The 139,714-nt window shown below is 42.0% G+C and overlaps 1 protein-coding gene across 1 annotated transcript; it reads left to right on the forward strand.

The window, feature by feature from the left end:
• The first annotated feature begins 26,110 nt into the window (after nucleotides 1–26,110).
• Nucleotides 26,111–117,777, forward strand: Ccdc150 (coiled-coil domain containing 150). The gene is made up of 26 exons (XM_052749453.1): nucleotides 26,111–26,268; nucleotides 31,903–32,123; nucleotides 32,235–32,413; nucleotides 35,099–35,167; nucleotides 42,963–43,079; nucleotides 44,025–44,154; nucleotides 46,792–46,835; nucleotides 49,958–50,050; nucleotides 53,318–53,425; nucleotides 55,008–55,132; nucleotides 55,311–55,488; nucleotides 56,000–56,068; nucleotides 63,970–64,083; nucleotides 69,427–69,510; nucleotides 72,290–72,397; nucleotides 95,522–95,650; nucleotides 97,516–97,685; nucleotides 98,908–99,001; nucleotides 99,865–100,034; nucleotides 106,790–106,916; nucleotides 112,757–112,951; nucleotides 113,334–113,402; nucleotides 113,489–113,650; nucleotides 114,727–114,813; nucleotides 116,461–116,580; nucleotides 116,867–117,777. The coding sequence occupies exons 1-26, from the start codon at nucleotides 26,111–26,113 to the stop codon at nucleotides 116,987–116,989; spliced, it is 3,243 nt and encodes a 1,080-aa protein (XP_052605413.1). The 3' UTR covers nucleotides 116,990–117,777.
• The last annotated feature ends 21,937 nt before the right edge of the window (nucleotides 117,778–139,714 follow it).

A 139,714-nucleotide genomic window follows, 5' to 3' on the forward strand; every position in this document is an offset into this window, starting at 1 on the left:
GTGGGTTTGGGGGACAGAGTGGGACTTGTAGATTACAGGGTCCAATGGGGAGTGGTGGTAGTCAGGCCTGCCTACAGGAGTCTTCCTTGATGGTCTGTAACTGGGACTGCAAAAGGTAGGGATACGGGAGCACAGGTTGTGCCCCTGGGTCTAAGGCCTAGAGGCTAGGGTGAGCAGCTAGGAGAAGAGTCATCCCTTGTTTGTTATATTTTTAATGATTTGTCTTTTCTTTATTTCTTTGAGATTTTAATATAATGACATTATTTCTCTCTTCCCTTTCATCCCTCTAAACCCTCCCATCTACCACTCCTTGCTCCTTTCCAATTCATGGCCTCCTTTTTCAATTAATTGTCATTACATGCATTTATGTATTTGCAGACACATATATATTCCTAATACATAAATACCACCTGCTCAGTCTGTATGTTCCTTGTACGTATGTCTTCGGGGCTGACCATTTGGTATTGGATGACCTCACTTCTCATCAAGGAAACTTCTCTTTACATTGTTTGCTTTTTAACTATAGAAGTGGTGTGTCTATATGAAACACATCTTTTGTCTCTGCCACAGGTGTTTCCTGTCTTCAAATAACCATGTCAGGGTAAGTTGTTAGCTTGCTAATAGCTTAAAGTAGACTCTACAGTTCTTCTCATATATAAAAGACACAGAGTCTGGATATAGATGATGCTTATAAAATATTATTCTCTATGATCATCGACATGATTTCCTTCAAGTTTGGCCTGTTGATTATTATACTTTCCCAATAACATTTGTGTATGAGGTGGCAGGCATTCCACAAATCCAGACCTGGGAGACACTGTCAATAGTCTATGTATTTATCTTTGCCCTGCGTATCTAAAATACATGTACTCAAATGTTTTTTTAGATGAAGTAGATGATCATGTATGTCTTATCACTTGTTCTTTCATTCAATGGTGTGTTGTGAACATTGTTTTTAGAACATCAGGCACTTCTTAACGTGAATTATCATTAGCTAAATAGCTTCTTACTGATGTTTATGGTAGACTGAATTACTTATTCTAATTTATCACTCTCCTGTAATATATCTTATATTCTTGCCACAGCTTATGTGTGTTCTAATTCATTATTCTGTGCTCTATGGCAATGAAAATCTCATTAGATGTGATACAAACAGATTTGAATTGTGCTTTGTGAGTTTGCTTGTCTTACTGCGTTTCTATTGCTGCTAAGAGAACCTTTGTTAGGATTCTGCCCTGCATGTGCAGTTCAGAATCTAGACAAGGGGTCTTGCATCTTATGTCATCAGTGTGCACTGGTGATTATGTGTGCGCTGCGTGGTCGTGCAATTAGCACATGTGTGGTGTAGCTCCGTAAGCCTGCCTGCGCATGTTCACGGGCACCCTTAAAGAGCCATGACTCAGACCCCACCCTTTCTCTCTGTCCTGCTCTCTCTCCCCCTCCACCATCTTTCTCTCTGCTGTCTGCACATGCATCCCCCCCCAGGCCTGGTTCTTCTGTCCCCACCCCTCTTCCTCCTAATAAAGCTTTGATACTGATACTGGGTTCTGTCATGACCAGCCCCGCTTATCATTCTTACAACCATGCCTCTTGAAAGTCACTCCCTGCTTTTGCCTGGGCACAGAAAGGATACATGTGTTATATGACAAAACTTTTCCAGTGGAGAAACAACACCCGTGTTACTCACCCCAGATAGGGATCTCACAACAGACCAAAGTACAGATACCACCAAAGTCCAGCCTGGTAAACCAATGAGCTTTATTGGGATTGCTTCCATGAATATGGGTGAGGGGTTACTTACAAGAGGAGAAATGACCCGAAGACAGCCTCATCACCAAAGCCCACCAAGCGCCAGTGACAGCTCCCAAAGCTGGGAACCTGGAGCACACTGTACAGCCTGCAGGCAGCTCAACAGGCTGGAGAGTGTTCTGCCCAGGTGCCTTTCTTGGTAGAAACCTCTCCCAGGCAGCTCTGCTGGTTTCTGCTTCTCCCAGGCAGCTGGTCTGGTGTCAGAGTATTTTTTGTGCTTATCCTCTCGGAGAAAGATGCTCAGCTTTGTGGTGATATTCTGTGTATCCTAATAAACTTGCCTGAGGATCAGAGGACAGAGCCAGCCACTAGATTAGACATAGACATCAGGCAGGGGTGGCATACACCTTTAATTCAAGCACTTGAGATCTCATGCCTTTGCTTAGGAAACACACACACCTTTAATCCCAGGAAGTGATGTGGCAGAGCAGAGAAAGGTATATAAGGCATGAGGAAACAGGAACTCACTCTTTAGGCTGAAGATTTCGTAGAAGTAAGAACTAGTGGCTGGCTCTTCTGCTTCTTTGATCTTTCAGCTTTCACACTGATATCTGGCTCTGGGTTTTTTTTTTTTTTATTAAAAGACCATCTAAGATTCGAACAACACAGCTTTTATTACTTACCCTGTCAGGGAAGGGCCTTGTGGATCAGGTCAGTTTCAGGGACTTCCTGAAGCTATTTTGAGTTGTTTACCTTCCTGCTTAAGAAGCTTTCTTTCTCAAAGAAACTTACACAACAACACAGAACAGGGATAGCCTATCCCAACTCACCAGAAGACATCATATAAGAATAAATACTGTGTATGACACTGTTAGAGTAATTTTGCCAGTATTATTGTGAAAATTAATGCCATAGTCATTTAGATTGATTCCAGTTTTTTACTATTATAATCAATTGTTCAATTAGTAGTCATCTTTTTCCACAAACTTTGCAATTTTCAATGAGATGCATTCCTAGAAGTGTAATTAATTTTTGAAGCTAAATAGATCATGTGGAGGGTGATAGAAGATATTACTATCTAGCAAGCATTATCTATAGCCAGAGTTCGTGTCTTTTATATATGATAAGAACTATAAAAGTTTTAAGATTTTACCCTATCTGCAAGCTAACAACTTATCCTGGTGTGTTATATGGAGACGTGAAACACCCGTGTCAGGAACAGAAGGCTTTGTCTCCCGCAGCAAAGCAACCAGTATGATCATTGACAAACAAGACTGACAGACCCTTGGCCTAAATAACCAAAAGTAAGAAAGGGATGACCCAATCAGAATCAGAAACAAAGTGGGAAACATTATAACAGGCACGAGAGAAACTGAGAATACTGTAAGGAAATACTTTTAAACAATCTGTTCTCCATTAAGCTGGGAAACCGAAAAGGCATGGTTGAATTGCTCGATTCAGTCAGACCACCAAATTTATACCAAGACGTCAACAAGCCAGACTGGCCACTTCACAAGAGTTGGTCTCAAAATAGACATATTCATGGGAGAACGTGGATCGGTTATATAAAAATATAATAGAAGCTTTTCACACAGTGTAACGGGACTTGAACGTTTTTTGTGTTTTGATATCTGTGAGGGTCTGAAAACTGATTGATCCCTCATGAATAAATACATACTTTTTGTCATTATTTCCTAGGTAAAATAGCATAACAATGATTTATAGACCTAAACAGACCCATAACAAATGAGGAGATTGAAACAGAAATAAAAAGCATTCCTGCAAAAGAGTCCAGGGCCAGAAGGGCCTTTAACTGTTGCCTTTCTGCGTCCCAACCAAGATCCTAGCTGGCTCACTAAGGCAAGAAACATAATCATTGCAATTGGGGGACGGTGACAAGAGCAAAAATACAAATAAAAAATTATATTTGCAGATTATAGAATTCTTTATGCAAGGAATCCCCCAAAATAAAACAATTCCTGATGCTGGTAAAGGAGTTTGGCAAAGCCCCAGGGTAAAAGTCAAAAATATAAGTCATTTTTCCATGTGTTGGCAACAAATTGAGTTAGGAATGAAAAGAAATGTTTTTAAAAAAATTTAGATACAAATCTAAGAAAAGAGAGTGTATCTTCATGCTGAAACAAACAACAAAAACAAAAAACCCCACTTATTTCATAATTCAGATGACCTCAAGGGAGAAAGGTACAGCATGTCCTCCAGGGCAAAACTCAATGTTAAGATTAAATTCTCCATGTGACTCAGGCGGCCAGCCCCACCTGCCTGAAGCATCCGCTGGCCGGCTGGCGCATGTTGGGTGGGTGCCGTTATGAAGAGCAAGTATGTGGTGGAGCAAAGGAAGAGAATGAGAGGTGGGATGGTTCGTTAAGAGGCAGTTCCGAAGAAGCAAGGTGTGAGGAACGGGCCGACTTGGGTGGTCGGCTTGTCACCCGGGACCAGAGTGACATCCGAGTCAGGGCTTCTGCCTAGGGCCATGTCTGGGCCTGTGGTCCTGCCGCAGCCGGAGTCTGTGTTGACGTCCCTGACGCATCTTGCCACCAAGGCCACGGGGATGCCGGGAGCTGGGCCACCACCTGTGGCCATTTTGGTGTTCGAGGATGCTGCGGCCGCAGGGTCCATGTTGATCTGAGTGGCCTGTGCTGCCACCAGGGGACGGGATGACATTCGGGCCCAGGCTGCTGCCAGGGGGAGCTATATCTGGGTCCGTGGGCCTACCGCAGTCAGGGTCTGGGTTGATACCCATGGCTCCTGTGACCACGGAGGGCCATGCAAACACCTGGGGTCTGGGTGGTCACCTGAGGCCAGGTGGGGATCTGAGAGTCATGTTGCAGTCAGGGCCATACATATCTGAGTGGCCTGTACTGTCACAAGGTGCTATAGTGATGATGTCTAGGCCGGGCTGCAGCTGAGGGCCGTGTCTGGGTCTGTGGCCCTACCACAGCCAGGGTCTATTTTGATGTCTGTGGCTCCTAATACCATTGAAGATCATGCCAATGCCAGGGGTCTAGGCCACCACCTGTGATCATGTTGGTGTCTGAGGGCCATGCCACCTCTCGAGCCATGCAGATCTGAGGGACCTGAGCTGCCACATGGGGCCAATATGACATCCAAGCCCGGGCTGCTGCTGAGGATCATGTCTGGGTCCGTGGTCCTATCACAGCTGGGGTCTGTGTTGATATCCATGGCCCATGGTGGACACAGATGACCTGGGTCTAGGCTGAAACCTGCGGCCAGGTTGGCACCCACGGACCATGTACTGCCAGGGCCATGCCAATCTGAGTGGCTGCGCTGCCACCTGGGACCATGGTGTCATCTGGGCCAGGGCTGCAACTGAGGGGTATGTCTGGGTCTGTGGCCATACCACAGCCAGAGTCTGTGTTGATGACTGTGTCTCCTGATACCATCAAAGGCAATGCCAATGCCAGCGTTCTGGGCTGCCACATGGGGCCATGCCAATCTGAGTGGCCTGTGTTGCCAACCTGGGGCCATGGTGACATCCAAGCATGAGCTGCTACAGAGGACCATGTCTGAGTCCATGGTCCTACCACAACCCGGTTGTGTTGATTCCTGTGGCCCACAGTACCACCAAAGGCCACAGAGATACATTTGGACTAGACCACAACCTGTGGCCATGGTGGTACTGTGGTGTCTGAGGGCCGTGCTGCCATTGAAGCCATGCTGATCGGTATGGCATACACTGCCACACAGGGCCATGGTGTTGTCCGGGCCAGGGCTGCTGCCATGGGCCATGTCTGGGTCTGTGGCCTGGCAGCACTCAGGGTCTAAGTTGATGTCCATGGCTCCTGTTGCCACTGGGGTCTCAGCAGATGCCAGGGGTCTGGACATCCACCTGAGACAATATTAGTGTCTGAGGGCCTTGCTGCTGCTGGGGCCATACTGCTCTGGGTGGCCTGTGCTGCCACCAGGGCCAGTGTTGAAGTCCAGGCCTGAAATGCTGCTGAGGCATGTCTGGGTCTGTGTTCCTGCTGCAGCTTGGGGGTCTGTAATGATGCCCATGGCCCGTGTTACTGCAGGGGGTAATGGAAACTATGTGTATTGAAATCCGAGGGTCATGCTGAGCCAACCCCCCCCTTCACTGAGCCTGTGACAGCTGGCTCTGCCCCTCACTGGACACTGCAGCAGGAGAGTTGTTCTCTAATTGGGGAGCTGACTCCTCACTCCCACCCCATGCACTTGGGAGAGATAGCCCCCATCCCTTACTACAGGTGTGGGAGAGCTGGCTCCACACCTCACCTGAGGAGGCGGTCCCAGACCCACATCCTGGGCCTTGGGTTGGCCCACCTTAACAACTACACCATCTATGACCTGCTGGAGCATGTGAAGGGACTGGTCCTGTGCAATAATAACCACAGGATATCTGAGAGGAGTTTAGGGGAGGGCCAGTGATGATGGTGCACCAGAGGCCTTGAACCAGACCAAGGACTCATTGCAATGAACATTTTTCAGTGGGGCTGACTGGACAAAAGGGTGGACTGCGTGGTACCCGGCAGCTCTGGATGCCACTAGGATGAATGAAGAGGTGCTGGAAAGATGGAGGAGTGAGGTGGTTTTGCTTGTTTGTTTGTTTTGTTTTTAATTAATTTGGGGGGCATGCTGCAGGGATGAGGGGCAGATATGGAGGGACTTGGAGGTGAGTGGGATTAGGGTGCATGATGTGAAATTCCCAAAGAATCAATAAAGAATTATGTTTTAAAAAATGTAGGAGACCAGCTCCCACATGTATGTCCAGGAATTGTTGAGTAGGGAGAAGTGAGGAATATTTAGATAGGAAGAAATACCTAGACGATGAGAAGAAAGACAGAAACACAGGATAGACTCGGGAGGACCTGGGTCAATACCCAATGTCCCAGAACTTTATTCAAAGGGGCTTTTTATAACAATGCCAAGGGGCAAGGCAAAAGACATCCCCCTGCTAGATACAGCCAAGTGTAGACCCTTCCAAACACCTGGTCCCCAGGCCCGTGGTCCAGTCATCCTCTTACGCAGCCCTGCTGGTAAAGCCAGCTCAGATCTCACTAGGAAACTTCTGTGGGCTCCAACAACAACAACAAAAAGATTAAGCTGTCCTCAATTTGATGTATAGACTTAACATAATCCCTGCCAAAGTTCTAGAGATTTTTTTGTAGGCATCCACAAATTGATTCTCAAATTCCTTAGGGGTGGTAAAGAAGCTAGCACAGCCACATAAATTGGAAGAAAACAAAGTTAGAAGGACAATATAATTGGCCTTCTCCATCAATGGGTTCCACACCTACAAGTTTACTCAATTGTGGGTGGGTAATACTAAAAAAAATAAATATACCTGGAATGAATATATACAGACCTTTTGTCATTATTTCCTGAATAATATAGCATTGTAATGATTTACATAATGTTTAATTTCGTGTGGTATTATAAGCAGTCTATGGGAGAATTTGGACATGTTATCTGTAACAGGCACTTTGTATACTTTATAACTGGCACTTGAACATGGTGTTTTGTTATTTGTCAGGGTCTGAGGCCCAATTCCTTAGGAGTACTAGCAAAGTTCTTCACATGTATCCTGATTTCAAAATCAACTTTGTACCCACTAACCAGAAACAGTATAGTTCTGGCTACAAGATGAACACATAGATCAGTAAATCAGAAGAAGCAGGAAATAAAGCATTCAGCCTTGTTCAACTGACTTTTTAAGGTGCAAGGAAATTCAATAGGGAAGGAATAATCTTTCCAATAATGGTAAAAATAACTGAATATCATACTGTGGTGATGTATTTTGTGCCCAATAAAGCTTGCCAGAGGATCAGAGGACAGAGTCAGCCACTAGATTAAACATAGAGGTCTGGCAGTGGTGGCACACACCCTTACTCCTATCACTCAGGAGGTAGAGGGCCATCTGGATCTCTGTGAGTTCAAAGCCACACTGGGAACAGAGCCAGGCAGTGGTGGCATACACCTTTAATCCCAGTACTGGGAAGCACACACACCTTTAATCCCAGGAAGAGATGGCATGAGGAAACAGGAACTAAAGCAGTTCAGCTGAGACCTATTCGGGTGAGGACTCAGAGGACTTCAGTCTGAGGAAACAGGATCAGCTGAGAAATTGGTGAGGCGAGGTTGGCTGTGGCTTGCTTTGCTTCGTTGAACTTTCAGCTTTCACCCCAATATCTGGCTCTGGGTTTTTTTTTTAATTAAAAGACTATCTAAGATTTGAACAGCATCATATGAAAACAAAACAAGAAAAAGATTTCACAATGCCACTGTTTTTATTCATTCAGAAATATTGGGCAGCTGGTGTATGTGCAGCAATTTAAACAACATTCCTGTACCTCTCTTTTTATTACATTTATTAGTTGACTTTTCGGTGCATATGGGGGCGGGGGTCACACATGAAACACAGTGTGCGTATGGATGTGATAGGACAACTTGCTGGAGTCAGTTCTGTCCTTCCAGCATGTGGGGCCTGGGTTTCGAACTCAGGTCATCAGACTTGGCCCAAGACATCTTTGCTTGCTGAGCCATTTCATAGGCCCGTTTCTTCCTTTTAATGACTCTGTCAATATACTGAAACTAAAGGAGTGTAGTAGAATATTATTTTAAGGTGTGTTACTTTTGTTTACGTTGCATTTGTTTAACTCTGTGAAGCTGTGTTACTGTGCCTGTCTAAAACACCTGATGGTTTAATAAAGAGCTGAACGGCCAATAGCAAGGCAGGAGAAAGGATAGGCGGGGCTGGCGGGCAGAGAGGATAAATAGAAGGAGAAATCTGGGAGGAGAGAGCTAAGATGTAGGAGCCAGAGAAGGAAGAGGACTCCAGGGGCCAGCCACCAGCTACACAATCAGCTGACCACAGAATAAGAAACAAAGAAAGGTATTTAGGAATAAAAAAGAGAAAAGTCCAGAGGCAAAAAGTAGTCAGGATAAGTTAAGCTGGCTAGAAACTAAGCCAAGCTAAGGCTGGGCATTCATAATTAAGAGTAAGCCTCCGTGAGTGATTTATTTGGGAGCTGGGTGGAGGGCCCCCCAAAAAGTAAAATAACAACAGCAATAAGGGAGTACTTCAGTCTTGAAAAATATAAAACAGCTGTATCAGTGTTGCCATAATGATGACTTGACTTGTAAGAACAAAATGAAAACCTACCTGACCACAAAACCTAATTGGTGGAGCTGAGGGACAAAGCCCTCATAAGGACCACTTAACTGTTGGCCAATTCAACTCACAGGTCTCTATTTGAAGCCTGGGGCTGATTTACTGGTTCACTAACTGTTGTGTGATATTTTGTTTGTGTTCTGACAAAATAAAGCTTGCCTGGAGATCAGAGAGCACAGCAGCCACTAGTTAACCATAGAGGCCAGGCGGTGGTGGCACACACGTTTAATCCCAGCACTTGGGAGGAGGAAGCAGGAAGATCAGAAGCTCAAGTCTACCCTGGGCTACATGAGATTGAACCAGTCTAAAAGAGAAACAGAGCCAGTTGGTGGTGGTTCACACCTTTAATCCCAGCACTAGGGAAGTAGAGTCAGGAATATAAAGCAGGTGGGGACAAGATCTCATCCATTGAGTCTGAGGATTTGTAGAGACAGGATCTGCCCACTTTTGGTCTGAGGATTTAGAGAGGTAAGAACTGGCTGTGACTGCTCCTTTCCTTCTCTGATCTTTCAGCTTTCACCCTGATATCTGATATACTCTGGGTTTTTATTGTTAAGACTAATTAGGATCCTGCTTCCATTAACAGTCAAAGATTCCTTCAAGTCCTAATGTCTATACCCAATGTTGATATTTGCCGAAAGATCTATATAAAGTGAGGAACTGGCAAATTCATTTGCCATTCTTAATTTTCCATGTCACAAGAGATGAACGCTTTGATTTCTGGGCTTGCCTTTCTTTGTCCAGAGAATACAATTCAACCTGAGGGTGAGTGTGGCAGGGAGCTTTGCTGCCGTTTTTTGTGGCGACAGCCAGGCCAAACCAGTGCCATCTCTGGAAGAAGCAGATTTTAGAATATTATTTTAAGATGTGTTGCATTTGTTTATGCTGGGGAACCTTTGTTTAGTGATGCAAAGATGTGGTGCGTTCTTTTACGCTGCATTTGTTTAACACTGTGAAGCTGTGTGACTGTGCCTGTCTAAAACACCTGATGGTCTAATCAAGAGCTGAACGGCCAATAGGGAGGCAGGAGAAAGGGTAGGCGGGGTTAGCAGGCCGAGAGACTAGAAGGAGAACTCTGGAAGGAGAGGAAGGAAGAGCAAGAGAACAAGGAGAGGAGGACATCAGGGGCTAGTCACTCAGTCACACAGCCACCACGCCAGTCACAGAGTAAGAGTGAAAGCAAGATATACTTAAAGTATGAAAAGGAAAAAAGCCCAGAGGCAAAAGGTAGACGGGATATATTTAAGTTAAAAGCTGGCAAGAAACAGGCCAAGCTAAGGCCAGATATTTATAATTAAGAATAAATACGATTTATTTGGGAGCTGGGTGGTGCCCCCCCCTCCAAAGAGCCAGAACAGCAGAGTATAAAGAGTGAAAAACAACTACAGCAGGTGGCTTTTCCCAACCTAAAGTCAAAGGATAGGCGGTCAAAAGAAGGAAACAGTAGTTCCTCCCAACAGAAGCATTTAAAACCACGAGGTCATCCACCCACTTTAAAGATCTTTCCGTGCTTACATACGGCAGGCATTGCACTTAGGGCCGGCTAGATGCCTCAGCGCCTTGGCTGCAAAGACCAACAACCAGAATACAGTGGAGTTCAATTTCTGGGGCCCAAGTGGTTGTTATAGAAAACTGGGTTGTCCTCTGACTTCCCTAGGAGAAAATACACAGAGAGGGGCAACTGGGAGAAAGAGAGAGGAGACAAAAAATAACTTAAATGTTTTTGGTTTTCTTTTTTTGTTTTTGTTTTTTTGTTTTGTTTTGTTTTTTGAGACAGGGTTTCTCTGTGTAGTTTTGGTCCCTGTCTCTGTAGAGCAGGCTGGCCTCGAACTCACAGAGCTCTGCCTGGCTCTGCCTCCCGAGTGCTGGGATTAAAGGCGTGCGGCACTGCTGCCTGGCCTGAATGTTTTTCAAAAGATGAAATTCCCCAACTCAAATAGCTTAAGTCTACTTAAGGGGAAACAAAATGCACTGCAATTAGAAATGGGTAGAGAATATCATTTTTGGGAAAGATAAGGGAAGAGAGTATGCTCTTAGAGATAAATTCACTAGATTACAAAAGGAAGGGTTTCACTGCTTACAGTCACCAAGGCAGCCTGTGCTCAAAAGCCTGAGTCCTGGGAATAGGGACAGAGGGGCTAGTGGGTGAGGTTGAACCCACAAGCCGTTTGAGCTTTATCCTGTTGGGTGGGAAAGTTCAATGAGTGGAACTCTTAAATGGTGCTAAGTAGAGACTGGGATGATGAGGTTTACTTAAAAAAGATCACTCAAGTAACTACATGAAGGGTACATTGAAAAACCAGGTAGGAGGCAATTTCAGTGTTGTGGCAAGAGAGTATATGTTCCACATGGAATGCCTATAGTTTCCATGAATAAAATGACCTTGTTTTATGAATGGGATCAACATTTTAAAAATTAGTTGAGAATCAGGAGGGAAATTAGAAAAATAGTGTGTCCAGCTGCTTCAGAGATAGAACCAGAAGCCAAGGATGGCAGCACCTTTGAAATACTATCATCTGGGAAACTGAGACAGGAGAATTTTCTTGAGTTCAAGGTAAACCTGGACTATATTATCATGACTCTGGACAAGAAACCCCAAACAATCAATCAAAAATACCCACCAAATCCACAAAATTAGACGTTGAATGCAATGAATTTTCAGCTAAAGGGAAACTGAATCTTTGGCTGATAAATTTACTCAATATTGAAGATTTTAAATTCATTTATCTGACTTTGTAATTGTTTCACTTATATTCTTCTTTGACAAAGGATAGATAGGAGAAAGGAAGTGAAAAGCGCTAAATTTGTTCAGTTTAGCTCCCTCACTACTGCTCAACAGGGAGACTGGAGGTGAATGTTCTCATTGCACCAAAGCCTGAGGGTTTTCTGTGGAGTGTTTACACATGTCCTTCATCTGTTAGTTCCACAGAAACATCGTAGGCGATTGGAAGGAAAATCATATACACATTGAAAATTGTCGCTTTTTTTTTAAATATACTAATGCTTGAAAACACCTTTTCACTTTTCATGTTTGAAGCTTTACTTCTTTTCATGAGCAAGCCCCAGTCTTATGAATGTGTCTTAACAGCTGTGACTTGATGGGCAGACAGTGTTCCCTGCTCAGGAGGTCCCAGCCATCACAAGAATCCGAATAGCAGAATCAATTCTGTCAAGACACCTGCTAAGTAAACGAGACCGTACCTCGGATTTGACTAGGTTTATTAGAGAGCTGGTTTATCAGCCAGGAGGAAGAAGGGCTTTAATTGCCCTGTGGGTGGTACCAAGTGTTTGGTCCTGTGCACCGACACTCAAGTGAAGTTGAATACCACGTTCTTTCACTATAGAAGGTTGTTCGTGGAGTGTAAACACTTTTACAGCAAAACTAAGAAACATCTTTTATTCTCTCTCCCTCTGCTCCCTCTCCCTCCCTTCCTCCCTCCCGCCTTCTCTTTTTCATTTACCTGTCAACAGGGTGTCGTAATTTATGCTGAAGAGACAGAATATTAGAGAATAGCTTCCTGTGGCTTACTGTCCACCTGATCATTATGAAAGAGGGTCGGGTTGGATTCCTTTTACAAGAACAGGCTGATTTTTTTTTTCCATTTTTATTCTCCTTAGCAAAAACTTGTTAATTCCCCATCGTTCGGAAGTTATTTGATCCTTTGGTCCTCCTACAACTGGAAACACCTCATCCTGGACTCTTGCTTCCTGCAAGGTGAGCCGGGTTGTCTAGGCAAAGCGGACACAGGGGGAGAGGGCAGCAACTACGTTTCCCAGCATGCCCTGCTGGGAGCACAATGGAGCATGGCGTCATCCGGATCACGTGGCGGCGCGTTTCCCGACGCTCTGAGGGATTCCGGCTAGGGTCCCTCCCCACGCGGAGGGCCCTGCTGGGCCGGGAAAACTACAATTCCCGGCATGCCTTACCTCGGGTGCGCCTGCGTACAGGAGCAGCCCGGCGGGCGAGCGGGTTGGTTTAAAGCGCTTTAGTCCCATGGAAACAGACCTGGTGGCCGCGGGACGGAACTACAGGCTGGTAGATGAATTAGGGGTGAGGCTGGGGCCGGGTCGGTAAATCCAGGTGGGCGGCGCAGGGGAGAGGCCACCAGTCCCTTTCCCTCCTAGGCCGAGTCCATCCCGCCCCCCAGTCCTCGAGGGCCTTGGTTTACCATGCCTCCGCACTCTGCCTGGCAGTGAAAACCGCCTCAAGCTCCATTGGCTTTGGCTGGATCATAGCTGCAGGAGGGTGGCGGGTCGCGGAGACCTCTCCATGAGCCGCCTTTCCCTTCCTGGGAAGGCCTTTTCAACACTAACGTTTGGTTCTCTTTTTCTTTTCTTTTCTTTTTTTTCTTTTCGTTTTTTTTGAGACAGGGTTTCTCTGTCTGGCTTTGGAGCCAGTCCTGGATCTCCCTCTGTAGACCAGGCTGGCCTCGAACTCACAGAGATCCGCCTGCCTCTGCTTCCCGAGTGCTGGGATTTAAGGCGTGCGCCACCGCCGCCCGGCTTCATGTTTGGTTTTCTACCACTGGTTTTCTTCCCTGGCTTGCTTCCTAGACAAGAGGAGTTTTCATTTGTGCATTGTTTCGTGCCTGTGCTGGAATAGACCTTGTTAAATATTTATTTTCATGTTTGTTTGGCACCCACAGCAGCCAAGGCACTATGCTGGGCGCTATAAAACAAACTAACTATACCCCCACCCCCGCAAAAAAAAAAAACCCTAAGGACTGTAATCCTACTTGAAGACGTGTTAATCAACATGGGACAACCGACTCTTGGTTTTTCATGGACTCCCCCAGTGATAGGGAGGGGAAAAGCGGATGAAGGGCATTTCTAACCAGCTGCTTTCCAAGCATTCTTCAGTAGTAGTGTTTAGGCTTTTGGAGACAGAGTTTCTCTGTGTGGCCCTGGCTGTCCTGGAACTCGCTCTATAGACCAGGCTGGCCTCGAACTCAAATATCCACCTGCCTCTCCCTCCTGAGTGCTGGGATTAAAGACGTACACCACCACTGCCCGGCTCCAGGCACTATTTGGGACATAACACATATCTGCTAGTTTCCTCTGATAAAAGTTGCATGCCTGTAGTCAGTCAGATCCTTTCTGATGCAGACAGCGAATGTCTCCCGTATCTGAAAACGCTTTGGAGATATGCATACAAATGTGGTGTCAGTGCTACAGCCACCATGCTGACTCCTTTGCAATGACTCAGTCCGTGATGTGATGAAGACAGCAGGCACTTCACCTGCACAGGCCAGGTTAAGGCCACCTCCAGTGCTTAGGAAGAAATTTTACTTTGCAACCTGAAGAGAGGAACCTAGAGCCAGAAGGCAGAAAGAAACATACAAGACCTAAGGTGGGAGGCACCTGGGTATATCACAGTAGGGTGCTTGCCAAGCCCATGTGGTGGTGTGTGCCTGTAATTCTAGCATTGGGAGGTGGAGACCTGAGGATGAGCAGCTCAAAGTCATCCTCAATGCACAGTGAGTTTGAGGGCAGCTTGGGCTACACAAGACCCTACTTCCAAGCATAACTAAGTAAATAAAAAGTAACTGTGCCTTAATGAAATATATTCATCTCTCCCTACCTTAGCAGACCCTAACTGGTAAGCGTCCGTGTTTTCTGAGGTGTCAGAAAGGTCGCTTTTGTCTTTTGCAGCCTCCTTTCTCTCTCTTTCTGAAATTGACACCAGCCAAAAAAATCTGCCCCTGACACTATGGGCATTCTCACAGTCTCTGACGAGGCCCTGTCATGAAACTTCCCTTCCAAGCCCATGGCTGAACTTGTCTTCTAAATTTACTTTTGACTCAAAAGCTTAAAACGATAACGCAAGTATAAAGCATCTCAATATACCGAGTATTGGACTCGATACTGAATAGACGGTTCAGCTGTTAAGAGCACTGGCTGTTCTTCTGGAGGGCTTGAGTCCAATTCCTACGTGGGTCATAGGTACAGATCTAATTCCATCTTTCTGCATGTGGCTATCCAGTTATCCCAGCACCATTTGTTGAAGATGCTTTCTTTTCTCCAGTATATATTTTTGGCATCTTTGTAAAATATTAAGTGGCTGAAATTATGTGTACTCATGTTTGGTTCTTCTATGTTGGTTTTTGTACCAATACCATATTGTTTTTATTACTATAGCTGTGTAATATATCTTAAGTTCTAGAACCATAATCTCTCTAGCATTGTTCTTTTTGCTTAAGATTGTTTTGGCTCTCTGGGATCATTTGTGGTTCCATATGAGTTTTAGGATAGTTTTTGTTTTTTTCTTTCTATTTCTGTGAAGAATGAGATGGGGATTTTAATTGGGATTTTATGGAATCTGTAAATAGCTTTTGGTAAAATGGTCATTTTCACAATGTTAATTCTGATCCACTAGCATGGGAAGTCTTTCTTTTGTAGACTATTATTTTAAGGTGTGTTTTTTGTTTATGTTGCATTTGTTTAGCTCTGTGAAGCTGTGTTGCTATCCCTGTCTAAATCACCTGATGGTCTAATAAAGAACTGAATGGCCAGTAGCGAGGCAGGAGGGGCAGGGCTGGCAGGCAGAGAGGATAAATAGAAGGAGAAATCTGGGAGAGGAGAGATCTAGGAGCAAGAGGAAGAGGAGGACATCAGGGGCCAGCCACCCAGCTACACAACCAGCAATGGAGTAAGAAAGAAAGGTATACAGAGGCAAAAGACAGTTGGGTGAATTAAAAATTAAGAAAAGCTGACAAGAAACAAGCCAAGCTAAGGCTGAGCATATATAATTAAGAATAAGCCTCTGTGTGTGATTTACTTGGGAGCTGGGTGGCAGGCCCCAAAAAGAGCAAATACAAACAATAACACCTTCCATTTTTTAGTGTCTTTATCTCTTTCTTCAGAGGTTTAAAGTTTTCATTGTAGAGGTCCTTCACTTCCTTGGTTAGGTTTATTCCTAGGTGTTTTTCTTTGAGTATATTGTAAATGGGAATGTGTCCATGGTCTTCTCTGTATGTTCTTAGTATATAGAAAAGCTGTTCATTTGTGGAAGTTGATTCTGTGTCCTGCCATGTTTCTGAATTTATTTATTGTTTCTAGAAGTTCTCTGGTAGAAATTTTTGGGATCTCTGTAGTATATCATCTGCAAATAGAGATAGTTTGAGTACTTCTTTCCCTATTTGTTTCCCTTTAATTGCTTTCTCTTGCCTGTTGCTCAGGCTGATACTTTGAGCACAATGTGGGGATAGGGGACATCCCTGTCTCATTCCTGACTTCAGTGTGATTCCTTTAAGATTTTCTCCATTTAGGATGATGTTGGCTGTGGGTTTCTTGCATATAGATTTTATTGTGGTGTGTGTGTGTGTGTGTGTGTGTGTGTGTGTGTGTGTGTGTATGTATGTGTGTATGTGTATTTTCTCTCTAGCCCTACATTCTCTGGAACGTTTATCATGATAACATTTTGGATTTTGTCAAAGGCTTTTTCTGCATCTATTGAGATCATGTGATTTTTGTCTTTTAAGTCCATTTATGTGGTTTATTACATTTATTGACTTGTATATATTGAACCATCTCTGCATTTCAGGCATAAAGTCAACTTGGTCATGATGTATAATCTTTTTGATGCATGTCGATATTCTGTTTAAAGTATTTTTTTGGTTTTTTCGAGACAGGGTTTCTCTGTGTAGCTTTGCGCCTTTCCTGGAACTCACTTGGTAGCCCAGGCTGGCCTCGAACTCACAGAGATCCGCCTGGCTCTGCCTCCCGAGTGCTGGGATTAAAGGCGTGCGCCACCACCGCCCGGCTTGTTTAAAGTATTTTATTGTATATTTTTGAGTCTGTGTTCATCAGGGATATTGGTCTTTAGTATATCTTCCTTCCTTCCTTCCTCCCTCCCTCCCTTCTTCCCTCCTTCCTCCCTCCCTCCTTCCTTCCCTCCTTCCCTCTCTCCTTCCTTCCTTCCTCCCTCCCTCCCTTCTTCCCTCCGTCCTCTTCTTGCCTTTCTTCCTCCTTCACTGTTGCATCTTTACCCAGTTTGATTAATAGAATGTTATTGGCTTTGTACAAAGAGTGCTCCTTATGTTTCTATTTTTTTAATAGTTTAAGGATTATGTCTCTTGTTTGAGGACTGTTCTTTGAATGTCTGCTAGAGTTCTGCAGGAAATCTGAACTTTTTGGGGGCTGGAAAACTTAATACTATTTGAATACCCTCACTTGTTATGGGTCTGTTTTGGTTGCTGACATCTTAGCTTAATTGTGGTGGTTTGCCTGAATCTAGAAATTCATCTGTTTCTTTTGGCTTTCCCAGTTTAATGTAGTACAGGTTTTTAAAATATTCCTTATAATATTATGAATTTCTTGGTGTCATTTGTAATGCTTCCCTATTCATTTTTTATTTTGTCATTTTGGGTCCTGGCTCTCTTTTTGGTTAGGTGAGCCAAGGGTCTGTCAATATTGTTTACCTTTTCAAAAGAACCAGTCTTAGATTAGTTGATTCTTTATATTTTTGTTTTTTGTTTGTTTTTTCTATTTCATTGATTTCTGTTCTGATTTTTATTATTTCTTGCCATTGGCTGTGTCTGGATTTGGTTTGTTTTTCTTGTTTTTCCAACTTTTTGAGTTGTATCTTTAGTTATTTAGTTGTGCTCTTTCTGATTTTTTTTTTAATGTAGGCACTTAGAGCTATAAATTTTCCTCATAGGACTGCTTTCATTATGTCCTAGAGGTTTTAGTGTCTTGTGTTTTTATTTTTATTTAGTTACAGTAAATATCTTTCTTGATTTCTTTTACCATTTCATCATTCTTTAATGAGTTGTTTAATCCCTATGAGTTTGTATATTTACTAGAGATTTTTTCTTTTTGCTGTCAATTTCAAATTTTATTGCATTATGGTCAGATAGAATATAAGGAGTGATTTCATGTTTTTGCATTTGTAAAGATCTGTTATTGTATCTCAGGATGTCATCTATTTTTAGTTCTGCTTCTATGTGCCACTGAGTAGAATGTGTAATCTTTGGTGTTTATGTAGAATATACTGTAGATAATAAGTCTGTTTGTTATATATCAGTTAATTCTGATGTTTGTTTATTTTTTGTCCAGATGACCCATCTATTAGAGAAAGTAGGACACTGAAATCACCTACTATTAAAAGCTCGAAGTTAATCTGTGTTTTAAATCCAGAACTAGATTTTTTTTTAAATGAAACTGGGCACCCTTGAGTTTGGTGCATATGTTTAGGATTGTAATGTCTTCTTGGTTAAGTCTTCCCTTGATTAGAATGAAATGTTCCTTTTTATCTCATTTGTTAGTTTTAGTTTGAAGTCTATTTTATCAGATATTAGGATGGCAATGCTTGCTTCCTAGTCTCCTTTGGTTGGAGTACTTTTGTACATCCTTTTACTCCAAGATAGTATGTAGCTAGAGTTTTCCTGCCTGTTCCACAGTCAGGACAAATCTCTCTCACCTGCCAGTCCCACAGCCGCTCAGACCCGACCAAGTAAACACAGAGACTTATATTGGTTACAAACTGTATGGCCGTGGCAGGTTTCTTGCTAACTGTTCTTACAGTTTAAATTAATCCATTTCTATAAATCTATACCTTGCCACATGACTCGTGGCTTACCGGCATCTTCACATGCTGTTTCTCATCGTGGAGGCTGGCAGTGTCTCTCTGACTCAGCCTTCCACTTCCCAGCTTTATTCTCCTCCTTGTCCCGCCTACACTTCCTGCCTAGCCACTGGCCAATCAGTGATTTATTTACTGACCAATCAGCAACACACTTGACATACAGACCATCCCACAGCAATAGTACCTATCTTTAAACTAAGATGTTTCTTGTAGGCAACAGATGGATTAATTTCTTGATCGATTCAGTCAGTTTGTATCTTTTGATTAGAGAATTGAGGCCATTAATATTTAAAGTTGTTACTGGAAAGTATGTATGTGTGTTTGCTTTTTGTTTTTTTTTTTGAGACAGGGTTTCTCTGTGTAGCCCTGGCTTCCCTAGAACTCACTCTATAGACCAGGCTGCCCTTGAACTCAGAGTGTTGCCTGCTTCTACTTCCCAAATGCTGAGATTAAAAGCATATGTCACCACCATCCAGCATTTGAAATGTGTGTGTTAATTGTGGTCACAGTATTGTTGATTTGGGGTGGTGTATTTTGTGGTTTTGGTGGTATTTTGTGTTTTAATAATTATAGCTTTGTATTTCTTTCCACAGTCTCTTTGATGTGCTTCTTCCACTCTTCAGCCTGAAATAATGCTTCCTGTGTGTTCAGGCATTTGTTCTCTTTAAGTTCTTTCACCGTAATTTCACTGATCTGTTTCTTTGTATCTTCTTTAAATTCCTCGAATTCTTTGATGAAATTGAAATTAGGATTTTCTTTTAAGTTCTGTGTCCTGGAGTTCATCTAGGTAGTTCTCATTGGCAGACATTTCTACAGGAGTGGTAGGTTTTGTAGAGAAGATACTGGCATGATCTTTCCCATTGTCTGTATTCTTGTAAGGAGACCTGGGCATATGGATTGTTTTCTATAACACATCTTTTTCTGTCCCACCAGCCAGCTCCCAAATAATGACATGGAGACTTGTTATTAATTATGAAAGCTTGGCCTATAGCTTAGGCTTGTTCCTAACTAGCTCTTATAACTTAAATTAACCCATTTATATTAATCTGCATTCTATCACATGGCATTACCTCTCTTCTATCTTGCACCTCTTGTTTCCTCTCCATTGTCTCCTGGCATCTCTTGTGTGCCTAGATTCTCTTCCTCTTCCTTTCTCTCCCTGGAAATCCTGCCTACACCTCCTGCCTACCTATTGACTGTTCAGCTTTTTATTACACCAGTCACAGCAAATACACCTTCACACAGTGTACAAATATCCCACAACATTTCCCCCTTTTTGTCTAATAAAAAAAAAAAGGTTTTAACTCTAACATAGCAAAACCTTATACAATAAGAACAGGTAGGAATTATATCCACAATGTCCAGTCCATTTGTATTTGGCAAATTTAGAGAAAGACTTTATTTTCTAACCTATCTTAGTGAGTCCAAAGTTTTGTACCTAATTCACTTTCTCTCCTAACTTGTATTACCAACACAAAACTATCTTTTTAGACTTCAAAGCATTTCCTTAGATAAACAATTTAAGCTTTTCTGTTTCTCTACCTTATACACTTTCTATCTCTCATATAACTTTTTGTTTCTGAATTTGGTAACAAGGAAAATTGTAACTATAACTATCTTGTCTTCAACTCTATCAGCAACCCAAGAAGGATGTAAACAGGAAGTGCAGAGCAAACAACTTCTAAAACTGTATAAATGACAGAGACAGCTGGCTGCCTGGACAGCCACCCAAGATTCCTCTGCAACATTGGGGCATCCATCTTTGGCCTACAGACATAGAATATCTGACAGACTTTTCTATGAAGCAGGAATTTTGAAGAACTGTCCTACTTTGTCTTGGCAAAATTCGGCTGTCACCTTCTTTTGTGTCCTGCTTGTCCAATTTGGGCAGTATAATGTCAGTAGTTGAGGCAAGGGCAGTTTCTTTGCCCAGTGACTAACTTTGTCATAAAGAAAGCAAACTCCATATGGAGGTTCTTCAATGCCCATCATCATTTTTTGAAATAGATTGTTACGTACTACCAGAAGCAGATGAGTCTCACTATGATGAAAAGCCTTGGCATCTCCCTGTCATGAAAAGTCTTATGTTATTAAAACATCTTAAATTCCATATTCTGTAGGTCTCCGAATTGTTTGAAGACCATCTATCTATCTATCTATCTATCTATCTATCTATCTATCTATCTAAAATATAGCTCTGTATGACCTTAAAAGCATACCTAGCATGACTACAAGTTTGATTGTTGTAGATGACTAACTACTAACCTGTGTTTCTTAATTATTTTAAATGGTTTATAATATTAGCTTTCAAGGACTAGAACTTTATATTTTTAAATGAGTTGTATAGGTACAATGGCTTAAACAAGATTAAACACACATATAAATTTTGTATAGTATATATGTATGTATATATAGTATAACAAAAATAACCCTAAATTTGATCAATATACAGAAATCCATACCGTTGTAAAATATTTGAGACTAGTGGTTGTTTAAAAGTAGTTTCCCATAATTTATATATTATATCCCCTTTATTTCCCTTCAGAGAGAGGTCCCTGAATCTAATCTCCTTTTAGATTATCTTTCTGACCATTATCAATAACAACTTGTAACCAACCCCTCTAAATGATGACAGACATCCATAACCCACCAAAGGACCCAAAACCACCCACCCCACCTCTTTGGAATGAGGGTGTCATATTCTCTAGACTGCTTCCTGTTGTCTTGTGGCAATGGCATCCTTAGGAGACCCTGAGAAAATTGGAATACTGGTCAAGTCCTGGAGAGCTAGCTGTATTGTTTTGTGTTTAGTCTCTGTGTGATAGCGAAGTGTAGAGCTTATCTGAAGTCTTGGCTGTATAGTTTGTGAGTCTGGACCATCTCAGCCAGCAGCTTTGAAGTTGTTCTGTTTGTAGAATTTTGAGGCATTCTGAGAGGCTGGATCACCAGACTACTTGTCTTTATTGATGTCTGGTTTTTTTTCCTTCTGAAAACACAAACTTTTAAAGGTAACATATATATCTGCATTAACACAAGTATGGAATGTGCAGTTGCACAAGTCAGTTAAAGATGATTTTTTGTTTTATGTTTGACCAGGTAAAAGGCATCTATTAACTTTATAAGTTTGTTTGGACTGTATAACCAAACCTCTATCCATGCTATATGAAAGGATGGTATGTAATAATAAGTCATGAGGACTCTGTAGCCAACAAGATTTGTCATGTCTCAGAGCTGTTCCCATAGTAGAGGAATCAGCATAGATGTCACCTGTTCTGTAGTCTTTCTTGATTTTTGTTTTCATGTCTATAACCAAGATTTTCAGGAAGTCTCCCCAATCAAATCTGATCTTCATTAATTTTGAGGAGAACCATAACCTTTTGTTTCCTGTGGAAACAAAGGCATAGCCCCTCCCCCAATGTAACATATTTTCTGACTTCCATTTTGAAGTTAAGGCATTTTTAAAGTATATAGGTTGGTTTGTATTTTTTAAATGTTAAAGTATAAAAGCAATAGCTGCTCACAGATATTGGGTTATGGAAACTGCTAAATTAAACCAACCTAAGTCAAAAAAGCACCATACAGGATCCTGATGCCCTGTGTATTTCCATCTTTTTGTGGCTTATTCTTTTTACATTACTTTAGCTTTTTTTTTTTTTTTTTTTTTTTTTGGTTTTTCGAGACAGGGTTTCTCTGTGTAGCTTTGCGCCTTTCCTGGGACTCACTTGGTAGCCCAGGCTGGCCTCGAACTCACAGAGATCCGCCTGCCTCTGCCTCCCAAGTGCTGGGATTAAAGGCGTGCGCCACCACCGCCCGGCCATTACTTTAGCTTTTATTTAAAGACTTTATTATTTTATTTTTAAATATATTTAATTTATTTTTTTCTATAACTGTCTGTACCCATTTTCTTTATCCTTTAGCTGGGATGTTAGCAACCAAAGATGAATAGAACCTTAAAAGCAAAGAATTGATTAGCCTGAGCTACAGAGCTGTGACTCAGAGGATCTGCCACAGGACTGTGGATTGTGGGAGTGTATATAGCATTGTGCTGCCGTGTTTGGGCTTATCAGATCCAGAGGATGGGATGAATGAGTAACTGCAATAAAAGTGAGAGACTCTGACTTTCAAGCTTCCCTTCAGCAGATACATTGGACACAATGTATTGGACGCAAGTCCTTATCTCACACTCCTTTAGCATCCCCCAGTTACTGAGGGGTCTCCTTGGTGACTGCCAGGGCTGCCCTCTCATTGCTCACCATCCCTATGCCACAGTTACTTCCAAGGGCTCCGAAGCTTGACATTGATTTTTGTTTCCACATGGTGGGGTGAGGCGTGTGTCATGGGGGTGGTTGTTGGGCAAGAGAGTTTTCAGATACCCTATGACCTGTTACTAATAAATTCCTAAAGATAAGTTTGTTTCAGAGTGCACCCTTACAGTGGCTCCTTGGTCAATGTCCACTCTCACACGTTCTGTTTTACTTCATAACAAACTCTACCTACCTTCCACACTGCATTCTCCCTGTCTCCTCTGAACTCTTTTGATGGAACTCGAAAGGACTGGGGAGCTGAGGGGAGGCCTAAGAGGGATTCTGGTCCTGCCACCTGTCGTTTGTTTACCTCTTCCTTGTACAACCAGAACACCAGCATTGGTGATGCTTGTCCCCGGAATGCCCGTGAGCAGGGACAGGAATTGAATCTTTGAGCTGTGCTGTATTCAGAGTCAGCAATCAGAGGATAGAGGATTAAAATCCCCCAAATCTGCTTTCCCTTTTCAGCTGCAGCTAGAACCCTTGGTAGGAAATGGAAAAAGAGCCAATAATTCCAACGTTGAGTCTTCGTGTGGCAAGTGCTAATCCTTGCCTCTGAGATAAATGCTTGCACAGACCTTCATCGCACATTTCCCTCTGCAATGAGATTTTCATACTTGAAGGTCACTGAGTCTCACTTGCTGAGCCCTCCAGCCCGGTTAAGGTATCCAAGCAGATTCCTTTCCACAAGTGTCCCTTACGGAGAAACAATGTCACTGTTGCTTCCCTGTCCTTATCCCAGTTTTTCCCATTTTGGAATAGGAATATTTATTCTATGTTTGAAGTGTACAACTTGTTTTTGATGTTATAGGAACTCACAGTTAAGAGGCTTTGGATTGGGACTTTTTAAAGTTATGCTGAGTAAATTTTATACTATAAAATGGTCACGAGCTGTTGGAAGGCTTTAAAGCAGTGTTTTGGTGTCACATTGACAAGAATGGAATTATGATAGTTAGCGTTACTGATTTAATAGAATCTAGAATAACCTAGAAGGCTGGGTGGCATGTTGGAGCCCACTAGGTTTCCTAGTGGCTGTACCCAGCAGGACTGCATAAGAGGTTGATTGGACCACAGGCCTGGGTACCAGGTGACTGTAACTAGCAAGGGGGAGGTCTTTTGCCCCACCCCTTGGCATTGTTATAAATAGACCTTTGGAATAAAGTTCTGGGCCGGTGGATAAGGATCCAGGCCCACCCGAGTCTATCCTGTGTTCTCTCTCTCTCCCCCCTCCCCCAAGTCTCTTATCCCTCATTCCTCAAGAGTTCCTGGGGTAAATAAGTATGGGGGCTGGTCCCCTACAGTGGCACCATCCCTTGACAGGATATTTGAACTCTATAAAATGGAGAAAGAGAATTTACAATTGCTGAGTTTCTTCTCTGTGATTATGGAAACAATGTTACCCGCTGTTTTGAGCTTCTACTGTCTTGACTTCCTTGCACAGTGTACCTTGTACTGTGGAAGAAAGTAAACCCTTTTCCCTCCTAAGTTGTTGGCATATGAGTGTTTTTATCATAGCAGGGAGAACAGAGACTAAGATGCCTGTGAACCAGGTCTCTGTTTCTATGTAAGTACTGCATGGCCCTCTTAGCTACTTTTCAGCTACTGTTACAAAGCACCAACAACTTAAAACAGAAAGTATTTAATGTGGGACCTAGAACCCACAACTATTGTGTTGGAGAGCATGATAGGCAGACAAGCAGGATACTGGAGCAGTGGCCGACAGCTCACAAATCCATCCACAAGCAGGAGACAGAGAAAGCTAACTGGGAAAGGTTTTTAAAACCTCAAAGCCCACCCCAGTAACACAATCATCTAACAAGGCTACACCTCCTAATGTTTCCTAAATAGTTCCACCATCTGGGAACCAGGCATTCAAACTTATAAGCCTCTGGGGCCATTCTCATTCAAACCACCACAATGGCTGACTGCAGGAGAGCCTTGAAAACTTGGCCTCATATGAGAGAAAGAAATGACTAATTTGCCATTAATACCTGTAAAGAATTTTTGCTCATATTATGAAAATAAGGTTGCAAGATGTTTTTGAGCACTGCTGCTTCAGTGTAGACAAACAGTGAACTAATAATTATGTTTATTTGTTTGTACAGTGTATCTATTTGTGGTTTGTGTGCATTTGGAGGCCATAGGTCAGCCTCAGGTCACTTTGTTTTTTGAGGCAGGATCTCTCACTTGCCCTGGAATTTATCAATTAGATTAGGCTGGCTAGCCAGCAAGCCCCAGGGAGTCTTGTCTCTGCTTTCCAGTGCTGTGCTCATATATACACAGCCACCATATCCAGCTTTTTCATGGGTTTTGGAGCTTGAATTCAGGTCGGGGAGGAAATCAGAAAGCCTGCTAGTGCAGAAATTCTCACTCTCCGTTTCCTGGCCACTGTATTATGAGCTGCTTTGCTCTACAACCGCCTTCTCATGATGCTGGGATGAAGCCTCTTAGTTTGTGAGCCAAAGTAAGTCATCCTTTTAAGTTTTTCTCAGTGATTTGTTGTAGCAACAGAAAGTCGAATACATCAGGTTAAGGGAGAAGGATTTCTTGTAGCTCATATTTTCATAGTTTTGGGCCTGTGGTCATTTGGCCCCATCACTGTAGGCCTGAAGCAAGGCAGAACTCTCTGGGAAGCAGTGGGAGAGATAAGTGGGAAAAGAGGCAAGTGGTGCCCTTGACAGACATGTGCCCAGTGTTCTACTGCTGCCTCTAATGAGCTGTTACCTCCTAATAGCTCATTCAGTGTAAATTCATCAAAGATAGCCCTGTGATGAAGTTAGTGTCCTCAAGATCAACCTTCAATAACTGGATCCACCAGGCTGGATACCAAGGCTTCAGCATCAGTTTTTTGGAGGACACTTAATAAACTATGCTATTATAATGGGAATAAGTAGTAACAATAGAGAAAACTCCCTCAGAAGTCTTAGGTCCCTACTATGTGACCACTAAAAGCAAATAGGGTAGACTAGGTTGTAATGTGATAGCAAAGTACTTAACAATCTCAATAACTTACCACAGCTACACAGTTCTACTTTTCACTCATTTTATGTCATGAATGTTTCACTCTGGGACTCTGACTCATGGAACAAATCTACCTGAGATGTTGCTTATCTTATGAAGGAGAGGGGGAAAAAGATGGTGAATGAGAAGTTGGCTTTTAAAGTTTCAGAAACTTAGGACACATATCTATTCGCTAGTAAATAAGACAGGATGTATAATCCCCTCAAGGAAGGGCCAGTGACTGTTTCCAACAGTAAGAGACCCTCCCATGCTAATATTGTACCCTTGTGACCTTAGGTGCGCATGGAAACTACAGCCTACCGACCAGTTCTGTCTCCAACCCGTGTCAACGCAACAGCTTCTGAAACTTTCACGGTACTTCAGCAGAAGATGAGAATTGTTGAGGAGCAGACCAGTTCCCTGAGAGACGACCTACTGATGCTGGGCTGTGCTGACAAACGGTAACAGAAAGTTAACTAGATTGCTGCTGCAGTGTGAAGAATTTTAATCTGATGCTTAGCAAAAAGCAGATGAGGCAGATAATTCCGGGAAATATGTTTCCGTGTGAGCTTTGACGCAGACATATTTTTAGGTAGAGTTGTCGTTCTGTGATAGAGTGTCTTTGTTAGTTTTCTGTTGTTGTAATAAAACCCCTTGACCAAGGCAACTTACAGAAGAAAGGGCTTCCCTGGGCTTCCTGTTCCTCAGGGCTGTGAGTCCACGATGGTGGACTGGAGGTAGAGAGCAGAAGGCAGCTGGAGCAAGAGCTGGGAGCGCACTTCTTCAGCAACAGCCAGGAAACAGAGGAGATACTGGGAATGGCAGGAGCCTTTGGAAACCTCCAAGTCCACCCTCAGTGACACACTTCCTTCACCAAGTCCACACCTCCTAACCTCCCCATACAGGGCTATCATTCCAGAGTCTGGTATTCAAATGCCTGAAACTTACGGGCAAATCTCATTCAGAGCACCACCAGATGTTAGTCAGATCTTTGTTGCTATAACAAAATACCCCAGAGGCCATCTTAAGGGAGGAAAGATTTGCTTTTGGCTCACCGTTTCAGAAGTTTGAGTTCTTGGTGCTTGGCCCTGTCACTGTGGGTCTGAGATGAGGCAAAATATCATGGCAGAGAAGACTTAGCAGAGCAGACCTAGTACCTGCTGGCAGCAGAAACAGTAGTGTTAGGAAAGTAGGAGAAGACAGATTTCCTTTAGCAGTCCCCAGCTCCTAATGGTGTTCTCAGTGTGAACTCATCTATGGTAACTCAGTTCTGGTACCTTTCCATGGGTGGGTCCATCAGCTGGGTACCTATGCCCATGAGGAGCACTGTATATACAAGCCGTAACATATAGCCACAAACACTATTTTAGATCTTATTTGGAAATCATTTAAAAGAAAAACTGAAATGATTCAGGGCTTTAATTTGGACTTCATTTTTTTTCTCATATGTATTATAAATTAAAAGGCAGGTTTGAAATCCTTAACTATTTCATGCTTTAGAATGAGAAACTATTACAGAACTGTTTTTTCCCCTGTAGTGCTAAAGAATTGTTGTCGTTTTAAAGCTAGTTGGCTTGTTAATAGTAAAGGTTATACATGTTTATGCAGCCAATATAGAATTTACTGGTGTGATTTGTTTTAGAAAAGTCATAAGTATTTTCTGAGTGTCTCACATTAAAACATAATAATAGTGTAGTTGCTATTGTATGGCACATAAATTACTTTTATCATTTGAAGATTAAATTTGGTATAAATGCTGAGTATTTTGATAAAACAATAAGAAATTGTATTATGTTTAAATATATTGCTTCTATGCTAACTTTAATTTCTAAGTTACCATTATAAAATTAGTATTTACCATGTTTTATGTGTCACATGTTTTGCGTTGATTTATATAAGAAGGTTTTTTTTTTAAACCTCAGATTAAAATAAACAGCCAAAGGGATGGAAAAATGGCTGAGACTAGACTGTTTGCCATTCAGTATGAGGGCCTGAGTTCAGATCCCAGCACCCACACCCACATACACATTCTCCATCCCATCCCCCTGAGGCCCCTCAAAGCCGGGCATATCAGTGTTTGCAGTCCTGGGTATGTGGAGACAGGAGGATTGCTGGCCAGTCAGTCTAGCCTAGTTGGTGAGTTACAATTTCAGTGAGAGACTCTGTTTCAAAAACTAAGGTAGAGATTGAGGAAGTCACCTAGTGTCAGCCCCCTAGCCTGTACACACATGCGTGGCCATAGATGAATTGGGGTCATAGATGAATGCTGCTGCATTTTGTAAGGCTGCCGGGAATCTGACTCAGGACATGGGTTTTTCTCTTACAAGGCAGCACTTGACTTGGGGGAGCCACGTCCCCAGACCCCTCTGTATTGTCTTCTCCACATGATTGTCTTTGGCAGACAGGACAGATTCATTTCTTTTCTGAGTTCGGTACCTTTTATTTTGTAACTGTTCCTAATTGCTCTTCTCCAGCTGTTGAATACTTGTGGTGAAATTAGATGTCTTAGTCTTTACTCCATACCTTAGAGGAAAGCCTTCAGCGTTTTGCAGTTGTGATATTAACTTTAGGCCTGGCATGTGTGGCCTTTACAGTGTTGAGGAGCATTCATCCTAGGTGTTGTTTATGAAGGGTGTTGGGTTTGTCAGTTGTTCCCCTGCATTTATTGAAACAATCACAAGATTTTTGCTTGTCAGTGCTTTCAACAGATGAGGAAAAGGACAGGCCACCTAACTGCAGCTAGGAAGCTTGGCCTGTTCGATTTGTGTTCCTCTGTTCTCAGGGTGAAGCTGAGAGCAGACGTGTGTGTTGTCCGCTCTGGCTTGCGAGAGCGTCCGTGTCTGGTGTCTCTGCTGTCCCTTGCACTGTCCCTGATCCTGGGAAACAGCTGTTGGAAGCGGCTCCCATGTCCACCTCTTTATTTTTGGTAGTCTAGGGACATTCAGAAATGCAGAACCCCATCGAGTCCCAGAGCTAAAGATGTAGTCTTTTGTGTAGGATCTGTAGAGTGGGGACACTCAGCCCTGGACTCATCTCAGGAAGGATCTGTAGAACTGTAGCTGTCACCACAGTGAGGCTGGGGAAGGCTGAAAGTACTGTGCTTCTTTCAGGCAGTTGGAAGTCTGTGGTTTGTTTGCCTCGTTACTTCCTGTCTTAGTCAGGGTTTCTATTGCGGTGAAGAGACACCAAGACCAGGGCAACTCTTATAAAGGAGAACATTTAATTGGGACTGACTTACAGTTTCAGAGGTTTAGTCCATTATTGTCATGGCAGGGAAACATGACAGCAGACAGACAGGCAGGCAGGGTGCTGGAGAAGGAGCTGAGAATTCTACATGTTGATCTACAGGCAGTAGGGAATGAACTGACTCCCACACTGAGCCCATCCCTACAGTGACACACTTCCTCCAGAAAGGCCCAACCTACTCTAACGAGTCCACACCTCCTAATAGTGCCAGTCCCTATGGGTCAAGTATTAAAACACATGAGTCTGTGGGGACTATACCTATTCAAACCACCACATTCTACTCCCTGGCTCCCATAGGCTTATAATCATAACATAATGGAATATGCATTTAATCCAACTTCAAAAGTCCCCATAGTCTATCACAGTCTCAACAATGTTTAAAGATCCAAAGTTCAAAGTCTCTTCATGCAATCTCTTAACTGTAATCCCCTGTAAAATCAAAACAACAGCTCACATACTTCTAATATAGAATAGCGTACGATATACATTACCATTCCAAAATGGAGGAAAGGGAGCATAGTGAGGAAATACTGGACCAAAGCAAGACGAAAACCAGCTCGGAAAACTCCGAACTCTGCATCTCCATGTCTGATGTCAAATCGCTCTCAGATCTCCAGCTCCTTTTAGCTTTGTTGACTGCAACACACTTCTCTCTCCTGGCCTGGTTCCACTCTCTGTCAGCAACTTCCCTTGGCAGGTATCTCATGACTCTGGCATCTCCAACATCTTGGGGTCTCCAGGGCAGTCCAGGCTTCACCTTCACAGCTTCACACAGTGGCCTCTCTAGGCCTCCATGCAGGGACACCCCTGACACATGGCTGGCCTCAGCAGCTTTACGTAGTTGAGGAGGAAGATTCCATGACCCCTTTCTTCCCATGACGCCTTTCTTCTATCCTTGACTCTAAAGCCAGGACCAGATGGCCGAAGCTGCCAAGTTTTACTGCCTTTACTGGGATGGGAACATGGTCCCTTGCTCAATGACATCTTCACCAGCCTTTTGTTTTTGATGGTTTCCTTCACTGCCTAAACTAGGCCTTTCTGGAACTTGCTCTGTAGACCTTCTGAGTACTGGGATTAAAGGTGTGCACCACCACACTGGACCTAAGCTGTTCTTTATATTCCATTTCTTAGTCTATTTATCACCTTGAACACAGGACTTAGCTTCATTCCACCTCCTGGTGAATCTTTTCTCCTTAGTCTGTACAGTTTGTATTTTAATTTACTTAGCTTGCTTCTTTTCATTCTAAATCTTCATTAGCATTAAAACGTTAGTTATTAAACCACACGACAGAGTCTATTCTAGGCTGTTTTGAGATTTACTCTACTAACGAATTAATCCAAATCTCTTCACTTTAGCCTCAGATAGACTCTTCTGACAAGGGCAAAAAGCAGCCACATTCTTCACCAAAATATCACAAGACTCTCTCTAGGCAGCATACTAAACTTCTCCTCTGAAACATCTTGAGCCAGATCCCACAGTTCAAATCACCCTCAGCACCACTGTCTTCTGTGTTTCCACTACTATGGCCCATTAAGCCCTACAGTGTTTAACTGCTTTTCTAATCCATGCTCTCAAAGTCCACATTCTTCCAAAGGAAAGTGTGGTCAGTCCTATCACAGCAATACCCCAGTCCACGGTACTAACTTCTGTCTTGGTTAGGGTTTCTATTGCTGTGAAGATACTCCCTGACCATGGCAACTCTTATAAAGGAAAACATTTAGTTACAACAAGGCCACACCTACTCCAACAAGGCCACACCTACTCCAACAAGGCCACACCTACTCCAGCAAGACCACACCTACTCCAACAAGGCCACACCTTCTTCAACAAGACCACACCTCCTAATAGTGCAGCTCCCTATAGGCCAAGCATTCAAACACATGAGTCTATGGGGCCCATACCTATTCAAACCACCACACTTCCCCATGCAAGTTAGCCAGGAGCCAGGTCACTGAAGCATGTGCAGAGAAATCCCTTCAATGTAGAAACCAAGAGCTATGTTTTCTAGCCCCTTGTCTGCATGGATCCATAGGAGTAGAGACTCTGAAGTGCTTGCACTCCTGTTTACAACAGCCTGTTGGTGGTGTGAGCTACAAACACTCAAATGTCCCTTCCTGTCCACTGAGAGAGCTGGGAGAATTTGAATGCCCTTCTTTACGGGGCATTCACCAGTGAACTAGTTTCTCCTTAGGTAGATTGGTGGTAGTTGTCGGATAAGCTGGAGAGAAGGCTTGGGAAGTGCTGAGCTCCTTTTTAGGCTCCGGAGCCCCAGTTGTTGGTCTACTTAATTCACTTGTCAGCAGCAGTAGGAGAGGACACTGGCAAATCCCTTTTAGGATCTTCTTCCTGGGGAATCAAGTCCTTGGAAGTGTGCATATTTCTAGAACTGTCATTTTGTTTGAGGTCTAGAGGCATGTTTACTCTTAATCTCTTTGTTCATATGGCCAGGAGAATTCAGGGGCCAAAGCTCAGGGAATGTAAGAGTTAGGGTGATGTAGCCCACCTGTTTCTGTCCTTCTATCCTTAGGGAAAATTGGGAAGTCAGAGATTTTGTTCTAGTTGTTGAGTGTATGCCTTGGTTAGGGGTTGGATCTAACTGTGCCTCAGCCTTTTCTGAACATCCCGTGTGGATATGTGGAAGAGTCTCATCTTGTTCTTGACACTGTGTTAAAACTGGTCTGTGTTTAGTGCTTATTTCATGCATTCTTGTCTGAAGGAGTCGGCAGCCTCAGGTTCTACCACGTTGGTGTCACTGCCATTCTAGCTAGAGTGGTGCATCGGCTCAAATGACTGCTTTCACCACCGTAGAAAATGCATGATGTAATGTTGTTTTGGGGTGCTTTTCCAGAGGTCAATTAGAAACTTCAAACTCTTTCGGAGACTCTGCCAGCCAGAAAATCACTAGTCCTATCCCAAGTGAAGTAATTTGTCCAGAAAAACCAGGTATTTTATGGAAGAACTGTGAGTTTCTGGTAAATCGAATGTGCCATTTGGAAAACCTCATCCAGTCCCTGAAGATGAGCATCTTCCGTCTGCAAACTGAGAAGGAGTTGAATCCACAGAAAACAGGTATGGATGAAGAGGATGGCTGCAGAGAACTCGGTTCTGCGAAGGTGCTTGCTGTCTCTGTGATTCTGGGCCCTTGCTCACCCTCTGCTCTGTCCTCTGTGCTGTACGTAGCCTTTCTGAAGGATCAGCTGAATACAATACAGGAGGAGCACTGCATGGACCTGAAGCTGCTGCGCCTGGAAGTGACGAATTTGCGCCAGCAACTGAGAGATGTCAAGGAGGGGGAAGACAAGGCGCAGGATGAAGTGCAAAGACTGACGGCCACTTCGGAAATCGCCACCGAGACAACGGTTCGTGTTCCGTGTGCTCAAGTGCAGTTTCCCTGCTCCAGAGAGCCAATGGCTCCAGAAAACCGAGTTTCAAATGGGTGGTGTGGCCCTTAAATTCTTGACATTTGAAGTGTGTCTGCACTGATAACCTCCAGCAGTGTGTGTTGTCAGTAGACCTCCTGCTGTGTATAAAAGATAGTGAGCATCTGAACTCTGTCCTCTTTCAGAGCTACATGGTAGTTGGGAGGTTAAGGCATAACATGACAAATTAAATAAGAAAAAGTCTAAGTAGAAAACACTGAGGGAACATTGCACAGGAAGACTGTACTCGGGCATGTTTGAGAGAAGGAGAAACTTGGCCAGTATAGATCAGTCACCTTCAGACATGAAGGCAAAGTGCTAAGGGCATCTCAGGGAACACATTCACAGGCAGCAAAGAGGCCTGCTGTTTAGAAAGGACACCAGCAGTGTTGTTCTGTTCCCATGGACCAGTCTATTTTAATGAGAGTAGTGGGGCTGAGGGAAGTCTCTTGTCCACAATCATCATGTGCTCGTCCTCTTCCTATAACTAAGATTTTTCTGCTGGGTACCATTGGGTTAAAATATCTAAACTCCAGCTTTCCTGGAGTGAGAATTTGTGGGAAGTAAGCTGAGTACTGCGAATTTCACATTGCAGAGCATCTAAAAATCAAGAATAATTAACACTGTGGATAATCAGTGTGGAGTGATTAAGAATTTTGATGGAGAATCCATGTAACAACAAGAGGGGAAACTAACTAGATATTACTATATACTGACTATGGGAGAGGAAGCTAACTAGATGTGACTATACTGACTATGGAGAGGGGACTAACTAGATGTGACTGTACTGACTATGAGAGGAGACTAACTAGATGTGACTGTGTACTGACTATGGAGAGGAGACTAACTAGATGTGACTGTACTGACTATGGAGAGGAGACTAACTAGATGTGACTGTACTGACTCTGGAGAGGAGACTAACTAGATGTGACTGTACTGACTATGGAGAGGAGACTAACTAGATGTGACTGTATTGACTATGGAGAGGAGACTAACTAGATGTGACTGTATTGACTATGGAGAGGAGACTAACTAGATGTGACTGTACTGACTCTGGAGAGGAGACTAACTAGATGTGACTGTGTACTGACTATGGAGAGGAGACTAACTAGATGTGACTGTACTGACTCTGGAGAGGAGACTAACTAGATGTGACTGTGTACTGACTATGGAGAGGAGACTAACTAGATGTGACTGTACTGACTATGGAGAGGAGACTAACTAGATGTGACTGTGTACTGACTATGGAGAGGAGACTAACTAAATGTGACTGTGTACTGACTATGGAGAGGAGACTGACTAGATGTGACTGTACTGACTCTGGAGAGGAGACTAACTAGATGTGACTGTACTGACTATGGAGAGGAGACTAACTAGATGTGACTGTATTGACTATGGAGAGGAGACTAACTAGATGTGACTGTACTGACTCTGGAGAGGAGACTAACTAGATGTGACTGTACTGACTCTGGAGAGGAGACTAACTAGATGTGACTGTACTGACTCTGGAGAGGAGATTGGTAGCAAAGAAAGCAGTTTGGGTTCTTTTATGAGTCTGCATAGTCAGAACTAGAATGGTAGCATTTTGAAGGGAGAAGGGATATTTTATGAAAGATATTCTAGAATTAAGTACAGGGTCGAAACTGAAGGTAAAAAAGAAGAAAACCACAACTTGAGTCTTTATCTCTAGGATTACATCTACTTTATGTCTAGTAATAATTGAAAAGTGTGTTTTCATTTTAAATTCCTAAGCATGAATAGCATTTGAAACTGGTAGTGGTGGTGTATGCCTTCTTAAATACATCTCAGCACTTAAAATGCATCTGTATCTCTAGGAGTTCAAAGCCAGTTGATCTACATAGTGAGAAACTCTCTCTGTCTCTGTCTCTGGGTTAAGAGCACTGACTGCTCTTTCAGATGACCCAGGTTTGATTCCCAGCACCCACATGGCAGTTCACAACTCTCTGTAACTCTAGTTCTAGAGGATCCAACACCCTCTTCCAGCCTCTGTGGGCACCAGACATGTACATGGTACACATATATACATGCAGGCCAAATCTTAGATACATAAAAATAAATCTTAAAAAAATAGTCCAATTATGAGGACTGGAGTTTGGATCCCCTTGACCTACATGGATTCTAAGCCAGCAAGGCAGCCCTAACATTCAAAAGGCAAGAACAGGCTCCCGGGAGCAAGCTGGCTAACCAGACTAGCGGATTCTAGGATGGCCGAGATCCGACGAGAGACCCTTACTCAATGTGTAGTGCAGAGGGTAATCCATGGAGACACCCATTGTCATCTTCTGACCTCCACATACATATGTACATGTGTGCACACACGTGTGCGCCCATACATATATACACGTGTACATGCATACATGTGCACACACACGTGTACCCATACATACATACATGTGCATATGCATACATGGGCATACACACATTTACCCATACATACATACACATGCACATGTACACACACATTTCATTTTTGCACATACATGCAAAGAATAAATAGCACTTATAAGCTGCCGGTGGGGAAAGACTGGATTTGACTGGATACACCCAGAGACAGTTTCTTCCTGTCATTTCAGGTTACTAGATCTTTCCTCCTTCTCTTTCTAGAAGAATGCAGCTGTTATTGAGGAGGAGCTGAAGACCACAAAGCGTAAAATGAACCTTAAAATTCAAGAGGTAAGAGAAGACAGGAGGGGTTGGAGAGGTGTTGGGGTTGCAAGGTGAAATCAAGGAAGTGTAAAGAACGAAAAGAATCCTTTGAAGAAGAAGCCATGTCATTGTGTGAACACTTAAAACATACCACACAGAGCTGAAGCAAGAGTGTCTGCCCTCAGTTGCCTAAAGATGTTCTCGTGTGCTAAAACTGCCCCGAAACTGGAACAACAAAACCCAACAAACAACAAACGCCTTTGAGCCAGTAGAGAAACAGTTACTAAATATGGTGGCCCACAGGCTGTTGCTAAGTAAAACCTTCACCTTTGTGTGGCATTTTAATATAAGTTATGTTAAGATGGAAAACTCGACACCACTTCTTTTACCTTGAAACCTTCACGTCAGCTTAAATGTTTGGAATTCTGGAAGGGGTGGCTGCTAAAAGCAGTTGAATTAGTTGTGGGTCTCTGTGTTGGTTTCATCTATTCAGAAGGAAGCTCCTCTGAGGCTTTAGAGATGTGCTGATCAGGGTATAAGGATAAGTCCCTGGACTCAGTTTCACTCTGTCCCTTAAGCAGTGTCCAGGGTTCTTCACTATGACCTGACTAACCCCAGGTTCTCAGCCCCAGTGATGGTGCCTCGACTGGGTGGTTTTGTGCGTCAACTATAACAAGCTAGAGTCATCAGAGGAAGGAGCCTCAGTTGAGGAAACGCCTCCATGAGATCCAGCTATAAGACATTTTCTCATTTAGTGATCAATGAGGGGAGGGCCCAGCCCATTGTGGGTGGTGCCATCCCTGGGCTGGTGGTCCTGGGGTCTATAAGAAAGCAGGCTGAACAAGCCCTGTTGAGCAGGCCAGTAAACAGCACCACTCCATGGCCTCTGCATCAGTTCCTGCCCTGTTTGAGTTCCTGTTCTGAATTTCTTCATATGATCAGTGATGTGGAAGTGTAAGTTGAATAAACCCTTTCCTCCCCAACTTGCTTTTTAGTCATGGTGTTTCATCACAGTATTAGTAATCCTAACTAAAACACTCCTATATTTTTATTTCATTTTATCAGTTCTGTTCTGTAGAGAACCCTGACTAATTTAGCCCTTTTTAGATATTTTAAAATTTTTTTTTTTTTTTTTTGGTTTTTCGAGACAGGGTTTCTCTGTGTAGCTTTGCGCCTTTCCTGGATCTCGCGCTGTAGCCCAGGCTGGCCTCGAACTCACAGAGATCCGCCTGCCTCTGCCTCCCGAGTGCTGGGATTAAAGGCGTGCGCCACCACCGCCCGGCTAGACATTTTAAAATTTTTATTAACATTTTTTCATTTATTTTACATACCAACCACAGTTTCTCCTCCCTCCTCTCTTCTTGTCCCCCCTCCCATTTATCCCTCTCCCCATTCACTTATCCCCCTCCCCATCCACTCCTTCTCTGTCTCCATTCAGAAAGGGGCAGGTCTCCCATGGGCTTGGAACAAAGCATGACATATCAAGTTGAGGGAGGCAGGTTTGGGGATAGAGTGGAGGGGGAGAGTAATGGAAGATATGTCTTGATGAGGGTGGGGCATTTCCAGGTTAGGGAGAAACCTGATACCAGGGAAACCCCCAGGAATCCACAAGGACCCCAGCTAAGACTCCTAGCAATAGTGGAGAAGGTGCCTGAACTGGCCATCTACTGTAATCAGATTGGTGACTACCCTAATTGTCATCAGAGAGCCTTTTAGATATCTTAACATAAACTTTAATAGTTTTTGGTTTATAGAAAAGTTATGCAGAAAGTATGTACCCACTCTCTAAACTCCCAGTTTTTTCCTAACATTATATTAGTGTAGCAGTTTGGCCACAATTTATGAAATGATACTTATGTATCACTAAAGTCAGTAGTTTACATTAGAATTCACTTTCTGTACTGTAGATTTCTATGAATTTTAACAAATCTATCATGCCATGTACCCACCATTCCAGGATCAAGCACAAAGTTTCACTGCCCTAAAAATGCCTTGTACTCCACACACAGACTCATCCCTTCTGCTAGCCCCTTGATGAGCACTGATCTTTGCATTGTGTATATGGTTTGGGTATAGTTGAGATAATCCTTTTGGACTGTACATTTAAAGTTTCTTCATGTCTTCCCAAGGCTGATAGTTCATACCTTTTAATTTCTGAATAGTGATGTATTACATGTAGCACTGTTTCCTCATCCTCACCTATCAACGAACACCCAGGCATCTTACAGGTGTGTATGGACATAATATTTCCTCTTATTGGCTTGCACTGCCACCCATGGCCATGGTGGCATCTGGGCCTGGGCTGCTTCTGAGGACCATGTCTGGGTCCATGGCCCTACAGAGGCTGGGATCTGTGATGATGCCCATGGCCCTTGTTGCCACTAAGCCACACAGATGCCTGGGTTCTGGGTCACCACCTGTGGCCATGTTGGATTCTGAGGGACATGTTGCTGCCAGGACCATGCCAACCTCAGTGGCCTGCCCCTCACCTGAGAGGAATGTCCCAGCAGCCTGGACTGAGCAACTCAGCTGCCACCCAGGCACACTTCCAGGGCTTGGAGTAGGTACACCCCAACATCTACTTTATCTGTGACCAGCTGGAGTGTGTGAAGGGACTGATCCTGGGGACTCATAACTGCAGGATCTCCATGACTAGGGGCAACAGCAGGATATTGGAGAGGAATGTCAGTGGGGTTCCAGTTTTGATGGTGTACCAAAGCTAGAGGTCTTGAACCTGACTAACAACTCATTACACAATGAACATTTGCAAGTAAAGTATGGGAGCCCAGCTTTGTGGCTTGATTTCTATCTTGACTCAAGGTCAGAGAGGTCAAACTTGTCTTTATTCCTCAAGACTGGATAACAGAATGTATGACCAAAGGTGTGGTTACCAGGTGTTTTGAGAATTAAGGAGGTGTTTACACTTGTTTGTACTTTGAACCATGATGTCATTGAGAGGGGGAGGTCTTTTGTCCCCCTTGTTTTGGGTATAAAAAGGCTGTGAGTAATCAACTCAGGGCAACTCTGATATTGACTCAAAGCTCTCCCAAACCTATTCTGTGTCTCTATCTGTTTCTTTTACATCTACGTCATCTCTATTTTTCATCTGTTATTTCTCAATCCTCACTCCTCTCTTCAAGACAGTTAGTTGGACAGGCTGAGTAGGACCCAGCAGTAAAGCTGTTTGCACAAAAGGGTAGAATGCATGACACACAGCAGTCCCAGTGCCACTAAGATGAATGAAGAGGCAGTGAAGAGGTGGGGAGAATGGAGGAGTGAAGAGTTTTCCTTTTTTAAAAAAAAATATTGTTTATTTTTTTCTTATTTTTATTTTTTAGCTTTCCTTTGGGGAACACTACAAGAGGGAGAGGTGGATAGGGAGGGACTGGAGATGAGTGGGATTGGGGTGCATGTTGTGAAATTCCCAAGGAATCCAAAAGACAGTAAAAAAAAAAAAAAAAAAGATTTCTACTCATTTGGGTAAATAATCCCAAAGCATAATTGATGGGTTGTAATACAAGTCATATTTAGCTTTATTAGGAACTACCAACCCATCTTACAATCTAGTGAGACCATTTTGCATTTCTACCATCGAAGAATGAAAATCTTTGTTGCTGCACATTCTCCTCAGTGTTTGGTGTCAGTGTCTTGAATTTTTGACATTCTAATAAATATGTAGTTTATCTTGTTCTGAGTTGAATGCCCCAATGATACATGATGTGAGAATCTTTTTGTATACTTATTTTCTTGTATATATCTCCATTGGTCAAGTATATTTTAGATTATTTTCTCACAATTGAATTTTAGTTTTGAGTTTGTTACTTTGTGTGTTTTGGGTCTGATTTGAAGGTACCCTGTAAATGGACACTTCCAGTCCCAATTGCCTGTTCCCTAATAACTGACTCAGAGTCTTAATATTACTTATAAATGCTTGGCCAATAGCTCAGGCTTGTTACTAACTAGTTCTTACAACTTATTTCTATTAATCTATGTATTGCCACCTGACTCAAGGCTTTACCTGTCCTCTGATATGTTTTGCTTCCTGGGTGGCTGGCTAGAGTTTCCTCTCTCCTCCCCTCTCCTCCTTCTTCATCTTTAGTTTGGTCACCCCCCCTATACTTCCTGCCTGGCTACTGGCCAATCAGCATTTTATTAAACCAATTCAAGTGAAAAATCTTTACAGTGTACCAAGAGGATTATTCCACAGCATTTCTTTTTGTCTAATTAAAAAGGAAGGTTTTGACTTTAACATAGTAAGACTATATACAACAAAAACAGTTCTCAAGTAAATTAGTTACAATATCCAGTCTATTTGTATTTGGCAAAATTAGAGAAAATATGCTATTATCTATCTTGTCTTTGTGAGTCCAAAGTTTTATACCTAATTTGTCTTTTATCATAAAAGAAAACCATAACTATCTAGTCTCCAACTCTATCAAAGACTCCAGAAAGGTGAAATGTTACCTAATGACAGGGATATCAGGCTGCCTGGATAGTTACCCAAAGTTTCTCTGTAACGTTGAGGCATCCAACTCTGGCCTACAGTCCTAGTGTATCTGACAGACTTTGCTGTGAAGCAGGGAATTTTGAAGGACTGTCCTACCTTGTCTTGGCAAAATTCGTCATTCACCTTTCTTACATCCTGCTAGTCCAGTTTGGACAGTAACTGTCAGCAATTGAGGCAAGGGCAGTCTCTTTGCCTGCATGGCAAGCTTTTGCCATAAAGAAAACAAACTCCATATGAAGTTTCTTCGATGTCCATCATCGTCTTTGAAGTGTTTGGTGCTTCCAGGAGCAGATGTGTATCACTGTTGAGCAAAGTCTAAGTTCTTAAAACGTATTAAATGCCATATTCTATAGGTTTTTGAGTGTTTGAAGATTGCTCATCTGAGATATAACTCTGTATGACCTTGAAAACTTAGCTAGCATGACTATAAGTTTGCTATTATAGGTGACTATTAATCTGTATTTCTTAATTATATATTACATTTTTAAATGACCTGCATAAAAATAGTGCCCTAAACAAGAGTAGAAATATACATACAGTATAACAAAATTAACTTTAAATTTGTATCAATAAACTAAAATTCATGCCAATGTAAACTATGTAAGATTAATAGTTGGGTTTTTTTTGGATTAAAGTAGATTCAATAATCAACCTTTTATCCTATCATTTCTATATCTTCACTTTTTCTTTTCACAACAAGATTCCTGAATCTAGTCTCCTTTGTTTGACTTTTTCCTGAACATTATCCATAACAACTTGTAACCAACCCCCTAAATGATGACAAACATTCATAATTTACTTTTGGGAATGTGGGCATAGTTCTCTAAACTACTTCCTGCTGATTGGGAGATCCTGTTAATCTTATGGGGACCCTGAGAAAGTTTAAGATTATGGTCAAGTTCTGACTGGAGTATTCTGTGAGGCTGGAATCTCAGCCACAGCCTTGAAGCTGTTCTGGATGCAGAACTCAGAGGAAACTGCAACAGAGGTGCTCTGAAATGTTGGATCATCTGGGCCATCTGTTCCCATCAGAGATTTTTCAGGGGGTCTCAAAGCTGATTTTTCTTAACCCAGAATGAATCCAGAGCCTCTCAGTTCCTGTGGCGGTAAAAGCAGAACCTCTTTCCCAAAGTAACATATCTTTTGATATAAATTTTGAAGTCAAGATATTTTTTAAATACATAGGTTGGTTTAATCCAGCAGCTTTTATAATCAAATGTCTCTGAGCAGTTATCATTTGTGCATTAGCCATCAAAAAATTTAAAGACAACATAATGACATATAGCATCCGGACTCTTTGTGTATTTTCCATCTTTATGTGACTTATTATATTTTTTATTACCCTATTTCTTTTTTAAGGACTTTCTGTACCCCTTTTCTTTTCTCTCCCACACCTACATGTATTTAACACACTGTGACCCATTCAGAGGCTCTTTTTGTCTGAATCTATCCATATTGTGCATCTGTATCTTTTGCTGACCACATGAGTCAGCATGGCTAGGACCAAAGCAGTGGCTTTGGAGGCTGGTTCCACACCGCTTGGGTTCCCTGAGAGCCTAGTCTCATGGCAGAGGTACGCTTACCATCAGCTCTGGGAGCCATGTTTACTCCCCAACTCTGGGAGTTTCGAGTCTACGCTGTCACCCAGCCCACTGCTCATAAACACCATTTAAGTGTTTGATAGTAGAGCCTCTCAAGAGAGCCACCCATTTTTGCCACTAACATTGAGTCAGAAATGTGTCTTTTAAAGGAGCCATACCTGTGCTCACTGCCAGCAAACAGAGCCTACTGGAGAAAAGGCAGCTACCAAAGAAGCTGTGCTTGATTCTATTATGTGTCTAGAATCCTTTTTTAAGCTTTATCAGGTTTTATGTGTAAATTTCGGCCACATGTTGGAACACCATATGTAAAGGGATGTTTTCTGTCCTGACTGCCAGGTCCTAAATAACCAACTCAGGGGCTGAATATCAATTATAAATGCTTGGCCAATAGCTCAGGCTTGTTACTAGCTAGCTCTTACATTTTAAGTTAACCTGTATTCCTTATTTATGCTCTGCCATGTGGTAGTACCCTTATTAGCATGGCACATTCATCCCCTGCTCCCTCTGTATCTGGCTGGTGACTCCTCTTCTACCCTTCTTCTTCCCATCATCCTTAGTTTGGTTGCCCCACCTATACTTCCTGCCTGGCTACTAGCCAATCAGTGTTTTATTAAACCAATTTGAGTGACAAATCTTTACAGTACCCTATAAAGATTCATGTGCTAACAGCTAGATCCCCAGTGGTCTTGGATGGTGGTTAGACCTTTAAGAGATGGGAGGCCTAGTAGAAAGTGCTAATTCATTGAGGATAATCACCCTTGGGAGTCATGTAGTTTTCATAGAATCCCAGTTAGTTCCTAGGAAACTGGATCTATTTTTAAAAGGAGTAAGCCTGGTCCATGAATGTGTGGCTTCTTATCTTGCTTATATGATATCACCACTGTGTTGCTTCTTTTATCAAGCCCTCACTAGAGCTGAACATATGTGGTTGTCCAGTCTTGAACTTTAGCTCCTAAAACTTTGAGGTAGGGGCTATAGAGATGCTCAGTGGTTAAGAGCACTAGCTAGCTGCTCTTTCAAAGGACCTGAGTTCAATTCTCAGCAACCACATGGTGGCTCATAACCATCTATAATGGGATCTGATGCCCTCTTCTGGTATAAAGACATACATGCAAATAGAGTGCTCACATAAACCTTTAAAAAACAAACAACAGCAACAACAAAAAAACTGTGAGCTAAATAAACCTCAAAATTTTATACATTATCTAGCCTCAGATATTTTGTTAGTGACATATAAAAAATTAAGAGAGGATATTAGTCCTCTATTATAATGTGTCTTATTTATAAAGACATTTCCTGCCAGTCTACAGTTTGTCTTTTCATTTTCTTAGCAATATCTTTCAGAGAGTGAAATAAAGTTAATGAAGTCTAATTAAAAAATGTCTTTCATAGATGGTAATTTTGGTGTTTTATCTAAAGTCATCAATAAACCCAAGTCACTTAGGTATTTTCATGATGCTTGCTTATCCTAGAGACTTGCTGTGCACTATCATTTCTACTGTCTTTTTCTACGTGCTGCTTGTAAGTTACTAGTGGGTCTTGGCCCTCAATTTGTAAAACAGATTTCACCCACAGAAAGATGAGGGTAGCAAACTTGACTCCATTTTTAGGGAGGGACGAGCATGTCTCGTATCTTGTAAACCGCTGTGACTTTACATCTGTGTCAAGGTGGAGTGGTGTCCGTTGGTCCCCTAACTGCAGTGTTGCTCTTTAGCTAAGGAGACAGCTGGCCCAGGAGAAGCACTTCAGGGAATCTCTGGAGAAATCTGCGTCGTCCATGCTACTCAAGCTACAAGAAATGGGGTCAACTGTGGAGGCAGAACGGAAGCAGGTAGAGATTTGCTGTCCTTGTTTGTTAGAGAAGTGAACCACAAAAGGGATAGCTGGCGTCCTTCCCCATGAGCTTACCAGTTTGTTATTTCCTCTGGATTACTGAGGTACTTTTCCTTACTAACCTGTTAACATTCTTACTACAGTCTTTAAAATACAGTGCAAAACAAGAAAGGCTTTGCTATTTAATCCAACAGTCTTAATTCATGACTGAGGAGGCCAAGGCCCAGAGAAGGGAATCTGTCTCAGGTTTTAAAGAGGTGAATTACATTGGTACAGTAGCCTCCTGTACTATGCAGTCTCTGCTATGGGCACTGATTGTGGAAGTTGTTGCCTTAGCTAATGCTGTATGCATCTGATCTGGTTAGAAAATAAAGACTAAATGGGACCAACCCTTGAAGCAAATAAATAAAATAACCAGGAACATATTTATGTTTCTGCTTTCAGTTATCGTATTCATATTAACATGGTATTTTTGCCTTCATTGTATTTATTTGAAGTATCTTTATGCATTTAAGATACTTTAAATTCACATTTTAGTATTTATTATTTGAGTGCATAATCTTTATCATTTTTACCAATGACTATACTTGACAATTGAATTATCAAAAATGAATATTTTACTGAAGGAATTTATAAAAGGTCCTATTTCAGTCAAAATTAGTTAAGTGTAAATAACACTAAAGAAGCAATTCTTCCCTTGCTCCAGCTAACCTCATGTGCTCAGTAGCCTCCTGTGGCTAGCAACTATTGTGTTTAGGAGTACATAGGATGCTCTGTTGGACAGGACTTTGAGTAAGAAACTGTGGTCTGCTGAGATTTCAGCTGGGACATACAGGCATGTCCCTTTCCTCTCAGTGACACTAAGGTTGAAAATTGCACCTTCCGTGTGTTCTATCAGGTCACGCATTACCTCACAGAAATGGTTTCTCTTACACAATCTCAGGTGCACACCTTGCAGCAGAGCTGCACTGCCCTGCACAGCTCTATACAAACCACCCAGGAACTGCTGGCACAGGAGCAGCAGAAGAATGGACAGCTGGAGACGGCCACCTCGCAGCTCAACTCTGACCTAAGTATGCAAAAACTCCTGAGAGCACAGTTCTTTAGTTGGCCAGGGTTGGTGGGACTTCCTACAGTACAGAGTGAAAAATTGCTGGGCTCCTTTATATATGGTACTGGAACCAAGGTAAATATTGGTAATAAAATTTGATCTTTATTTTCTGTGTGTGTGGTACGAGATTGGGTAGGACCTAACTTGTACTAGGCAAACTCTTTCACAGAGCTTGCTCTGTGGCCTTCTTTGGGTTTGGTTTGTTTGTGTGTGTGTTTGCTGAGATGGGGTCTCACTCAGTTGTCCAGGTCTGGATGTGTGATCTTCTGGTCTAAACCCTATACATCTACGTTTACAGGTCTGTACCAGTAGGCCTGGTTGAGCCTCTTATTTATAAAACATTCTCTTTAAGTTTTTCCCTTCCGTGACCACTCAAGTGTGTACAGTGAGAACATTTAAACACTGGATTTAAAAGTGTCCATAAACTGTTAGTAAGGAAACGAGGCCGTTCTTACTTACTGCAGCCAGATTCACCATATATGAATATGAGCCCATATTCACAGAGACTGGTGATTGCAATGCCCCTGTAGGAGAGCTGAGAGCAATTCCCTCATTTCACAGGTTAGTCCTCAAAAGGACAGAGCAGCGAATGGAGAGTCTTGACCCCAAGCCTAGGTGTGTAGTCCTGCTGCTGCTTCAAGCCCATCAACCCTTGGCTCCTGCTGTTGCAGTATGCCACTATAAAGCAGCATTCAGCAATCTCCGCTGCAGAGACCATGAGAGTCCTCACATGAGTAATGGTTTGCATAGAGGTTTCACAGAGACTGTGTCTTTGAATGCTCAAAGCTATCTGCAGCCATTCCAAGTTCCAAAAGAAACAGAGAAGAAAAACTGGATCCTGTGTCTTGTCGGTGTGCCGAGTGTTTCCTCTAGTACGCTATCTGCAGTAAGATAGAAAGCACCAAGGGAAGAATAAACATGACAGGCCATGCAGAGAAAAGAGTAAACCAAGGTCTCTACAGTCCTTAGCCACCGCTCCCTCAGGGCTACGGAGTGGGCAGGCACTGCGTCAGGTTCGCGTTGGCAGTGCCCTGAGATAACTGTCTTCTGATTGGACACCTGCACTGTAACGTTGTGTTACAGTTCACGTTTCTTCCTCATTTTCACTTTACAACAACTTTATTAGAAAGTAAGAAAATATGCCCATTACACACAGTGAAAAGACGTGGGGACTGTGCTCAAGAACCGACTGCACACAGAGTAGATTGTTCCATGTGTGAACTCTGGTCAGTCGGGTTTTCTGTTACCTAGATTAACTTTTTTTTTTTTTAATCTTGTAAAGCATGTGTGGAAGACCACTAGATGAAGATTAAGCCAGATAGCATGAGGGAAAGGAAGCCCACCTGAATACCAACTGTTATTATTGACTCTTTATGTACAGTTTTAGTACCCTAAAGTACAAATAGTTATATGGCTAGGTTAAGACAAAGAAATACCTTTAAATGTTTTCCTCAATATATTAAAAATAGAAAAGCATATTAACAATTAACAATATATAACTTAAAATAATGGTTCTCTAGAGATAGACATTCTCCCTTTGTTCACACTTTGAGTATAACTTCAGAACAGATCACAACATTTATCTTTTTTCATTTTTCACACATTTTAAATTAGACTTAGTGAGTCATGGATTCACATCTTTAAAAACCAGTTTCTGCAAGATATATCCTATGCAAAATATGAGTCTTTAACGTGTTCTGTAATTGCCTGGCTCTAGAATTGAAGTATAACAGCACTAACAGAGCTCTGAATTTCGCTATAAAGTCCAAACATTAATTTCAAATGTATCTTTGTGTTACTGATAGACAGTGCCAAGCTACTGCCCCATTTCCCTTTTTGCATGTATGTGGCAGTGCTTTAACATGGCCTCACCCTGAAATCACCCTCCAAAGCTCTAGACCCCTACCCTGCTGTCAACTCGACGCCTGTAGTCGGATGCCAGGCAGAGACACCAAAACATGAGGAAAATGTCGAGTCCGTGCTTTCCTATTGTTCTGTTTCCCAAGTCTGCCCCTTGCCACACGGCCCTTATGTAGCTGAAGAGTCCAGCATTCACCCTGCTGTGCTTCTCTGCACTCTGCATGCTCTCCCAGGTCCCGACAGCCCTCTCTTCCTTCTCATGAGTCTGTTTTCCCTTCCCTTTTCATTGTCATAGCCAGGAGGAAAATGGCTCTTACTGTTTTGTGTGTATGTCCCTGATTGTATTAAATCTTGATTAGAGTAACTTAACAAAAATATTTTTATTATATCCTTTCCAGAATAATTTATGCATTGAATAAAATATGACCTTATTTATCATTAAAAGTAACTGTGGACCAGGTTCATTTTAAATTTTAGCTCTTTAAAGACAAGTTTACCATGTAGCCCAGGCTGGCCCTGAACTCATGATCCCCCTGCCTCAGTCTCTCAAATGCTGAGATTGCAGGCGTGCTGTGTTGATAATTGTGTATTTTAGCATCAGGCCTATGAAAATATGATAAAATACATGTTATTATTTCCATGAAATGTTGACTAAAGCAAACGAAGCTTCTAGGGAAAGTGCTGTGTGGTTTCCGTGTGCTACGTCACCATCATCATCATGTGGACTTTTTGTTTTCAGTTTCCAGAGATAACCTCATCTGCAAGTTGGTGGAAGAAAGTAAGGTATGTGTTCCTGTGGCAGGATGCAGAGTGGCCTCCCTCTTTACTAAGTTACAGTCCTTCACTAGTGCTAGGATATAGACTCTGATGCTTCAGAAAGCTTTCGGAGAAAGAGTTCACGTCAGTAAGCTGTATATTCAGGTGGTGCTAAATAGTACAAACTAAGCAATCATCTTAGGCAGGTTATTGTTTTAAAACAATAAAATAAGGAGACTTTTGTGGACTTTGCCAATTGTAAATTACTTTCTAAAGCATGGTCATGAGAGATAATAAATGGAATGTTGTAGTTGGTGGTTGCCCAGCAATGTCCATGCATTGAACATTACTGAACACACTCTTACAGCTGGGCAGAATGGGGAACTTCACCTACATTTAGGAGAAAATGCCTCTCTGTGACAGTCACACTCCAAGTCAGTCTCTGCTCCCATGTAGAAGAGGTTCCTGCTGCCATCTCACCCTGTGCTGTGCGGTGTTTCTCTTCCTGCTTCTGGGAAACTAGAGAAGTAGTTTTCTCGGTAGAGGAAGAAGCTGCACTCTGTCCTTCCCTGCTCTACCAAGAAGCTCTTAAGGAATCTCAAACCAGCCTCACTTCTCTCTCCCCCTCCCCAATCTCAGAGAGATCTAGTTCTGTTCCTCAGAGAGCAGGTCCTTTCCTTCACCACCCTGAGGTCCTCCTTGGTGAAAACATCCTGTAACTTTCAAAGGCATTTGAATGTGTTCCTTTGGAATCACAAAATCTTTTTTTTTCTTTTCTTTTCTTTGCAAAATTGACCAATTTTATTAACTTGAAGATTTTAAATTCACCTTAAGGTGCTTTGTAGGATTATTTTTTTAAATTTAATTTAATTTATTTTACAATATAATTTAGTTCTACATATCAGCCACGGATTCCCTTGTTCTCCCCCCTCCCGCCCCCCTCACCTTCCCCTAGCCTACCCCCCATTCCCACCTCCTCCAGGGCAAAGCCTCCCCCAAGGATTGAGATCAACCTGGTAGACTCAGTCCAGGCAGGTCCAGCCCCTCCTCCCAGGCTGAGCCAAGCATCCCTGCATAGGCCCCAGGTTTCGAACAGCCAACTCATGCACTGAGCACAGGACCCGGTCCCACTGCCTGGATGCCTCCCAAACAGATCAAGCCAATCAACTGTCTCTCCTATTCAGAGGGCCTGATCCAGTTGAAGGATAGGAGATCATCGTAAATGAAGAACACATGAGAATAGGAAGAAGCAAAGTGCTAGAGAGGCCCACAGAAATCCACAAAGATACCCCCATAATGGAATCACAAAATCTTAATGCTAATAAAAATGAGAATATGCTGGGCGGTGGTGGCGCACGCCTTTAATCCCAGCACTCGGGAGGCAGAGCCAGGCGGATCTCTGTGAGTTCGAGGCCAGCCTGGACTACCAAGTGAGTTCCAAGAAAGGCGCAAAGCTACACAGAGAAACCCTGTCTCGAAAAACCAAAAAAAAAAAAAAAAAAAAAAAAAAAAAAAAAAAAAAAAAAAAAAAAAAATGAGAATATGAGATAAGTATTTATTCTTGGAGAGAACCTACTTGATATAAGAATGTGAGTGAGTAGTTATGGAATGGTTTTAGTCATGTTTTTCTAGTCAGAATCCTAATATCAAGTCTTTAAAAATAAATCATAGCTTTTAGAACAATTTTACATTCACCACCACACAGAATATAAAGTATGTAGATTTCCTATGTACCCCCTGCCTCTACACGCTTGGCCTCTCTACATATGTATAGCCTCCCTGGCTCTCAATATCTCCCATTGGAATAACAGAATTACTCTAGAAGAATCAACATTAGCGTGTAATCTTAATCAAGTAAGTAATATACATTAGGGTTCATTCTTGGAGATTTGTTCATTCCTTGGATTTAGATAAATATATAATGACATATTATCAAATATTGTCATATACGGAACAATTCACTTCCCTAAAGTCCTCTGTGCTCTGCACATTCATCCCTCTTTTCCCCAACCCTTGTTAACCATTGATCTGCCTTTCCCAGAGCATCATATGGTTGGGATTATAGATGTAACATTTAAGATTGGCTTCTTCAGTTCAGTAAATATTTAAATTCCTTTGTATGTTTTTATGACTTGGTAGCTTATTTTTAGTGTTAAATAATATTACATTATCTGTATATACCACAGTTTGCTAACATAACAAAAACATTTTAAAACAAAGGGATATATGTATATAAACATACATATATGTATGTAACAATAACTAATGAAAAAAGCCATAAATTTGAAGACAAAGAGGGGTATATGGGTGAGTTTGGAGGGACGGAAGGGGAAGGGGAAATGATGTAATTATAATCTCAAAATATAAAAGAAGTAATTTTAAGAAACAAAAGGTTGCCGGATGGCGGTAGCACATGCCTTTAATCCCAGCACCCGGGAGGCAGAGTCAGGAGGATCTCTGTGAGTTCGAGGGCAGCCTGGTCTACAGAGTGAGATCCAGGACAGGCACCAAAACTGCACAGAAAAACCTTGTCTTGGAAAAACCAAAAAGAAAAGAAAAAAAGGAACAAAGGGTTATTTTTTGAATAGAGTATTTTTTCCTTCTCATACACTTTCTGATAGAATTATCTATTTCAAGATCAGTTTCGCTTGAGTGAGTAAACACTCTTCTAATCTGTGCTGTGGGGACTAGGATGCAATCGTCTTAGTATTCTGCTGAAAAATCAAAAGCAAAAATAAAAATTCCCCAGCCAGGGCAAGTTTTGCAGTTTTGAGTTGAGCAAGGTTTTGAAGAACATCTTGGTTGCTTTCAAGTTCAGCAAGTAAGAGCTGGGCTGATGCTAATATCTACATGACATGCCCACTCCCTGAGACAAAAACCTAGGAGCAGGGCTGCTGGATCATAACCGCTTTAGTTTTGTAAGAATTTACAAACTGTCTTCTGAAGGCTCCGTCATTTTCATTCCCAGCAGCAGCCAATGAGAGCACTCTGTATCCGAATCAGCTTTGTATAAGCCCTTTGGTGATTGAGAGATAGAGGGTATTTGCAAGTTAAAGATCCTAAGACTTCCACACCACCTGCTTGCACACAAAGATGTGCATAATATCTGCCAGTGTCAAAAGGAGAACAAACCTTTTTTTCTTCAATAGAGTACACAAATATCTTTGAAGAAGGAACATGAAGAAAACACATATTTGAAATCTGAAATGGTGTCCCTTCGAGAAGTATCAGAAAAAGCACAGGTGAATCTTTGCTTTTCTCTTTTTCTTCCTTTTTCTTTTTTCCTTCTTAAGAGATCAGTTTGTTTCATTAAAGAACCAAGATTAATCTTGGTTATATAAATTCATATCATCTCTTTCCTCTAGCTTTTTATTTTTATTTTTGTAAGGTCGACTTCATCTGTTAATCGTTATCAAATTAACTACATTTTGGATTTTCCCACCAAATTCCTTTGACACTGTGGTACACAAGCTACGTGACAAAATCAGTCACAAGGGACATTTTGCTTTCTACTTTAGTGATAATATTAGTCCTTTTTTGTGGTAAAGTACCTGACAGAGGCACTTTAGGGTGGAATTCATTGTGGCTCACAGTTTATGGTGAATAGGTCATGGCAGCAGGAGCTCAAGGTCACACCGCATCTGCAGAGGAGAGGAGAGTGAGAGATATTTGTCCTCAGCTGGCTTCCCCTTTTTATCCAATTGGGGACCTCAGCCCATGGAATGGTGTCACCCACACATAATGTGGGTCTCAATTTCATCTAGAAAATCTCCCACAGACATGTTTAGGGGTTTGTTTCCATGGTGATTCTAAAGCCCATCAGATTGACAACAAGATTAACCGTGGGGATTTCCCTTCCCTTTCCCGGTGCCTCTCTAAGGTGCTCCATGGCAAGGCTACATCCCACACTGTTGTGGTGAGGGCCACGTCAGATAGTGCGGTAGGAGCATCAGAAAGAAACACTCGTTAGATTTGGGATTTCGATATGATCACTTTCTATAAGTACCACAATTCAACTTATACTTTATATTAGTACAGGAATGTATATTGAAAACAGTGACTAGATACAGAGGCGCGCTGTCTCACAGACCCAGTCAAGTGTGTATCCCTTAAATAACTTCCTGGTGGCACAATCGGATTGCTACAGCGCTGGTGTCACCGTACTGCCATGCTTACAGTAAAATGAAAACAATATCCTCTGATCAAACAGTCACTACTATTTCTGCACCAATAGTTAGCACTTGGTGAAGCCACTTCACATCCTAGGCACAATTCTGAGCACCTTGCATTACTGACATCATCACGCTTACCAGTACATTAAGGGCTGGAAATTGTCACTCGTGACTTGAAGATAAGGAAGCTTGTACACAGAAAGGTTTGCTATCTCAGCAAAGTGGCAGAGGAGTGTTTTGCTTTTTGTGGGTTTTTGTTGTTGTTGTTTTGTTTGGGTTTAGGTAATTTGGTTATAAACACATTAGGTATTTTTTTCAAGAATGTGCCCTTATCCTCAGGAACTTTTTCACGGAAGCACACAGCCCACGACCAGGTGTGGCAGCGCTCACCTGTGAGGGCCACTCTAAAGTCAGGACTAGAAGGTCAAAGTCCTCTCCAGCTACTTAGAATGCAGGGTCAGCCAGTCTCAGAAGACAACAACATAAACCCCGCCCAGTTTACCTTAAAGAACAGTAATTCAAGGGTATATCTGCCACAAGAATAAGGATTTCTGGAGCTGAGGGCAGGGTTATAGCACAGTGTGGGAGCAAATAATTTACGTGCTTAAAACCCTGAGTCTAATCCAGAACCTGAAAAAAATGTACAGTTTGATGTAAGAGAAACATTAACTGCTAGTATGATGTAGGGGTTTGTTTTGTTCTGAAGGATTCATCTTGAGAGATTAAAATCTGTATTTTGCTTTTGTAAATACTATCATTGCTGGTAAAAGAACATGGATATTTTGTATTATTGGGTAAGTAGTTCTCAATGTTGAAGATACAGTTTTGGGAATGAATTTTTCGTATTATTAGACACTGGCATGAGATTCCATTCTTTAGAAGTCTTGCTCTATTTGACTTGTATTCAAAACTGTGAAATAAGTCAAGTGCCGAATGCCTTGGGAGCTCCAGAAGTACAATTGGTATTGTTATAAACAATGCTTAATGTGTTTATAACCAAATCAGTCAGTTGGTATTGATCACTTCCTCTCTCCCTCTGTACCCCACCCCTTTCTAGTCACTTGGTATCAACCACTTCCTCTCCCTCCATATCACACCCCCTTCTGGCTATAGCATCCAAACTCCCATTTCTAAAAATATTTCATTTGTTAGAAGTTTCAGTCGTTGGTACAAAGTACACTGATCACATCCATCTACCACTACCTCCTGCCAATTCTCCTTGTGCTCCCACCCCATCTCCCTCCTAATTTGATGTCCTTTCTTTTTCATTATTACCATGAATCCAATTAGTGCTGCCCATATGTGCAAAGGTGTGTGGCTAGCCCCAGGGTGTGGGCAACCTACCAGCAGCCACTTCCCACAAAGAGACTGACTGCCCTCCTCCGGTAGCCACCAACCTCCAGGAGCCCCTGTCTGGCTACTTGTGCAGGTTATGTGTGGAGGAACCACTGCTGAGAGTTGGGCAACATCCATGCCGTGTCCTGAAGTCTGCGTTTCACATTTCACCTTTCCTCCACATTTGCCGCCGGCTCTGAAATCTTACTTCCACACCTGCAGAGTTCTGTGAGCTGCAGGTGGTTGTAGGTGGGTAGAGATCCACAGCAGAGCACCTGCAGTTACTTCATGCTTGGTACTTTAGGCTATAATTCTCTACATTAACCACTATTTGCTGTAAAAAACAAGCTTCCCTGACCAAGGTTCAGAGCAGCCCAAACCTGTGGGCATAAACATAAATATTTAGAATGTAACTGATTACATGAGCTTTTAGCAAAACAGTAACAGTAGGTTTCCTCCTAGGGCCTGTTATTTCCCCAGTCAGGAGCTTTAAACCAGGCCTGAAATCCCTGGAACAGACATATCCAGTTAGACAGTTGGTTACTTCTGTAACAGTCATGCCCCTGCTGCACCAGTGGGTGTATTTTGCTAGCAGGTCAGTATTGTAGCACTAAAGATTCAGTGCTGGGAAGACCATTGGTATCTCCTCTTTCCTAGCTGGTTGCTTAGCACTTTCTGGATTATGAAAGCCAGTGAGCAGGGAGAGAGTTTCCTGTTCAGTTCAAGGTAGATTTCGCTATGTCCTCCATCCAAAGTGAGCAGTGTCTTTAGCAATAGGTTCTTACTGCTTAGTTACAGTGGGCAACTAAGAATAGAGGCAATATCTTCTGTTGTTTAGGTAATCTCTGGGGCTTCCATGATCAGTAACTCACAGGGAAGTATTTGAAGGTAGTTTTCAAGCTAATGAAATATTAATTGATGATATGTTAGCTAAATTAAAAATAATATATAAGTGAAGTAATTATTAGAAAGACTTATGACTTGCTGTATATGTTATCTTAGGTTTTGAATGACCAGCTTTCCAAAAAGTGTTCAGAGCTAAGCAGCATGCTTCAGATTGTTAAAATGGAAAATGCCAGGATTATTGCTGAACATCATGCTATTCTGCAGGTATTCTTTTGGTACTCAAACTTCTTTTACTTACTAATTTCTCCTTTTTTCTTCTTTTTAAAAAGACATTCTCATCATCCCATGCTGGCCTCAAATTCAGTATGAGCTAAGAATGACCGTGACTTGTGATCCCACTGGCTCTCCCTCCAGAGGGCCGGAGTCAAGGCTCAGGCCAGCACTCCTTTCAGTTTTTTTACTTGACGGTTTCAGTAGGATCTCACTGTGTAGCCCAACAGACTGGTCTCAAGTTCACAATCCTTCTGCCTCAGCCTACAGAGTTCTGGGATTACAGGCTGTTGTTATAACTCGCTTGTTATGTTTTGATTAGTAGTTTCCTCCTTTTTGCAAAGGGGTGGTTTGGCCTTAAACTCCATGATTTTTAATGCTTTCTTCACAAATATCATGACTTTAGGAAAAGTAATTATCTGTTCTAGTATTTATATAATAATGATGTATAGTTTTTTAAAAAAGGTTTTGACTCATTTATTTTATGTGTATGAGTGTTCTGCTTGCAGGTATGTATGTGTGTGCACTATGTGTCTGCCTGGTGCCCACAGACTTGAGAAGTAGGCATTAGATTCCCCTCACTGGGAAACCAAACCTGGGTCCTCTTAATCACTTAGCCATATCCATAGCCCCTAATGATGGTGTACATTTAAAACTGACTCTCAAATACTTATTTTCCCCCAAACGTCTGACTTTCCATTTTGCTTACAGTATGCTAAAAATACTCTTGACTTTGACTCAGGTTAAGATTGCCTTTCACCATGAATCTTGATCATCCTAATCAAAACGGAAAAATTTTCAAATTCTGGTCCTGGGATGCTAAGTAGTAGCTCATGTGGGTTGTGTGTGTGAAAGTGTGTGTGTGTGTGTGTGTGTGTGTGTGTGTTGTTTTCTGCTTGCTTTTTTTGCATATACAAGTACAATATTAAGGATTTTACATATGTTACAGCTTCTAATTATTATAGCTGCTACATCTATTATCCTTATTTTTCCAGTAAGAAATTAAATAAAACATGATTAAGTAATTATTAATGTGTACAAGGCTTGCAAAAGTATTATGGATTGTAGGTAGAAGTGTTGCTAATTAGAAAATGGTAAGCTGGAGAAAAAGTGCCAATGCTAGTCCCATTAGTGCCACAGTGTGCTAGTGCAACAGAAGATGGCCTCAGGGGAGTTCACACCAACTGCCACACACAGCTTTCCCAACAGATGGAGACTGTTTGGAGGAGAAGGTAGAGATGAAAAGGCCTTTTCATCTGATGTTTATATTGTTTCATATGTTAAAGTAAGAAAAAATTTAAGATACTAAAATATTTTAATGTAAATTTTATTTTTGAAAATATATTGAGATTTATAGTTTCACAAAATATTTTCAAGGCTGGTCAATAATACGTCTTCATCTTTGTTTAGTAGAGCTATAAAATGACAGAACTGTAACCAAAGAGAAGGCTGGGTCCTCAAACTATTGGCTTTATTTGTGAAAGTGAAACAAGTTTTGAAGTGAGCATCGTGTCTTTGAACAGTGACGATGACTATTACCCCTCAAATGGCAGCTCAGCTTTTGTTACTCTCTCAGGTGGAGCAGAAAATGATAACAGAGACATTTCAAGAGCAAAATCTCCTGTTAGATGCCGCCCACGCCAGCATCACCGGCGAGCTCCAAACTGTTCAGAACGATAAAACCCAACTCCAGATCCACCTGTAAGCCAGCGCCGGGGGCCTCTTTTGTTCTCTTGTGTGTGTTTCTGCCCTTCGTGAAACTATCTGAGTTGACGTTTGTGAGCCAACCACAGGGATGAGGAATCTGCCCGGGAACTAGTTTGTAGAATGTTATGGTAACTGGTCGGGGGACTTGATGACCCTCATCCTCTTCTTCCAGAGACCACTTAATCCTGGAGCACAGCCAGTGTGTCCAGAAAGCACAGGAAGCCGAAGAGAGGACAAGGGTGCAAAAAGAACTTCTGGAGTCAACTATTGCCAGACTGCGGGCTGACCTGGAAGCCTCAATGCAAGAGAGGAAGTCTCTGCTAGAGAAGAATGAAAGATTGCAGCAGGAGGTGGGTAGGCACAGATTTCCCTCCTGGTGGAGGTATAGAATGCTGTTTCAAAGTTGTACTCTAGGGCAAAAGATGAGAACAGAAGTAAAGCTGTTTCAAGACTTTGAGTTGCCCACTAAAGAAATGTGTATTCTTCAGCATGTAAAGTAGTCTTTGCCAAATAGTGCAGCATGCTCTTCCTACAGCAGTAGTGTCGACTGATAATTCCCCCATCCTCCTGTTAGTTACAGGGTCGGATTAAAAACTCATTTCTCTAAAGGAAAGCAGGAGCGGGAAAGTTAAGGGCACAGCCTGTCTTCTGGTTGGGAGGAGAGCAGCCGGAGCTGACATGCAGGTGTGTCACTTGTAAGACACCCATTGACCGCAACCCTGTTGACCGCGACCTTCTCTGAGAGGATGTGCTGCTACCTCTGCCATGTAGGGATTCATTGACATGTTGGATGTTGTCAGCTGCTCTTGTAGAACCTGCGTGTTCTAAACATTGATCCATTTCCTTTTCCCACCTGGGCAGGTCAAGAAAACAGAAAAAGAAGTAGCCAAAGGAAAATGCAATTTGGAAAAGGAATTAGCTAAAAGCAAGGTATTTTGGGTTTTATTTTTGATGTTTCATTTTATCTGGATCCTTCTGATTGCTGCCTACTGTCTCAGTGTATTTAATGAGTAGGGTGATTATCCTGATTATCAAGATGGGGAGGGCACAAAGCTAATGTCGCTTAAGGCCTTCCAGTGCGTTGTGAGGGAGTGGTGCTTGTTGAGCACATGGGGTTTGCCTTTGTAAGCCACCACTGCCTCTGGCCCTAGACTTCACTGAGTATTTTATTCAGAAGTCCCCTGAGGCTGAATTAGCTAATGGGTCTAGAAAAACAAAGGACTGATTGCTGACACTGTTTACTGTTAAACATAAAAGCAAGCCTGGCTTTTATTTCATAAATACGTGTGCATACATGCCACTTTATCTTTGAGTTATCCTTATGTTTCTTCTGTAGTTGATACATTTTATATTTGTACACCTTTGTGGAGTAGCTTATGGGTAAATTGATATGTGCATGCAGTGTATAATAAATAAGGATCATGAGCACTTCCACATTCTCACGTTAGTGATTTTTTTTGTAGGTTGTATATTTCATAATCTAGACAGTTTGAAGAATATCACAGATCATATTAGCCAATGGTTACCCTACTGTGTTGTCGAAACCAGGATCAATCCCTTCCACCCCACACACCTGTGTTTTGGTAACTCTTAATTTAACTTCTTTCCATTCATGCTTCCCATTGTCCTTTAATCTTTAATGATCACTATTCCAATCAGTTCTTCTCGGAGACTGACTCTAGTTTTTATGAATGAGTGAAAACAAGTAATTTGTGTCTAGCTTGTGTCAGTTAACATTATGACTTGCATTGATAGACTTACCTATCCTTATGATGGCTTTGTTTGGACATTGGGATGAATGAGCCTAATTTTTATTTAGATGGTTCTGGTTGTTTTGAGTCTGTGTGTTGCCATGTGAACTTTTAGGATCAGCTTTTCCAGTTTTGTAACACAGGACAACTGCAATTTTGATAGGCTATGCACTAATTCCGTACATTAGTTTGGGGAGCATTGCAATTTTAACACAATTTGTGTATATCCACATGTGTGATTTTGTGATCTCTTTCTGTCTTTTCTTTCTTTGTCTTGTATAAGGTGACTAGAATTTGTGCTGTAGTGTTGACTAGAAATGGTGAGGATAGGCATCCTTTTTCTATTAGTTTGTTGTATTGTTTTGTAAGCTGTGGGATTCTGGTAAGTTTCCCTCATGAAAGTGAGGAGATTCCTTTCTATGCCTAGTTTTATGGAAATCTTTGTTAGACTGTTCTGAATTTTGTCAAATGTTTTATCTGGAGGTATTGAAATGACCATAGGGATTGTGTCCTTTGTTTTACTATTATATATTATGTTCATTGATTTCACATGCTTTTTTTTTAAACTTGGCTTATGCCGGGCAATGGTGGCACACGCCTTTAATCCCAGCACTCGGGAGGCAGAGCCAGGTGGATCTCTGTGAGTTTGAGGCCAGCCTGGGCTACAGAGTGAGTTCCAGGAAAGGTGCAAAGCCACACAGAGAAACCCTGTCTCGAAAAACAAAACAAAACAAAAAATACTTGGCTTACATTCCTTAAATAAATTTTACCTGGTCATGTTATATGCACCTTTTGAATGATGTTGGCCTGGTTTGTTGAGTTTTTAAAATTTGTATTCATACAAGATAATTGTTCTTTGATTTTATTTTTCTTGTGTTAACTTTGGTTTTGGTGTCAAGATAATATTAACCTGTTAAAATGATTTGTAAATGTTTCTTTTCATATTTTTGGCTAAGATTTTTTGAGAGTCTCATATCCGTTCTTCATTAAGTATTCTTGTAGTATTTACTAGTGAAGCTACCTTGTCATAGATTTGGCATTGTGGGAAGTTTTTTGTTGTTTTTCTGTTTCACTTTATTACTGATTCAACCTCCCATTGAAGATCTCTTCCGAATTTCTGACTCCTTTCTCTTTTCTCAGCCTTTTGGTGGTTTTAAATTTTGCCTTTCTTTTTTTTTTTTTTAATTTTTTTGGTTGTTTGTTTATTTTGTTTTTTGTTTTTTTTTGTTTTGTTTGTTTGTTTGTTTGTTTGTTTGTTTTTGCCTTTCTTTTGAATCAGTTTCAATACATTGGTTCTTTCTAGGAGTGTGTCCATTCAATCTAGGGCGTCAAACTTGTCGGCGTACAATTGTTCTGACTAGTCATATACATGTATTTCTATCAGATCAGAAGTACGGTCTCTCTTTCACTACTGTTTCGCAGTTTGTATCTTCTCTGGTTTTCCTTGTTAGTCCAGCTGCCTGCTTTTTGTTTTCTGTGATTTTCCTGTACTTTATTTAATTTCTGCTCTTTTATTATTGTCTTCTGTTTGCTTTTTGTTTAACTTGTTCTTTGATTTCTAGTTGAAGATAAGCTTGGGTTATTGATTTAAGAAATATTCCTTTTGGGCTGGAGTGATGGCTCAGCTGTTAAAAGCTAGGTTCACATCCAAGAGATATTCCTTTTTAAAATAGAGATGTTTACAGGAATGAATTTCCTTCTCTAAACTGGCTTCACTGCATATATAAGTTCAGTTTTGATGTTCTTTTGATTTTGTTCATCTCACAGGATTCCCTAAGTTCCCCTGTGATTTCCGGTTTTTTGAACCATTGGTTGTTTAGAAATGTGTTGATTTCCTAACATATATGAACTTTCCCAAATGGTTTTGCTTTATTAATTTTAATGTCATTATATTTTGGATGAGAACATACTTTACAAGATTTTAGCCCTTTCTAATTTATTGATAGTTGCTTTATGACCTAACATATGATATTTCTTGGAGATTATTGCATGTGTACTTGAGAAAGGTCTATAGTCTTCGTTGTTGGGGAATTGTTCTCTTAGGGCTTATTAGTTAATAGTGTTGCTTAAGTCTTCTATTTGCCCATGAATCTTTTGTCTTGTCCTATTTAATATTACATGTGGGAGATTTGAAATCTCTGTCTATTGTTTACTTACTTCTCTATACAGTTCTGTTCTTCTTTGGCTTCCTATATGTTTTGGGGTTCTCTTGTTACCTGAACATATAGCTATATGAATATTACATTTTGCTGGCTAATACTATTTTCCATAGGTAGTATCCTCCTTTATCTCACCAATTTTTATCTTAATTTTTGTCTAATATTGATGTAGCCACCCAAGCTCTTTTCAGATTGTTGTTTATATGGCAGACATTTCCCGTCCCCTTGCCTTTTCATGTGAATCTAAAGTCTGTCTTTCAAAAATTGTTAGATCATTACAACTTTCCGTTCTGCCTATCTCTGCTTTTTGAAAAAGACTTGTACTCATTTCATGTGTTGGTATTTTCTCCGCATGTGTGTAAGTGTGCCACATGCAGGCAGTGCTGAGAGGCCAGAAGAGGCTCAGATCCTTTGGAACTGGAGTCACGGGTGCTTGTGAGCCAGCATGCGGGTGCAGGGAATCTAACTCAGGTTCTCTGGAAGAGCAGCTGGTGCTCTTAACTGCCGAGCCTTCTCTTCATCCCAGTCCTTCTGCTGTTTCAACATGATTTAGTCCACTTACAGTCTACATAATTATTGTTAAGAACTAGTTTATATCAGCAGTTTACTTTTTGCTTTTGTGTTTTGTTACTACTTAATTATTGCCTTCTTGTTTTGTGAAGATTTCTATTGCATCGATTTAACACCATTATTGCTTTCTTTATTATACTTTTTGGCTTGTAGGTAAGATAAAGTTACAAATTTAAAAAGCCATATGGTGCCGGACAGTGTTGGCACACACCTTTAATCCCAGCACTTGGGAGGCAGAGGCAGGCGGATCTTTGTGAGTTCGAGGCCAGCCTGGTCTACAGAGAGAGATCCAGGAAAGGCGCAAACGCAAAGCTACACAGAGAAACCCTGTCTCGAAAAAACAAACAAACAAACAAACAAATAAAAAAGCCATATGGGGCTTGAGAATATGGCTCAGTCATTAAGATCTTGCTTTCCCCTTGCAAAGGACCCAGGTTCAGCTCAGAACCACCCATAACTCCAGTTCTTCTGACTGCTGTGGGCACCAAACGTGCATGTGGTACACTTTACCCTTTATTTCTTATGTGAATTCCAGCAGCCATCCACTGCCCATTTGTTTCAGCCTGAAGAACTCCCTTTACTTTTCCATGTAGAGTATGGTTTCTAGCCCCAAATCTGCACACACACACCAGAGGTGGGGACCTTGGTAAATTATTTTACATATTTCAATGAGATTTGAATGTGCCATCACCTCAGGGTTACGTTTAAACCAGTTAAGTTCTTTGTGTGAATTATTACAATTTTTGTTTATCTGGGAATACTTTGATATTTTTATTATTGTTGAGGACTGCTTTTGCTGGATTTAGAATTCTTAGCTGAGGCTTTTTCTCTTGGAATTTTTAGTACATTACACCTCTTCCTTCTGCCTTGAAATTGTGATGTTCAGTCAGCTGTCATCCTGCTGGTTATACCTGGTACATGGTGAGCCCTTTTATGGTTACTTTCAGGACTTTCTGAATTTTGCTTTCAACGTTTTGATGATTTGATGAAGAACTACATTTTGAGGCATGCCTTCGAATCTTACAGAGTGTTGACATTTCTAACTTTCAGAGTGTACAGAGCCTCAGAGTCTGTCATAGGTGGGCTTTGGAAGCCTTCTCACATCAGACCATGCATACAACTCTGCCCATGTGCAAGACCCTATGCATATACCTGACTTTCTAGAGCTTCAGGAAGTTGTCGGTGTTCTCCAAAGCTTCTGATGGTTATTTCATTCCCTGTCTTTATCTTCTGGATTTTGTGGTTAGCCTATTTTTTTCCTATTTGACAATTGTCTCAGGCAACTGCAAACTTAGCCAGTTACCTCTAACCGTTCCTGTGCGTGTGTCTAGAGGAAAGCTTTTTGTACTGAGTAAATTCCAAGTCAGCCAAATTAAGGTAGTCCAGTTTACGAAGTTATCCAGAGAAGCACCAGACAGATTGTCCTGGCTGGTTTGTGTCAGCTTGACACAACTGGTGCCATCTGAGAGGAGGGGACCTCAGTGGAGAAAAGGCCTCCAGTAAGATCAGGCTGTAAGCAAGCAAGCCAGTAGAGTATTCTCTTAATTAGTGGTTGATGGCAGAGTGTCCAGCCCATCGTAGGTTGGGAAACCCTTGGATTGTTGGTCCTGGGTTCTGTAAGAAATCAGGTTGAGCAAGCCATGGGGAGGAAGCCAGTAAGCAGCACTCCTCTGCATCAGCTCCTGCATCCAGGTTCCTGCCCTGTTTAAGTTTCTGTCCTGACTTTCTTTGATAATAAACAGCGATGTAGAAGTGTAAGCAAAATAAATACTTTCCTCCCCAAGTAGCACTTTGGTATTTCATCATAGCAATAATAACCCAAACTAGGGCACGATCATATCACAATAGTGCTTTGGAAATGACATTTTGAAAGAGTAACAATCATGTCTTTTACCTTAGGTGACTGCCGGACTTAATTCTCACGGAGCTGGCAGTCTAATGCCTCTCAAAGCTCCTTCTGTGCTGGAGAAAGGAAGATAAGAATAGAGCAAATAAAACAATCCAGATCTCTCCGTTCTAGTTTCAGCCATTTCCTTTAATAAGCATTGCATACCTTGCCTTTGTTAACTCCGGAGTTCTGAAGTTCACTGGGGCTGTTTTTGCTTCTATGAGAAAGACTTTTTGAAGGTCCTTGCTTCTTCCACATCACTGATGTCACTTCTCTGGTCACATCTTTTGATAAACTCTTCTTTTTCCTTTGGCTTGTGTTGGTACTTTTGTTAAAAATTGGTTGGCCATAGATATTTAGATCCATTGTAGACTTCCGGTTAGGTTTCATTGGTTATGTGTTTTCTTTTTGCAACTTTGAAACTCTTGGCCATCTATTCTTATAATTAAATAGGATTCCTATTAGCTTTAGGATATTTGAATTAATATTCTTTATTTTTGTTTTTTTAAAGACTTATTTATTATGTATACAATGTTCTGTCTGCATGTATGCCTGCAGGCCAGAAGAGGGCACCAGATCTCATTGCAGATGGTTGTGAGCCACCATGTGGTTGCTGGGAATTGAACCTGGAACCTTTGGAAGAGCAGCCAGTGCTTTTAACCTCTGAGCCATCTCTCCAGCCCTATTTTTTATTTTTGAAATTAAAATATAGTGACATAATTTCTCCCCTCCCTTTCTCATCTTCAGCCTCCCCCATAAACCCCTCCTTGCTCTCTCTCTCAAATGCATGGCCTTTTAAATTATTGTTACATGTATATGTAACAATGACTTATATAAATATATGAACACAACATTATCAGTCCATATACTGTTACTTGTATGTATATAATTTCAGAGCTGACCACTTGCTGTTGGAGAACCAGTTGGGGTGGGGGGCTCTTCCCTATGGAAGACTATCCCCCTCTTCAGCGTTCCTTAGTTACAGTAGCTCTCCCGACACCAGAAGGTGCCAGGCAGACTTCCAAGGGAGGAAAGCAGCCAATAGCTCTGCCCGGCTGCAACACCATGAACTGCAGCCATAGCTAGATGTCACAATAGCTTGAAGGGCACAACAGAGCCGTGCACATGCTGGTAACCACGGCTCTCTGACTGGGTTGAAGGCCTGTGTAACAGAGGGAGGGACATCATGCCTCATACTGGAAAGTTCGCCACCTGCGGGAACTTTGTAGGCACAATTGTATCAAGTAGAGGTGGTTGTTTCTCATAATTTTTATGTGAGGTTTTTGAAGTCATAGATTGAGTCATAGTTGAGTTTTAAAAATGTTTATTAACATGGTCATAAGGTTTATCTGATATAGTCTGTTGACGTGGTCAATTGTACTGGTAGTAAATAGCACATCCTACCAGGATAAACTTCACGTACATCTTATTTCCATTCTGTATATTCCTAGGTTAACTTGACAATATTTTGTGGAAGATTTTTGCATCTATACACACAAACTTAAATTGATAAACAAATACCAAATACTAGAAAGGGCATAACTTCTAGTAAAGATGAATTACTTAGTTCTCCCAATAACAACGAGAGGAGTAACAGGTAGAGTGTAAGAGCCAGAGGATAGGGTCTCACAGAGACTGGCAGCATGCCCAGGCCTGCACAGATTCGAGCCGGACAGGGTCCCAGCACTGAGGGGGCAAGTGGACATGGGCTCACACCCTTTACCAAGAATCTATCTGCAATTGTTAGCTTCTAGCAAAGGAAAAACTAGTTTTTTTCCAAACGTGTCTCCCTGGGTGTATTAACCACACTTCAGGATAGGGACCCACGCCCAGGAGTAGATGGCCAGCACAAAAAGAACTCAATGGTATTTTTGTCGACTTTTGTCTCATTATACTTTGTTGGAGCATTTATTGTCTTATTGGTCTTCTGCTTGTCTACTCTTGCTTGTGTTTTTGTGGTGCAGTTGTGTGTGTATTTTCTGGGTTTTGTCTTTTTTTGGGTGGGTGGGGAGGTGGGGAGGATTTGGGAGAAGTTGGGGAGGGGGAAAGCATGATCAGAATATAATGCATAAGAAATTTTTTCACTAAAAACAAAAAGTTGAAATAAAATATAAATAACTTGTGTTTTTTTTTGTTTTTGTTTTTTTTTTTTGTTTTTTCGAGACAGGGTTTCTCTGTGTAGCTTTGCGCCTTTCCTGGATCTCACTCTGTAGACCAGGCTGGCCTCGAACTCACAGAGATCAGCCTGGCTCTGCCTCCCAAGTGCTGGGATTAAAGGCGTGCGCCACCACCGCCCGGCCTAAATAACTTGTTTTAAATACCCTAGAGCTATCAGACTCATCAAAATCCCACTCTTTGAGAAGGGAAACATGCACATAGGTTACTTTCCAATTTCCAGTTCAACTGTTATTTTAAAATAAGATTTCTTTATTTAAAATAATTTTTCTCCTTTTGTTTTCAAAGGCAGACATAAATGTTTTGAACCAAACCCTACAGACTCTAACGGAAGAAAATAAGCATCTGAGAGAGAAATTGGCTTCCCTTGAACACCACAGAGCCACTTGTGACTACCATGGGGTGGGTATAAAAAGGTCAGTCTATAGGAGGAAATGAAGACAGCTATAAAAGATTGTCACAAGTGATCTGTAACACTGACAAACCCAAGTGTACCTGGTATATTAAAATACATCCTTTTCTGTAAATTATGAGGAAGAAACTGTATTTTTTTTTAACCTGTTCTTTCCCTCCATTGAGCAGTCAGTGATACGTGTGATGTCTAAAAGCCGTTTGATAAGGTCCGTACATTACAAATGAATGATGTTAGTTCTTACAGCATCTCCAAGTGAAGAGGACTTAGAGGCTCTTCTAGGAAGCTAGTGCTTTTCCTGTGTACTTGACTATCTAAGAATGATGAGTGCTGCTTTAGAGCATGTGAAGAAGTTCTTGGATTTCACAGAATACCCAATGTCCTTTTCAGTCTAAGGTTATTTTTTTTCCAAACCCTGTCACAACTTGCTTATTACTTCAGCTCTGAAGAGTTACATGGACTAAATCTAAATCTTTTCATGTTTTCATGGCTTTTGAGCCAGACTGCCTTGCTAGCAATTTTGCTTCTGCCTGAGAGGATATTTAGTCACTCGGATCCTTGGCTTCTTAACCTATCAAAATGAGGATAATAATACAATTGCTATAAAAGGTGTTGGGGGATTAAGTTAATACGTGTAAAGCATGTAGCAGGTAGTTTTAGCATTTTTAAAGTCTTAGTTTCTGGGCTGTTGTGGCCAGCGGGAAGTCTGTAGTGCCTGTTGGGGAAAGGAAACCCATTAGCTGGGACTCCTTGTGTGATCTCAGACCAGCCTTCTCTTACTCCAAGATTAAATATCTGGTCACGCTCTGCGTGTTGTCCAGACCTCTGCTTGGTCTGTCCAGTTGTCCGGAAGACTGTGTCTGCTGCCTGATTTCCTGAACCCACACCACTTCCAGGCCTGCGGCCTCCTCCGACTAGTGTAGATCTGTCAGTTTTTAGTCAGTGTTGATTCTTTCCTGTTCTTCAGACTCTTGCTGTTTAGGGTCTCGTGGTGCTGGCTTTCATCTCGGTTCTGGCCTGAGTTTGTCCCTACCTAGAAACTTTCCATCAAACCATCAGGGAAGTGTTTCAGTGGACATATGAGTCTCAGGATTTGTTTTATCGATTTTGCAGTATCATTAAAACTATTGCTAGTCAATGCTAGCAATGCATTTTTGTTCTTTGGGGCTTAAAACTTAAGATTCTTAATAATGGGAAACTTGTAGTATAATCCCTCACCAGTCTTTAGAGATAACATTTGGAGTATATTGCATCTATAACATCACAGACTCGAAACTAGACAAACTTGGTTTTAGACCCTGGTTCTATTTGCTATGTGACCTGACCTGGCCTGCAGCATTGAGAGGATTTTCCTTTTCTGTGGGACTCACCTGGCATGCTTTGTATAACAACTTCTTACCACACTGACTAGAAATTGACCTGTTCATGCATTTGTCTTCACTTTCTAACCTCGTGAGAACAGTTGCAATCTACTTTTACTCCCATGATTAATGCATGAGAGAAGTCATGTCGATCTTGCCAGGCCCCAGGGTTGTAGGATTGAGTGTCAAGTGCCTATCGCAAAGCTTAGCATGCCTTGTGCATGAATAACATTACTAATATTTTCCCCCACCTTCCCTTGTTTTAGGTTGCCCTAGTTGACTTTTCTATTGCTGTGACAAATAGTGATAAAACATTTAACTATAATAATAATAATAAATATAAACATATAATAAAGGGTGATAAAACATGATGACAAAAGCACCTTGAGGAGGAAAGGGTTTATTTCATCCTAACAGTTTACACTTCCATCATGAAAGGAAGTCAGGGCAGGAGCTCAAGGCAGGAGCCTGGCGGTCGAGACTGAAGCAGAGGCCAAGGAGGAACGCTGCTTCCTGGCTTGCCCCTTTTGCTTTCTTATACAACCCAGGACCACATGCTCAGGGGTGGCTCTGCCCTCAGTGGACTGAGCCCTCGCACATCAATCATTAATCAAGAAAATGTGCTATAGACTTGCCTAGAGTCCAGTCACATAGAAGCATTTTCTCAAGTGAGGTTTTCTCTTCATAGACAGGGTCATCTTGTATCATGTTGACAAAAACACCCAACTAGCACAGAGGTTGATTTCTTCCATCTCAGTTTTTAGCAATATAGAATTGAGTTGATCACTCCGGGCACTTACACAGGAGTCACAGTAAGAAAAGGGTCACAGGGAGGAAGTCATCCTTCCTGAGCCCAGGTTGAATGACTATCTTCCCACTTCCCTGGGGTTTAACCATAGCTTTCTAAATAGAAGCACCTAATATAAATAAAATTACCTATGCATTAGGACTTTGATGAAGTAAAATTAAACAATTGCTTAAATACACTATTTAATTTTTTACCTTTTGTTGAAAATAGATTTTCTCACAAAATATATCCTGATTAGGGTTTCCCCTCCCTCTCCTCCTTCCAGTTCCTCCCCACCTCCCTTCCCATCTGGAACCCCATAAGAACATTGAAGTGGAATTAATAATATATACGCAGAGGACCTGGTGCAGACCCGGGCAGACCCTGTGCTTACTGCTTCAGTCTCTGTGAGTTCATGTGAGCTTTGCTCATGCTGATTTAGGGGGCCCTGTTTTCCTGGTGTCCTCCATCCCCTCTGGCTCTTCCACTCTCTCCATCTCCTCTTCTGCAGGGTACCCTGACCTCTGAGGGGAGGGATTTGATGAAGACATCCCATTTTGGGCTGAGTGTTCCTTCAGAGGTCTCCTACTGTCTGCATAATGTGTGGCTGTGGGTCTCTACATTTGTTCCCATCTGCTGCAGAGGAACTTCAAGGATGCTATCCAGCCTGTGGATAACTTTGTGTCAAAATTAATTCAATCTGGGGTTTTATTTTCAATCTGTACCCTGTTTTAAGTGAATGTATACTTATAAAGTAACGACAAGAGATATCTCACGGATTTTGTTTACTCTTCTAACAGCTATTGTTAACTTTCTAGCGCAAGAAGGATCTAGGTTTAGTTTCCAAAACTGCAAGAAAATACCTTACAAAAAAATTCTGGCTATTTTTCTCAGCTTCCTGTCACTGTCAACATAAGAAAGTATCTGGATTTGTAATTTAGCTGTTTCCATCCATGGTTACTTGGACTGCTGCTTTTGGGCCTTTATAAGGAAGACCGTCTTTGTGGGGCGTGTGTGGCAGAGGGGCTGCTCTCCTCTGAAGAGACAGAGAGGCCCCAGGACCTTGTTCAAAGGGCACACTCCAGTGTACTAACATCCTCCCACCAGGCCTCCTCACCTCTTAAAGGCTCTGCTGCCTCCCAGTGGTACCCATGGCTAGTAACCATGCCCTAAACACAGCCTTTGTGGGGTACATTTCAGATCTGAGCTGTGCTACTGTTCACCCTTGCTGACTTAGCTTTCTTAAGGTAATCTTTTTATGATTCTTTCCTGATTTTCTAAAGTACTGTTGTTTCCATGTGCCAAAAGCTATATATTCTAACAGTCTGAAAACTTGAATATTCTAAAACTATATATTCTAACAGACTAAAAACTCTACTATTCTAAAAACTTTTGTAAATCTATATATTCTAACAGATACTGTCCTTTTTCTTTGTATGGCGTTTGTCAAGTAATTCTCCAGTTTTTGTCTTGATCTCTGTTGGTAATAGTCTTTATGATAATGCCAAGGTTATCTAAGCAAACACTAATCTTGTTTGTGTTCTCCACAAGTCGGAGTCTTCATTTGAGTGATGTTAATTTATGTTCTTCCATTATTTAAAGTGCAGGGACTATCTGATAACCTGTAAACAGGAATTTAAATAAGTATCTAACATTTTATTAACTTTTTAAAAATTAAAATATAATTACATCATCCTCTCCCTTCCCTTCTTCCCCCCAACTCCTTCCATGTGCCCTCCCTCAAACCCCCCCATCCCACCCTCACACCCTCTCAAATTGATCAGTGGCTTCTTTTTATTTGATCATTATTGTTTCATTATATATATATGTATATCCATAAATATGTAAACATAGCCCACTGTGTCTTTGTAGTGTGTCTGTGTGTATTTGATTTAGGGCTGACCACCATGCACTGGATGACCAGTTAGCGGGCTCCTTCCTGCAGTTCCCCCTTTCTCAGCAGTCTTGTTTAGGTGTGAGGCCCCATGAGAGCTCCCCTTTCTGCGTTAACGTCTCTATCGATACTGTCATTGTTCAGGTCTTATTTAGACAACCATATTGTTGAGGTATTATGAGTATAGCTTCCCTGTCATTTCTGGGAAACATAATCTTAAAACAGATACCATGTTCTCTGCCTCTTACAACCTTTCTGCCCTCTTTTGTGGTGTTCTCTGAGCCTTAAGGTGTAGGAGTTGTGTTGTAGATGTATCCTTTGTGTCTGGAATCCCCTAAATCCATTGAACTCTACGTACAGCCGATTGTAGTTTTCTGTAACAGTCTCTGTTGGCTGTAAAGGGAAGCTTCTTTGAAGAGGGCTGAGACCTGCACTTACTTGTGGTTATAAGTTTTAGAATGTAGTTAGGAATCATGCTGGTCTAGGAAAGTGGTGGTGATGCTTCTAAGACCCATGACCTCAGTAGGTCTGTTGGCTGACTAGGTTTCTAGTACCAGGCATGATTTTCATCCCATTAGTGGGCTATGAATCCAGCAGACTGCTGTTGGTTACCACTAAGATACGTGTGCCCCTATTTTACTTTTAGGGATATCTTTCCATGCTTTTTGTTTTTATATTCACGGACATCACACACACATGGATATGACTGTTTATTGCTCCCCTTTCTTGGCAGCTTACATAGTACTTTCTGGTGCTCTCATGAAGCTAAGCCACAGGAAGGGGGCTTTCTTGTTTAGATCCAGCTTGAATCTTTCCAGTGTGTGTCCAAAGTATGTGGTGTCTTCAGCAATAGGTACTTACCTTCAACTTCTGAGAGGCATTTTTAAAGCTGTGATAACTATAGGTTCTTCTTCAGCCAGAGGTGTGGTCATTGTTCCTAAAACACTGAATGGTCTTCTTCAAACAACTTAAAATCACTATTACAGCTCACCTGATCTGGGTTGGAACATATCCACGACGGTTTAACTAGCAAATCAACAACAAACAAACAAGAATGCAGTACAAATAACAAGACACTCTGGACTCTTAAGGCCTGTGTCTTCAGTAGCTGGCTCTGTACATGCTGCCTGTCAGCAAAATGATATATTGTCTAGGGAAGGTCTTAGAGGAGAGTAAGTTGCAAGTAGTGTGGTATTCTCTACAAACAGCAAGGGTATTAATGCCTGTTTTAAAAGGGAAGGGGCGTCATTTTGCCTGTGAAAGATAATGATGTGTGTGTTTGCTTTATCAGTTTGCTCAGCAGAAAGTGGAAAAGGCCTTGGAAAAAATTACTGAGAGTAAAAATAAACTGGCCTATGAAAAGGGGAAACTCCAGGTATGAGATTTATCTTTAGATTTTTGTCTGATGTTTAAAATAGTGATTGTTGGATTAAGGATTGTTGAACTTCAGAAAAATCTAGCTCTGTCATTTACTAACTCTGTAGCCTCTGAACCTCCCTAAGTTTATTTCTTCATTATCGTTCAAGTGACTTCTGTTCATAGATCAGTAGTATAATGGTGAAGCCACAGTCCATTCTGTGACTGTCTGAAGCCTTAGTACAGCCGTTTATGCATGGCTGTTCTGTGAGAATATAGAGAGCCTAGGTGTTGTGAGTTTGGTGACTATTTGTAACACACTCTTTGAAAACTGGCCTTGCGAGGCCACAGATTGGTTCTGTTGTACTGAGTGGTGTGGCAAGATTGTGAGTGACTGTGAAGAATAACAGTTTTGTCCCCATGGTGCCCACACAGCAGGAAGCTTGCCTCTGATATTGCTGAGCCCCACTTAGACCAACCCCAGTGGAAACACTAACCACTAGTTTGGGAGTCCTAAATCTTAGTTGCACATTAGAACCAGATGGGATTTTTTTAAATCCCAGCAATAGGAAATGTATATTTACTATTCTTTTTGAAGTACATCCAATTAGAAAAAGTAGATTGGAGGACACTTAGAGAAAATGATATGTGATAAATAAAAAAATAGGTAGAATTTAGGATGGTGGACTTAAATTCTGATTTAATTGCTTGTGTTGGGATTACAGTCACAGAAAGATCTTTCAAGTTTTCTGCATGCTTACATTTTTTCATAATACATAAGATAAAAATTCCCTACTATGATTGTAATCCCAACACAAGCAATTAAATCAGAATTTAAGTCTTAGACTCAATACTTTGTAAATCTCCCCAGTTGAAACCAGGCATGATGGAGTACACCTATAATCCAAGCCCTCAAGGGGAAGAAGCAGGAGAATGGTGAGGCCAGCTGGAGCTTTAAGATCCTCTCAACAATAATGAAATATGCTCCCCAGATGACTTGTGTAGTCATAGGTGAGGACAGCTGGGTTAACAGTGTGCAATAAGTCCGTTTGGGCTTAGGACTGGACAGCTGATCTGCTGAGTAATCTCACTGTAGGCTTGCCAAGCATGTCAATATTCATCTTTCCCTCACATTCAAGTTAGCAGAAAAAAGGAGGCCCCGAGCTGAAAGGCAAACTGAAAGGCAGTTGACATGAGTTATGCTTATGGAATGATCCTAGCTTCTGTCCTCAGTGCCACAACCCAAATGGTAATTAAAAAAGGGTATTTCTAACTCTACAGCTCTTTTCAAGTTCTGAGTGAACTACCACTATAGATGTGTCCTACTTCATTTCAGTGTTATTATATATACTAAAGATACCTGGGAAATGTAATGAATGAATATTTGTTACAATGTAAACAGGTTAAAAGAGGGCTCTTTTAATGTTTTGACTGTCTCATAATTTATACAGTATTAATATATTAGAGTTATAGGTAGTTATATATATACTGGAGTATATAATATATAATAAACACTGATTTTATATATAACATAAATTCAGACCAATGAAAACAGTGTGAGCGTGTGAGCATGGCCTAAGATCCTGATGTTCCCAAAGTCACTGATGAGCTAACCATAGTGTGGCTCTAAGGCTCAACAAACCGCCAGACCTGAGGGGCAGGGTTCATTTGCTTCTGACCGCTCTTCTGTGCTCCGATTTTAAATACTCTGAGTAAGAATGTCTACAAATGAGAAACTCAGAAGGCCAAGTCCCTTCGCTGACAGTATGCTGCTAGTAAGTTCCAGGGCATTCCATTGTTCTCAGGGGCTACAATACCACAAGTCCTCAGGAGGGAGGATAAGTGATTTTATCCCATAAAATAGTCACTTTATTTAAGAACTCATAGTAACCCTTCTGCTTCTGCTTCTGCTTCCTAAGGACTAGGACTCAGATAACAGGTGTGTACCACCATGCCTGGCTTTAGGAGTTAATTTTCATATACAACTCAACATGTAATGTAGCTTGAGAGTTTTCTCTCCAGGTCCCGACAAGCCCTGGCAGTCCCTTAGCCCACTTATAAAATAAACATACAGACGCTTACATTATTTAAACTGCTTGGCCATTAGCTCAGGCCTATCATTGTCTAGCTCTTACTCTTATATTCAGCCCATTTCTATTAATCTATACTTTGCCATGTGGCTCGTGGCTTACTGGTACCTTACATCTTCCTTGTCCTGGCAGCTCCAGCAGTCTCCCCCTCTGCCTTCCTGTTCTCTCAATTCTCCTCTCTGCTTGTCCCGCCTATACTTCCTGCCTAGCTACTACTGGCCAATCAGTGTTTTACTTATTAACCAATCAGAACAACACATTTATTTGCCATACAGAACATCCCACAGCAATGTAAGAATTCTACCTTTTCAACTTTCCTAGTTTTCTTTGAGCAAAACAAGACTGTCTTTTTTTTTTTTTTTTTCTGTAGATTGACACTTCTAATTATCCACATTAAGAAAAGGTTTTGAATGCCAGGTACTACAATTCACTCAAAATTGAGATTTATCCACAGGACATCTCACTGTTTTATTCATGATCATGTCCATTTGGATTTTCCTTAGGCCATAGAAATCAAAGTGTTGTCTTGGCACATTTACACATTTGTAGCCTGCCTGTGGCATCCAGTGAAGACAGAATTGTTTGCAAGGTTAGAAAAGTGGAGGATTTTTTTTTCAAGTTTCAAATGTTCTTTATTTTTTTTTAATTTATGACCTCTTCTTCCCTTGGAGATCAGGCTTACTCATTCTTGTTCTGTTTTCCTTGCAGACAAAAGTTAAACAGCTGGAAGAACAGCTGCACTCTTTCAGTGAGACCAGGCTGCAGAATGACCATCTGCACAGACTGAACAAGGATTTAAAGGTCAGACATGCTCAGGTACGATGTCGCTGCAGAGAGCAGGTTGCCGTCAGGAGCTGGTACAGTGCTGCAGGGCTTACGGTGTGGCTTGATGTCTTTCTCCCCACCTCCCCAGACAGCCCTGGGAAGGTGAATGCTCTCTCTTGACTCAGCTTAAGCTGCTGCTGAGACAGAACTAGAATGATCAACATGCTTGGTGTTTATGTAGCATTCGTTGAAATTTGTTGCAGAATAGAAAGCTTTGCCTTTCAGAAGAAAAGGTTTTCCATGACCACTCATAAGGAGCATCATTGCTGTGAATGAAATATGTTCATGGGTTTCATAAGCTAATAGCTTTTTTAGTTCAAACCTTAACATTTTTTGGCAAATGTGAGGAAAGAACAAGTATCTTTGCTTTTTGAATTGTAGGCAAACTCAGAACTGAATGCTAGAAAGGCATATCTGCAACAGACAGACGCTCACCTGAAAGAGGTATCGGTAGTAAAGGGGCTTTCGTGTCAGTGTGGTGCCTATAGATGCTGATACCTGATGTAGGTCACGTAACATTTCAGGAAAAGAGTAAAGTTAAGCAAGCAAAATATAGAAAGCACTTAATAAAGAACTTAACCCATGAACATTTTACTGAAAGAAAACAATTCAGTTCAGTGATTACAAGTCTACTATATATGCAAATTAGGTCATTGTAAAAATCTTGGACTCTGAGTATAAACAGAAAGTGCTGTCTGTGACTTTTATGTACATAAACCGCCAATATCCATAGTGCTAGAATGTCTTCAAGTGGAATGCCCATGGAGTTCTAACTAACAGACTCTACTGATGAATGGTGAGGTCACAAAGTTGTAAAGAGGCCCTCATCAGATATACTCTCCTGAGGAAGCTTGGGCTGTAGCCTGCTTCCTCACTGGGTCATAGACAACAGTGTGATCTTTTCATTCTTGACAACAAGGAATACATTTTCCAGCTTCTTCCAGAACATTCTGCCATTTCTCTTACTGAAGTGGGTACTCCTTGAACAGTAAGTCTTAGACTTACTTGGTGACTGGAGATGCCTCCAAGAAGAAGGAAATCTCCAGAGAGGGCCACGTCTTCTAAATCCCTCGAAGCGTCCCGGCTTTATGTCGGTAGTGGAAAGGAGAAAGCTCCAGCAGTTGCCTTGCCCACTGTTAGTCCGAACTCCACACGCCGAGTGACCTTTGCACCTGCCTTGCCTTCTGTGAGAGTGTCTCAGGAGATTGGAGACTCCAGAATCTCTCTAAAGACTCTTTTGAATGCTATTAAAACCATGGAGGGAAGGCTGGAAGGCAAAATAGACATTCTTGCCTCAAGACCTTTATTAAGTGAAGAATCATCAAATTTTCTTAAACAAGAATCGGTAAGTGAAGACACACATTGAATCTTAGGGAAATTTCAGACTTATATAATAATTTAGAATGCAGTAACAATCTAGAAACATGTTTGACTAGAGTAACAGGGAATTTAATATCTCACCAATAATAAAAACTGGCTGCCACATAATTTTGTTTGGATTATAGGAAAGTTGGTTTAATAACAACTGACTTTTCCAAATCAAACTTTGATATTCTAAAATTCAAAATTTATGCTTAATCATAAAATTTGAATTGAAATGCTTAGCTAAAGAAAGATTGCTGTTAAAATAGAAATATATTAATCCAATAAGTCCCACAAATTGAACATTTGGAAATATTTTTAGAGAAAACTTGTCAAAGCATCAACCTTTGCTTGATATTTAAAAACAATAACTACCATACCCTATTTTCCAAAGATGTATTTATATATTTTCAGTAACTATTTTTGCTAGTGGAATAGGGAACTCAAGAGTGAATCAACTACCAAACAACATCTACTAGAAATACTCAGTCAAAAAAAAAGGGGGGGGGGTCTGGAGAGATGGCTCAGCGGTTGAGAGCACTGGCTGCTCTTCCAAAGGTCTGGAGTTCAATTCCCAGCACCCACATGGTGGCTCACAACCACCTGAAATGAGATCTGGTGCCCTCTTCTGGTCAGCAGGGATACATGTATCAATAAATAAATAAATCTTTTTAAAAAAAAAAAAAGAAAAAGAAAAAAGAAATACTCAGTCTTTGTAGTGGTTCAAGGGCTTATGCAAATGTCAGAAGCTACCAGCTTGTGCGCTGTGTTTATGCGGCTCGCTGTATGTCACACACACTTCAGTAAAGCGTTGTAGAAAGAATTATATGAATTATTACCTGAAAAAGGTTGCCCTATTGAGATCTTCACCAGTTTTGAAAGGAAAGAAGCAGGAAGGCAGTGGATGAGCCTGTCAGGGAATGGCTGGGATTGGAGGAGCAAGTATAAAAAGGGGTAAATACTGGTGGACCAGCTCCGCAGGCTGCTTATCCAGGACACACAGATGCTCGTGTGGGATGAAATCACACACAACTCTGTATGCACCCCCCCCCCCCACACACACACACATAAATGAAGGTTAGAAAGAAATCAGTTGAGTTCTGTAACCTGGGTGGTGATTGTGACAGTTCACTGGGTTGAACAGCAGGACATTCTGTGTACTATTTTGTAACATTCCGGGGACCTATAGTTATTTTGAGATAAAGTTTTAGAAAGACTATCATGTAAAATAGCATGCTTATTTGAAATTATTGTGCAGATCTATGAAAACTGTCCCATACTTACAAAGTTCTAGTGTTTATGCTTTTGGATTTTATTAAATCAATAATCCATTTGTGTTTCATTTTTCTCTTCCGCTTTATCCCGTCGTCTTCCACCTTCCTATTTTTAGACCCCTTCCTTCCATATGCTACTAATTATACATTAATTTTATATTATTTAAGTTTAGATTTCACATATCACAGGAAGTGTAGTATTTTCCTTTTTCAACGTGGCTTATTTCACTTATATGATGCTATCCACTCCCATCTGTTTTACAACAAATAGCACAATGCGTTATGAATATATATACCACATTTTCTTTACCCATCTATCTGCTGTGGGGATGCAGCCTGGTTCCACATCTTACTATCATGACCACTGCTTCAGTATTGTGGATGTGCAGGTATCTCTGTGGTTTGCTTAGATTCCTTCATGTATACACAAAGGAGTGTTGTGGAATATCATTTTAACTGGGCAAAGATGTGTTGCATTTGTTTGTGCTGTGGAATATTTAACTATGTGAAGGTATATTACATTTGTTTCTGCTGTCTTTGTTAACTATGTAATGATGTGTTGGTATTTCACCTTGCCTGCCTAAGGCACCTGATTGGTCTGAAAAAGAGCTGAATAGTCAGTAGCCAGGAATAGAAAGGATAGGCAGGGCTGGCAGACAAAAAGAATATATTGGAGGAGAAATCTAGGCTCAAGAGAGAAAGAGGAGAGAATGAGGGAGAAAGATGGGACATGCCTGGGACCAGAAGCTAGGCAGCCGCCAGCCAGTCAGCCAGGCATGAGGCAGCAGGAAAGTGAGACATACAGAGAGAAAGGTAAAAAGCCCTGAGTTGAGACGTAGATGCAGAGAAACAGGTTAAGTTATAAGAGCTAGCAAGAAACAAGCATAAGATAAGGCCGAGCATTTATAACTAAGAATAAATCTGTGTTGATTTTGGAGCTGGTTGTGACCCAGAAGAAAAAGCCTGCTACACAGGAGTGGTAGAGTGGGTTTTAATTTTTCAGAGCATCCATGCTGCTTTCCACAGTGGGTGCACTGTTTTCATTCCCGCTGGCAGTGTGAAAGGGTTCCATGTTGCTGCCATTTTCTCTTGGTGATGGCCATTCTGACTGGGGTGAGATGAAATCTTAAGGAAGCTTCAGCTTGCCTTTCTCTGATGACTGAGGGTGTTGAATAGTTTTTTACACACTGATTGCCATTTTTATTTCTTCTTTTGAGAACTGTATGTTCAATGCATTTGTCCATATATCAAGTGATTTGGGGGTTTCTTGTTTATTTTGAATCCCTTATAAATTGTAAACATTAACCCCTGTCATTGCTGTAGTTGGCAAGGATTTTCTCATTTTGTGTGCTGTCATTTCACTCCAGTGAGGGTTCCTTTACTGAACAGAAGCATTTTAATTTCTTAGAGTTCATTGGTCAGTTCTTGGGATTATTCTGAGCTATTGGAGTGAGTCCTTTTCATAAAGTTCTTGCCTGTGGCTGTATCTTTATGTGGGGTGGGGGAGGGGAGAGTGCATGTGCCATGATACATGTGAAGGTCAGACAGAGGACACATTACAGAGTGGGTTCTCTTCTGCCATGTGGGTCCTACCTAGAGTCTAACATGGGTCAAAAGGCTTGTTAGAAAGTACTTCTACCTGCTGAGTCAACTTGCCAGCCCCATCCCCGTGCTCTGTGTGTGTGTGTGTGTGTGTGTGTGTGTGTGTGTGTGTGTGTGTGTGTGTGTTTTATTTAAATTTTTTTTGAAAATTTGTACTGAGTATTGTTTACATTGTTTTTACTCTTCCCTCTAGCCTTCCAACTCCTCCCATGCCTCCACTACCACTTCCTCCCAAATTCATGACCTCTTCTTTAATTATCATTATTACATATGCTTCCATAAACACAGCTTGGTGAGTCCATTTGGAGTTCTTGTATGGACATGTGTTTAGGACTGACTGCTTAGGACTGCGTACGTTTTCAGTTTCTACTCTTGAGAAGACTGATTCTCTCTGAACAGCCATTAATTGCCTCTGTCTTCCTCTACAAGTGGAGCCTTGAGAGATTTCCTCCCATCCACTTTGGCATGTCAACCAGTATTGTCACCGTGCAGTTCTTTAGGTGACCACAGTATTTGAGTTCAGTGTCGTATTTAGAAGATAGCGTCCCACAGCAAATGCCATGGCTCTTAGGGTCTTTCTGCCTCTTCTGAGGTATTCCCGGAGCATCAGGTGTAGGAGCCGTGTGGTAGTGCATCAGTTGGGATTGGGACCTCACTGTCAATTGTTATCTGCATGTTGACCAAATGTGGGCTTCTGTAGTGGTCTCTCACTAGTGTAAAAATAATATTTCTTGGTGAGAGGTGAGGTCTACACTTAGCTGTGGGTATAATACTGTGGGATAAGTATTTAGAATGTAATTAGAAGCTATTCTGCTTGATGGAAGTGGCAGTGGTAGTTTGTTTCTCTCGAGAATCCATGATCTCATCAGCTGGGAGTCGGCTCTCTTGACGTGCTTTCCCATGTTTTCCTCCAGCAGTTTCAGAGTTTTAGTGTTCAGCTAAAGCCTTTTGAGTTGATCTCTGTACACATGGAGCCGTTTGGATCTGCTTTCATTCTTCAGCATGTGTAGATCCTGCTTTCTTAGCCTCACTGGTTGAAGACTCTTGTGTTCTCATCAATGTATGTTTCTGTCACCTTTGTCAAAAATCAGGTGATTATGTTAATTTCTTGGTCCTCTGTTTTGTTGCATTGACCCATATGTCTGTCTTTGTGGCAGCAGCATGCAGTTTATAATGCGGTAGCTCTGTAGTATCATTTGAAAACAGGCATTGAGATGCCTCCAGGTATCTTTTTATTTCCTCCAGGACTACTTTGCTATCTGGGATCTTAGGAGTTCACATATGAATTTTATATTGTTTTCTAGTTCTGTGGAAAATACCCTAGAATTTTGATGGATAATATGGGAATGTGCAGATTGCCTTTGATTAGATTGCTGTTTTTATAATATTACTGATCTGTGAACATTGTCAGTTTTTCTATCTTTTAGTATATTCTTCAAGTTCTTTTTTAGAAAATGTAATCTTTTAATTTATTGATTGGTTGGCCTTTTTTTTAGACAGGGTCTCACTATGTAGCGCTAGCTGGCCTGGAACTCACTGTGTAGACAAGACTGGTCTTGAACTCAGATATCTGCCTGCCTCTACTTCTGTGTGCTGGGATCACTAGCCTCTACTTCTGTATGCTGGGGTCACAGGCGTGGACCATTGCTCCAGCTCAGTTTCGTTCTTTGGTTTCTTGTAGCTTGAGTTTTCCTGCCTGACCTACAGTCAGGACAAATCTCTCTCACCTGTCAGTCCCACAGCTGCTCAGACCCAACCAAGTAAACACAGAGACTTATATTGGTTACAAACTGTATGGCCGTGGCAGGCTTCTTGCTAACTGTTCTTACAGCTTAAATTAATCCATTTCCATTAATCTATACCTTGCCACATGGCTCGTGGCTTACCGGCATCTTCACATGCTGTTTGTCATCATGGCGCTGGCAGTGTCTCTCTGACTCAGCCTTCCACTTCCCAGCTTTATTCTCCTTGTCCCGCCTATACTTCCTGCCTAGCCAATGGCCAAACAGTGTTTTATTTATTGACTAATCAGCAACACATTTGCCATACAGAACATCCCACAGCAGTTTCTTAAATTTTTCGTTGTAGATTTTGCATCCTTGGTTACATTTATTCCTAGGAATTATTTTTAAGCTATTCTAAATAGGATTTTTTTCCTAACTTTTCTCAGGGTGTGTGTTCATTATTGACACATAGTCACTGGTCTTTATAGGTTGATCTGTGTCCAGGCATCATGTAGATGGGGCTCTCCGATATGAGGGTTTTGGGGTGGGATCTCTGTGGTCTTTAGGTCTAAAGTTTCTTGTTGCTGTGAAAAAGCAGCCACTACAGTGAGGGTTTGTTCTTGTGCAGAGGCTCAGGGGCAGTCCATTCTGCCAGGGAAGGCATGGTGGAGTCCTTACAACAGGAGGACAAACCTGGGAGTCCTGGGGACCAGGATGCAGAGAGCAGATGATGCTGGGCCCTTCTTTCTCATGCAGTCTAGCCCCCCAGCCCCTAGGATGGTGCTGTCCACGTACAGGGTGGGTTTCCCTCAGCCAAACCTCCTTCCAAACACCCTCACAGACGTGTACAGAGTTACGTCTAATAAGTGATTTGTGTGTGTGCATGCATGTGTCTGTTGTGTTCGTGTGGGGGTGGGGCACACGTGTATGTTCATACACATGACATGTAGAGACCAGAGATTGATATCTGGTATCTTCCTAATCTTTCTCCATCGTAGTTTTTGAGACAGAATTTCATGAGACTTAGAGCACATGGATAGGCAGGGTGGCCAGGTAAGCTCAAGGGATTGTCTAGTCTCTACGTACCCAGCCTTGGGATTGACAGTACACACTGCCACACCTTGGTTGTATGTGGTGCTGTGGATCAAACTACATGCTTGTGTAGCACTTTCTATGTTATCTTCCCGGTCCCATAACTCTAAATTTGGCCAAGTTAAAAATGAAGGTTAATTATGTCATGCGATTGATTATATTGTCTATAAGCAATACTTATTTGACTGCTTCCTTTCTTATTTGTATCTCTTTTATTTTCTGCTCTTGATTGTTACTCTAGCTAAAACTTCAAGCACTGTCTTAAATAAGAATGGAGTATGTTCACCTGTATGTCATTCCTTATTTTTCAAGAAATTCATTCCATTTCCCTCATTTAATGTAATATTCACTATAATTTATTATATGTTATGTTGACATATTCTCTCTATACCTGGCTCTTCAGGGGTTTGATCATGTAGGAATATTGAAGCTTGTCCACCTTTACTCCATGTATTTGAGTGACCATGTGATGTCTGTCCCTGAGTCTGTATGCTGTGTCCCGTTTATTGATTATGTTTAACCATCCTTGTATCTTTGTAGTTAGAAACCAACTTCATTTTTGTGTATGGTATTTTTCATGTGTTATTGAATTTGATTTGCAAGTGTTTTATTAAGAACTTCTGTATCTGTGTTTGATCAGGGAAATTGGTTTATCCCTTTGCTTTTTTGTTATGTTAGGCTTTTTGGTTACTTTTTGAGACAGGCTGGCCTCAAGCTCACAGAAATCAGTGTGCCTCTGCCTCATAAATGCTAAGATTAAAGGCATAGGCCACCATGCCCAGCTTTTATGTGTTCTTAGCCAGTTTTGTATGAGGGTAATACTGGCATTATAGAAGGCTTTGGTAATGTTCCTCCCATTTCTGTTCTATGGAATAATTTGAGGAGCATTGGTATTATTTCTTCTTTAAAGATATGGTGGAATTTTGCAGTAGTCCTTCCCTTCTGTGTTTCTCTTTGTTGGGAGAGTCTATATTGCTGCTTCAACCTCCTTGTTCATTAGAAGTCTATTTAATTTTTTCCTGTCATCTTGAATTAATTTATATGTTTCTAGAAATTTAACCATTTATTTATCCATGACTTATTTATTTATTCATTTATTTATTTTTGTTACTGTTATTGTTTTTGAGACAGGATTTCTCTGTGTAGCCCTGGCTGCCCTGCAACACACTTCATAGACCAGGCTGGCCTTGAACTCAGAAACCTACCTGCCTCTGCCTCCCAAGTGCTGGGATTAAAGGTGAGCATCACCATCTCCTGGTTTATCCCTGATTTCTTTATACAGCTTTTTGAGATGTAAATTTCCCAAATATTCCCTAATGGTCCTTAGTATTTTATTGATATTTGTTGTAGTATCTCCCTTTTAACCCCTTATTTTATTATTTTGGCTTTTGATTAAGGGTTTGTACATTTTAGCTTTTCCCAAGAACCAACACTTATTTCATTGATTCTTTGCATTGTTCTTTTATTTTAGTGTTCCATTTAATTCATTTATTATTTCTTTCCATCTGTTGCTTCTGGGCTTAGCTCAGTTTTGTTTTTATAAGACTTTGAGTGTTAACAAGGACTAAGAGGGTCCAGCCCCTCGATAGTCTCCTCCCAGGGTCCGGGAAGAATCTACAACCAGCTGATAATCTAATCTTTGATGATAAGAGATGAATCTATGTACACGAAACTCCTTAGTCCATACACTTTATTATTCTGAGTAGTTCTCTCTCCACACAGCTTCTATTCTGCTCTCATGCCTAGCTCCTTTCTTGCCTGTCCCCTCTAAGTTCTATCTTAATTCTCTCATATGAGTTCTGTCCCATCTAGGTTCTCATCCATCTAGTTCTTTCCCTTATCAGCTCCTCTCCCATCTCCTCCTCTCTCATGTTGTATTTTCCCATCTTGTTCTTCCCCATCTGGCTCTTCCTCATCTTCCATCTTGTTCCTCTAGTTCTCTCTTCTAGCCCTTCAGTCTAGTTCTTCCCATCTAGTCCATTCCTCTCCAGTTCTTCCCATCTAGTCCATTCCTCTCCAGTTCTTCCCATCTAGTCCATTCCTCTCCAGTTCTTCCCATCTAGTCCATTCCTCTCCAGTTCTTCCCCATCTAGTTCATTCCTCTCCAGTTCTTCCCCATCTAGTTCATTCCTCTCTAGTTCTTCCCCATCTAGTTCATTCCTCTCCAGTTCTTCCCCATCTAGTTCATTCCTCTCCAGTTCTTCCCCATCTAGTTCATTCCTCTCCAGTTCTTCCATCTAGTTCATTCCTCTCCAGTTCTTCCCATCTAGTCCATTCCTCTCCAGTTCTCCCATCTAGTTCATTCCTCTCCAGTTCTTCCCATCTAGTTCATTCCTCTCCAGTTCTTCCATCTAGTTCGTTCCTCTCCAGTTCTTCCCATCTAGTTCGTTCCTCTCCAGTTCTTACCCATCTAGTTCGTTCCTCTCCAGTTCTTACCCATCTAGTTCGTTCCTCTCCAGTTCTTCCCCATCTAGTTCATTCCTCTCTAGTTCTTCCCCATCTAGTTCATTCCTCTCCAGTTCTTCCCCATCTAGTTCATTCCTCTCCAGTTCTTCCCCATCTAGTTCATTCCTCTCCAGTTCTTCCCCATCTAGTCCATTCCTCTCCAGTTCTTCCCATCTAATCCATTCCTCTCCAGTTCTTCCCCATCTAGTCCATTCCTCTCCAGTTCTTACCCATCTAGTTCATTCCTCTCCAGTTCTTCCCATCTAGTCCATTCCTCTCCAGTTCTTCCCATCTAGTTCGTTCCTCTCTAGTTCTTCCCCATCTAGTCCATTCCTCTCCAGTTCTTCCCATCTAGTCCATTCCTCTCCAGTTCTTCCCATCTAGTTCGTTCCTCTCCAGTTCTTCCCATCTAGTCCATTCCTCTCCAGTTCTTACCATCTAGTCCATTCCTCTCCAGTTCTTCCCCATCTAGTCCATTCCTCTCCAGTTCTTCCCATCTAGTCCATTCCTCTCCAGTTCTTCCCCATCTAGTCCATTCCTCTCCAGTTCTTACCATCTAGTCCATTCCTCTCCAGTTCTTCCCCATCTAGTCCATTCCTCTCCAGTTCTTCCCATCTAGTTCATTCCTCTCCAGTTCTTCCCATCTAGTCCATTCCTCTCCAGTTCTTCCCCATCTAGTCCATTCCTCTCCAGTTCTTCCCCATCTAGTCCATTCCTCTCCAGTTCTTCCCATCTAGTCCATTCCTCTCCAGTTCTTCCCCATCTAGTCCATTCCTCTCCAGTTCTTACCATCTAGTCCATTCCTCTCCAGTTCTTCCCCATCTAGTCCATTCCTCTCCAGTTCTTCCCATCTAGTTCATTCCTCTCCAGTTCTTCCCATCTAGTCCATTCCTCTCCAGTTCTTCCCCATCTAGTCCATTCCTCTCCAGTTCTTCCCCATCTAGTCCATTCCTCTCCAGTTCTTCCCATCTAGTCCATTCCTCTCCAGTTCTTACCCATCTAGTTCATTCCTCTCCAGTTCTTCCCATCTAGTCCATTCCTCTCCAGTTCTTCCCATCTAGTCCATTCCTCTCCAGTTCTTCCCATCTAGTCCGTTCCTCTCCAGTTCTTCCCATCTAGTCCATCCCTCTCCAGTTCTTCCCATCTAGTCCATTCCTCTCCAGTTCTTCCCATCTAGTCCATTCCTCTCCAGTTCTTCCCATCTAGTCCGTTCCTCTCCAGTTCTTCCCATCTAGTCCATTCCTCTCCAGTTCTTACCATCTAGTCCATTCCTCTCCAGTTCTTCCCCATCTAGTCCATTCCTCTCCAGTTCTTCCCCATCTAGTCCATTCCTCTCCAGTTCTTCCCCATCTAGTCCATTCCTCTCCAGTTCTTCCCATCTAGTCCATTCCTCTCCAGTTCTTCCCATCTAGTCCATTCCTCTCCAGTTCTTCCCCATCTAGTCCATTCCTCTCCAGTTCTTACCATCTAGTCCATTCCTCTCCAGTTCTTCCCCATCTAGTCCATTCCTCTCCAGTTCTTCCCATCTAGTCCATTCCTCTCCAGTTCTTCCCATCTAGTCCATTCCTCTCCAGTTCTTCCCCATCTAGTCCATTCCTCTCCAGTTCTTCCCCATCTAGTCCATTCCTCTCCAGTTCTTCCCATCTAATCCATTCCTCTCCAGTTCTTCCCCATCTAGTCCATTCCTCTCCAGTTCTTACCCATCTAGTCCATTCCTCTCCAGTTCTTCCCATCTAGTCCATTCCTCTCCAGTTCTTCCCATCTAGTTCGTTCCTCTCTAGTTCTTCCCCATCTAGTCCATTCCTCTCCAGTTCTTCCCATCTAGTCCATTCCTCTCCAGTTCTTCCCATCTAGTTCGTTCCTCTCCAGTTCTTCCCATCTAGTCCATTCCTCTCCAGTTCTTACCATCTAGTCCATTCCTCTCCAGTTCTTCCCCATCTAGTCCATTCCTCTCCACTTCTTCCCATCTAGTCCATTCCTCTCCAGTTCTTCCCCATCTAGTCCATTCCTCTCCAGTTCTTACCATCTAATCCATTCCTCTCCAGTTCTTCCCCATCTAGTCCATTCCTCTCCAGTTCTTACCCATCTAGTCCATTCCTCTCCAGTTCTTCCCATCTAGTCCATTCCTCTCCAGTTCTTCCCATCTAGTTCGTTCCTCTCTAGTTCTTCCCCATCTAGTCCATTCCTCTCCAGTTCTTCCCATCTAGTCCATTCCTCTCCAGTTCTTCCCATCTAGTTCGTTCCTCTCCAGTTCTTCCCATCTAGTCCATTCCTCTCCAGTTCTTACCATCTAGTCCATTCCTCTCCAGTTCTTCCCCATCTAGTCCATTCCTCTCCAGTTCTTCCCATCTAGTCCATTCCTCTCCAGTTCTTCCCCATCTAGTCCATTCCTCTCCAGTTCTTCCCATCTAGTTCATTCCTCTCCAGTTCTTCCCATCTAGTCCATTCCTCTCCAGTTCTTCCCCATCTAGTCCATTCCTCTCCAGTTCTTCCCCATCTAGTCCATTCCTCTCCAGTTCTTCCCATCTAGTTCATTCCTCTCCAGTTCTTCCCCATCTAGTTCTTCCATCCTCAAGTTCTCTCCCCGAGTCCTCCTCTGAGTATCCTTATCCCTCTCAGTTCCCTCATCTCTCAGGTATTCAGTTATAAAACCAAGCAATAGAAATCCTCTGGCTGAGCAAGGTCACCAGACTTGAATTCTTACAGGGTCATAAAGGCAGATGAGAGTTTTCCTCAGGGAGTGACCATCAGGCTTTCTTTTACAACCCAAAAAGGGGGTGGTAAAGGAGGAGGTCAACTGAGAGCTAATGATCGGTTAGTATATCAAGAAAAGGGGATTTATGTGCTCAGTCTAGAAGTGATTAGGTAAGAAGATAGCAGTCTATAAATGTTGGTAAGGCTGTATAAGAAGGGAAGGTCTCAGCTAAAATTGCACAAGAAATAAAGCTATCCACCTGACCTAGGTGTTACCTTAGTTCAGGAGATCATTTGCCCTTGGATTCTTGATAGGTATTTTAGATAAATACACTGTTAGGAGTTCTTGGAAGCACACATAGCATACAAGAAAATCATTGTAGGAACTAGCTAATATATATACAAAAGCTAAACTATCACCAAGACTTCTTAAGCCATGGCTTGACCTTCGGAAAGGTCCGTGACCTTTCCAAGTGGTAGCTTTTGTCATAGTAGCTGGATTCCATTACATTTTCCTGAAGCCTGCAGCAGAGTGTATCATTAGATTGTTTGGGAGCACTCTGATTTCTTACTGTCAGCACTCACACTATAAGTTTATGTATAAGAGCTGCCTTAACACTATCCTTATTTACATAGCTTGTCTGTTCATTTGAATCTCAGGTTTAAAAAAATTAATGTCCCACTGGTTATTCAAGGGTAATTGTTTCTGTAGCTTCACTGGCTATTGATTTCTGGTTTTATTCTAGTATGATATGAGATAGAAAATTATTTTGATATTTTTTTTGTTGCTGTTAAGACTTGCATTATCACCTAAAACGTCACTGATTTTGGAGAGGGTTGCACAGGATTCTGTTATAGTATAGATTTTTCCTTGGCATGTAACAGTACTATCCCATCCTGAAACAGATGCCTTTTCCTGGTAATCATACCAATAAAATAAACAGAAAATTACAGGGACAGCCGGCTCTGTGGAAACTATAATGGAGCTATTTCTATTCTCCAGTAGAAGAGGCAGGGAGGGCTGTAAGACTCATATCTGCTAACACAGCCACTATTCCTTCCTGCCTCCCAGCTACGTGTGATCTTGGGAAGGTTCTAGATGAGGGCACATGAGAGGTGAAAGATTAACTGAAGACAGAACTCTGGTACTGATTCAAGGGGGTTATTATCATGCCAGCATAGGACTTTCCAATGATACAGATGTTTTTGAGTCATCCATACACCTTAAAGTAACACCTAACCTATGTTTCTGTAAACCCACTAAACTCAGTGATTCCAAGTTGGACTAGGTAGAGTAACTGTTTTGGTTTTCCATTGGTTTCCTATCTGGAATTAATGGATGTTTGTATGTATCTCCCCAGTAAAGTCATGCACCACCTGCTGAGATGAATGCGCATTATACCACTGAAAAAGGGAATATTCTGTACATGTCTGTTAAGTGTGTTAGATCTGTGGTTCATTTTAACTCTGGTTTACTTTTTATTTCAGTCTATATGATCCTTGTATTGATGAAGAGAAATATTAAAGTCTGGACCTATCTCTCCCTTTATGTTCAGTAGTGTTTATGAAATTGTTTCATTGTTTGATGCATGTGTGTTTACAACTCTTTTATCTTCTTGATGGCTGGGTTCCTATGTTGATACCTCCAGGCCTTCTTTCTTCTGTTTGGGCGTGAAGTCTACTGTATATATGACTAGCTACACCAGTTTATTTTCTCTCTTATCTGCTTGGTGCGTTGACTTCCATTGTTCTCCTTTCAGTCTCCGTGTCTTTCCCGGGAGATGTGTTCCTTTCTTATTTATAATTCAGTCAGCTGGGTCACACATTTTAATTGTAGAGTGAACATGATGACTATGATTTTATTGGTTGTTTTTCTAGTTGGATTGATTATTGTTTATTCTTCCTTTCTCCCCTGTTCATCTTAGGGTGTTGCTGGCTCATTGATTTAGACATGGTGGATTCTGTTTTGCTTCATCCTTGTTTGTTCCTTGTATGGAATTTTTTTCCTGTGCTATCATGATTGAGACTTTTTTCCAAATCCTCTATGTTTAGGATTCCTTTAGATGTTGTTTGCATTGATGGCTTGGTTAACATGAATTATTTTACCTTGATCTTATCTTGGAATATTTTTATTTCCTTCATCAATTTTTAAAAATAGCTTTATTGGATATGGCAGTCTTGGTTGGCAGTTACATACTTTCAAGGCCTGAAATACATCATTTCATACTTTCCAGGGATTTAGGGTTTCTGTGGAGAGGCCTGATTTCAGCCTTACGTTTTACCTTTGTAAAGCATTGATGTTTTGTGTTACAATTTTTAATATTCTTTGTTCTGTACTTTTGGCATATTAACTGTAATGTGCCATGGAAGGTTGTTCCCTGGCCATGTTTATTTGTGCTTGGATATTCATTGTTTCCCTAGATTTGGAACATTTCAGCTATAATTTTTATTTTTATTATTTTTTTTAATTTGGGGAAAATCCCAGAATACTTTTTTCATTTTTTAATTAAAATTTTTATTTCATACAATATATTTTAATCATGTTTTACTCTTCCCCAACTTCTCCTCCACACCTTTATACCTACTCAACTTTATATTCTTTCTAACTTTAAAAAAAACTACAAAAAAAATGAAAATTAAAAAATCAAAAGAAAAAAACTCAAAACAAAGCTAAATGAAGCAAAAGAGCCCCCTCCAATAAAAAACCTCAGAGTTAATCTTGTGTTGACCAGCTACTCCTGGGAATGGGGCCTGCCCTGCTGTGTGGTTGATGCACCCTATGACCTTCATTGGATCAGCTATAATGTTTAAATGGATTTTCTATACTGTTAGTTTTTATTCCAGCCTCCTTGTTTTAATCCAGTAGATTTTTACACTTGATCTTGTTGTCATGTCCCAAGAGCTCTTGGAAGCTGTGGTCATGCTTATTTGTTTTCCTTACTGGTGTCTGGATGCTGTATTTCTTCACTTTCCATCATTAGTACTCTTTTTTCTTTTGTTGTACATTACATGTGTGGTATAGTATGTATATGTGTGTGTACATGTGTGGGGCCATACACACGCCCATATATGCACCTACAGAAGCCGGAAGAGGACATTAAGCATCTTCCTGTATTACTCTCTATTCAGTCCGTGAGACAAGGTCTCTGTCTGAACTGAAGCTCTCCCTTTCAGCCCTGCCGGCTAGCCAGGGTCTGCTTGTTTCCACCCACCAGTGCTGGGGTTGCAGGCATGGATAGCTGTGCCCGGCTTTCAGTGGATGATGGGGATTGAAACTCTGGTCCTCGTGCCTGCATGGCAAGTGTTCTGACCACTGAGCTCTCTCTCCAGCCCACTGATGTTCTTTCAATTATTTGATCAAATCCATGGCTTATGCTTTCATTGGTGGTTTTTATTTGAGTTTTTCATTTCTAACATTCTATTCTTTTTCAAATATCAATTTCCTTACTACATTTCTCAACCATGTTGCTGGCCTACTGACTTTATAAAAAAAATCTATGTTCTGAATTGATTTCCTTACTTCTTTCATATGTTTGTTTTTTTCTTTGAAGTCATTATTTTTTCAAAGTAGACTTTTGGATTCTTGCTCTGGCATTTAAGCCATGTCAGTCTCTTGGGATGTGGTAACTGATGAGCCATGGTCTTTGAAGGTATCTTGCTCCTTTTACATGTTTCTTGTATTTCTCTGTTGCAGTTTCTGCATTTTAGGATTGAATGTCTGTTCCTATTTCATTGGAGACTCTTCCTAGTAGCCAGCCTACTCTCAATTTCCAGCAACGCTCACTATGCAGCAGCAACTCTAAACCAAACCAGATACAGAAATAAGTTAAAAATTGGTACAATACCAGGAACCATGGGAGTGGCAAAAGTGATGTGAGTGTTGCCAGAACACTATACAGTTAAAGTGTGTGGGAAGAGATATGAGTGTTGCCAGTACACTATACAGTTAAAGTGTGTGGGAAGAGATGTGAGTGTTGCCCGTACACTATACAGTTAAAGTGTGTGGGAAGAGATGTGAGTGTTGCCCGTACACTATACAGTTAAAGTGTGTGGGAAGAGATGTGAGTGTTGCCCGTACACTATACAGTTAAAGTGTGTGGGAAGAGATGTGAGTGTTGCCCGTACACTATACAGTTGAAGTGTGTGGTAAGAGTTGTGAGTGTTGCCCGTACACTATACAGTTAAAGTGTGTGGGAAGAGATGTGAGTGTTGCCCGTACACTATACAGTTAAAGTGTGTGGGAAGAGATGTGAGTGTTGCCAGTACACTATACAGTTAAAGTGTGTGGTAAGAGATGTGAGTGTTGCCCGTACACTATACAGTTAAAGTGTGTGGGAAGAGATGTGAGTGTTGCCCGTACACTATACAGTTGAAGTGTGTGGGAAGAGATGTGAGTGTTGCCCGTACACTATACAGTTAAAGTGTGTGGGAAGAGATGTGAGTGTTGCCAGTACACTATACAGTTAAAGTGTGTGGGAAGAGATGTGAGTGTTGCCCGTACACTATACAGTTAAAGTGTGTGGGAAGAGATGTGAGTGTTGCCCGTACACTATACAGTTAAAGTGTGTGGGAAGAGATGTGAGTGTTGCCAGAACACTATACAGTTAAAGTGTGTGGGAAGAGATGTGAGTGTTGCCAGTACACTATACAGTTAAAGTGTGTGGGAAGAGATGTGAGTGTTGCCCGTACACTATACAGTTAAAGTGTGTGGGAAGAGATGTGAGTGTTGCCCGTACACTATACAGTTAAAGTGTGTGGGAAGAGATGTGAGTGTTGCCAGAACACTATACAGTTAAAGTGTGTGGGAAGAGATGTGAGTGTTGCCAGTACACTATACAGTTAAAGTGTGTGGGAAGAGATGTGAGTGTTGCCCGTACACTATACAGTTAAAGTGTGTGGGAAGAGATGTGAGTGTTGCCCGTACACTATACAGTTAAAGTGTGTGGTAAGAGATGTGAGTGTTGCCAGTACACTATACAGTTAAAGTGTGTGGGAAGAGATGTGAGTGTTGCCCGTACACTATACAGTTAAAGTGTGTGGGAAGAGATGTGAGTGTTGCCCGTACACTATACAGTTAAAGTGTGTGGGAAGAGATGTGAGTGTTGCCCGTACACTATACAGTTAAAGTGTGTGGGAAGAGATGTGAGTGTTGCCAGAACACTATACAGTTAAAGTGTGTGGGAAGAGATGTGAGTGTTGCCCGTACACTATACAGTTAAAGTGTGTGGGAAGAGATGTGAGTGTTGCCCGTACACTATACAGTTAAAGTGTGTGGGAAGAGATGTGAGTGTTGCCAGAACACTATACAGTTAAAGTGTGTGGGAAGAGATGTGAGTGTTGCCAGTACACTATACAGTTAAAGTGTGTGGGAAGAGATGTGAGTGTTGCCCGTACACTATACAGTTAAAGTGTGTGGGAAGAGATGTGAGTGTTCCCCGTACACTATACAGTTAAAGTGTGTGGGAAGAGATGTGAGTGTTGCCCGTACACTATACAGTTAAAGTGTGTGGGAAGAGATGTGAGTGTTGCCAGAACACTATACAGTTAAAGTGTGTGGGAAGAGATGTGAGTGTTGCCCGTACACTATACAGTTAAAGTGTGTGGGAAGAGATGTGAGTGTTGCCCGTACACTATACAGTTAAAGTGTGTGGGAAGAGATGTGAGTGTTGCCAGAACACTATACAGTTAAAGTGTGTGGGAAGAGATGTGAGTGTTGCCAGTACACTATACAGTTAAAGTGTGTGGTAAGAGATGTGAGTGTTGCCCGTACACTATACAGTTAAAGTGTGTGGGAAGAGATGTGAGTGTTGCCCGTACACTATACAGTTAAAGTGTGTGGGAGGAGATGTGAGTGTTGCCAGAACACTATACAGTTAAAGTGTGTGGGAAGAGATGTGAGTGTTGCCAGTACACTATACAGTTAAAGTGTGTGGGAAGAGATGTGAGTGTTGCCCGTACACTATACAGTTAAAGTGTGTGGGAAGAGATGTGAGTGTTGCCCGTACACTATACAGTTAAAGTGTGTGGGAAGAGATGTGAGTGTTGCCCGTACACTATACAGTTAAAGTGTGTGGGAAGAGATGTGAGTGTTGCCCGTACACTATACAGTTAAAGTGTGTGGGAAGAGATGTGAGTGTTGCCCGTACACTATACAGTTAAAGTGTGTGGGAAGAGATGTGAGTGTTGCCCGTACACTATACAGTTAAAGTGTGTGGGAAGAGATGTGAGTGTTGCCCGTACACTATACAGTTAAAGTGTGTGGGAAGAGATGTGAGTGTTGCCAGTACACTATACAGTTAAAGTGTGTGGGAAGAGATGTGAGTGTTGCCCGTACACTATACAGTTAAAGTGTGTGGGAAGAGATGTGAGTGTTGCCCGTACACTATACAGTTAAAGTGTGTGGGAAGAGATGTGAGTGTTGCCCGTACACTATACAGTTAAAGTGTGTGGTAAGAGATGTGAGTGTTGCCAGAACACTATACAGTTAAAGTGTGTGGGAAGAGATGTGAGTGTTGCCAGTACACTATACAGTTAAAGTGTGTGGGAAGAGATGTGAGTGTTGCCCGTACACTATACAGTTAAAGTGTGTGGGAAGAGATGTGAGTGTTGCCCGTACACTATACAGTTAAAGTGTGTGGGAAGAGATGTGAGTGTTGCCCGTACACTATACAGTTAAAGTGTGTGGGAAGAGATGTGAGTGTTGCCCGTACACTATACAGTTAAAGTGTGTGGGAAGAGATGTGAGTGTTGCCCGTACACTATACAGTTAAAGTGTGTGGGAAGAGATGTGAGTGTTGCCAGTACACTATACAGTTAAAGTGTGTGGGAAGAGATGTGAGTGTTGCCCGTACACTATACAGTTAAAGTGTGTGGGAAGGGATGTGAGTGTTGCCAGAACACTATACAGTTAAAGTGTGTGGGAAGAGATGTGAGTGTTGCCCGTACACTATACAGTTAAAGTGTGTGGGAAGAGATGTGAGTGTTGCCCGTACACTATACAGTTAAAGTGTGTGGGAAGAGATGTGAGTGTTGCCCGTACACTATACAGTTAAAGTGTGTGGGAAGAGATGTGAGTGTTGCCAGAACACTATACAGTTAAAGTGTGTGGGAAGAGATGTGAGTGTTGCCAGTACACTATACAGTTAAAGTGTGTGGGAAGAGATGTGAGTGTTGCCCGTACACTATACAGTTAAAGTGTGTGGGAAGAGATGTGAGTGTTGCCAGTACACTATACAGTTAAAGTGTGTGGGAAGAGATGTGAGTGTTGCCCGTACACTATACAGTTAAAGTGTGTGGGAAGAGATGTGAGTGTTGCCCGTACACTATACAGTTAAAGTGTGTGGGAAGAGATGTGAGTGTTGCCCGTACACTATACAGTTAAAGTGTGTGGGAAGAGATGTGAGTGTTGCCCGTACACTATACAGTTAAAGTGTGTGGGAAGAGATGTGAGTGTTGCCCGTACACTATACAGTTAAAGTGTGTGGGAAGAGATGTGAGTGTTGCCCGTACACTAAACAGTTAAAGTGTGTGGGAAGAGATGTGAGTGTTGCCCGTACACTATACAGTTAAAGTGTGTGGTAAGAGATGTGAGTGTTGCCAGAACACTATACAGTTAAAGTGTGTGGGAAGAGATGTGAGTGTTGCCAGTACACTATACAGTTAAAGTGTGTGGGAAGAGATGTGAGTGTTGCCCGTACACTATACAGTTAAAGTGTGTGGGAAGAGATGTGAGTGTTGCCCGTACACTATACAGTTAAAGTGTGTGGGAAGAGATGTGAGTGTTGCCCGTACACTATACAGTTAAAGTGTGTGGGAAGAGATGTGAGTGTTGCCCGTACACTATACAGTTAAAGTGTGTGGGAAGAGATGTGAGTGTTGCCAGAACACTATACAGTTAAAGTGTGTGGGAAGAGATGTGAGTGTTGCCCGTACACTATACAGTTAAAGTGTGTGGGAAGAGATGTGAGTGTTGCCCGTACACTATACAGTTAAAGTGTGTGGGAGGAGATGTGAGTGTTGCCAGTACACTATACAGTTAAAGTGTGTGGGAAGAGATGTGAGTGTTGCCCGTACACTATACAGTTAAAGTGTGTGGGAAGAGATGTGAGTGTTGCCCGTACACTATACAGTTAAAGTGTGTGGGAAGAGATGTGAGTGTTGCCCGTACACTATACAGTTAAAGTGTGTGGTAAGAGATGTGAGTGTTGCCAGAACACTATACAGTTAAAGTGTGTGGGAAGAGATGTGAGTGTTGCCAGTACACTATACAGTTAAAGTGTGTGGGAAGAGATGTGAGTGTTGCCCGTACACTATACAGTTAAAGTGTGTGGGAAGAGATGTGAGTGTTGCCAGTACACTATACAGTTAAAGTGTGTGGGAAGAGATGTGAGTGTTGCCCGTACACTATACAGTTAAAGTGTGTGGGAAGAGATGTGAGTGTTGCCATTACACTATACAGTTAAAGTGTGTGGGAAGAGATGTGAGTGTTGCCAGTACACTATACAGTTAAAGTGTGTGGGAAGAGATGTGAGTGTTGCCAGAACACTATACAGTTAAAGTGTGTGGGAAGAGATGTGAGTGTTGCCCGTACACTATACAGTTAAAGTGTGTGGGAAGAGATGTGAGTGTTGCCCGTACACTATACAGTTAAAGTGTGTGGGAAGAGATGTGAGTGTTGCCCGTACACTATACAGTTAAAGTGTGTGGGAAGAGTAGCAGCAGTAAACTAGTGGAGTAGAGAAGATGGCTCAGGAGTAAAGGCACCTGTCACACAAGCCGATGACCACACAAGCCGATGACCACACAAGCCGATGGCCACACAAGCCGATGGCCACACAAGACGATGGCCACACAAGCCGATGGCCACACAAGCCGATGGCCACACAAGCCGATGGCCACACAAGCCGATGGCCACACAAGCCGATGGCCACACAAGCCGATGGCCACACAAGCCGATGGCCACACAAGCCGATGGCCACACAAGCCGATGGCCACACAAGCCGATGATCACACAAGCCGATGATCACACAAGCCGATGATCACACAAGCCGATGGCCACACAAGCCGATGGCCACACAAGCCGATGGTCTGAGTTTGATCCCTGGAACCCTTGTTAAGGCGGAAGGAGAGAATTGCCTCAACAAAGCTGTCCTCTTGACTTCCACACGTGTGCTGTGACACACACAGCACACGTCATATCACACATAATAATAATAACAACAACAACTATTTTTTAAAGCAAAGTGAAAAAATACTACTAAAACACTTTTTTGAATAGGGGAATACATGTGGCAGAAAAGAGATGACCTATTAATAGTTTAATGGATCCAATAAAACTGTCTGCCAAAGAGAAAGAAGCAATCAGCTGAAGTCTGTCTTTCCTACCATTTAGGGCGGTGCTAACCCAGGATCAGGCTGCAGTAGATGTCAGGCAAACTTGTCTTCACTTTAGGAATGCCCATCCCTGTGTACCAGCCCATGCTGACCACCACTAGCTCTGAACCCTGTCCCAGCAGATCTCCCTCTACCCCAAGCCTCCTCAGTTCATATATCCTCGGGTAGCTAGTGTTACAGCCGAAGGATGGCCGCTGAGTGTGTTACAGCATGTGGCAGGGACAAAGCACTGAGATCTGCACAAGGGCCACTCTCGTGCTTTCGAAACCCTCCTCAGGGTCAACCCCCAGCTAGAGGTTGAGGCTGAAGAAGGCAGGACTCCACCGAGCTTCAGAGCAGCGCTACCAACAGTGGACTCCCGCCTCAGACAAATGAGTCCAGAGGATGACTCCACCCTGACATCAAGCTCGGGGCTAAGAGACCCTTCTTCATTTATCCTCAGGTGATGGGCTAAGCTTCCAGCACCCAGCACTCTCATTCTGGACCCTTTGCTGCCCAAGTGAGCCTCCTGTTAACTGAACTCCTCTCCAGGTTCCTTGACTTCTGATTGGTCCTTTCATTAGGCCCAGGGGGTAGCACAGTCTTAACCAATAGTTTCCCTTTCTAGATGGCACCTAGCCAGGACACTCTGAGGTGTGAGGAGCTGTTTACCACTCTAGTTGGTGGCCTGAACCTAGGCAAGCAGGGCTAAAAATGAGGCGGACTAAAGTCTCACGCAGTAGCCAACTTCAGTCAGAGCATCAGACAGTTTGTGTTCTCAGGGTTAAGAATTTCATGAGTAAGGTGTTCAATCTCGGAGACAAGCCACATGTGGAAAAACATGTTTTTCCATAGAGGCATCTAAACAAATGACAGCCAGCTGTAATGAGTAAATGAACTCACTCCTATCCACTACTCCTGGGCGGGGCATGGATACACAATCCAAGAACAATTCCATGATTTGAAGAAACTGAGGTCACCAGACTCTTGTCTGTTTTCTTGGAGTTTTCTCACAACCACTCAGAATTCCCCTCGACTGGCTCCATTCTTAGACCATGTTCTGACAGGAAGTAGCAAAACAGAGACAGCCACCATCCCCCTGATGTCTCAAATGGGCCAGAGGTTTGTCCTGTGTGTACGGTGTCTGATTCCCCTGCCAGGGAGCCAGGCGGAAGTCAGGTGCTGCTTGCTCCTCTTCACCAGTCAAGGTTGTCCCTGCTGCCCTGACCTTCCACTCCTCTCCCAACCTCTGCCCCTGTTGTCCCGACTCTTTCATTTCCCACACTCATCGAGGCAGCTCTGTAAGTCTATCTTAGTCTGGAAATGTTTACATTTTTCAAAAGTTGTGAAACTTTTAGCTCCATAGTCTTAATCTTGTGTGTTTGTGTTTTCACTGAATTGAGTTACATAAGTAAACCCATGTGGAGTTTATTCAAGTGGATATGCACATTTAATTATTCATGTTTGTTCTCGACATTTCTGTGCCTTATTACAGTCAATGATTTGTTGTGTTTTAGAAAGTTATGCATTATTTCTTTTTTTCTTCCAAGATGAAATCTATTCTTGGGAAAAATGAGGAAGAGCTGGCCCAAGCTGTGAAGTGTCGCGATGCTGCCCTGAAAGAGAGCCAGAGGTTGAAAGGGGACCTGGAGGCCTTGGAGGACAGGGAGAGCAAGAAGGCAAGGTGTCCTGTCTGCACATCCATCCTGACAGGGGCCTGAGAGTCCTGACAAGCCACACCCCTAACTTCCTTTCCCATCCACAAAAAGGGGAGCTGTGATCAGTGAATGGGCTAAAATAGTTTTAAATTTTTCCATACTGATGCACTATGACTACAAGAAAAAGTCTGATTGTTTTCTATTCAATTCCATCTGATTTGGTAATCACCTTCTTGTGGGTCTTTTACTTTCCTAACTTCTTCGGATTTTTAACGCAGGGTCTGACCATGTAGCCCAGGCTGGTTTGAGAATGTCTACCCTGTCTTAGTCCCTCCTCATCCCTGACCTTGGGGCTGGGATTACAGGCAGATGCCATCCTGCCCAGCCTCCTCTTTGTATTTAGTGTGAATGACATCACTGTGGTGTTTCTCCATGACTTTCCTGTGCTCCCGTGTGAGTTAGTGGAAGCAGAAGTCAACTCCCAAACAGCTTTTAAAAATGTGTTTAGATTTTCCTCATTCACACATTGTAATTGTGTGTATTTATTGGATATTATATGACTTTTCATACATCTATAAAACTTGAGACAATCATACCAGGATACTCAGCACACCTGTCACTCAACCGTGTCACTTGGATTGTGACGCAAGAACACTTGCTGTATTCCTTACTAGCTACTTACACTGTTCGCATGAGAAACATTCAGCTAATTCTTGGCAGATGTGTTAAGTTGTTGTACTTTGAAAAGCATGGAGAGTTTGCCTTCTACCCAGCAGCACCACTGTACTGGTTAACCACCCTGTGTCCATCCTCTACCCCCTTTCCAGGCTCTAGCAGCCACTATTTTCTACTTGTTTCAGGTCATGTTTTTAGCTTCCACATTTAAGTGAGCATGTATAATACATATCTTTCTATGCCTAAGTTATTTCAGTTCAACCTAATGTCTGCCACTTCCATCCATGTTACTACAAATGACAGAATTGTTATGTGTGAATAATGTTCCATTGTGTATGCGTGCCATATTTTTATCTCCTCTCACATTTCAAACATAGGTAGGTAGGTAGGTAGGTAGGTAGATAGATAGATGATAGGTAAGTGGATGGATGGATGGATGGATGGATGGATGAATAGCTAGATGGATAGATGATAGATAGATAGATAGATAGATAGATAGATAGATAGATAGATAGATAGATAGATAGATGATGGATGGATGGATAGGTAGGTAGGTACATAGATAGATAGGTAAATGGATGATAGATGATAGGTAGATAGATAGATGATAATTGATAGGTGATGGATAGATAGATAGATAGATAGATAGATAGATAGATAGATAGATGGATAGATGATAGAGATAAAATTTGTTTCTGCGTGGGTGGGTGTGGAAGCACTGTGGAGGTCAGAGGGAAGTTTGCAGGTGTTAGTTCTCTCCTTCCATCAATTGGATCCCAGAGAGGGAACTCAGGTCATCACACTAACTGGCCAGTGCTTTATACTCTGAACATTTTGTTGGCCCATCTCAAACTTCCAGACAGCCAGTGATGAGTGTTCTAGGTCTTTGAAGAGGGAGACCTATGGGCCACATCAGTCTTTAGCAGCTTCCACTTTCTCCCCCAGTCTTTATCCTCAGATCCGTTCCAATGTGTTCTCCTTTTCTGAGCCCATCAGGAGAGAGCTGAGCACACTTGCCTGAGATCACTTCTGAGCCAAAGAATTTGTTGGCCCCAGTGTGTCCACTTAATTGTGAGCTGTGCCGCGGCAGTGGCAGAAAACTGCCACGTTTCTCACAGACTGTGGGACCTGCTTTTCTCTTTCTGAAGCACAAAAACTCGGGGACAGAAGTGGAGTAGACTTTCCCTGTTTCTTCTTTCATTTTCTTTCAGGTGGGAAACTTCCAGCGACAATTAGCAGAGGCTAAAGAAGACAACTGCAAAGTTACTATCATGCTGGAAAATGTGCTGGCTTCTCACAGCAAGATGCAGGGGGCACTGGAGAAAGTCCAGATAGAGCTCGGGCGGAGGGATTCCGAGATTGCCGGCCTCAAGAAGGAAAGGTACCACATTTCTGTTTCTGCCGTGTCTAGGAAGGACATGAGGCCTCTTGAGTATCATTGACTTTGAAAAACTGTTACAATAGTGTTTTAAGAACTAGCAGGTTAGGAGCTAAAACACAGGCAGGAAGCTTTCTAAAAAGTTCAAGTTGCCCATCGTAGAGTGGCATGAAAAAAAGTGTGTCCTTGAATGTCGTGTACTTTTTTAACCTTGCTCCTTTCTGCACCATTTAAAACCTAATTCTGTCCTGCTCTGCAGAATATTAATTCTCAAGAAAACTGAATTGGACTAGAGAGCTAGAGATCAGCCTCAGTGGTAGAACACTTGTGGAGCACGTGCGCGCGCGTGCGCGCGCACGCACACACACACACACACACACACACACACACACACACAATCAAACTTGAAGTAAGGAACTTATTATTCATTTATTGCAATATTATTTCAAGATTAATAGTTATTTTAGGTTAATCATCCTAAGAATTATTTTTAGCTGTGTTTTATTAGTGAACTTCCTTCAGTGTTTCCAAATTACATAAAATGAAAAGTAATAATTAAAAGTATTACCTTTAATATTTCTTTTGGGCTAAGGAAAAATGGTCTGAGGCTGATAGTGCCTCTGGAATATATTATGTATATTACTGGTTCATATTGCTTCTATGTTATGAGAAAACAAGTGAATTGTATCTTATTTACTGAGCTTATCTTTATTTTGCATACTATAGAAGTGTTAAATGTATTAACATGTATTAAATATATATTTATAAATATTATATATTAAATGTATTAATATATTACCTTAAATTTTTTAAAAGCAAGAGGATAGTATATAAAATACTGTTTACTTGTCACAGTACATTTCAACATAGCTATTATATTTAGAAGGAAAATTTTCAACAGCAGGCCAAACCTTAACCAACAGGTAAAGCAATATTCCAAATTGCCATCCCAGAAGTCAATCAAAAACGTGGATTCATAGCCTAATGAGTAAGCCTGACTGACTCACACATGGGACAAGAATTTTAATTCCTTATGTGCCTGCCTTTCTTGTCCTGAAGATGAAGCTGTCATTGTTATTTATCAACACTCTTAGATTTTGAGCAGATGTAGATACTTCAGTAATGCCATCTGAGCTTCCAAGAGAAAGGTGTCCTGGTACTTTCAAGTGGTGTCATAATTCCTGTGCCCTTCTTTACAATCATTTCTTATACTTTGTATTTTTAGGTCTCTAAATCAGCAAAGAGTCCAGAAGCTTGAAGCGGAAGTGGACCAGTGGCAGGCCAGGATGCTGATTGTGGAGGCCCAGCACAGTAATGAGGTAGAGGCCAGGTGTCAGAGCTGGCCACACTGATCTGCTCAGTTTTATTGTGACATTACTATTTTAGAACATTGAAATGAAACAGAGAAAGTTCCTTTTCATCCAATTAAGAGTCTTTGACAGTGACATATTTATGAATAAGAAATAGGTAATAAATCATAGTTTTGACTGATTTTTTTTTCTCTCTTACATTGTCCATAGTCTTCTCATTTATCAATGCACAGGTTATTTCAGGAGTTAAATGCCTTAGAAAACAACCTATAATCTCACAGTTAGCTGGTGACACTGTTAGTGATCAGACATGTGCGCACACACGCACACGTGCCCACTAATTATGTATCCATATATGTATGCAATGTATAAGCCTTTTAACATCTGTTTGGAGGCCAGCACACATGTGCCATGTGCAGCTTGTGGGAATCCATTCCCTCTCATGAGTACAAGTGACTAAACTCAAGCTAGCTGGGTGGCAGGTGCCTTCCCCCACTGGGCCCTCACAGTAGCCCTTACATAAGCCTGGTTTGGGAAGACTATACAAGGAATAGTTGCCAGTTTTGAGTTCTCCTAGACAATGAGACCAGAAAGTGATATAATCAGTAAGAGAACAGTTGAACTGGTTAAACTCCTGAAAATCAAGATCTGTAAGCTAGTTCTTATTTTCTAGTGTTCTCTGATCTCCAGGGCGTGGCCTTCTGGGAGACTCCTAAGCAATGTCAGTTGTAAGTTGTTTTTTTGTGTATTATATACTTTACCTAGAGTGTTTCTAGTTCCAGCTGATCATTTCTGTGGCACTTATAGAGTGTAATGAGTAAAAACTGTTCTGCTGGCTGCTCTGGACTTACAGGTGCCCTTCTCCCTTTCAGATGGAGCCGCTACAGAAGTCTCTGGACATAACTAGAGAGGACAACAGGAAACTGGCCATGAGCCTAGAGCAAGCTCTCCAGACAAATGGCCATCTGCAGTCTAAGCTAGATAACATCCAAGAAAAATTGGAAAGCAAAGAATTTGAGCGGCAGAATTTAGAAGCCTTCAAGTAAGGGCCGTATATTCACAGTGAAATTGGGGATGAGCCTCTGGAGGCATAAGTGGCTTGTTCAGATAAGGTAGGGAAGCCCTTTCTCTTTCATGGCAAGCAAATGGGCATAGCTGGACTGCAGCAGGTAACAGCACCTGAGCATGCCTGTGTGGTCTCCTTTCCAGTTCTTCCTTGCCCATTTCAAGCTGATTCTTTGTCAAGTTAACCCAAAATATAAAGACACTCACATGTTTCTGCCAGGCTTAAGCCATCCTTTTAAAGCACGATTTGAGCCAGGTATGGAGGCACACACTGATAGTTCAGCATTTAGAAGGCTGAAGCAGGGAGACTATGAGCTTGAGGCCAGCCTGGGCTACATAATAAGATCCTGTCTCAAGAAAACCAAAGCAAGGGCTGAGAGAGATGGCTCAGTGGGTAGAGGCAGTTGTGTGGGCCTGATGACCTGAGCTCAGTTCCCAGTCCGACCAGGCAGCAGGGAAGAACCAACTCCCAAGAGTTGCCTGTCTTCTGACATGTGTGTATGGTACACGTACACACATGCACACATGCATACACACACACACAAATAAAAATTAAGGAAACCAAAATAAATAATACAGATTTGGGCAAGGAATCACAGTAGTCTGAGTGGATCTACCCATCCAGGAATGGAATGGCTACGTGTAAGCAGATGATAACCTGGTATTTTAATTTTTGCCTAAAACTGGTTATATTAAACCATGAAAGTTTTGTTACAAACAGTATGTTGATAAATATGATTTAGACACTAATATCGTCCTGTGGATGTTTATGCTTAGGGAAACATGCATAGAACCTCATTCTTGTCACTGATTGCACATGCCAGTGAATGCAGGATCAAGGCAGAAGCTAAGGCAAAGAATGTACTTTCCATAAACAAAATCTGTACAAAGTTGATTTGGGGGTCAAATGTTCCTGCCACAAGGCTGTGCAGTATTGGCTAAAACAATACTGTGTTTGTATAGTGGCTGGTAGAATCATTTAAAAATCCATCCGGGTCAGATAAATTATTTAAGTTTACCTGTAGTCGGAAGTTTTCCTGTGTCCTGCCCAGTCCCATAGCCACTCAGACCCAAATAAACACACACAGGCTTATATTATTTTTAAACTATGACCATGGCAGGATTCTTGCTAGCTAGGTCTTATTTCTTAAATTAACCCATTTCTATAAATCTATGTTTTGCCATGTGTTCCGTGGCTTTACCTGCATCCCATTACATGTTGCTCCTTGGGCATCTGACTGGTATCTCCCTAGACTCGCCTTTCTCTTTCCTGTCTCTCTACCTGGATTTCCTGCCTGCCTCTAAGCTGCCTTGCCATAGGCCAGAGCAGCTTATTTATCAACCAATCAGAGCAACACACATTCACAGCATACAGAACGACATTCCACAGCACTTCCCCTTTTTTGTCTAATCAAAAATGAAGGTTTTAACTTTAACATAGTAAAATTATATATAATAAAACAGTTATCAAGCAAGAATTATACTTAACAATATCTAGTCTATTTATATTTGACAAAATTAAAGAAAATATTCTATCCTGTATTTGTGAGTCTAAGGTTTCATTTTTAATTTATCTTTTATCATAACCAAGGAAAATCATAATTATCTAGTCTTCAACTACATCAGAGACCCCAGAAGGATATAATATTACCTAAGTAAACAGGAAGTTCATTGTAAGCAACTTTAAAAATTCTAGAATGACAGAGACAGCTGTCTGCCTGGACAGTCATCCAAAGTTCCTCTGCAACGTTGGGGCATCCATCTTCAGCCCACAGGCTTAGAGTCTCTCAGTTGCTTAATCCTATGTCCTGTAGAATGTCTGGCAGTTTCTTCTGCAAAGCAGGAACCTGAAGGATCATCTCACCTGGCAAAGTTCAGTGGTCACCTTTCTATGGGTCCTGCATGTCCAGTTTAATATCAAGCAGTCAATGCAAGGGCACTTTTTTGCCCAGTGGCCACAAAGAAAGCAAATTCCATAATGATTTTCTTCAGTGCCCATTATCGTCTCTGAAGTAGATTGGTGTTGCCAGGAGCAGATGTGTCTCATTGTCCAAAAAAGTCTAAGTTTTTAAAACATTTTAAATGCCGTATTCTGTAGGTCTTTGAAGTGTTTGAAGATTACCTACCTAATTGAATTATATCTATGTATACCTAGAAAACTTAACATGCCTATAAGTTTGACTATCATAATAGTCATAATTATTATTCTGTATTTCTCAACTATACATTACAATTTAAATGAGTTATATAAACATAATACCTTAAACAAGAGTAGAAATATATATAGTATAACAAAATTAACTTTAAATTTATATTAATAAACTAAAATCCATAACAATGTAAAATATTTTAAGCAAGTTGTTTTTTAAAAGTAGATTCAACAATCTACCCTTTTATCCTATCATATCTATATCCTATATATCTATATCATATCCCCTTTTCTTCTTTTAGAAATAGATTGACTATGACCAATAACAATTTGTATCCAACAACCAAAGCAAAGACAAATATCCATAATCCATTTTTTGGGAATGTGGACATAGTTTTCTAGGCTACTTCCTGCTGATAAAGGGCGCTGTTGGTTTTTGTTTGTTTTTGGTTTTGTTTTGGGTTTTTTTTTTTCTTTTTTTTTTTGGTTTTTTGAGACAGGGTTTCTCCGTGTAGCTTTGGTGCCTGTCCTAGATCTCACTCTGTAGACTAGGCTGGCCTTGAACTCACAGAGATCCTCCTGGCTCTGCCTCCCAAGTGCTGAGATTGAAGGTATGTGCCACCACTGCCCAGTGAGGGCACTGTATTCTTATGGGGATCCTGAGAAAATTAAGAATTATGGTCAAGTCATGGAAAGACTGGTTATAACCTTTGTTGATAGGTACCATCTGTTAAGGTTTAGGAGATCTGGCTTGATCAAATCTCATCCATCTTAACCTGGAACAAATCCATAGCCTCTTGATTCCTGTAGAAACAAAAACAGAGCCTCCTATCCAAAGTAGCATATCCTTAGATCCAAGTTTTGAAGTCAAAATACCTTTAAAATATACATATTGATTTAACTGACCAGCCTTTACAATCAAATATCTTTCTATAGTTAAAAATATCAAAGACAACACAATCCAGATTCTGTGTGTAATATCCATCTTTACGTGGCTTGTTTTTTTTATATAATATATCTTTACTGTCTCTTTAAAGACTTTATCTTTTAAAACTATTTCTTTCTTTATATAACTGTCTATATTCCTTTTCCTCTCTCTTCCAAGCCTATGTACATTTTTACACACACTGTAAACTGTTTAGGGTTTATCCCATCAGAATCTGTCTTATTGTGAATCTATTGCTTTGAACTGCAGCATGATTAGGACTGAAATGGCAGCTTTGGCTGCTGGCTGCGCCCACCTCAGCTTTCCAATGTGGCGGAACTACATTTACTGCCAGCTGTGGGAGAACCATGCTCACTGCCGACTAGGGAAGCAGTGGGTCTATACTTCCATCCAACAGCATGTAGCCCAAAAACTTTTTTTTTTTTGGTACTAGCAAAAGCTAAATCCACCACACAGTATGCTGCGCAGCTTGCAGATGCCACAGTGTACAGTGGCAGGAATCTGCCATGCTGCACTCAAGCCCATACGCCATGAACCCGCCATACTGTAGCTCAAGTCCACACGCCACAGGTCTCTGTACCTTGGTGTCTCTATATCTCGACCCACATGAGACAAGAAGTAGAAAGCTGTTTTTGGCTCCATTGTTGTGTGTTTAGAAGCCCTTTTTAAACTCTTTTAGGCCTTATGAATTGGAGAGCCCCTTGTTGGTATGCCAAATGTAGCTAGAAGTTTTTCTGTGTCCCGACTGCAGACCCACAGTCCTGCAACCTTTTATAAAATAATCACACAGAGGCTTAATATTAATTATAACTGCTCAGCCGTTGGCTCAGGCCTACCATTGACCAGCTCTTACACTTAAACTCATCCCATTTCTGTTAATCTATATGTCGCCACATGTTCCATGGCTTTACCTGTGTGCCATTTCATGCTGCTCCCTGGACAGCAGGCTGGTGTCTCCTGACTCAGCCTTCCTCTTCCCAGAATTCTCCTTGTCTGCTTATCCCACCTATACTTCCTGCCTAGCTCCTAGACAATCAGTGTTTTATTAAACCAGTGTACAAAAGCATTATTCCACAGCATTTACCTAGTAAGTCATTCCTATCCCTGAATAGCCTGAAAATTCTTCAGGTACTCTGTATTTTCTATTAATTTGTTTGTTTTGCCCTATCCAGGTTGGTTTGTTTTTATTTTATAATTATTTTTCTTTGTTTTCTAATAAGAGAAAGCAAGAAATGTAGATTTGGGTGGGTGGGGAAGTAGGGTGATCTGGGAGGAAGTGAGGGAGGGGATCATAATCAGAATAAATTATATGAGAAAACTATTTTCAATTTAAAAAGACAAAGTATAATCCCTCTCACAGTTGCTAAAATTGTGGCAAGGTAAATGACAGGGAAAGAATAAGGTGAAACCCATAAGCATTTGCTTCAGAATAGGTCTTTACCTATCGCTATAGCTCCTATTTTCATCAAAGAATCCTACCTCACTTGAGACTGACCAACCTCTTGATGTTGTACAAATTTGTACTAATCTGTGTACATACTTAGGAAGAAAGATCAAGCCTGGGAGATTGTTTTAGACGCATGTGTTTTGAGATGGAATTGTGAGGTGTAGAAATGCAGGTTAGTTCTGAAAAGAGGTCACAGGCTGGCACTCACATTTACAAAGATGAGAGCTGATGTACTGAAGTGCATCGTCTTCAAGGGACAGTAGGGGGAGTGGAAGTCACAGGTAGTGGTGGCACAACAGGAGAAGGAGCCTTTGAGCTTGCAGCTGCTGTCTACCCAGCGTTCTCAGAGGACCCATCCATAGCTCCAGAGGGTTACACAGAACAAGAACCTTCTAGAGCTTGAAAATTCCTGACCGTGTAGAAGCAAAACTCAGCTGGTGAGGAGAGGCAGGCAGGAGGACTCTGAAAAGATGAAGGCTCAGACTGTGTGTGAAGAAGAACACTTCTGCTGCTGTCCTTCCGGGGTCTACAGGAGAGCTTGGGCTCTGATCCCAGTGTGGAGAGAAGCGCCCCACTGAACTCAGAGATTCAAGAGTGGAAGGGTTGTCACTGAGTTTGAGATTAGGCAAGGATCATGTGGAGTGTTCCTTCTACAATAAGAAGAAAAATTGAAGCTCATATCTACACAAGTGGCAGCAGAAATGGAACCCTGGAGGGAAGAATTACACTAAAATTAAGGGCTGGTGTGATGACTCAACAGGTAAAGATTGTTGCTGCCAAGCTTGAAACCTGAGTTCAGTCCTTGAGACTCACATGTTAGAAGAAGAGATCAGACTCCTGCAAACTACTCTGGCCTCCACATGAGTGCTCTGGGGCCACACACACACACACACACACACACACACACACACACACACTTATAAATGTAAGTTTTGAAAGTAAAGGCACCCACAGGTACTGAGATGATGCAGTGAAGTTCCCTGTCAGGACCCTGGGAGGTCCAGGAGCTGAGAGTGGGGTGGAGTCACATTTCAGCCTCAGTTTCCTCCTGAGCACACTGTGCCCATGCTGCCACACGGACAAATGGAATCTGTTAGCAGAGGCTTTTCTGGAGGCACATAGTGAACGTGGACACATAACCCAAACACACAGAAGGCATGCTCAGAGAGGGAAAGGATGGCAGGCCAGGCAGTGATCCATCTACTCTGAGAAATAAGGTAACTCAGGAGCGTCACATGCTGAGTCATTACCACCCTGGTCAGGCTTAAGGCAGGAAGGAGTCATTGCTTAAGTTCATGGGTGTTTAACTTTCACATGTCTTTGTAAGAGTAAAAAATTATATACGCCGGGCGGTGGTGGCGCACGCCTTTAATCCCAGCACTCGGGAGGCAGAGCCAGGCGGATCTCTGTGAGTTCGAGGCCAGCCTGGACTACCAAGTGAGTTCCAGGAAAGGCGCAAAGCTACACAGAGAAACCCTGTCTCGAAAAACCAAAAAAAAAAAAAAAAAAATTATAGACTCCACATGAACTTTGCTTATCATTTCAGGGAATTTCAGCATTCTCAGAAGCCTAATCATGGATCTTGACCGAAGAACCGAATCTAGAATGCTGATCAGATGAAAGGCTCTAGCTTCAAAGAAAAGCTGTATAATTAGCAGCCTAAACCTAAAACACTGGTTATCACTCTGTGGGGTTCGACCCCATTGCAGGGGGGATTCAGACAACCTTTTCACAGGAGTCACCTGAGACCATCAGAAAACGCAGATATTTACATTACAGTTAATGAGGTAGCAAGGAAAATAATTTCATGGTTGGGGGTCACCACAACATGAAGAACTGTGTTAAAGAGTCGCAACATTAGGAAGGTTGAGAAACACTGACCTGGAGAGTAAATAGCTAATATCAGACCTAACAAAACGAAACAGTCCTCTCATTTTGATTGTACCCTCTGCTGTTTTCCTGCTTTGGGCTGAATCCTGTTGTACAGAGCGAGGTTTGGTTTAACACCACAGGTAATCACACGCACCTCTTCCCTCCGTTCTCAGCTGCTGCTCCTGAGGTTGACTGGGGGCTGAGGAGCTGCTCATTGTAAATCACACACCTTTGAGAGAGTTGCACATTCCCCTGAAAACCTTTATTGACTCTTAAGATAAATTTTAAAGTGAATTTATCTTGTTTCCTTACAAACAGAGAGCGGATTGCTGAGGAGTCCAAAGTGGAAGCGGAACTGCATGCGGAGCGCATCGAAGCTCTGAGAAAGCAGTTTCAAATGGAGAGAGAGACTGCAAAGAAAGCCACACAGAGGGAAGTTTCTGAGGTGAGGACTAGGGTTGAGGTGGAGCCCAGGGCGCTGCCCACAGCTGGTCCCTCTGCTCAGCAAGCAGCACGCCAACTCTTGCAAGAAAGCTGTTTTTGTTACAGGGTTCCCGGCCAAGCAGAGGGGTGCCTTAAGAACTTTCCTGTCAGAGGCCTGAGAATTCAGCCATCTGACAGATCTAATCACCTCAGCCCAGGTGCCTCCCCACCCACTGTGCATCTGCTGTCTCTGGAGAGGCACACCCAACAGCAGCAGAAGGGCTGGGGATATATATATACCTTAGTTTGTAGAAGGTGCCTCCCCACCCACTGTGTATGTGCTGTCTCTGGAGAGGCACACCCAACAGCAGCAGAAGGGCTGGGGATATATATATACCTTAGTTTGTAGACGGCTTGCTCAGCTGCATGAGCTCTGGCTTCCATCTCCAGGAGCACACATTCCAGGCATTGTGGTGCACAATTGCAACCCCAGCACCTGGGAGGTAAAGATAGGAGAATCAGAAGTTCAAGGTTATCCTCAGCTATAAATTGAGTTCAAGGCCAGCGTAGCCTAACATGAGACCTTGTATAAAACAAACAAAAACAACAAAAAGCAGCTGTAGAAGATGTGACACATGGTATCTGCATGAGCCAAATAACCCTTGTTTAGTTGTGATTGCCACTCTGGACATGAGAAAAATAGCAAGACATCAGAGGGCGTTTCCTGGATACCTAGAGGCAGTGCACAGCTTTGAAGGGATTCGAGGTTTATTACGCTGGTTGAGGGTCAGAAGGCAGGAAACAACGCACAGCTTTGAGTCTCACGAGATGCAGGGCTGGGCCTTTTGAAGAGCCTGGGCAAAGCTGAGCTACAACAATGGAAATCAGGGAAGAACAAGTTATAGATGGGCAACCCGACCTCATGGCCTTGCCTGCTAGACCACTGGATGTGAATTGTCAAGTGAACTTGAGCACTCTGGGAACAATTTCAAGTTACTGTGATGACAGTAGAAAGTAGGGGAGAATGAGGAGAAACCAGATGGGGGCATAAGAAAGCCATAATACCTTCTGGTGATTGACAGTCAGGGCCAAGCAAAATGGTTCTGTTGAAAAAGAGAGCAAGTAACTCAGAAGGCTATTTTAATAGAGGAATAAACAGGTACCTGTTGTATACTGAGCATGGAAGAGGAAGGTATACATTTTTGTGTGCTTTTATTTGCTTACAGTTTGATGCTTTGTTTTGGTTTTGATGAGGTTTTATTTTGTTTTCTTGGTTTTGAGGGGTTTTGTAGTTGTGTTGGGATTTTGTTTGTTTACTGAGAGAGAATTTAAAGTGCAATGGGTCAGGAAAGGAGAAGATCTGGAAGGACTCAGGTAAGTAGAAGAATATGATCAAAATGTATTTAAATTTAATAGTTGTTTTAAGTAATAAAAAATATAACAAAAAGTAGTAAACATACTCAAGACTTGAGGTGAATTGTGTTTTAACAAATTTGATACATTTAGTAATTGTAATTGACAGATACAGTTAACACTTTAACTTCAACTAATATTTATAAAAGTTTTGTGACCTGCAAACCACTGTATAAATATGTTATAAAAAGCAAGTTCTGCCGGGCGGTGGTGGCGCACGCCTTTAATCCCAGCACTCGGGAGGCAGACAGAGGCCGGCAGATCTCTGTGAGTTCGAGGCCAGCCTGGGCTACCAAGTGAGTTCCAGGAAAGGCGCAAAGCTACACAGAGAAACCCTGTCTCGAAAAAACCAAAAAAAAAAAAAAAAAAAGCAAATTCTATGGGAAACAAATAGGTATCCTAAATGTAAACAATACCATTGATTAGAACTTATTGCTCAGAACACATAGAAAAATGAAACCTGGGGCTGGAGAGATGGCTCAGAAGTTAGGAGCACTTCTTGATCTCACTTAGTACCAGAAATGTGTTCCTGGCACCCATATGGCTCATGACCTCCCCATAATTCCCATTCCTGGGGATCCAGTGTCCTCTCTTGTAGCTAGAGTTTTACTGCCTGGCCCACAGTCAGGACAAATCTTTGTCACCCACAGTCCCACAGCCGCTGAGACCCGACCAAGTAAACACAGACTTATATTGGTTACAAACTGTATGGCCGTGGCAGGCTTCTTGCTAACTGTTCTTACAGCTTAAATTAATCCATTTCCATTCATCTATACCTTGCCACATGGCTCGTGGCTTACCGGCATCTTCACATGCTGTTTGTCATGGTGGCAGCTGGCAGTGTCTCTCTGACTCAGCCTTCCACTTCCCAGCTTTATTCTCCTTGTCCCGCCTATACTTCCTGCCTAGCCAATGGCCAATCAGTGTTTTATTTATTGACTAATCAGCAACACATTTGCCGTACAGACCATCCCACAGCACTTCCCCCTTTTTTTTTTCAAAAAAGGAAGGTTTTAACCTTAACAAAGTAAAATTACATATAATTTGGGAATTTGGGCGTAGCTTCTCTTACTACTTCCTGCTGGAGGGGGGCGCTGTATTTTATGGGGACACAAAGAAAATTTTAGAATCATGGAGTAGTCTATGAGGGTGTATCATCTGAGCCAGTCACCTTGAAACGGTTCTGGATGTTGGATCATCTGGGCCATGGTGTCATCGGAGACCTTTCAGGGGGTCTTGGCTGGTCAAACCTGATGTATCTTAATCTGGAACAAATCCATAGCCTCTTGCTTTCTGTGGAAACAAAAGAGACTCTTTTCCAAAGCAACATATCCTTATATCCAAATTTTGAAGTCAAGGTACTTTTAAAATATACATTTTGGCATAACTCAACAGCTTTTACAATCAAATGTTTTTCTGTAGTTAAAAATCCCAAAGACAACACAATCCAGATTCTCTGTGTAATATTCATCTTCACATGGCTTATTTTTTTATATTAATTTTACTGTCTTTTTAAAGACTTTATTTTTTAAAACTATGTATTTGTTTATATAACTGTATATATCACCATATATCACCTTTTTTGTCTCTTTCAAGCCTATGTATATTTTACACACATTGTAAACTATTACATCTGAATCTGTCTTATTGTGTATCTATTGCTTTAAACTGCAGCAGCTGTGGCTGCTGGCTCCGCCCACCTCAGCTTCCCAACATGGCGGTGGTAGTTTACCGCCAGCTCTGGGAGATATCGGGGGTCTATGCTTTTATCCAAGCAGCGTGTAACCCAGAAACCTCTTTTTTTTTGTTTTGTACTAGCAAAGTCTAAATCCACCACGCAGCTTAATGTGCCACTTCAGAGGCCTCATTCCCGCCATACGGCAGGTCGAGCGCGCAGGATACGAACCCGCCAGTAGCTCAAACCGGCAGCTGCCGCTCATTTGAGAGAGACAATTAGGAAGCTGTTTTTAGCTCCGTTTTAGAATCTTTTTTCTTAGTTTTTAGGTGGAAACTCTTGCCACCACGTTGGACGCCATTTGTAGCTAGAGTTTTCCTGCCTGGCCCACAGTCAGGACAAATCTCTCTCACCTGCCAGTCCCACAGCCGCTGAGACCCGACCAAGTAAACACAGAGACTTATATTGGTTACAAACTGTATGGCCGTGGCAGGCTTCTTGCTAACTGTTCTTACAGCTTAAATTAATCCATTTCCATTAATCTATACCTTGCCACATGGCTCGTGGCTCACCGGCATCTTCACATGCTGTTTGTCATCATGGCGCTGGCAGTGTCTCTCTGACTCAGCCTTCCACTTCCCAGCTTTATTCTCCTTGTCCCGCCTATACTTCCTGCCTAGCCAATGGCCAATCAGTGTTTTATTTATTGGCCAATCAGCAACACATTTGCCATACAGACCATCCCACAGCACTCTCTGACCTTATTGGGAATGAGGCACATGTGGTATACATACATACAGGCAGGTAAAACACTCAGACACATAAATTAACCTCAGTTTAAAACGCTGAAACCCTAGAGGAAGCATCTGTGATAATGGTGACCTGTGAGGGAACCTGGTGACAGAGTGCCATTGGTGCGGTGCGTAGTTCAGAGCATTGCTGACTCCCAGCCCTGCCTGTATTAGCTACGTATTTATTCTCTCTAAGTGGCTTGACTTCTGAACTCATTTCCTCTGTCATAAAATCAAGGTCATTACCACTACTTTTCAGGTTTGTTTAAAGAGTTAACTTGGAAAGCATCTGGGCCATATGGCCAAGCATAACTACACCCTGGTGTTAGTCTGCCTTGAGGCCGCTGTGGAGTGGGTCATAGATGGCAGTGATGGCAGCAGAGGGTGTGCTGGACCAGTAAGATCTAATGACAGAAGAACCCTGGGGTGAGAGCAAGGGCAGAAAGCTCTGACTGTGTGTTGTCAGACACCCCCATCCGTGAGGAGCCTTCCCTCTGTTCATCCCCTTCAGCTCCTCTTTAAAACTCAAGTTGTGTGAATTTAAAGGAACATTGTGAGGACCAGGACAATGTAAAGTCATTCATCATATTACTTTTCCATGAGACAAAATTATTAAAGTGCTTTCAGAACAAGAAGCAACACCATCAAATGCATGCAATAGTAGTGAACACCTGCCATGTGTATGCAACTACTCTAAATTTATTTTCATTTTTAGAGCCATGAGACAACAAGAAAATGATTGTAGTGTGGTAGTAATCACTGAGCGATGACTGTGTACCAGCTGCTGTCGGTTGTTCTTTACTCTTACCCTTTCCTCTTGGGGGGCCCTGTTACTTTTACCCTTTGCTCTTGGGGGGCCCCGTTACTCTTACCCTTTGCTCTTGGGGGGCCCTGCCACCCAGCTCCCAAGTGAACACTCAGAGACTTATTCTTACTTACAAATTCACGGCCTTAGCTTGGCTTGTTTCTTGCCAGCTGTTCTTAAATTATCCCATCTATCTTTTGCCTCTGGGCTTTTACCTTTCTCTATTTCTGTATACTTTTCTTTACTTCTTACTCCATAGCTGGCTGTGTGGCAGGGTGGCTGGCCCCTGGTGTCCTCCTCCTTTTCTCATACCTTGATCTTCTCCCCCCAGATTTCTCTTCCCATTTATTCTCTCTGCCTGTCAGCCCCACCTATCCTTTCTCCTGCCTAGCTATTGGCCATCCAGCTCTTTCTTAGACCGGTCAATTGTTTTACACAGGTATAACACAGCTTCACAGAGTTAAACAAATGCAACATAAAAGAATGTAACACATCTTTGCATCAATAAACAAATGTTCCATGGCATAAACAAATGTAACACATCTTAAAACAATATCTACAACAACTGGGTTCTGTTTTCTTTCTTTACTTGTTTTACTTAACTCTAACTTACCCCTTAAGTAGGCTATCCACTCATTTTTCAGTTGATGAACCTGAGGCTTGAGGAAGTTAATTACCAAACCTACTCATAGGTGACGAAGCTGAGACTGGAACTTAGGTCTCTCCACAGTCATGCTTGCAAAATGCAGCTCATGACTATACATAGTTCACATTCATTATCTAAAGAGTATTTTATCTCAAATGTTAAAAATGGTGAAAAATCACTGGATTTGTTGCTCTATAAATCTGTGTATCAGACATGCATATCATTTTCTTCATTATTTTTTTATATGTGTAAGTCTTTGGCCTGCATGTCTGTGTTCCATGTGCATGCCCAGTACCCTCAAAGGTCAGAAGAAGCCATCAGATCCACTGGACCCGGAGTTACAGATGGTTGGGAGCCACCATGTGGGTGCTGGGAATTGAATCCGGGATCTCTGCCAGAGCAGCTGTGCTCTTAACTGCTGGGCCGTCTCTCCAGCCCCCACTCTCTTTGTAAATGTAGGGACAAAGTGAAGCTTCCCTTACCGAAGGGCAGGTAGAAATGTGCCTTCTCTCTTGTTCTCTCGTCTTCTAAGCTGAAGAAAGCTCTTGACGAAGCCAACTTCAGGTCAGTGGAAGTGTCGCGGACAAACCGAGAGTTACGACAGAAGCTGACGGAGCTAGAGAAAGTGGTGAACAATAACAAGGAGAGACTGAAGAACCAGAAGGCCCAGATAAAGCTGCACCTGTCGGCCAAGGCAAACAACGTGCAGAATCTGGAGAGGATGAAGGTGGTCTGAGCAGCCCAGCCCTCTCCTTGCTGCTTCAGTGGGTTGGGAGGGTCCGAGCCCTGAAAACAGCGTGTGTTCTCTAGGAAGTGGGCAGGTTGCCTCTGTGGGATCCTCTCTGCTTTGGTGGAGACACTGCTGTGTACCTGTGGGTCTCATTGTGCTTCGGGAGCATGTCTGTCTCCATCCATCTTTTCCAAGGTGGGCGGTCCTCATGTACACAAGGTGTATAGAAGACGGCCCATCCTGACTCTTCTGGGGTCAGTGGGCTAGATAGGAAATAGAGCCCAGCAGAAACTGAAAACTTAGAATTCAGTCAGCTGAAAACCCAAGTCAGTCTACTGGCCATTACCTTTTTTTATGTTATTTGAACATTTACTTTCAGCAAATAGAAAAAGAATTGAGGCAAATGGAGATAATTAAGGACCAATATCAGAAAAAGAACTACGAGCAGGTAAAGTGTGATTCCCACAAACTGCTTACTGGTCATGTGAGACTCTAACTTGGTTTCACCATGTGTCCCTTCTTGTTCCCCACCAGTCACTGAGTATCCAGAGATTTGTCTCTGAAATGAATGTCCTGCAGAAAGAGATGGAGCGGTTAGCCAAGAGCCAGTGTGAGACCTCGGCGCGGAATAAACAGCAGGAGCTGAGACTAGTGGCCGAGCGGAAAATGAGACAGGAACTAGAAAATCGGTGCGAGGTAAAGATTCTTAAGGTTCCTCTCAACAGTTGCTAGCAAGTATATGTGCCTAAATCCGGTGAAATGGCACTTAGATTTGCCTAGACTCTATGAAAAAAATAAAAAACATGTGGTGGTGGTTTGAATAGGTATGGCCCCCATACCCCATAGACTCATGGGTTTGAATACTTGGCCCATAGGGACTGGTGCTATTAGGAGGTGTGGCCTCGTTGGAGTAGGCTGGGCCTTGCTGGAGGAAGTGTGTTACTGTGGGGATAGGCTTTGAGGTCTCAGAAGCTCAAGTCAGTTCGCTCCATGCTGCCTGTGAATCAAGATGTAGAGCTCTCATCTCCTTCTCCAGCACCATGTCTGGTGCATGCGCCGTGTTTCCTTGATGTGATGATAATGGACTGTCTGAAACTGTAAGCCGGCACCAATGAAATGTTTTCCTTTATAAGAGTTCCCGTGGTCATGGTGTCTCTTCACAGCAGTAAAACACTAAGATCCATGTTGAAAATGATACATTCGTTACTTCCTCATTGTAGTGACAGAACACCTGACACAAACATCTTAAAGGAGGTCAGGTCAAAGGTCATAGATTTTAGTCTGTAGACCCTGGTTCTGTTGATTCTGGACCCCAGGTGAGGCTGGACAGCATGAGAACAGGAGCATGTACAGAAGGAGACAGCCCATGTCATGGCGCACAGGACTAGACTGGGTATATCCTTCAAATACCCCCAGGAACCAGCTAGCCCCACTTCCTAGAGTTTCTAAAATAAACCCACCAACTGAAGATTAAGCGTTCAGCCATGAGCCTTTTGAAGGACATTTCATACTGAAATCATGGTAGTTTGACATATGGAAAATAATCTTCATTCTCAGTTTGCTTTTACAAAAGAGCTAGAGCAGAGACATTAAATCCATAAACCAAAATCAACTCTTTGGATACAATATAGATTAAATTGTATTAAAATACGAAATAGAACTTCAAAAGTGTCCTGTCTTGTTTTCATGATCTAGTTGCCATATTATAAATTTGAAGCATTTTGGTTCTATATGGCACATTGGAAGTTTATTAGACTCCATCACATTTTCAGGAACTGGAAGTAACTATCAGACAACTGAAGAGATGTAAAGAAGCAACAGAGAATAAACTAAAAGAAGCCAGTGTGGAATCAGAGCAGGTGAGCCAGACTCAGGCACTTACAGAGGTACGGCAGCCCTAAAACACAGCGCTCTGAACTCTGCCAGGGACGTAGTTGTCGGGGGTCCAGCAGGCAAAGGCCAACAGTTTACTAAGTGTAATCTTTATTGTGAAGAATTTTAGATAAGATGTCCTGATGATGACCAATGCTAGAATATTAGTGAAATCTGATGTCTAGGAACATACCACTCAACAGAAGGGAAGGGGGCAGCAAGGTGTGGATCTGAAGTGTATTGCTCCCAGACATGAGTTGTCCTAAATCTAATCAGAAAGTGGTTGAATATTCCTGTACCGTTCATGCCACTGCTCTTCCCCACGTAGAACCCTGGAGGCTACAGTAATGACAGCCTGGCACCATATGTCGATGGGTGTTACAGCAGCATGCGAAGGAATTTCTAAAATATCACAATAACATAGCTGTCCATTTAACATTTGTCCCTGGATGACCATTAAGTTACACGGCAGTATAACCTGCCAATGAGTGTATTAGAAAGAAAAGGATTCTTGACAACCCCAAGTTTGAGTGCCAACTATGATGCTTTCTACGTGCCCTTAATAAAGTTACATTTACTCTCATTTTTGAGTGTGTGAATGCACATGCATATATGTTCATGTATGGGGTGCATGTGTATGAGTGTAAGCATGCATGTGGAGGCCAGAGGACAACCTTGGGTATCCTCGGGTACCATCCACCCTTTTTTTTTTTTTTTTTTTTTTCTGAGACAGGGTCTATTATTGGACTGGAACTCAGCAGCTAGACTAGGCCGGCCAGCCAGCGTGTCCCAGGGATCTGCTTGTCTCCTCCTCCCTGACTCTGGGATTACAAGTACATGCCACCACACCCAGACTATCTTCTGATGTGGGTTCTGGGAATCATACTGAGGTCCTCGTTCCTACACAACCAGCACTTTACCCAATGAGTTGTCTGCTCAGCCTGTGTTTACTTCCTCTGAATTCTTCATTACTGTGTTGACAAAATAATACATTAGCTGATACCCACTACTATCTTACTCTAATAGAGTTTTCAGTAAGTTTCAATGTCAGTTTCCTCTCATTTGCCATACAATAGGAGGTGCAATTTATTTCAGTCTTTCCCTGTACTTCTGGCAAAAAACACTTGGAGGAAGGGTTGGGCTGGGTTTGGAGAGTGAAGGTGTTGCTGTTACCAGGTTGTCCCAACAGACCTGAAAATATTTTTGTAGTTCCTGAAAGTCAAGTTACGTTCTAGCAAAGGAGTCCAGTGCTTTCATCTCACCATCCCATCATGTGCCCACATGATGGCCTCACTGATGTCAGAAAGTGCCTGGAAGCACACAGCTGCTAGCCCCACTCTGTTAGTGCTCCCTGGAAGCACACAGCTGCTAGCCCTACTTCGTTAGTGCTCTACCAGGTATAGGATACACAGGGGGTTCTGACGAAGCGCCTGGGAAGCAGGAGCCTGCATGCATCCTCTAAGGCCTCGCTCAGGGAGTGCTCCCTCAGAGAGTGCTCCCTCAGCTCAGTGGCTGTGCAGTGTACGACACAAACACATGGCAAGGATCCCTGTGATTATTTGAGTCTTCTGATAGCTAGGTGTAAATCTCCCAGACTCGTACGCAAAAGAACTTGTGGCCATTTCTGTGTTCAGATAACAGCTAATCTGGAAGAAGCCCACCGCTGGTTTAAATGCAGGTTCGATGGCTTACAACTTGAGCTGACCAAAAACCGGCTGCAGAGGCTTCCCCGGGAAGACAAATGGCCAGAAGAGGTGAGATTGGCATGGTGGTTGTGACGAAGTATGAAGTTTTCCTTCTCCTTGTCTGACTACAGAAGCCCTCTTAGTCATCTAGCTGCTCCTTGTTCGCCTGTGGGTTTCTTTCAACTACTGTTAGGAAACTAGTGGACTAAGTTTCTCTAGATGTTTTACCTCCCTCAAGCTATCAAGATCAAATCTACCTATCTGAATGTATTAGTGGCATTACGGAGGGTAACAGGCTGTAAACACTGTTGGTTCTCATCAGACAGAGTTGAGTGTATTTTTTTTTCCCCTACAGAATCAAGATAAGCGGTTTGATATTGCATCCAGCCAGTCAATTCTACATCGATGGGAGACTAAACAAAACCTTGGGCTTATGCCTAAGAAGTACCATTCTGACACAGAGAAGAAATGTCCTTGACGAAGGAGCCTCCTTGTGAGAAGTTTTGCCTCCATGATTCTGCTGGCCAGCAAACGGGGCTGGCCTGTTCTGTATTTAAGAACATGCTGTGTGACGAGGATTGGGGACTTTGTCCTTCGTGAAGTCTTTCATGTTATTGCAGAACCATCCCATCTTTTTCATCCTCTTCCCTATTTTCCACACAATAAATTTAAATTAGTTTGTTTTATATAGTAGATGCTGTCACATGATATTTGCCATTTTTCAGAAAGAATTTAGTGAAGTGTTAAGTGAAATGGCCACTAAATATGCTTTGTGTCCGTGAGATGTTCGAGACACGTCTTGTAGGAGCCTCTCTAACTGGCTGTGATCAATTAGTTGTAAACACCATTACTCCCTGACCAATCAAGAGTACTCTCTGGAAATGAAATGATCTGTAAAAACAGGAGACACTCTTCTGTACCTTCTAAACGTACACGCTTCTGGGTGGTCACAAAGTGTATCTTTAATAAGATTTATAAACAACATATGTCAAAGACTGTATTTACCGTTTCTTTGGTTATTAAAAGGCCGTTTATTGAATACAGGAGTCTGATCTTCTCCCTCTTACACTAGTAAGTAGCAAACTGAGCTTTGTATTTGTTATTTCAGCTATTAAATGGTGGGTTGGATAATCTAGACTTAACATACATAAAGGATTGGCATACTATCTGAACTAATTCCCAAGTAATAGCATTTTATGTTGATACAATAGGACCTAATATAAGTATGCAATTATGATAAAGCAAAGAGTAGAGACTATAAGGCCGCCCAGGGTTAGGGAGTCCAGCACTCAGTATCTGATGTCAAATGGCAAAACGGAATTGATTGCATGCTATCTTTGAAAGGAGAACCTTATGATTCAGGCCAAGTCCTGAGCACACTGCTGATCTTTTATTAGGAGTTGGGACACATGGAATTCAAGCTTCATGTCTGCATTAGTTACTTGGGTGAAACTGTGCGTTGATTGACATCCAAATCCACTTCTATTTTTCTGGCTTTCAGAAGAATGGGACTGTCATTGCGTGGTGGGCTTGACAAAGCGTGTACACTAAAGAACATTATAACCAGTCTAGTGGACAAGCTAGAACCTACTTCTGAGGACTGTTGTTACCACAGCCTTAAAAGGATCTGTTCCTGGGAGGATGGCATCATTTTATCCTTGGTGTGCCCTTTGTTCTTGGTTTCAGGTTAGTGGGGCTGTACACTGAAATGTGACTATACACACATTGAAGAATGAAAATAATAACTGTCTTTCCTGCTTAAGGAGGAGAAATTATATAACTTTTATTGCTCATAACTATTTCTGTGTTATGTTTTGAATATGTCCCCTCCAAAATTCTTGTTGAAACTTACTACTCATTGTAATGGTATTAAGAAATGGAGGCTTAGAGGATGTTGATTGTACCATGAGAGCCTTTAGGAATGGATTCATGCCTTTAAAGGGGCAACTGCCTCTGGCCCTACTGACTGAAGACAAAGCTTTTAGCACCTCCAGAGGACACCAGTTATAAGGTGCTAGCTAGAAGTAGAGCAGAGTCTCATCACACACCAACCCTGTCAGCAACTCCACCTGGACTTCCAGGCCTCCAGAACTGTGAGAAGTTGTTTCTGTTCTTGATAAATTTCCTACTCTCAGTTATTTTGTTTCAAGAAGCAAACACACACAGACAGTTGATTGAGGAATTTAAACTTGTTTGTAGTGTCTTTTGAGTCTTGGACACTATTGTTAGCCATAGAAGTCATTTCTCAAAAAGATATTAATGCTTTAGGACTCTTTGTGTGTGTGTGTGTGTGTGTGTGTGATAAATATATATTTGATAAATGTATATATAGATATATTTGATAAGAATGTGTATATGTGATAAATATATATTTGATAAATTATATATAGATATATTTAATAAGAGTGTGTGATAAATATATATTTCATAAATGTATATATAGATATATTTGATATGACAGTGTGTGTGTGTATGTGTATGTCTTGTGGGCCACAAAAATATGAGATTCAGCTGTGTATTAAAGCTATACTTTGACCGGCCAAGGGTCCGTCAAATGGGAAGCCATTTATCATGGAATATTTGGTATTATACAGCCTTAATATTTCAGCTGTCTTCTGCTATGAAATTCTTGCATGTCCAAATACTGTAGAACATTTGGCAAACAGCTAAGCCTCTCAGACCTGCTGACTTCTAGGTAACTAACTCCCCTGCTGAGCCTAGAAGACAGTCAGGGCTGTAGATGCATAGCTTCGCTTCTTGTGCAAATGAAGCTCATGCCATCCCTTGCCTTCAAGCCTAGTGGCATTCCAGAACAATTGACCGAGGACAACAGGGCTTTTTGCATAAGCAGGTGCAGTAAGGACTGGAGCAGAATTCCAGGGGCAGACATAGAACTGCATGGGCAGAGAGAGGAGAGGAGGAGTGAAGGGTGAGGCAGGAAGAGAAGACACAGAACCACGTGGCCAGAGAGAGGAGACGACGACAGAGGTTCTATAGAGAGTAAAACAGATCTCTTGTAGAGTTTATCAGGGCCAGGGGTAAGGAGCCAGAAAGGATAGATGGAGGATGAAGGAACAGAGGACAAAGATCAGGTCAAAAGCATAGGAGCTTACTAAAACTATGAGGACAGGAAAAGTAGGCAAAGAGTAGCTAAATGTGTGGACAGAGCTGAAGCTGTATAGATAGAATTTTTGTCATAGAGGAATAAAGTAAATGGACAAAAGAGCGTGGTGTATGTAGATTCCTTTCCCTCAGATACCCTATGCCGTATGTAGGGTCTTTCCTCTAGGAGGAGTTTTCTCAGGGCAGGAACTTGGGAAAATTCCATTATCCGTGTGTGTGTGTGTGTGTGTGTGTGTGTGTGTGTGTGTGTGTGTGTGTGTGTTTGGGGCTCATAGTTTTGAATCAGCCAAGAGTCCTATAGATAGTAAACCTTAGTCCTGAGTCAACACTGAAAACCTGAATTCCATATGAGAAAGAAGTTCACAATTACTACACAAGGCCATCCAGCTTTTGTGGATGGTCATATGCTGCCATGATCATTTATGACATGCTAGAATATTTATGTCCTTTTGATCCTTAACAAGGATATTTTTCTTCATGTAGGTATCATCATCAAAAGATATTGTTGTTGACAGTCATTTAGATTGCTATTCAAATAGTAGTTATTCGTAAGGGAGACATGATAATTAAATCAGAACTACATATAAGCTTAAACTACCAAGAAATATGACAAGAGAAAATGACCCAAGGAATATGTAGCATGTGACAAAAATATGCAAAACAGATTAGGGCAGAAAATTTTTGTTCTGATGATCTTAGGCACCTGCTTGTGCTGAAGTTCTTACAGATTGTTTGCTTTGGGAAGCTTTCTGAGGAACTTGGGCCTCTAGTGGGTATAATTGATTCTGAAAGGCCTTTCTATTGTTCTAGAAGCTCAAAATTATATGAGCAATAAGATTTGGAGTAAAAGACAAGAGTTTATTTATACATTCAAACCATGAATAATGCTTCTACTTTAGTGTGTTCTTGTTCATTATGTGGAGGAAATGTCTTTGTAATAAAAACTATTTCTATTGACTTTTGTAGCCGTTGTAAGTCTGTGCTTCTTGACAGAAGATTTACATCCATGCAGAAAAACAAATACTATTATTAATACATAGCACTTAGAATGAAGCTCTAAATCTAATTCATACTTAACCAGTTTTTCCAAGTTTTGTTACGAAGCAGCTGCCTCTCTGCTACTCTTAGTATTTTTCATACGTGCCACATTTTCCTTACTCTATTAGGTTAATTTTTTATTTATTTTCCATACCAACCAGAGTTTTCTCTCCCTCCCCTCCTCTCGTTCCCTCACCTCACCTCCTTTCTACCCCCTCCCCCCCATTCATTTCCACTCCTCAGAAAGGGTAAGGCCTTCCATGGGAGTCAACAACACATGGATATCAAGTTGAGGCAGGACCAAGCTCCTCCCACCTGCATCAAGACTGAGCTAGGTATCCCACCATAGGGAGTAGGTTCCAAAAGCCAGCTCATACACCAGGGACATATCCTGGTCCCACTGCTAGGGGCCCCACAAACAGACCAAGCTACACAACTGTTACCCACATGAGAAGGCCTAGGTTGGTCCCATGCAGGCTCCCTAGTCTAGAGTCCATGAGCTCCCACAAGCTCTGGTCAGCTGCCTCTGTGGGTTTCCACATCATGATCTTGAACACACACACACACCCCCTTGCTTATATAATTCTTCCTTCCTCTCTTCAACTGGACTTCCAGAGCTCAGCCCAGTATTTGGCTGTGGATCTCTGCGTCTCCTCATATCATTTACTGCTTGAAGGTTCTATGATGATAATTAGGGTAGTCACCAATCTGATTACAGGAGAAGGCCAGTTCAGGCACCTTCTCCACTGTTGCTAGGAATCTTAGCTGGGGTCATCCTTGTGGATTCCAGGGAGTTTCCCTGGCACCAGGTCTCTCCTTAACCCCATTATGGCTCCCTCTATCAAGATTTCTTTTGTGGCTGTCCCTCTTCGTCCCTCCCCCAACTCAACCAATCCCTCATGTTCCCATGTCCCATCCCCTCCCCTGTAACCCCCTCTTACCTCAAGTTTATCCAGGATATTTCATCTATTCCCCTTTCCCAGGGAAATCCATGTGTCCCTCTTAGTGTCCTCCTTGCTTATACCTAGTTTCTTTAGGGCTGTGGATTGTAGCCTGGTTACCCTTTGCTTTCCATCTAGTATCCACTTATGAGTGAGTACATGCCGTGTTTGTCTTTCTGGGTCTGGGTTATCTCATTCAGGATGATTTTTTTCTAGTTCCATCCATTTGCCTGCAAATTTCATGATATCATTGTGTTGTTGTTGTTGTTGTTTTACCACTGAGTATTACTCCATTGTGTAAATGTACCACATTTTCTTTATCCATTCTTTGGTTGAGGTACATCAAGGTTGTTTCTGGGTTCTGGCTATTATGAATACTGCTGCTATGAGCATAGTTGAGTAAGTGTTCTTGTGGTATCATTGAGCATCCTTTGGGCATATAGCCAATAGTGTTATCATCGGGTCTTGAGGTAAAATGATTCCCAATTTTCTGAGAAACTACCATACTGATTTCCAAAGTGGCTGTACAAGTTTTCCCTCCCACCAACAGTGGACGAGTGTTCCCCTTACTCCACATCCTCTCCAACATAAGCTGTCATCTCTGTTTTTGATCTTAGCTGTTATGACAGGTGTAAGATGGTATCTCAGAATCATTTTGATTTGCATTTCTCTGATGACTAAGGATGTTGAGCAATTCCTTAAATGTCTTTCAGCCATTTGAGATTCTTCTGTTGAGAATTCTGTTTAGCTCTGTAGCCAATTTTTTAATTGGATTATTTGGTATTTTGATGTCTAGTTTCTTGAGTTCTTTATATATTTTGGAAATCAGCCCTCTGTCTGATGTGGAGTTGGTGAAAATTTTTTCCCATACTGTAGGCTGCTGTTTTGTTTGATTGACAGTGTCCTTTGCCTTACAGAGCTTTTTAGTTTTATGAGGTCCCATTTATTAAGTGTTGATCTTAGTGCCTGTGCTATGGGGTTCTGTTCAGGAAGTGGTCACCTATGCCAATGTATCTAAGGCTATTCTTCACTCTCTCTTCTCTCAGGTTCAGTGTATCTGGATTTATGATGAGGTCTTTGATCCACTTGAACTTGAGTTTTGTGCATGGTGACAGATATGGATCTATTTGTAATTTTTTACATATTAACATCCAATTATGCCAGCACCATTTGTTGAAGATGCTTTCTTTTTTCCATTGTATAATTTTGGCTTCTTTGTCAAAAATCAGGTGTTCATAGGTGTGTGGATTTATGTTAGGGTCTTTGATTCAGGTTCACTGATCCATGTGTCTGTTTTTATACCAATACCAAGCTGTTTTTATTACTATAGTGTTATAGTAGAGCTTGAAGTCAGGGATGGTGATGCCTCTGGAAGTTCCTTTATTGTACAGGATTATTTTAGCTATCTTGGGTTTTTTGTTTTTCCATATAAAGTTGAGTATTGTTCTTTCAAGGTCTGTGAAGAAATCTGTTGGGATTTTGATGGGGATTGCATTGAAACTGTAGATTGCTTTTAGTAAGATTGCCGTTTTTACTATGTTAATTCTACCTATCCAAGAGCATGGGAGATCTTTCCATTTTCTGATCTTCTCCAAAGATTTAAAGTTCTTATTATACAGGTCTTTCACTTGTTTGGTTAGAGTTACCCCAAGGTATTTTATATTATTTGTTGCTATTATAAAGGGTGATGTTTTTCTGATTTCCTTCTCAGCCCATTTATCATTTGTATATAGGAGGGCTACTGATTTTTCTGAGTTAATCTTCTATCCCACCACATCACTGAAGGTGTTTATTAGCTTTAGGAGTTCCCTGGTAGAATTTTTGGGGTCACTTATGTATACTATCATATCATCTGCAAATAGTGATACTTTGACTTCTTCCTTTGCAATTTGTATCCCCTTGATCTCCTTTTGTTGTCTTTTTGCTCTGTCTACAACTTTGACTACTATATTGAATAAGTATGGAGAGAGTGGACAACCTTGTCTTGTTCCTGATTTTAGTGGAATTGCTTTGAGTTTCTCTCCATTTAATTTGGTGTTGGCTGTCGGCTTGCTGTATATTGCTTTTATTATGTTTAGGTATGTTCCCTGTATCCCTGATCTCTCTAAGACCTTTATCATGAAGGGGTGATGGATTTTGTCAAAGGCTTTTCCAGCATCTAATGAGATGATCATATGTTTTTTTTTTCTTTCAGTTTGTTTATATGGTGGATTACACTGACAGGTTTTCATATGTTGAACCACCCCTGCATCTCTGGGATGAAGCCTACTTGATCATGGTGGATGACTTTTTCTGATGTATTCTTGGATTCAGTTTGCCGGTATTTTATTGAGTGTTTTTGCATCAGTGTTCATGGGGGAGATTGGCTTGTAATTCTCTTTCTTTGTTGCATCTTTGTGTGGTTTGGGTATCAGGGTAACTGTAACCTCATAAAAAGAGTTTGGCAATGTTCCTTCTGTTTCTATTGTATGGAACAATTTGAGAAGTATTGGTATTAACTCTTCTTTGAAATTCTGGTAGAATTCTGCACTGAAACCATCTGGCCCTGGGCTTTTTTTGGTTGGGAGACTTTTAATGACTGCTTCTATTTCCATAGGGGTTATAAGCTTATTTAAATTGTTTATCTGGCCTTAATTTAATTTTGATATGTAGTACCTATCAAGAAAATTGTTCATTTCATTTGGGTTTTCCAATTTTGTGGAGTACGTATTTTTGAAGTATGACCTGATGATTCTCTGGATTTCCTCCAGTGTCTGTTGTTATGTCCCCTTTTCGTTTCTGACTTTGTTAATTTGGATATTCTCTCTCTGCCTTTTAGTTAGTTTGGAGAAGGATTTGTCTATCTTGTTGATTTTCTTGAAGAACCAACTCTTTGTTTCATTGATTCTTTGTATTGTTCTCTTTGTTTATATTTTATTGATTTCAACCCTCAATTTGATTATTTCCTGGCATCTATTCCTCCTGGGAGAGTTTGCTTCTTTTTGTTCTAGAGCTTTCAGGTGTGCTGTTAAGTCACTAGTGTGAGATTTCTCCATGTTCTTTATGTAGGCATTTAGTGCTATGAATTTGCCTCTTAGCACTGCTTTTATTGTGTCCCATAAGTTTAGGTATGTTGTGCATTCATTTTCATTGAATTCTAGGAAGTCTTTCATTTCTTTCTTATTTCTTCCTTGACCCAGTGGTGATTCAGTTGGAAGTTGCTCATGAGTTTGTAGGCTTTCTGTAGTTTGTGTTGTTGCTGAATTCTAACTTTAAGCCATGGTGACCCGATAAGATACAGAAGATTATTCCAATTTTTCTCTATCTGTTGAGGTTTGCTTTGTGACTGAGTATGTGGTCGATTTTAGAGAAGGTTCCATGGGATGCTGAGAAGAAGGTATATTCTTTTGTGTTTGGATGAAATGTTCTGTAGATGTCTATTAAATCCATTTGACTCATAACCTCTGTTAGTTCCCTTATTTCTCTGTTAGGTTTCTATCTGGCAGACCTATCCATTGGTGAGACTTGGGTGTTGAAGTCTCTCACTATTAGTGTGTGAGTTTTGATATGTGATTTACGCTTAGGTAATGTTTCTTTTACAAATGTGGGTGCCCTTGTATTTGGGGCATAAATGTTCAGAATTGAGACTTCATCTTGATGGATTTTTCCTGTGATGAATATGAAATGTCCTTCTCCATCTCTTTTGATTAATTTTAGTTTGGAATCTATTTTGTTATATATTAAGATAGCCACACCAGCTTGTTTCTTGGGTCCATTTGATTGGAAAATCTTTTCCAAACTCTTTACTGTGAGGTAATGACTATCTTTGAAGTTGATGTGTGTTTCTTATATGCATCTGAAGGATGGATCCTGTTTTTGTACCCATTCTGTTAGGCTGTGTCTTTTCATAGGCGAATTGAGTCCATTGATATTAAGAGATATTAGTGACCAGTGATTATTAATTCCTGTTATTTTTTGGTTTTGGTGGTGGTGGTGGTAGTGTATGTGTGTGTGTTTCCCTTCTTTAGGATGTACTGTTGTGAGATTATCTATTGCTTATGTTTCTTTGGTTGCAGCTAACTTCCTTGGGTTGGAGTTTTCCTTCTAGTACTTTCTGTAGGGCTGGATTTGTGAATAGGTATTGTTTAAATCTGGTTTTGTTATGGAATATCTTGTTTTCTCCGTCTATGGTGATTGAAAGTTTTGCTGGGTATAGTAGTCTGGGCTGGCAAATGTCTTCAGTCCGTGGTCTCTTAATGTCTGCAAAAAGTCTGTCCAGGTCCTTCTAGCTTTCAGAGTCTCCACTGAGAAGCCAGGTGTAATTCTGATGGGTCTGCCTTTATATGTTACTTGGCCTTTTTCCTTTGCAGCTCTTAATATTCTTTCTTTATTCTGTATGTTTAGTGTTTTGATTATTGTATGGTAAGGGGACTTTTTTTGGGGGGGGTCTAGTCTATTTGGTTTCTGTAAGCTTCTTGTATCATGATAGACATGTCCTTTCTTAGGTTGGGAAAGTTTTCTTCTATGATTTTGTTGAATATATTTTCTGTATCATTGAACTGGAATTCTTTCCTTCTTCTATCCCTAATATTCTTAGGTTTGGTCTTTTCATGGTGTCCCAGATTTCCTGAATGTTTTGTGTTAAAATTTATTGGATTCCATTTTCTTTGACCGATGAATCTATTTCCTCTATCATGTCTTCAAGTGCCTAAGATTTTCTCTTCTGTCTCTTATATTCTGTTGGGTATGCATCTGTAGTCCTGTTCAGTTACCCAGATTTTTCCATTTCCAGAATTTTCTCGGTTTGTGTTTTCTTTATTGTCTCTATTTCAATTTTCAGGTCTTGAACTGTTTCCTTCACCTCTTTGATTGCTCTTTCTTGGTTTTCTTGGCTTTCTTTAGGGGATTTATTGATTTCTTCCAATTTTTTGTTTATCCTTTCCTTGATTTCTTTAAGGGAATTTTTCATTTCCTCTTTAAGGACCTCTATTTTTAAGGTCATTTTCCTCCATTTCATCTATGTTGGGATGTTCAGGTCTTGTTGCAGTATCACTAGGTCTGGTGGTGCCATATTGCTCTTTATGTTGTTGAATGTATTCTTACACTGGTGTTTACCCATTTGGGTTTGGGATAATTATAGGAACAGGTGTTGATTCTTGTGATGTCTTTGTTGGCTAGGTCTTTTGTTCCTTATTGTCCGTTTCCTTTATTGTCTTTTGGGCTGAATGGCCAACGGTTCTGGTGATTGGCTGGTTGTCAGGTCTCATGGGGTTGTCTCAGCTGAGGTTTGTGGTGGTTTAGGTGCCTAGATCTAGGTTGTTGTCCAGTTCTGGCTGGTGTGGGCTTTACTTGTGCTTCTGGTCTCTGTTCTTCCAACTGATATCAGTTGTGCCTGTGCCTACAGAGTATTTTATTCAATTGGTGTAGGCTTTGCCTGTGCCTGTCCTTCCAACTGGTGTAAGTGACACTTGTGCCTATAGGGTCTGCTGATACAGCTGGAGAGGGCTGTTCCCAGGGAGGCTGCTCTTCTTCCAATGGGTGCAGATGGTGCCGCTAGGGGCTGCTGATTTTGCGGAGGTGGGGTGGGGGTGGAGGGTGGGATGGCTGACCAAAGGGGAGGATGTTGGTTTCCATGTGTTTGAGCAGCTGAGTAGGTCTTGTAGGTTACAGGGTCCAATGGGTGGTGGTGGTGGTGTAGAGGCCTGCTGGCAGGAGTCTTACCTACTAACTAGCTGCTGGAGCTGAGATGGGAAGCTGGGAGGCACAGGATTTGCCCTGGGGCTTAGGGCCTAGGGATTGGAGCAATTTAACTGAGAGGGAAGTCACTCACCTTTTGTTCCAAATGGTGCTTGTACCTCCAAGGGCTGCTGATTTTGCAGGGGATGGTTGGCCAGTTAGAGGTTGATAGGTTTCTGTGGGTTAGAGGGTTTTAGAAGCGTCTTTTTGCTGTTATATCTATTGCTACTGAGTGGCCATCGCAGTTTTAATAGATCTTACCCTCAGTATTTTCCTAGCACTTCTTGAATTTGATGAAAAATGTTTGATGAATGTAAAACAAACTTCTTGAACTTTTCCATGAATTTGCTATTTGTATGTACATGTGCATGTGTAGAGGGGCAGGGCTTGTATCAGGGCCTTTTCTAGAATAGCCAGTTTAATGTGCTGATTTGCTTGAGAGTTTCTATAACACTTAAGTGGTTTTGGAATGTCTGTTGCATCTGTATACAGTGAAGTACCTAAGGTGGTGGCATCTTCTCCTGACTGTACTTTGGGGCTGCCTACCCCCATCCCCAGTAGCTATTTCTGCCTTGGTGACACTTTTGGAACTGTTTGTGACTCTGACCATCATCCAGATATGTCAACCGTAATAATCATACAAACTGCATAAAACTAAAATAACTAGAAGTATAAACCAAAGAGATTAGTGAGTATACCCTTGGAGGAGATATGGATACCCTGGCATTTCCTGTTTCTTTCACTTCCTAGCTGCCATGATACGAGGAATTTTGCTTTACCGTGTATACTCCACCATTATGTTCTGCTCACCACAGGCCCAAAGCAATGAAGCTAACTAATGATTTATTATCTTCCCCTTGGCTATCATCCACCAACATCTGTTCATCCCAGAGACAGTACTGATAACAGAGCCAAGTAACTATGCCGCTCAAGTCTACCTTGATGAGCCAGTGAGTTTATTGGACTTGGTTACAGGAGTATGAGAAACCTGCAGATGTGTCACCGCAGAGTCCCACCCTGTCGTGGATTATGACCTCATGGAAGCTGCATTGAGTTGGAGTCCCACCCTAACATGGATTATGACCTCATGAAAGCTACATCATGGAGTCCCTCTCGGTTAATCTTTCGGCTTCTGTATTCTCCATTACCATGTGCAGCTGAGAAGCAGGGGGAAGTGGTGAATGGAATCCCAGGTGAGGCTCTAGTGAACCCCTTTCTTTCCCTGCTGGGGAACGTTAGTAGCTCATTACTGTTACCGCAGACCTCCCTGTCACTCCGTTGTTCTGCTCACTATGTCTCTGTGACTATAGGACCAAAGTCCTCTCTCCGTCTCTGCTGCAGAGTGGAGCCAGGATGGTCACGGCATGCCCAGAGGGAAAGTGCTACTGGAGCAGCCACCTGGGCCTGAACTTCTGACCCTGTGAGTCGGACTTCCCTTCCTCTAACCTTGACTGTCCTAGGTATCCTCTTCAGTGCTGTAAAGCCTCCAACAGAACTTGGAGTTCTGTAAATTCTCATCTTTAATGGCTTTATTAATAATGAACCAAAGCAAATAATGATCATTTCTCCTGTCAAGTTTCTGTAATGGCTGTCCATTCTGAAATTTATTTCTCGATAATATGTCGAACAGCCATGTGTACATGAAGACAAAGCCTGTCTCACTAAAGGTAAGTTTGCCCTTTTGCTTTTTAGACAGCTCTAAACTGTTGCTCTGCAGGCTTTTCTATTCCAGGACCAGAATTCATTGTGGAGCACACTAGTAGCAATCCGCACGCTGCTAGGTTGCACTTGGGTGTCTAGAGAGGACAGGGAGCCATTGGATGTGCTTGTGTCTATTGGCATTTCCGAATCACAGAGCTTAGGCAAGCATTGATTCTTCCCGTTTCTTCGCAGCACAAACACTGTTCACTCAGCCTTCCCTGTGTACAGCATCTCTGAGTTTCTTTTCTTGTAGGCTTCCTAGCAGAAGACTCTCATCTAGTCTTATCGCAGAGGTTGGCCACAGTTGCCTTGACTTCTAGTTTACTTATTTCCCAAGGCTATTTAGAGTCTGATAGAGTCTTCATATCAGAAGTCCACTACACTGGGTTTCTTGGAACATACTCTAAGGGCAGGTGGGGATTAATGTACAAAGAAAACTACAGGTCAACATTAGTCATGATGTAAAAACAATAACATTTTAATAAATAGACAATGTAGCTTGTTTACCATGAATGAGTCTTCAGATTTGATCTCCAGTGCCACAAAAGAAAAAAAGATTATATGATCCCTACAGATGCTAAAAAGCCTTTTTAAAAGGATAAAGATAAGAAAACAGGGCCAGCAGGATGGCTTAGTGGGTAACGGAGGGTCCTGCCAATCCTGAGGATCTCCAGATCCCACTTAGAAGAAAGAGAGAACCAGCCCCAAGAACCAACTCTCACAAGGTATCATCAGACTTTCACCTGTATCCCATAACATGCATACACACACTAAATAAATAAAGATAAAACGTCAATAAAAAGACAAAATGGAATAGAGAGACCTCTTACCATGGTCAAGTGTGTATACAGGAGAAGTGTATAAGCTTGCCTAGTAGTCCAATATGTGACACCTGTTGATGAAACCAGGGTGAGAACAGTACAGTCTCCATTCAGAACATTTCATTGTGATTATGAGGTCAATTAAGAACGTCAACTAAGAAGGGGGAAGCAAAGGCATTTGGATAAGCTAGGGTAACATACCTGGAAAACTCCAAAGGAGTGAGCATACAACTTAAACAGTGAAAGAGAAACAAGCCAGAAGTGTAGAGAGTAAATGTAAAAATCAATAGTCTTGTGAAGGACAGTGCTGGGGATTGAACCCAGGGCTTTGCACAAAATGGAAATTAGGAGCACTCTAAGGGCTGTTAAAGATGTTAAGCGCTCACATAACAGTGAGCAATGGTGAGGTGATAAAAATGCAGAAGCGTGGAAGGATCACACTAAAGTCATTGACCAGCTTGTGTGAAGTACTGCCCTTGTCTGTGGGGGAGTCTAGGAGATCAGCCTAGTTCAGCTGCCTGGGTGAGAGAGCAAAGGTAGCTAGTAAAACTCTATGGAAAGCTGCCTCCTGTGGAGGTCAGTTTGAGTTTGGTCTACTTTTGGGCACCTGAGGAAAAACCAGCACACAGAAAAGAAGGAGTAAAAAAGCCCCCAGCAACTCTGCATCTGTTACTACCTCAACTCCCTAATCATCACATCGTAATGGCTACCACCTCACATCTACCCATCAAATCCCATGCAGGCTCCAGGTTATCTCCAGCATGGAAAGCACAAGGAAAGGGATTCTGGGAGACTAATTGCAGCTTAACCAGATTGGCATAGTTCAGACACATAGGTGTGAACATCTGCAACCCACAGGAACACTAGTGAAGTCCTTTCTTGGTTGGGATGATAATCAATCAATCAATCTCTCTCTCTCTCTCTCTCTCTCTCTCTCTCTCTCTCTCTGTCTCACACACACACACACACACACACACACACACACCACGTATGTTTGTATGTAACAACAATTACTGAAAAAAAGAGGCCATGAATTTGAGAGAGCAAGGAGGGGCATATGGGAGGGTTTTGAGGAAGGAAAGGGAAGGGTGTAAATGGTGTAATTATATTATTATAGTCTCAAAAAAGAAATATTTAAAAATGTAGCTCCACCCCTGCACCTGAAAGGTGGTCTGGGTGCGCTTGGAAAGTTCTGTGGGTCCCATGCTCCCTCTAGTGGTCACTCACTTCCCTCTTTTGTTCAGTAAGACCTGCTCTTAAAATGGAGAAAATTCACAGCGTAGTCAGCATCTTGGTGCAAACAATTTAGCTCTGTAAAATATGTCATTAGAAAATGGCTCAACCCTCGGAAAGTATGCTTAAATAATAAATTTGCTCCGCCCAGACCCCTCTTTTTCTAAATAATTATTTTAAAAATTTATGTGTGTGGGTGTTTTGCCTGAATGTGAATCTGTACCATGTACATACAGTGCCTGTGAAGGCCGGAAGAGGACACCAGATCCCCTGGAACTGGAGTTACAGATGGCTGTGAGTCACCATGTGGGTGCTGGGATCAAAACCCAGGTCCTCTGGAAGAGCAGCCCGTGCTCTGAGCCACTAAGCCACCTCTCTGCCACCATATGGAAGTTTTTCTTGTATTCTTCCCTCATATATTACATCCCTACCAAGTTTTCTCTCCCCCCCCACTCCTCCCAGTCCCTCTGCTCACCTCTGCTCTCCCCCAGGTCCACTCCTCCTCCGTTTCCCTTAACGGGGCGGGGAAGAACAGGCCTCCCAGATATCCACTGAACACGACCTAACAAGTTACAGTAAGACTAGGCACAAACCCTTCTAGTAAGGCTGGATGAGGCAAACCATTAGTAAGAAAAGGGTCCCAAAAGCAGGCAAAAGGCTCAGTGACCCCCCCCCCCCCCACTGTTGGAAGCCCCACGAGAACACCAAGCTGCACATCCATAAGGTACATGCAGAGGACCCAGCTCAGACCCATGCAGGTCTGTGTTTGTCACCTCAGTCCCCGGGACCCCTGTAAGTCCTGCTTCGTTGATTCTGTGGGCCGTGTTCTCGGGTATCCTCTACCCCTCTGGCTCCTACCATCCTCATCCCCCTCTTCTGCAGGGTGCCCTGGCCCTGCCTAATGTTTGGCTGTGGCTTTCTGCATTTCTCCCATCAGTTGCTGGATGATGCCCCTCTGATGACAACTGGGCTAGGCACCTGTCTGTGAGTATAGCAGAATATCGTTAGGAATCTTTCCATTGACTTTTTTTTTCTTTTTCTTTTTGCCAGTCATGTTTAGTTCTATCCTGGGTCTCTGGACTGTCCAGCCTCTGGTTCCTGTCTATCCAGGCAGTGTGAGGTATGGGCTCCCTCTCATGGCTTGGGCCTCAAGTTGGACCGGTCATTGGTTGGCCACTCCCACAAGTTCTGGCCACCTTTACTCCAGCACATCTTGCAGACAGGACAAACTGTGGATCAGAGATTTTGTGGCTGGGCTGATGTCCCAGTCCCACTGCTGGGAGACTTGCCTGGTTATGAAGATGGCCAGTTCAGGCTCTGTATCGCCATCACTAGGAGTGTCCACTGTAGGGTCACTCTCATAGATTTGGGAGTTTCCACTGCACTGGGTTTCTGCATTGCCCCCACCCCATGACCCCAGTTGAAGTCTCTCCCAGTACTTTTTCCTTCTGTCCCTCCCACCCCCTGCCTCTTGTTCCCATCCCCACCAACCCCCAGTCCATCCAGAAAATCTATTTCACTTCCCAGGGAGATCCGTGCACCCCCCTCCTTGAGCCCTCCTTGTTACCTAACCTCTCTGGGTCTGGATTGTAACATGGTTATTCTTTACTTTACAGCTAATATCCACTTATAAGTGAGTATATACCATGTTTGTCTTTCTAAGTCTGGGTTACCTCACTCAGTATGATTTTTTTTTCTAATCCCATCCATTTTCCTGCAAATTTCATGGTGTCCTTTTTGGGTAAATGTACCACATTTTCTTTATCTATTCAGTTGAGGGATATCTAGGTTGTTTCCAGTTTCTGGCTATTATGAACATAGTTGACCAAGTGTCCTTGTTGTATGCTGGAGCATCCTTTGAGTATATGCCCAAGAGTGATATAGCTGGGTCTTGAGGGAGATTGATTCCCATTTTTTCTGAGAAGTTGCCATACTGATTTCCATAGTGGCTGTACAAGTTTACACTCCCACCAGCAGTGATGGAGTGTTCCCCTTGTTCTATATCCTCTCCAACATGAGTTTTCACTTGTGGTTTTTTGTTTGTTTGTTTTAAACAGGGTTTCCCTGTGTAGCTTTGGTGCCTGTCCTGGATCTCACTCTGTAGGCCAGGCTGGCCTCGAACTCACAGAGATCCATCTGGCTCTGCCTCCTGAGTTCTGGGATTAAAGGCATGCGCCAACACCACCTGGTTCACTTGTGTTTTTGATCTTAGCCATTCTGACAGGTATAAAACAGAATCTCAAAATAGTTTTGATTTGCATTTCCCTGATGACTAAGAATGCTGAACATTTTAGTGTTTCTCTGCCATTTGAGATTCCTCTGTTGAGTTCTGTGTTTAGATCTTTACCCCATTTTTAATTGGATTATTTGATATTTTAATATGGAGTTTCTTGAGTTCTTTATATATTTTGGAAATCTGATGTGGAGTTGGTGAAAATTTTTCCCATTCTGTTTCCCATTCCCATGCTGCCCTTTTGTCTGATTGACAGTGTCCTTTGCCTTACAGAAGCTTTTCAGTTTCAGGAGGTCCCATTTATTAAGTGTTGATTTTAGTGCCTGTGCTATGGGTGTTCTGTTCAGGAAGTGGTCTCCTGTGCCAATATGTTCAAGGATATTCTCCATGTTCTCTTCTGTCAGGTTCAGTGTATCTGGATTTATGTGGAGGTTTTTGATCCACTTGAACTTGAGTTTTGTGCATGGTGACAGATATGGATCTATTTGCATTCTTCTACATGTTGACATCCAGTTATGCCAGTACCATTTGTTGAAGATTCTTAATTTTTTCTATTGTATAATTTTGGCTTCCTTGTCGAAAATTAGGCATCCATAGGTGTGTGGACTTATGTCTGGGTCTTCTATTTGATTCCATTGATCAACTGGTTTGTTTTTATACCAATACCATGTGGGTTTTGTTACTATAGCTCTGTAATATAGCTTGAAATCAGGAATGGTAATACTTCTGGAAGTTCTTTTATTGTTCACGATTGTTTTAGCTATCCTGGGTCTTTTGGTCTCCCATATGAAATTGAGTATTGTTCTTTCAAGGTCTGTAAAGAATTGTGTTGGAATTTTGATGGGGATTGCATTGAATCTGTAGATTGCTTTTGGGTAGGATGGCCATTTTTACTGTTAACCCTACTGATCCAAGAGTATGGGAGCTCTTTCCATCTTCTGATATCTTCAGTTTCTTTCTTCAGGGACTTGAAATTTTTGTCATACAAGTCTTTCACTTGCTTGGTTAGAATTACACCAAGATATTTTATATTATTGTGGCTATTGTAAAGGGTGTTGTTTCCCTGATTTCTTTCTCAACCTGTTTGGCATTTGTGTATAGGAGGGCTACTGATTTTTTTTTTTTTTAGTTAATCTTGTATCTAGCCACTTCACTAAAAGTGTCTGTCAGCTGTAGGAGTTCCCTGGTAGAACTTTTGTGGTCACTTATGTATACTATCATATCATCTGCAAATAGGGAAAGTTTGGCTTCTTCCTTCCCAATTTGTATCCCCTTGATCTCCTTCAATTGTCTTATTGCTCTGGCTAGAACTTTAAGAACTATATTGAATAAGTATAGAGAGAGTGGACAGCCTTGTCTTGTTCCCAATTTTAGAGGAATCGCTTTGAGTTTCTCTGCATTTAATTTGATGTTGGCTGTCTGTTTGCTGTAAATTATCTTTATTATGTTTAGGTATGTTCCTTGTATCCCTAATCTCTCCAAGACATTTATCATGAAGGCATGTTAGATTGTGGCAAAGGCTTTTTCAGCATCTAATGAGATGATCATGTGGTTTTTGGTTTTTTTTTTTTTCATTCAGTTTGTTTATATGGTGGGTTACATTGACAGATTTTCATATGTTGCACCATACCTGCATCTTTGGGATAAAGCCTCCTTGATCATGGTGGATGATCTTTTTGATGTATTCTTAGATTCGGCTTAAGAGTATTTTATTGACTATTTTTGCATCTATGTTCATGAGGGAAATTGGTCTGTAATTCTCTTTGTTGAATCTCTGTGTGCTTTGGATATCAGGGGGACTGTTGCCTTATAAAATGAATTTGGCAATGTTCCTTCTGTTTGTATTTTGTGGAATAATTTGAGGAGTTTTGGTATTAGGTCTTCTTTGAAAGTCTGGTAGAATTCTGTGCTAAAATTGTCTGGCCCTGGGATCTTTTTGGTTGGGAGACTTTTAATGACTGCTTCTTTTTCCTTAGGGATTTTGGTCTATTTCAATTGTTGATCTGATTTCCCTCCTGTTAGGTGGGCCTTCAGTTCAATTAGACAGCTGTTGGTTGCCACTGAGATGTGAATGCCATTTGTTGCTCATTTATACCTATTTTCCATGCTGGTAATTGCCATGGTCCATAGGTGTTGCAGCTAATTCCTTCTCTCCCTTAGCAGCCTGCATAGTATTCTCTGACACCATGGAAGCTAGAAAGGAGGCTTTCAAGTCAGATCCAGCTCAGATTACTTGAGTGAGGTGGTATTGTGTTCCCCGAAATATTGTGCACCCTAATAAACTTATCTGGGGTCAGAGACAGAACAGCCACAATATTAAACATGAGGATAGGCAGTGGTAGCACACGCCTTTAATCCTAGCATTCCAGAGGCAGAAATCCATGTGTTCAAGGATATAGCCAAGCATGGTGACTCACGCCTTTAATCCCAGAAAGCAAGCCTTCAATCCCAGGGAGTGATGTCAGAAAGCAGAAAGATATATAAGGTGCAAGGACCAGAAACTAGAAGCATTCGGCTGGTTAAGCATTCAGGCTTTTGAGCAGCAATTCAGCTGAGACCCATTCTGGATGAGGACTCAGAGGCCTCCAGTCTGAGGAAGCAAGACCAGCTGAGGATCCGGCGAGGTGAGGTTAGCTGTGGCTTGTTCTGGTTCTCTGATTTTCCAGCGTTCACCCCAATACCTGCCTGGATTTGATTTTATTAATAAGAACTTTTTAAGATTCCTGCTACACTTGAGTCCTGTGTCAAAAGTATATGATGATAACCAAGTGGGAGACAGAATAATGGGGAGGGGGCTCCCCCTGGAGAGGAGGAAGGAAGGTCTATACAGAAGGAAGAGGGAGGGGATAAGGAACAAATAACACCAAGGTTGCTTGATAAGACCTCAAATGATCATATTTAGCTGAAATTATACACAAGACATATATGTGTATGTGTATACATACATACATGTATGTAATCTTTTTAACTTTTTAAAGAATTTTTTCCTACAACGTATTCGATCATTCTTCCCCCTCCCCAACCCCTCTCAAACCCTCCCCAACTCCCTACATACCCAATTTGATTTTTTTCTCTCACTCTCACTCTAAAAAGAAAAACCAAAAATGAAAATCAAGACAATTTAAAAAAGAGAAAATAAGACAAAAATACTAAAAGAGTGCACACACACACACACAAAAAAAAAAATCATGGGGTCCATTTTGTGTTGCCCAGTTCCTCCTGGGTATGGCTCCTGCCTTGGAGTGTGGTTAATAGTCCAGGGAACACTCCACTGGAGAAAACAGATTTTCCCTTTCCTGGCTAGTATTAATTGCAGAGAGCTTCTCAGTTAGAGGTGGGACTTGTGCCCACTTCTCCTTCTTAGTGCTGGATTTTTTCTGGTTTGAACTTATATAGGTCTTGTGCGTGCTATCACAGTCCTGTGAATTCATGTTGTCAGTCCTGATGTTTCCTTGGAGTTATCTAGCACATGGACAGTTGACTAATTCTCCCCAGAAGAACCATAGACTAACAGAAACCTCAGGATCAGATGTAAGAAACCTTTCAAATGGTTGGTCAAGGTAATCCAAATGACTCCCAAAACAATATAGATTATCGATGTAGCTATTGGTTACCTCTTGAGTGTGGACCCCTATTGTCAAAGACAAAGAAGTGTCTCTGCAACCAAACCAAACTACTGGGGACTCATGAACTGTGACCCAATAGCTGTGGAGCCCCATGGGACTGGACTAGGCCCTCTGCATAGACGAGACAGTTATGTAGCTTGGCCTGCTTAAGGGGCCCCCTGGCAGCAGGATCAGGACCCATCCCTAGGGCATGAGCTGGGTTTTTGGAGCCCAGTGCCTATGGTGGGACCCCTTACACAGCCTTGGTGCAGGGGGAGGTGCCTGGACCTGTCTCAACTGAATGTACTCTGCTGACTCCCCATGAGAGGCCTTGCCTTGGAGGATGTGGGAATGGGGGTGGGATTGGGGGAAGGCTTGGGGTAGGAGGATGGAAGGGAGGGGGATCTGTGGTTGGTATGTAAAATGAATAGAAAATTTCTTTATTATATATATATATATATATATATATATATATATATATATAAATTGTGTGTGTGTGTGTGTGTGTGTGTGTGTCTGATACTGACTAGCTTGAAAAAGAAATACCTAGAATCAGATGCAATAGAGTTGACTTCTTGTGTCCTCTTCCTGAAGCTGCAGGTCACAGTGCCAGAGCTGTGTGTACTGGTTTTCCCTTTCCTCTGGACAGAAATGCCTTCCTGTCATCTCTAAAACGTCCAGCGTCCGCTTGTTTGCATGAAGTCTGCAGTCAGGATAAATTTGACATTTGATCTTCAGGGCTGTGATTAGACTTTTTGTGGTTCCTGGGGTATCTGTAAGATGGTGGGTTTGGGGTTCTGGTGGTGGTTTTTATTGACCCTGTAATCTAGAGAGCAGGAACCCTGCAGAAGGGCTCCAGGATGTCCCATGATGCCGAGACACGCAGAGGAAAGCTGTCAGATGTGGCGCTGAAACTCTGAACTTTTGTTCCTATTCAAATAAAAAGTTTAATTGGTTTTCAAAAATATTAAAAGTTGATGTATACAATAATGAGATTGTTAAGTGTAATTCTAAATAGGTAGAAATATACTGCCATCTAATGCACATAAGAAAATCCTTGCAAGAGCAGGTTTCTCCTGGAATTATTTATAAACAAATAATGAAATCTAAATTATAAATGAAATGTAAGAATGAGTAGTTACCACAAAGAAATGACATGTTAGAGTGGTAGGTAGTGTTTCTGAAATTTTTTATCCCTTTTCTATTTTGTATATTTGAATTATTTCCCTTATTTCCTCGTGGAAGGAATTCTGACAGTTAAATGGGCAACCCTGTCAGCCTGTGTTCTTTGAATTCCTTCCTTCTGTAGTTCCCTGTCGTGTGGCATGCTGTGTTACAGTATTTCTCGTCCAGAGACATTACTTGCGTTGTCTTTATTGGCACCGCAGCAAGACCAGGGTGCAGACCTCACTGTGCCAGCCAGCTTCGGATTCCTCCTGCAAGCATCGTGTTCCACCTTACCATGGAGCTGGAAGTCTGTCCCAAGCTGCTGCCTCTTTTCACAAGTGCTACTCACCAGGACACCTTTGTACTTCTGTGGAACCAGGTGAGTGTGTGCAAGAATATAGTGGAATGTGGAGTTTTGGAGAATCAAATTTATTCATGTGAGGAGTGGATCTGTGTCTCGGTACTAGAACACTTTCCTGGCATGTGTCCTGTCCTGGGTTCCATCCTCAGCACCACAAAAATACAGACTAAAGGACCCACTGGGAAAGGGTGTGTTAAAGCACTGCGGTTATTATAACTTAGTTCCAAAGACATAAAACTTCACCATCTCTCTAGGCCACCCTTCAAAATACGAGAATGTGATTGGCTGAGCTGGAGTTAGGTTCAGATGTAGCAGTAGCTGTGAATATTAGTCTCTACTGGGGACCGGTCCGGAAAAGGGAGAAGTGTGAGCTAGTTACCACCTAATGAGTTACTACACGGCAGACTTGCTAGGGTGGTAGGGATAACGAAAGTAAGTTAATTAGGGGGTGTAGGCTATAAGAACTAGATTGTAAAACGGTGGAGACGGAGACGGAGATGGCTGGGGTGGGTGTGGGGTAAAGGGCTTGCTGTGTGAACATGAGAACCCGAGTTTAGCTCTCTAGCACCGTGTCAAAACCAAATGATGCACATCTATAACATGGCATGGCGGAGGTGGGAGGCAGGTGGAACCCAGAGGCTCACTAGCCAGCCATTCTAGCTGAACCAGTGAGCCCGAGGTTCCCTGCCCCCAACATGTAAAGTAGAAAGAATGCTAGAAGACAGAGAAGGGCCGAGGAATACCAGAACCCAGTGGCAGAACCCAGCCACTACATTCACAAACTCGTGGCAGCTGTGAACACCTACAGTGAGCCTGCACAAGAACGGGCTTGCCACAGGCAAACGTGGTCGGGGGAGGAGCTCCGGGGCCCTGTGCTCACCGTGGAGCTATTTGCTACTGATAAATTGGAGGTCAGAGGTTATTGCCTTCAGTATTAGCAATACTTAGCAATAATCACAGTGGCAGTATCTTAACCAATGGGTTGAGCTGAGGCATGATTGTTGTCAACTGAAAACTCGTCTGATATGTACCCACTGATAACCCACCAAGCTCCAGTGGATAGTTCCAATCCAACGGTTGCACAAATAGCCCTGGTTAAACTGAACGGGTAACAAAATAAAACCAAAACTACTGGAAAGGAACTGGTAGGAAGGGGGCAGGGTTGCAAGGAATGAAGAGAGATGTGAGAAGATGGGGGAGAGGAATCAGAATGCATCATAGACGTGGATGAAACGGTCAAAGAACTAATTTGATTTTCAAAAGTA

This window comes from Peromyscus californicus, unplaced genomic scaffold (genome assembly GCF_007827085.1).
Source record: "Peromyscus californicus insignis strain IS unplaced genomic scaffold, ASM782708v3 Scaffold_21__1_contigs__length_65335640, whole genome shotgun sequence".
Classification (NCBI taxonomy): Eukaryota; Metazoa; Chordata; class Mammalia; order Rodentia; family Cricetidae; genus Peromyscus; species Peromyscus californicus.

Coding starts and splice junctions, on each gene's coding strand:
- Ccdc150 (XM_052749453.1), top strand. CDS start 26,111: ATGGAAACTACAGCCTACCGACCAGTTCTGTCTCCAACCCGTGTCAAC. Junction 55,133..55,310: donor ACCCAACTCCAGATCCACCT/GTAAGCCAGCGC, acceptor CTCTTCTTCCAG/AGACCACTTAATCCTGGAGC. Junction 69,511..72,289: donor ATGAAAAGGGGAAACTCCAG/GTATGAGATTTA, acceptor TTTTCCTTGCAG/ACAAAAGTTAAACAGCTGGA.